Source organism: Aotus nancymaae, unplaced genomic scaffold (genome assembly GCF_030222135.1).
Source record: "Aotus nancymaae isolate 86718 unplaced genomic scaffold, 86718_ANA_hifiasm-v0.15.2.pri h1tg000067l, whole genome shotgun sequence".
NCBI classification, from domain to species: domain Eukaryota; kingdom Metazoa; phylum Chordata; class Mammalia; order Primates; family Aotidae; genus Aotus; species Aotus nancymaae.
In genome coordinates this window covers 14,924,622-15,068,161 of record NW_026988482.1, presented here as the reverse complement: position 1 = coordinate 15,068,161, position 143,540 = coordinate 14,924,622, and the positions used below count along the sequence as shown (strand labels likewise).

Here is a 143,540-nt window from a genome sequence, read left to right as displayed (position 1 = left end):
GGAAGGATAGGATCACTGAAAGTGGGCACTCACGGCCGCAGACTCAGCACTCCTCACCCAGCCTGCAGCCTCACAACTCACCGCCTAGCCCTCCCCACTATTCTTAGAGGCAGGGTCTTGCTGTCACCCAGACTGGGGCGCAGGGGAACCATCCCAGCTCACTGCAGCCTTGAATTCCTGGGCTCAAACGATCTTCCCGCCTCAGCCTCCCAGATAGCTGGGACTGGTGGCAGGCATGTGCCACAAAACAAAAAAAGCATTTTTTTTTTTTTGAGATGGAGTCTCACTCTGTCGCCCAGGCTGGAGCGCAGTGGTGCCGTCTCTGCTCACTGCAACTTCTACCTCCCAGGTTCAAGCGATTCTCCTGCCTAAGCCTCCCGAGTAGCTGGGACTACAGGGGCAAACCACCATGCCTAGCTAATTTTTCTTGGATTTTTAGTAGAGACAGGGTTTCACCATGTTAGCCAGGATGATCTTGATCTCCTGACCTCGTGATCCGCCCACCTCAGCCTCCCAAAGTGCTGGGATTACAGGCATGAACCACCACGCTTGGCTTATTTAGTATTAACTTCGCTCCAAGCACCACATCTCAGGGGACACAGCGGTGACCAATGTCCCTATACCTGGGGAGCTGCAGCCCAGCCGTGAATGGGTGCAGTGTGAGTGTGGACAGGTCAATGCATCATGCATGTGTATACATACGTATCTATGCCTGTGCAAGGAGTCTGCTAGAACCTGCATTCCTCTCAGGAAGCTAGAATGCTTCAAAACAAATCGGGTTTTTTCCATGTAGTTTCTTTGCGAATTAAGCAGCATAAACCTCTGATCTATTTAAAAGCAGGGAAAGGGAAATCTAGGGAGGCTACAACAACTTTCTCAAGGTGGCTGAGTTGAGTGGCTAGTCCCCTAGGGGAGAAGCTTTGTGCCTTGGATCCCAGCTCAGCCGGGGGAGCTGTGACCCTGGCACAGCCTGACCTTACCGTGTGCGCCTGGGCACAGCTCCTTCACCTGGGGGCTTGGGGCTTCTCCCTGCTGCTTCTCACCACTGAGTGTTTGTGAAAGGCAGGGCTGTGTTTGCACCTGTAACCAGGCAGGGGCTCTTTCCCAGAAGCTGGTCGAAGGCCATAGAGGCTGAGCAGAAACCCACGTGCTATTTGTTGGGAGGCAGGCTCTGTTCTCAGTGATTTATTTGTGAAATTCCTGGAGTGGGGAGGAAGACCTACCGCTTGGCAGAAATAAATGCCAGGTTCTGAGAAGCTTGGCAAACGGCGAAGGAGAGAGAAAGGAGTTTGGCGGGGGTGGTTTGCGGAGAAAGACAGAAAGAGAAAGAGATTCTCAGGCTGAGCCCTGAGACCTGGCTTTGAAGACAGAAAAGATTCTAACTTTTCCCTTGAAAAGACTGTAAATCAGTCTTGGTCTCTCCACACTCACCTGAATTCGTCTCTGCCTTTAACCTTTGAACACTTCTCCCCACCCTGGCTCACAGATGTCTTTCTCCTTCTTTTGTTCAGAGTTTGTAACAGTTTGGGAAGCTCTGGGATCCCTGTTCCACTTTCCCTTTCCCTGCCTTCCCACCCCCTTAATTATGCACATGAACACTCTTCAGGTCAAAGAAAAATGTGGGTAAGATGTGACCTCCCCAAGGACTGAAGGTAAACAGGCAAGCACCCCAGAGGGATGGGTCACTCTCCAGGACAGGCTGGGGATGGTGGGAGGGCCTCATCTCAGCAGAAGCCGGGGCCTGGCTTGCTCTGTTGGTGGCCTGGGGAGCTTGCCCTACTTCCCTGGAGCATGGATTAGATTTCATAACTGCCTCTCCCAGTTCATAGCAAGTACAGAGAGCCATAGCGAAGGGCAGAAGGTGCTTGGAAGTATGGAGAACATGTTATCTGTTGCTGTCAGGTTATCCGTTGCTGTCAGGTAACCTGAACGCTGAAGCCCACTTTACTCAGCTACTGTATGGGTCTGCCAGGGGCCTCCCTCTGGCACATCCCAAGCCTTCTCCCTCCCCGACCCCATGCAGCTTTCTGCTGTGGCTTCAGTCCTCAGTGGGTCAGCCAGTGCCACCTCCACGTGTCCCAACCATCCTGGCCCTTCCACTCCAGGGGTCATTTGCTTCCTCCCCACTCACCCAAATGTACTTGAGTATATGGTGGCCAGAGTGACTGAAGATGCATTATCTGAACAGAGAAGGAAGGTCACTCCTGTGAGCTTCCAGGGTGGGGGGAGATATGGAAATGGGGAATCACAAGTTTAATTTCAAAAGGCTGAGCTTGAGATATAATGGGACACTCCTGCATAGAAACTCCCCTCACTCGAGGAAATCTGGAGAAAATCCAGAAAGCAGGTGGCTGCTGCCGTGAGATCCAATAAGGCCTTCCTATCCCCAGAGCTGGAGAGCTGGGTTTTTTGTTGTTGTTGTTGATGTTTGTTTATTTGTTGACAGAACAAAAACAAACAAACAAAAACAACCTCACTCTATCACCCAGGTTGGAGTGCAGTGGCACAATCTTGGCTCACTGCAGCCTGAGTTCAAGCAATCTGCCCACCTCAGCCTCCCAAGTAGCTAGGACTACAGGTGCATGCCACCATATTCAGCTAATTTTTTTGTATTTCTTTAGAGATGGGGTTTCCCCTTGTTGCCCAGGTTGGTCTAGGACTCCTGGACTCAAGTGATCTGCCTGCCTCGACCTCTTAAAGTCCTGGGATTACAGGCATGAGCCATCACACCTGGCCTGGAGATCTTGTCTTTATGGTAGTAGCTGAACATCGGATGCCTGGACAGGCCTGACAGCATGGGATGGCACAGTCTCTAGGACCCCTGCCTGCCTTTTCTTTCTCCCTTTCCACTTAGAAACTGCACCCCAGAGTGGGGTTGGGAATAGGGCTTGGTACCCAATATAGTGCCTAGTATACAGTTGTGCTAAAGGTATTCATTGAATGAATGAATGATTAAAACATGAACCAGTCAGGGAGGAGACAAAGGAGGTAGGACGAAGGACTGGGCAGAGACTGGGGACAAGGGTGGACAAATGGTAGAGGCTTAAAGACGTTCTGTGTCTTGGGACAGAATATGTATACCTGTGACTCATGAATCATAACCGTCATGTTCTAACTGCAATGGCTGGCATAAATGGTTCCATAGTTCACCTTGTGGGCACAGCCTGATCCCCATTCAAGGGGCAGGTGTCCAAGGACAGCTGTTCAGAGGACTCTGGTCTCAAGCTGGAGGAACCATATGATCCCACGCTCCCATTTTTAAATGAGGGCAAGTGACATTGCCAAGGTCACGGTGGATTGGAGCAGGGCCCATCTCCAGGTCAGGTTCTTCTGGCTCCACCTGGTCCCCTCCAGGGGATTTAATGAGGCAGCTTTTCTTGGATAAAGATTGATTGGTGGCTGTGACTCATTAGCACATGAAACCAGTCAGACCTGGCATGGCTCTGCCCACCCTCTTTCAATCACACCCAGCCCTGGAGCCTTGTCTAACCTGTCCTCCAGTTCTCCGACTGCACTGCCTACAGGCCACCTGGAATCCTCAGTCTTTTAAAGAAGAAGCACTTTGCTTGAATCACCTCAGAAGGCCCCTATTTTATTTTAATGATTTATACCCAAATTCCGGAGACACCTGTGACGGCCCAGTGTCTCATTCGTCTCTCCACAGTCACAGCACACAGTAGGTGCTCAGTAAGAGTTTAGTGTTGGGAGGAGGTAGAAAAAAGATGGAGAACAGAACTCTAGGCTCCCTGGGTAGCCCTAAGCTTTATTGAGCTTTGTTTGAGTTTTCTCAGCAAAGCCCCAAACTACGTAGTGGGGCAAGGAGAACAACTGCCTTTATGTGCCTATTAGTCAAGCAAAAAGTGTTTGCAATTGGATCTTCATTTATATCAAATATATGGAAAGGACTAAAGTAGACACCCAAGCGAAACTAAAATCAAGTTGTTAGACAAACGTAGGGAATAGGAACTCCAGCTGGAACAAGCTTATGAGACACTTGTCTTTAAACATTAATTTTTAGAGATGCAAATGTGAACTTCCTTCAATAGTAATCTATGACTCAATTTACGCCCAGTCTAATTCAGGAGTTAAATCTCACATCTACAGTCAAGAGCAGCTTGTAACATCACTGGCATGTGGACATCCCATGCATTGTTTATTGATGGCTCTTTTGAAGTAGAGTCTACATAATTACATCTTCAGTTACTTAAATTTTTCAACTAAGGAAGGGGAAAAAGAAAAACACCAACCTTTCAACCGTACTTCAAAGATGGCGGCCAAGATGCTTTTATAAGGTCGTAACTAAAACCGAAGAGGATTTTAAAGATTCCCAGCCTACACTTTCAATGTCTCGTAGTGTTTCTTATAATTTGAAGTGATGTCAAATGTTGCTCAAACACAATTAAGTATGCTTTAGCTTCAATTTCTTTCTTTCTTTTTCTTTCTTTTTTTGTTGAGACGAAGTCTCACTCTTGTTGCCCAGGCTGGAGTGCAATGGCGAGATCTCAGTTCCTTACAACCTCCACCTCCTGGGTTCCAGTGATTCTCCTGCCTCAGCCTCCCAAATAGCTGGGATGACAGGTGCCCACTACTAGGCCTGGCTAGTTTTTGTATTTTTAGTAGAGACAGAGTTTCACCATGTTTGCCAGACAGGGTTTCGCTCCTGACCACAAGCAATTCACGTGTCTCAGCCTCCCAAAGTGCTGGGATTACAGGTGTGAGCCACTGCACCTGACCTAGCTTCAATTTTCATACACACACATGCACCCTGTATGATGGCTGATTACTGATATTTTTTGCCTCACTTTTGTTAGGAGTTTTCTTGTGGAATGACAACTACTGAGAAATTAAACAACAAGTAGGCATCTCATATCCAAATGTTGTGGATCACTGGAATTGCTCTTGAGATTAAAAAAAATTACAAAATAAAAATTATCAAATAAGACAAAATATAAAACACTTTTTTCTAGAGAGGAAAATTACTATTAACAGAAATAGTAAGAAACAGATCCTAAAAGCTTTCAATGTTTGGCTACAATTGTTCCATGGTATTTAAGAATATTTTGGGAAATAAAATAACATAATTTCATAAGTCATTGGGATAAGTGTGATGAATTGGACCAAGCTGAGACCTGGGTTTTAACTGTGTCACATATAGGGGGCAGTGGGAAAGAAGGTTAAAAGGAGGGTGGAGGCTTGGCGCAGTGGCTCACACCTGTAATCCCAGTACTTTGGGAGGCTGAGGCGGGTGGATCACGAGGTCAGGAGTTCAAGACCACCCTGACCAACATGGTGAAAACCCGTGTTTACTAAAAAATACAAAAATTAGCCAGGCGTGGTGGCGTACGCCTGTAATCCCAGCTACTGGAGAGGCTGAGTGGGGAAAATTGCTTGAACCCAGGAGGTGGAGGTTGCAGTGAGCCAAGATCACACCACTGCACTCCAGCCTGGGCAACAGAGCAAGACTCTGTTTTATGAGGTCTTTAGGGCCTCAGTGTCTGAACTTCAGCAGGTAGTGGGAGCCACAGAAGATTTTGAAGGGGAAACATCTCTGCTTTTGCAGAACACCCCAGTAACCTGGTGGAGAGAGACTGGAGGAGGTAGACAAAAGGCAAAAAGCTCAATTCAGATGATGTAGTAATAAATGATGTACAAAATACTGACGACACTTGAGCTGGGATAAAGAGGATGAGATAGATGGGAAGGTACTTATATGGAATTCTATAGGTTCTTGATGAATGATAATGGCAGATAGGTAGGAAGTAAAAGAAGAAATGAAAAATAGCTTTTACCTACTTGGGAGGATAATGATCCTTAAACCCTCCAGTGGGGAGCTGGCCAGTATGGTAGCCACTGACCACAGGTATCTGTTGAGCACCTGAAATGTGGCCAGGGCAGCTTTGTGAATTGAGATGTGCTGTAAATATACCATCCAAACCTATGTCAAAGACTTATTACCAAAAAAAAAAAAAAAACAAAAAAAAAGAATGTGAAATATCCTATTGATAATGTTGTATATGGGTTACATGTCAAAATCGTACTATCTTGATATATTGGGTGATATATAATATATAATTAAAATTAAATTACCTTATTTTCTTTTTTTAAAAAAGTTTGTCTACTAGACAATTTAAAATTGCCTACATAGCTCACATCTTATTTCTTTTTCTTTCTTTCTTTCTTTTTTTTTTTTTTTTGAGATGGAGTCTTGCTCTGTTGTCCAGGCTGGAGCACACAGGCGCAATCTTGGCTCACTGCAACCTCCGCCACCCAGGCACATCTTATTTCTTTTAGGCAGCGCTGCTCCAGCGGCTTCCCACTGCACTCAGACTCAAGTCCAAATTCCTTGTGATGGCCTTCAAGGTCCTCTGCGAACTGACCTTTGCCAGCCTTTCTGGGCATAACTTGGAACACATTCTCTTTGGCCGCCATGTTTCAGGCACATGGCCTTCCTGGCCCTCTAGGGAAGGAGCTCCTGCCTGCCTCAGGGACTGTGGCTGTGCTGTGCCCTCTGTCCGTAATATTCTCACCCTAGATTTTTACCTGGTTGGCTTTTTCCACCTTTCGCATATCATCCAACTCAGATGTTGTCTGCTCAAGAGGGCTATTTTGACCGACCGACTTCCTTCCTTCCTTCCTTCCTTCCTTCCTTCCTTCCTTCTCTCCTCCTTCTCCTTTCCCTTCTCCTTCCCTTTCCCTTTCCTCTTCCCCTTCCCCCTCCCCTCTCCTCCCCTCCCCTCCCGTTCCATTTTATCTCCCTCTATTACCCAGGCTGGAATGCAGTGGCACAAGCATAGCTCACTGCAGCCTCAAACTCCTGAGCCCAAGCCATCCTCCTGCCTCAGCCTCCCTAGTAGCTGAGACTACAGGCATGAACCACCATGAGCAGCATTGACTGTTGTTTCTAATACAGCTCTATCTTCTTGTCGCCACCCTCCACTGCCCCCAAAACTCTATTCCATTGCTCTATTTTATTTTCCTCAGAACTCTTCATCAGTATAGAAATTATCTTGTTAATTTTTTGATTTAATGGTTTATTGTTTATCTCCTCCTGATGACAATTTAAGCACCAAGAAAGCAAGGATCTGGTCTATCTTATTCTCTTTTGTATCACCAGCCTAGCACGGTGCCTGGCACCTAATAGGTATACAGCAAGTATTTAATGAATGAATGGATTGAGAAATACAGAAATATTGAGAAGTGAAAAGTGGAATGTCTAGATTGCTGATTGCTGTGTGACAAAGCACTGCAGAAGTCAGTGTCTTGAGAACCAAAACCAGCGAGCTCCATGCTCTGCCTGGACCCTGGAAACCTAAACCATGTCTTACTGTCTACAGTAACATGACTTTGTGCTGTTTCTCTGTCTTCATTAGTATGACTCTATTTTTCCAGGTGTCTCCTGCCCAGGTAAGTGGTTTGATTGTTAATTAAAGAAACTTTCCAACAACCATTCAATGGAAAACATCCACACACAGTTTATGCCCTAAGATTCTGTGAATTCTTCATCTCGAAATCCTTACTTTGCTGTTTCCACCAATTTTGGACTGTTGCATGGTGATTCTTGCCCAGTCTTGATCAAGTCTCCATAATGAAAGACTGCCTTAAACCAAGCTCCCAATTATCAGTGCATTCTGACCTTCCTTTCCACATTGGAAACACTGCCAAAGCGTTTCCATGTGACATTCTCCCTTACTGCAATAAACAATGAGCTCAGCTTTGTCTCACCAATAGGTTGTGTTGGTGATAGTTGGGAGCCAGCTTTTGATAGGCTTAAAACAACAACATTTTATTATCTCTTATCATGCCGAGGGTTCAGTGGGCTCAGCTGGGTGACTCTTCTGCTCTACATGGCATTGGCTATGCTGCAGTCATCCTGGGATTCCACCAGCTGCAACACCAAAGATGGCTTCCTCGTGCCTGGTGCCTTGGCAGTGACGGCTGGCAGGCTGGGCTCAGCTGTGATGCTGGGATAACCAGGCCTCTCTCTCCCCATATGGCTGTTCCACATGGTCTATCCGTAGCTGACTTCTTAGATGGTGGCTCAGGGCTCTCCAATGTGCAAAATCTCCCAGGCCTTCTTAAGGCTTATCCCTGGAACTGGCCCGGCATCATTTCTCACCTTCTATTCATTAAAACAGTCACAGGGCCAGACAAGAATCAAGGGGAGGAGAAAAACTCTGCCTCTCGACTGGGAGAGTGACAACAAATTTGTCTCCCATCCTATTCCACCAGAGAGCTGAATTCAGAAACTGAGATACTTGCTAGTCCTCAAGTTCAGGGAAGAGAGTGGAACTGGAGTTCGGGCAGGGCCGAGAAGGAGGAGAGCCTTTTCCTCAGTCCCCAAGTGGAAGGCCAGTGTTGTCTCAAAACCTGAGGCTTGAGCAAAGGAGCCAAACACTTAGTTATGAGCAGCCACAACCTGCCAGGCAGACCCTGGGATGATCTTAGTAGAGAGATGCAGGGAAAAGCAGTGAATTGTCTCCATGTGACAGTCCAGGCTTGAAAGACCCAACAAAGATACTCAGGACTTAGGAAGAGGGTAATTACATGCTGAGCTGAACTGTACTATCAGTATAACTGGCATTCAGAAGATGAACATGTGTTCTCCAAGCTGATGTCAAAGATTCATTTTTATTTATTTATTTATTTATTAATTTTTGAGATGAAGTTTTGCTCTTGTTGCCTGGGCTGGAGTGCAATGGTGTGATCTCAGCTCACTGCAACCTCTTCCTCCCGGTTTCAAGCGATTCTCCTGCCTCAGCCTCCTAAGTAGCTGGGATTACAGGTAGGCACCACCATACCCAGCTAATTTTATATTTTTACTAGAGATGGGGTTTCTCCATGTTGGTCAGGCTGGTCTTGAACTCCTGACCTCAGGTGATTCATCCACCTTGGCCTCCCAAAGTACTGGGATTATAGGCGTGAGCCACCTTGCCCAGCCAAAGACTCATTTTTTAAAATGTAAACATTTTGGATATAGAACTAGCATAATTACTTTGCAAAGCATTTGGAAAATGAAAGGGAAAAAGTCACCCGTCTTCTCTTTCCCTAACACAACCAGATATTCCCGCCCTGTCTCATCTGTGAGTGGGTACTGAGAGGACTTGGGAAAGCACTAAGGAGCCAGGGTTATAGAGTCATACTAATGAAGACAGAGAACAGCACAAAGTCATGTTACTATAGACAGTAAGATGGTTTAGGTTTCCAGGGTCGAGGCAGAGCATGGAGCTCACTGGGGCTGCTGATCTGTGCTTAGGGTAAGAGAGACAAAGTCCCAGTCCCTTGCAAAGGGATCCAGTTGGGGGGCATTTCTCAGGTGTCCTGTTGCTTCTCAGCCAGGATGCCTCAGACTAGGAGGTGGATGAGTGCAGTGTGAATAGTCTCTGTTACTTCCAGGGAGGCAGGTCTGGGTGGAGCCCTGGTGAGGCAGGCAGGTATACTGGAGCCTGAGGAGGTGCCAGGAGGTGGGAAAAGGAGGCAAAGAGGTGAGAAAGAAGAGAAGAAAAGGGAAGGGAAGGGAGAAAAGAGAAGAGAAGAGAAGAAAAGAAAAGATTGCATCGTGGTGAGAGTGGCGGCAGCGTGGTCAGTACAGTTGTCTATCTGCCTGCTTGGTTAACAGAACTTTATAGAGCCCCTATTGTGTGGCGGGCATTGTGGCAGGTCCTGAGGTTGCAGTGTAACCCTGAAGGACAGTTCATAGGTCCATGTGGTGAGAGGTCTGATGGGCTGATGTTGATGGCACCATACATAGTCAGGGCACAGCAGAAGGAAATTCAGGAAGAGGAGGTTCATGCAAGGCTTCAGAGGCAGCCGTCTAATTTGAGACCTGAAGGTTACGTATTAGCCAAATGGACTGGTGAGGATGGCCTGGGGACACAGGGAGATTTTCTACGTGGAAGTAACAGAAAATACAAAGCTGAGAGATGAAAGAAGGAAAGAAAGAAAGAGAAAGAAGAAAGAACAAAGAAAGAAAGAAGGAAGGAAGGAAGGAAGGAAGGAAGGAAGGAAGGAAGGGAAAAGAAAGAGGGAAGGAAGGAAAGAAAGAAAGAGAAGCAAGCAAGCAAGCAACAGAAAAAGTCCCGGATGAGAAGTCTGGAGTCCAGGGTTCTAGCTCTGGCATGCCCCCTGCTAGTTGTGGGATGACTACTTTCAGCACTTTTTTCCTCCTCTGTGGCTTAGATAATGTGTTCCCTGCTAGACTGTGATCTCCTTGAAGGCCTTTGGAATTTGTTTATTTCTGTATCCCCTGTGGTTCCCTGCCCACCACTGCGTACAAGGCAAGAGCTCAGAGAATGCCTATGGAATGAGCACATGAATACAAAGCCAACCAGGGCCATAACCATTTCTTCATGAGGCAAACAAAGAGATTAAAGGCCAGGCCCACTGGCTCATATCTGTAATCCCAGCACTTTGGCAGGCCGAGGCGGGCAGATCACCTGAGGTCGGGAGTTCGAGACCAGCCTGACCAACATGGAGAAACCCCCATCTCTACTAAAAATGCAAAATTAGCTGGGTCTGGTGGCAGGCACTTGTAATCCCAGCTACTCGGGAGGCTGAGGCAGGAGAACCACTTGAACCCGGGAGGCAGAGGTTGTGGTGAGCCGAGATCACGCCATTGCATACCAGCCTGGGCAACAAGAGTGAGACTTTGTCTCAAACAAACAAACAACAAAGAGATTAAGTTTGCTGTCTCTGAATTCACTTCCACTTCAAATATTTAAAGTGCTTTGCAGACTGTAGAGAAGTATTTAGTTGTTGTGTGGTCATAAAAACAGCAGCAAATGGCACTGCTCCAATCTGTGGCCCTGAGCGCCAGCCATTTCTGAAACTTACGACATTTTCCACCATCGTCGACTAGTTCTTCAAAATCAAGATGGGCATTTTGTTAGACCAGCTTTGTTTTACTGGCCTTCCTGGGTTCAGGAGTTACCTCCTCAGTAAGGCTTTCCTTCCCGTTCCATTCTAAATGAGACCCCACCCCTACTTCTGACCCTTTCCATCGCAACATCCTATTTCGGTTCTTCGCAGAATTTCCCATGAGTTTACATTCCCTCCTTTTATTTTTGTTTTGAGACCCGGTCTCACTCCATTGCCTAGGCTGGCATGCAGTGGTGCCATCTTAGCTCACTGCAGCCTCATTCCTGGGCTCAAGTGATCCTCCCGCTTCAGCCTTCTGAGTGGCTAGGACTACAGGTGTTTGCTACCGTGCCCAGCTAATTTTTTTTTCTTTTAGACAGAGTCTCGCTCTGTCACCAGGCTGGAGTGCAGTGGTGCAATCTCGGCTCACTGCAACCTCCACTTCCTGGGTTCCAGTGATTCCCTTGCCTCAGCCTCCTTAGTAGCTGGGACTATAGGCACACACCACTATGCCTAGCCTTTTTTTTTTTTTTTTTTTTTTTTTTGTATTTTAGTAAAGATGGGTTTCACCATGTTGGCCAGGATGGTCTCGATCTTCTGACCTCGTGATCCACATGATTCAGCCTCCCAAAGCACTGGGATTACAGGCATGAACCACTGCACCTGGCCCATTCTCTCCTTCATTTATTTGTTTTCTTCCTGATGGTGGAATACGAGCTTCTTGAGAGCCACAGCCGTGCCTGTCTTGTTTGTTGTAGAAACTCTGGCACCTGGAATGGTGCCTGGAAAAGAGCAAAGCTGCACTAATCCCTGGTGCATGAATGACGGGCCAGCCTCGCTGGGAACTGTTTTGTGGGCCGGTGACCCACACCCCTTCTCATCAGGCGCTGCATCCTGGCTGCAGGTGACCTGAAGGAGTTGTGGTCTCTTCTAAAGAAACCCCTCAGGTAATATTTATTTTGATCTATCGCAAAAGTGAAATGCAAAATACCAGCAGTCACAGGCAGAAAAAGCTAAAAACATTTTATCTGGAGTCAGCAACTGTTTTGTGGATGGAGAACGCTTGGCTTACAGAGATTGTATTGATCTTGTGACAAACAGCCACACTGTTTGTGGCTTTTCTGGTGTGCCTCACCCTTAGCCGGTGCTTTGGAATTCACTTGTTACACCCTTATATGCCTTTCCTTGCTGGTTTCTCTGGGTCATATTGTGACTCATTCACCTGTAACAGACAAGTCTTTTTCAAACCAGCCTCACAAATAGGATCTTCAAAATTGGATACTCTTCTTCCTCCTGAAAGTTTAGGACTTATTTTCCCATTCTCTGTACAGAATTTTTGACTTTGAAAAATTCCTGGCAAATCGCTTTTGCTGAGGATTATTAATCTTTATGTTTAAGAAGAATTTGATTGGCCGGGTGCGGTGGCTCACACCTGTAATCCTAGCACCATGGGAGGCTGAGGTGGATGGATCAGGAGTTCAAGACCAGCCTGGCCAACATGGTGAAAGCCTGTCTCTACTAAAAGTACAAAATTAGCCAGGTGTGGTGGCGCACGCCTGTAATCTCAGCTACTCAATAGGCTGAGGCAGGAGAATCGCTGGGACCTAGGAGGCTGAGGTTGCAGTGAGCCGAGATTGCACCACTGCACTCCAGCCTGGGCAACAAGAGTGAAATTCTGTCTGGGAAAAAAAAAAAAAAAGATTGCATTAATTCTGCACCATTGAAGAGATAGGAGAAAGGTACCTGCAGTCCCCACTCCTCAGCTCACTAGTTAGACGTGTTTTACGCCAGCAAAGCAAGGATGAGAACAGATTTCCAGCAAATTGGTTCTGGTCATATATGCAGCAAAAACGCACGAATCACAGAGATGGAAACTAGGTTTATTTTCCCTGGCAGGCGGCAGGGAAGGGATGCTCTTGCCACCCCAGAGACTAGCTTACGTGTCGTGCTCACAGCCAGAAGGTGCGGATTCCAGAGACTCCACCTCTGTCACTTCCTAGTTGTCACCTCGGCCAGTTCATCTACACTTTCCAAGCCTAAATATCCATATTTGATGTGAGGATAACACCACCAGCCCTACTTACCTGTCTGGATTGCTTTAGGGATCAAATGAAATGGTGTTTGTGGAAACATTTTGTGAACCTTCAAGTATCAACTGTTCTTACTACACTAGTAGTATACAGCTTCCTGAATGACTTCTGTATGCCAGCCACTGTGCCAGGTGCTGGGGATACAGAGAAATACATCATTTTTGCTTCTGAAACACACATAGCCTGAGTTGGGGAGACAGATAAACCAACACTACAGGCCAGTGTCAACAGTGCTGTGTTAAATGTCCCAGGGAGGCTGAGTGTGGTGGCACATGCCTGTTACCCCAGCACTTTGGGAGGCCGAGGAGGGAGGATTACCTGAGGCCAAGAGTTTGAGACCAGCCTGGCCAACATGTTGAAACCCCATTTCTACTTAAAAAGAAAAATAAAAAAATTAGTCAGGTATGGTGGTGCATGCCTGTAATCCCAGCTACGCAGGAGGATGAGGCAGGAGAGCCTGGGTGACAGAGTGAGACTCTGTCTTAAAAAACAGACAATGTCTCAGGGAGAGGGCAGGAGGGGTGGAGAAGGGCCAGAGCAGGGGACTGGGCAGGGTGGGCTTCACGGAACAGACCGAGCCAAGTCTTGAAGGACATGTGAGGTAGGAGGTCTCTGGGTAGAGATGCGGAGAAGGGAAACTTCCAGCACAGGCATGAAAACTGCAAAGGGACAGAAACCAGAGAGCATGGAGGACTCAGGCACTGAGGTAGCTTTGCGCATGGGTAGAAGGAGGGCAGGATGAGGCCTGCTTGCAGGGAATGAGGCAGGAGAATAGGCTGGGAGGAAAGCATGTCAATTTCCCAATTCACAAAGGCAGCAGGCAGCCCTGCGACATCTTCTAACAGAGACAGGGTTGTTTGGACTGGATCATTGCCAGTGGATTGCAGGAAGGCAAGGTTGGAGTTGGGGACATCAGTCTGGGGAAGATGAAAGCGAAAAGCTTGAAAATCCTGTACCAAGGCAGTGAAATGGGGTTGAGATCCATCAGACAGGTACAGGGATGAGATACAGGGTGAGTTTAAGCAAGATGCATTGAGCCTAGTGAAACACGGGTAGGGCATTCTGTAGGGATGAGGGCTGGGGTCACGGAATGAAGTTTGAGACATGCTGACTTCCATGCATGTGGAGATGTCCTGTGGGCAGCTGAGTCTGCGGCTTGGGAGCTCAGGAAAGAATTACGGGTGAAAATGTCACACTGGGTAGTCACCTTTGGGCATGTAGATCTCATCACTACTATGGGTGGCTGAGTGACAAGAGAACAAAGATACTGATACAAGGTAAAAGGAGACAATCCCATAGTGGGTACTGAGAAATTTCTAAAAAGGCTGGAAGAACTCAGAAGAAAAACATACTGCAGGGGGCTAGGAAGGAGGGGATTTCGAGGATGGAGTTTCAACATGGGCAACACTTTACAAATGCTGACAGAGGAGAGGACGGAAAAATGACCATCTAGTTTGTTCTTGAGTCATCCAGGCCAGAGTCTGTCGGCAGAGTGCGGGGCCCAGAGCAAGGCTGGCTGCAACGGTGGGGAGGAGAGAGGCGTGAGGCCGTGCAGGCCATGAGTGAACTCCAGGCATTCTCTGTGAGAAGGGAAGAGAGAAGTCGCAGGGTGGCTCTTAAGGACTGTAGAGAAATAAATATGCTGATACGCTGAGGGAGAAAAGTAAAAAAGGTACAGAGGTTGAAGATTTAGGAACAGCAGATGCTGTGTGGCCACATCCTTGATGAAGAGGATGAGGACAGACTCCAGAGCACAGACCCTGAGAAAGGGGGAAGGGATGGAGCCAGGAGGAGGCAGGCTTAAGGGGAGGTCAGGAGATGACAAGGACCAGGAATCGAAAGAGTGGGAGTGCTGGATGGCATCGACGGATTTTTATCTCAGGAAGGAGGAGCAATGGCTGGGCAAGGGTATAGGGAGGTAGGGAATGTCCAGTCGAGGCACACTCCCTAGGCCATGGTACCCATGCTCCCTAGCCATCCACACTCAGCGTCATCATCCGCCCGCCAGGTTCAAAAGAAAAGCAGACCAGAAAATGAGGCGTTCACAGAGAGGCTGCATGGAGAGGGGTGTTTATTTAACATGGAACAAGTATCCAGAGAGAGCAGGGACATGCTGAGAGGGTCCCCCTCAGAGAGCAAGTACTGAGCTGAGACCTGGATGCTGCCTGGAGGTTGTATGCCAAGTGTAGAAACTGGGCTTTTTAAAAATTAAGTTGAATTCAGCTGGGCACAGTGGCTTACACCTGTAATCCCAGCACTCTGGGAGGCTGAGGTGGGTGGATCATGAGTTCAGGAGATCGAGACCATCTGGCCAACATGGTGAAACCCAGTCTCTACTAAAAATACAAAAATTAGCTGGGTGTGGTGGCGCACGCCTGTGATCCCAGCTACTTGGGAAGCTTAGGCAAGAGAATCGCTTAAAGCAGGGGGGTGGAGGTTGCAGTGAGCTGAGATAGCACCACTGCACTCCAGCCTGGGCGACAGAGCAAGACTCAGACTAAAAAAAAAAAAAAAAAAATTAAGTTGAATTCAGCCCATCTTCTAGCTAGCAACTGATGGCTATCTTAAGACAATTGATTGCTTAAAACATTTGAAGTCATCCTTTTTGAACTGCTCCTGGTCTCAAAATGTCTCTTCTTTGGATGGAATCTCCCTGTTCTGAACTCAAAATGAAATCTGAAAGAGATCAAAAAACACACTTAAGGAACTCCACAGCTCTGGAGACAATTATGTGATTGCTCTTCCCTTTCAACCTGGGCCTTCCCCAGCTCCAAAACAAGGAAACAAAACCAAAATAACACACAAAGAAGTCTTTATTTTCATCATTTTTTTGAAGGTTGTTCTCACCTGAAAGGTATTAGTGGCCAATTCCAATTACTTAATAAAGTAATAATAATAGTGATTAATAATAATATGTAGAGTCTTAGGATAAATACCTATCTGATCCTTCAAGATTCTATTTGTATGAACATAATCATACGGTCCTAATTATGGAACAGAACACAGGAAAGAATAACTTGTGCTTTCCAGAGCATTTGTTCCTTACAAATCTGGGGTGTGAGAAGCCTCCTTCAAGTTTTCTATCCCATTCTGCACTCCGGATGTCTATTGGGTAGTCACTAAAATGAAGAAATGCACTTTTACACTTATCTGTGTTGGGGGAAGAATTCAGTGAAAAACTTACACCGGATGTTTCCTTGTATTATCCCAGGAAATGATGCTGGTGGCTGTTAATGCATCTTAAATGTCACTTATGGCAGTTGCTCTCAAACAGATATTTGACACACTGTAGTTTTTTTTTTTTTTTTTTTTTTTTTTTTTTTTTTTAAGAGAAAGGGTCTTGCTGTGCTGTCCAGGCTGGAGTGCAGTGGCTATTCACAGGCACAATCCCACTACTGATCAGCACGGGAGTTCTGACCTGTTCTGCTTCTAATCTGGGCCAGTTTGCCTCTCCTTAGGCAACTTGGTGGTCCCTTGCTCCCAGGAAGTCACTCTATTGACGTTGAACTTAGTGCAAATATGTGATAGGCATAGTATCCTACAGCCCAGAACTCCTGGTTCCCCCTTGGTCCTGCTCCCTCTTGGTCTCTTCAGTGGCTGGGACTACAAGTGTGTGCCACCTTACCTCACCTGGTGACACATTTTATTTGCTCTCTCCTGGTCCTGTTAAGCAATCATGTTCTTGTTTTAAATTTTGATGTTTTAGGGACTATTTATTTATTTAGAGTCTCGCTGTTGCCCAGGCTGGAGTGCAGTGGCGCAGTCTCGGCTCACTGCAACCTCCACCTTCTGGGTTCAAGCGATTCTCTTGCCTCAGCCTCCCAAGTATCTGGGATTACAAGTGCATGCCACCATGCCCGGCTATTTTTTGTATTTTTAGTAGAAACGGAGTTTTATAATATTGGTCAAGCTGATCTCCAACCCCTGACCTCAAGCGATCTGCCCGCCTTGGCTCCCCAAGGTGCTGGGATTACAGGTGTGAGCCACTGTGCCTGACCAGAGACAGATTTTATAACCATGAAGCTAGGAGGAAAGACAATGGTGTAGAAAACATCAATTTTGGGATAGGGTTTGTCAATTGCAACAGCTTTTCTCTAGGTTGGAGTTTTTTGTAAACTAGTTATAAATTTCACGTCTCACACTGATAACAAAACTAGTAAAGTTAGTTGAACATGAAAATGATCACATTTGTGAAAAACAAAATATGTAAGAAACAAATAGTGTTCCTTAAATAACCATGGCTATCATTAAGTTATATTTGGATTTCTAAGAAAAAAAATTGTATTGATCCCTGCTTGACTAAAGACAAATTAGAATTGGGAACATACCTGAACATAGAATGAATAGCTACAGTAAAGGCTTCTTATTAATTTAGATTGCAGTTATTTACTTGGGCCGCACTCTGGCTCCTCTGACTATTTTAAGGAAGATTTACAGTACAAATAATATTGCCAGAGCCACGTTTAACCTGCCTCATAAGAGAACATATTCTTTAAATGACTTTAATGCATTAGTTTTATGAAAGCTATGAATTCAGCCTCACTGCAAGCATTTGCAAAGTTACTACTTTTCCTAATAGAGATTTAAAACTCAGATTTTCCACTAATTCAGATTGACATTCTTCTTTAGCCAGACTAGCTCTGTTAGCTTACTTAATTCAGCTAATGTACTAGTGGAAAAACTCTAGCTAGTTGGGGAAATATATATATATATTTTTTCCCATTGAAATGAGGGTCTCACTATGTTGCCCAGACTGGTCCTGAACTACTCTTGGCTCCAAGCAATCCTCCTGCCTTTGCCTCTGAAAGTGCTGGGATTACAGTTGTGAGCCACTGCACCTGGCCCAGTTGGGGAAATATATTTCTTCAATGGAGAGAGTCCTGACAACCAACAGATCCCATTCATTTTTCAGAAAAGAAGTGAGCAAGTGAAAAGGATGGTGGGAAATTTTTTTAGGATGAAGAGAGAAAGCGGTATTTTTAACTCTTGCTGCTCTGATATCACAGCAAAGGATAAGGTCTTGGTGACAGATATGTGAGCAAATGCTGTCAGACGCAGTCTTTCTTTGACGTGCTTTGCAGTGGATACAATTCTCATTAACATGGCAGATCTCCAAGAATCTAATATGTGGGCTATTTTTTTTTAATTTTAATTTTATTTTTTGAGACAGAATCTCCGTCACCCAGGGTGGAGGGCAGTGGTGCAATTTCGGCTCACTGTAACCTCTGCCTCCTGGGTTCAAGCGATTCTCCTGCCTCAGCTGGGGATTACAGGAGCCCGCCACCACACCCAGCTAATTTTTGTATTCTTTTAGTAGAGATGGGGTTTCACCATGTTCGCCAGGCTGGTTTCGAACTCTTGACCTCAGGTGATCGACGTGGCTCGGCCCCCCAAAGTGCTAGGATTACAGGTGTGAGCCACCACGCCCAACCTATGTGGGCTATTTTATTGTGACTGTGAATTTTAATGCCCATCCTTCAGGTCTCAGTCTCCACATCTTTAACTGCAGATGAAAATATTTGGCTGTCATAATCACACCAGGGCTTTGGCTGAAAGTTCTGAAATATGCCTGATATGGGTTGTTAGAGCCACAGAGCATGTGCCAAACTGGAAAGGCACACAGAAGCACACTGAGGTAGGTGTAAGGCTCCCCTTCCCTCGCGGGGAGCTCGGACGCACCCCCCCCCTCGCGGGGAGCTCGGACGCACCCCCCTCCCTCGCGGGGAGCTCGGACGCACCCCCCTCCCTCGCGGGGAGCTCGGACGCACCCTCTTCCCTCTCGGGAGCTCGGACGCACCCCCCTCCCTCGCGGGGAGCTCGGACGCACCCTCTTCCCTCTCGGGAGCTCGGACGCTCCCCGCTCCCTCGCGGAGAGCTCGGACACACCTCCTTCCCTTGCCGGGAGCTCGGACAGCGCCCCCCCAACCCGGGAGCCTGGGAAAAAAGCCCTGCCAGGACCTACCTGATAGCATTTTGTCCCATCTAGGCCCCACTCCCCACCATTTTGTCCTATCTGGGCCCCACTCCCTACCTACCATTTTGTCCTATCTGGGCCCCACTCCCTGCCTACCATTTTGTCCTAGCTGGGCCCCACTCCCTGCCTACCATTTTGTCCTAGCTGGGCCCCACTCCCTGCCTACCATTTTGTCCTAGCTGGGCCCCACTCCCTGCCTACCATTTTGTCCTAGCTGGGCCCCACTCCCTGCCTACCATTTTGTCCTAGCTGGGCCCCACTCCCTGCCTACCATTTTGTCCTAGCTGGGCCCCACTCCCTGCCTACCATTTTGTCCTATCTGGGCCCTACTCCCTGCCATTTTGTTCCATTCGGGCCCCACTCCCCGCCATTTTGCCCTACTCACCTTGGGCACAGCCAATCAAACACCTCCATTCCCTCTAAAACCCCACGTCTGAGAGGAGTCTGCGGGCCTTCTCCGGCGCCTCCTGTCGGACCGTAGAACCTCGTCCGGGAGCCTGAATAAATCCCTTCACATTGAATCTTCTTGTGCTGGCCTCAGTTTCTTCACTTTAAACTCGGCGAGAACAGACCTTACAGTAGGGACTCACAGATCGTGGAGCTGAAAGGGACTTTCTGGTCTAACGTTCTCACTGTGCTGGTGAGGAGATCGAAGCCCAGAGATGCAAGGAGTTTTGCCCAGCATCTCATAGGTGGCAGTCCATTTGGATCAGGCCTCAGATTTCCTGACTCTGGGTCCAGTTCCTTGATCACATCTAGGTAATTTGCTCATTCAGAAGGTATTAGTATTGCAACATGATTAACCTTGACATTAACCATTTGAGAATAACCTTTCTTAGATGAAATTTCACTACTTATTGACCATACCATACCAGCAATTTCTATGAATAATCACAAGGATTAATTAAAATTTGGAGGACCAAAAAGTTACCTGTTGTGGCACATGATCTTCTTTTGTACCGTCACTGTCCATGACTCTTCTCTTATGGCACTTAACACAGAGCAATGCTCTTGTTTTTAAGCTGCCTTGCCTACCAGACAGCTTTATAGTTACAGAGACCATACCTTTCTTCTCCCTTTATTCCCAGAGTGCCTGGTTCAATAATTATCAAATGAACGCATGAAATTCAGAAACTAAGAGACTAAGGAAGAAGCAGTGGTCCTTTCACATAGGGCCTGGTGCAGTTACAAGCAGATCCTGTAATCACTGGGCAAAGGCCAAGATTGGCTTTCTTGTCAGGTGAACATCCCTCACTGCGGTGCTTTCAGAAGCCCAGCAGCTGACAGCACTACTCCAAATGCTTTAAGTGCATGTACTTGTTTCATCCTCACTACCCTGAGGAGCCCTAAGTTACAAATGAGACACAGTTCCAAAATTGAGGCCGGGAGAAGTTCAATCATTTCCCTTGGGCTCAAAACCTAAGCCAAGCCGCCAGGAGCCAGATCATGTGCTTCTAACCCCTGGGCTATATTGCATTTAAGCCAACGACTGCAGCAGAGCTTATCCTTTTTTTTTTTTTGACCTCTAAGCCAATTTGTACATTTGAAAACTTACATACCACACCATGGTGGACATACTGACATTTCCCCAAACTGGACGTATATGTGTTCATCTCTGCGTTTTCCTTCACCCTTCGACTCCTAACTCTTCCTGTTGAACTCATCTTTCACCTCTCGGCTTCAAGTGCCAACTCTGAAAAAACCTCCCTGGCCTGGTTTCCTCTCATCAGAATTAATCTCTCTGTTCTAGGTGCCCTTTGTTTAAACTTCAGTTTTGGCACTTGGCACATCAAGCCTGGGATGAGTCACTGGGGTGTTTGTGGATCTCCCCAGCTACACAGAGAGCTCGGTGGGGCAGAGGCTGGTGGGAATTCGCGTTACCTTCTTGGGCCTGCTGAGCACTCAGTAGGTGCTCAAAGTTTTCAAAAATGAGATTTTTTATTTTTTTATTTTTTTTAAAGGCGTCCAGGGTTGCTGTCTGGGGGCAAGGTCTTTTTTTGGGACGGTTCTGTGGGCTGAGATGGCCTCACTCCGCCCCTCTGCCCACGCCTGCCCCGGCGCGGCCTACTGCCTGGTAGGGCTCTGCGGGCCGCGAGGGCCTCTAGTGCCCCGGCCCTGGCCTCGGCCCAGTTTCCCCAGCTACTAAATGCGGCCCGGAGCTACCGGGGGAACTGGAAAAACACTGGCAGCCGGCCCCAGCCCCAGGCCCGGCGGGGCCGCGCGGCCGCCTTTTTGCGGCTTGGGCCTGCTGCTTGGGAGGCGCTGGGGCCCGGGGCGGGGGAAGCGGGGGCGGCGGCCTGCCTGTCAGCGGGAGCGGGCGCGGGCTCGTGTGTCAGCGGCTCCCGCCCCTCTCCCCGCCGCCGTCCGCCCGCCCGCCGGGCCTCCCGGCCTCCCGCCGCCGCCGCCGCCGCCCGCTCCCCCCGCGGCCTGGCAGGCTGCCGGCTGCACAGGCGGGGGTTCGCGCCGTTCTCACGACCTCTCAGGTTGCCTGAGCTCATCTGGGAGCTATTCATTTCCTGCCAGAAAGCAGCCGGGCCTGCTAAGCAAACCACCTTGGCCGCAGGGCCGCCGGGGCTGGCCCGGCGTGGCTGCCCTGGCCCGCTCCCGCCCGGGCCGCGGGCCCCGGCGGCCTCCCTGGAACCCCCGGGCCGCCCCGGCGGGCGCGCGGCGGGGGCAGCCTGTCCGCCCATCTGGTTGCACTTAGGAGTCGGGGAGGAAGCTAGGAGCGGGTTGTTACTGGCCAAGGGGTGTGGGAAAAGTTAATTGACTTTAATGACAGGTTTCCCGGGACGGTGGTGACGACGAGGGGGTCCAGCGAAACGCCTGGGTCTCCATTCCAGAAACGCGTGGGGTGGGATGGGGCGCGAGGAGGGGGCGAGCCTCCGGAGTCGCGCTTCTGCGCTGGGAGAGGGCTCTCGTGTTGACCGAGAAGCACCCCCACCCGCTTCCAGTTCGGCGCCTTTCCCGCTCCGGATGCTGCTGGAGACGGCGGGGGGCCAGGGCCCCGGAAGGTCTCCATTGAGAGGCTAATGCGCGCGGCAGCCGAGGCCCGCGGCCCGCATCCGGAAGCAGTTTGGAGCTGTGCCTTATCTCCCGGAGCGATCAGAACTGGCGGGGGCCAGGGAGAGGGGCTGCTGGTGCGCCCGAGGCCGTGTAATTAGGCCAGGCCTGAGGGACCCCCAGGGAGGCAACATCATTGAAGTCGTATTTTTGAAGTTTTGCCTCTCCTTCAGCTACTTACTCCAGAAACAGCCAAAGTGCAGGAGGGTACGGCGTCTTAGAAATAAGTCATTCATTTTCCAGACTTGGAAATGACCCCGAGAAGGGAAATGACTTACCCAAGGTGACACACCGAGTTTGGTGGCATAGCTGGGGCAAGAACTGGAAAGTGCTCCTTTCCCGTTTGGAGCCTAGTGGGGTCTCCACCCTCTCCCTTTTTTAAATACAATAATCAAATAGTCTAAACCCAGCTTTCAGGAGGGAAAAGTCATCTTTTCAAACCACCAATTTTAAAAAAGAAAAAAACAAATGTTTACTTCTCCTTTGATTTAGTCCCCCTCCCTAGGAAGACAGTATACTTTCCGTGATACTAAAAAAATGCACTTTAAATATTTTTCCCCTTCAACATAGGGATATTTAATTTTCAACTGGTGTTGAGATTCTTTTTCCTGTGAATTTTAAGGACATAAATGTAAAATGAATTCCTGGCATAAAAATAAGACATTGAGGTCTGATTGTTTCTACCAGGACACTTAAGGCTCCTAGTGAGGCCAGAGTACAGACTTACCAAAGGAAACATTGGCGCTTGAGGTGGGTGTCTTAATGGAGCAATTGTTACTTTCTTTGTGTTTAAACGGCAGGGAAAACGTGGAAAAATGATAAAGAAGGGCGTGTGTGTTTCTTTGGCGGAAGGTGTGTTGGACACCTTTCATGTACACACAAACTAAGGCAAGTAGGAGACAAATTCAAAAAGATCTCTTTTAAATCTCTCCCTCTGGGGTGGAAGCTGGGTCCGAAGGTGTCTCAGTGGAAAACAGCTGTCTTCCGGATCATTCCTATGATAGAGCCACTCTCCACACTGGCCTGTGGGAAAGGCCAAAGCCGGGCGGGGGAGAGGTAAAGCTTTTGAAACAAGACAGAAAATCGTTGGCTTTATCTTTGTTAGGAAAGCTTCAAAGATTGATCTCTCCCGCCTCATCCTTCTCCTCCCAGAAGCCAGTCTAAGAAAAGGGGGGTGAGAGGAGGCTGGCGGGAGGGGCCGGGGCGGGGAGGAGGACTGGCCGGCGGTGGGGGAGGAGGGCGCGCCCGCCAGACCCACAGCGCGGCTGATGTGTCTGGTCTCGCAGGGTTCGTGGTTTTCATTTCCCCAACACCTGGATGCAGTCAAACACCTGGCCAAATCTGACAAAATCTGACAAGCCTTTGTGATGGGATTTGGAAGAAATTCCCTGCAGATCCTGGCACAGTTTAAAGCTGTCCGCTTTGAGTTAGGACTTGTTAAGGAGGGTTATGTGAGCTGAAACCTGAGACAACCCTTTTGCTTCTATCTGGAGCCCACATCTTGCCTGGAAATGGGGCATGACCAAGCGAAGGGGTCGCTTGCTGTTTGTATTAAAAGGGGAAGATGGCCTGTGTGCCTGCCAGCACAGCCCCCACATGCTTTCTCTATTAGAGCCAAGCACAGAAACTTATCAAAAACACATGTCTGGTGTTAATCATCTGGGCTCAGCCTCCACTTGGGAGTCTAACTAACTGTCCCTTGGCAGAAGGAATCTGTTGACCTTTTCAGCTTGCTTGAAGAGGGTGCAGAGAGGCATTTCAAACTTTTGCTGCTAGGGAATGTCTTATTTGAACCAAAGGATTGGCTAATTAATGAAGACCCCAACACTTGAAGGAGGCACAGCATCTGAAAGTGTTTTTACTTTGGATGTTGGTGAGCTACCCTAGGAGAGTAAAGCTGCAGGAACCACCCTAAACATGCAATGGGCAATAGAACTGGATCCACTAACTTAGTGAATTCAGTCCTGTTCAGGCTTCCTCAGGAGCGGCTAATTGAACAAGGGCTGTAAACGTACCCAACTGCAACTTGCAAACATTTTTTAGAAATCCCTTAAGAGACTGACCACAAGTTTATCAGGGAAGTCTTACCAGATGGCGGCTTGTAAAGTAAATGGAATTTAGTCTTTTTAGTTGCTGGAGGATTGGTGAAAGTTTTGATGGATTTTAAAAAATGTTCTTTTAATAACAGAAGAGCCAGTTCCTGAATTACCAATTACATGTAATTCACATTCCACCAAGAGCCTTTTTACATATTCTAGAAGAATCAGTTCTAAGACATAAAAACCTTTACTTTTTTCTTTTATTATATTTTCTCAAATAAACTTCCCCAAAGGAAGATATTTTAAGAGCATTCAGACATCTTTGGCATCACATAAAAAAGAAATCTCGTGTAAAAAACGAAATGTCATCTGTACTTTTATAATACAAAGGCGCAATCCAATATGAACATATAAAATATATACAAATATAGTGCATGGTCAGTCACTTAATACGGCTCTCTCTACGAAAAGTAACTTTTTAGAAATTAAAAATACGCAAAGTAACCACTTAATCAAAAAAGTCCTCTTTGCTCCCAGTATTCAAATTCCTGTTTAGAGTCCGGAGGGAAGAGAGGTGAGTTGGGGAGTTTGGGAGGAGGAGTGGCCTGAGCCCCTCAGTTCCGCCACGGCCTCCACATGGAGTCCGCCGTAAGCGAGGGGCCGCTGGAAGGCGACACTGCGTTGGGGCCCACGGTGGTCCCGCTGTTGCTGGTGTAGACGGGGATGACAGGGCCGCTGTGGGCGAAGGCCCCGTTGGGAATGAGGAAGGCAAACTGGCCATCGGGAGCCGGTACCACCTGGAAGCCTCCGAACACCTTAGCCGCCTCTCCAGCCTGGCTGCCCAGCTTGCAGGGTGCGCCGCCGGGAGGGGGCGCCGCGCCCCCGGGGATGGGCACGAGTGGCGGTGGCGGCGCGAATGGCGCGTGCTGGGGACCGCCCGGTCCTGGTGGGGGCGGCGGCGGCGCCTGCAAGGCGGGGTGCGGCTGCCCAGGGTAGGTCATGGCATTGATCTGGGTCATGCAGTTGGCCAGGTGGCCAAGCAGCCGAGTGCGCACCTCGGTATTAACGCCCTCGCACGTGGACAGGAAGCGGGTCACCTCGTTCATGCACTCGCTGAAGCCGGCACGGTACTTCCCCAGCACGCTCGGGTCTGTGCTCAGCGCAGCTGCGGGCCAGAAGGACACAGACAGGTCACCGAACAGCCCTGGCCCCGTGGCCACTGCCTCCGCCCTGGGAGGTCCCTGTGGCGCGCCTCCCTGACCATGCGCCCGTGAAACTGCCTCCGGCAGGGAGGGTTGGATGAGAAACCAGCCACCTCTCCACACAAGCGTGGCAGCCAAAGCCGAGCCACTCCTTCCCGATTCCCTGTCGCTGCATTTAAACCTATCTCAGCCCCAGATGTCACCCCCACCCTCGCGCGGTATGTGACCTTGGACAATGCCTCCCAATCCATCATTCGGGCCTCATTTCCCCTTCTGCAACGGGAGGGAGTGCTAACCCAGTTGACCCCCAGGCTCCACGCAGTTCTAAACCGCCACAGTCCTAAGTCCTTTCGCCCCTACCCGCCGCCCGCCACCCTCGCGGCTGCAACCTCTTTCCCTCCCTTCTGGAACAGTAACAACTTGGAGTTGTGGCTATAAATAAGCCCAGACCGTGGGAACGCGAGAGTGAGCCAAGGCTGTAAAATGTAGCTGAATGCCTCTCACAACCACGGGCGGAAGTCTGGAAGAAATCACCGCGAGGCGAGCGGGACGCCCGCACAGGGGGGCGCGGCAAGCTGCCCTCACCCGTCATCTGCGCTCGCTGCAGGTTCCGGAGGTGCTTCACTGTCATTTCCAGAATGTCCGCCTTCTCCAGCTTGGAATGCCGAGAGCTCTGCATAGGAGGAGGCAAGGAAGGAAAGTCAGCCCCGTATCAGCTGCTTCAGAGTACCGGGGGTCCCTCCTCCCGGCCACGAAGCGCATGCACATCTAGGGACCGCAGCGAAAAAGGCCGGGCCCTCCCGCCTAGGAAAACGCAGTACCGGCGAGTGCTAGAACCCGCAGGCGGGGGAGGGGGGGTGTCACTCTCAGTAGCTGAGGAAGTGTTTGTTTTTTAATTAAAAGAAAGAGCAGCATTTCCCCACTTACATCTTTCTTAAGAGCATCCAAAATCAGTGTTTTCAGCTGGCTCAGACTTTCATTTATTCTTGCTCTTCGTCTCTTCTCCATGATAGGCTTTGATGACTGCAAATAAATAAAAAAAATTAGTTCTGAGTTCCCATGGGATCGGCCGTTTCGTCCCGGGCTTTTTAGACAGAAAGAAGCCCCTCAATCTCTACTTAATTTTGAGGGGCTGCAAAGAGATACAGGTACCGCCCTTACCTTTCTGTGCTCAGATGCTGTCTTTGGTTTATCCGGTGTCGTGTTGACACTGGCTGGGGTAGCAGCCACCGGGGACGAGGAATTTTTCTCCATTATATCAGCTGGCATTTTCCTTTTTTTTTTTTTTAATCCCTAGAGAATTTTATTTTTGGAGTTCTTCACGAAAAATAATTTTTTGTTTATGTCTCTGTTACTTGAGACTTTCACAAAACTACTGAGCAAGTGCTGAGGGTTTATTATAATATTTTGAGGCTACTTGGCGATCAGTAGCGCTGTTCCAGGACCAAGGAGAGAGGTAGACGGGGGATTCCGCTGTTATCAGCACCAGCTCCGGATCCTGTGTGATCCCCAGGCCCTGGCGGCCTCTATATATATCTGGGACTGCACGCGAACGGCTCGTGTGAAACTTCCCAAACTTTCTTTCCCACAGTAACTTTCAGCCAATGGGAGGAGGAGACACGCGGCACCGCTCGTGGACCGCGCCCCCCCATTGGCCGCCAGGCACAAGGTCTGGCGGCCAATGGCGCGCGCCTGAGCCCAGGGCACCGGAGGCTACAACGTCAATCAAAAGGATTTTAACCCTTTGCTACTCTCCCTCTGGGCTTTGGTTCAGGGGTGATTTTTTTTTTTTTTTTCTTTTTTCCGCTTTGGTTTTGGTCTTGTCTATTTCTTCTGGAGCCAGGGTCTTTGCTCTTTATGCCCTCTCTCATGTGTAAAAGAGCGGCTTTGACTGTAGTAAGTTCATTTGAAGCATATATATTTTTTAAAGTTATAAAAGGGCAGAAAAAAATTATAGCAGTGGCTGAAAGCCGGCGGGGGGGGGGCGGAGAAACGCGTGTAAGGGTGTGAGTTACCGACGCATCTAAATAAGTTCCCGCTCAGACTTTATACATTCAGGAAGGTGAGAGTAGATCATGCAGGAAAAGGGCTAAATTTCTTTTTTTCCTTTTTGCATGCAGAAAATGGAAAAAATGCCTTCTAACTTACAAATGCAGGTTTTTCGGATCCAGGTAGTCCTTGAATCCCTTCCCCACCCCACCCCCGCCCCATCTTTCAGAAATTCCTCTTCTGGAATTGGGGCCTTAGACCACGCGCTTCCCCAGGAAACAATCAGACTAATTTCCAACTGGGTAGAAGGAAGTGGTATTTAAAAATGAAAAAATGAACACGGGGGGCTCTAATGGCAATGCCTCAGGGACTTGCTCCCTCCTTCACCACCGTTTCCCTTTTCATCTGTAGGCTCTAGGTTCTGAGGCGCGTTGAGGTGGCGGGCAAGGAAGCAGCCTCTCTCTCCTCGCCCCGCGGGCGGTCTCGGCGCCCGGCGCGCGCGAGCCCTTTAAGAGCTACACCAGCCGAGCTGCAGTTTGACATCAGCCGGCCGGCGTGGGCGCGCCTGGAGCCGGAGCACGTGCCAGGATGTTTTATTGCCGCCGCGGCTGCGGCCGGGCCGGGAGGATGTGTGTGTGCGTGCGTGTGTGAGTGAGTGTGTGTGCGCGCGCCCCGGGGGCAGGGAGGCGGGGGGCGGCGGCGGGCGGCGGAGAGCGGGGGCCGGTTCCTGGTCCCCGGGAGAAGCCAAGAAGGTAAATAGCAGCTGCTGTGCTCGAGCCTGGGAAAACCCCGCCCCCTGCGCCTGGCCCGGGCTCATTGGCGCGCGCTGCGTGTGGTGTGTGTGTGTGTGTGTGTGTGTGTGTGTGTGTCCGGGGCCCCCTCCTCCGGCCCCGCCGGGCCAGGAATCCGAGGGGGCGGCAGGCTGGGAGCCGAGCCCCGGCGCTTACCCTCCCTCCTCACCCCCGCCTCCCCAGGCCAAGGTCAGCTCTTCTGGGCCGGGAGCGCACACCGCGGGTGGAGAGTGGGGAATTCTTCCAACCCCCCGTCACCACCCTCACTTTCGGGCTTGGGGTTTTCACTCGGCCGAAAGCCTCACTGGCAACAGCCTGGGGGCAAGGTGGGGGCCTCCGTGTTTGCTCCTGGCCCCCGCCCTCTCCCTCCCCCCGCGGGGCCCTCGGCGCCCGCCGCGGTCACGGGATGCCTGACCGCACTTAGGAAGCGGCCGGGTCAGCCTCCTGCCTCCGCTCGGCGACTGCGGTTAAAGCGGCTTCTCGCCGCCCGCCCCTTCCCCGGGTCCCGGGCTGCCGGCCGCTCCCCCTCCCTGAGCCCGGTAGGCCGCCGGCGGGCGGCCGGGAGGAGGCGGGCGGCGCGGGCGGCTGCGTGCTGCCTGCTGGCCGGGCCGCGCGCCGGGAGGAGCCGCCGCTGCCGCCGCCGGGTGCCACGTGGCGGGCGCCGGGCCGGGAGCGCCAGGGCTCTGGCGGCGGCCTCCCTGGGGGATTTGCCGAGCCGGGCGGGCGGCGCGCACTGCCTGGGCCGGCCGGCCGCCTCCTCCGCCTCCCGCCCGCCTGACCGGGTCGCCGGCCCCCGTGCCCTCACACGCCACCCCGCCCCCCCGCGCCCTTCCCGCTACCCGGGAGCTGGGCTCGCGGCTCTGGGCAGCCCGGGAGCCCAGCGTCTTGTTTGATGTGGCCCCCCGCCCTTTCAGCCCTTTCCGCGTCCCGGAGGTCTGGCGCACAGTTCTCATACACTTCATTCCTTCCTGCCTCCTAGCTCCCCACTGAGATAATGTTGTAAATGATTTCCCCAGATCTGGTCCCGGATGAGATTCAGTGGTTCCTGACTCTGGGTGACCTTGGGCAAGCCCCCCTCTTTCTTTCATTGTGGAACACACGCGCAGTGTCAGACACTGTGTTAAACCCTGGGATTTCCACGATGAGAGATACAGTGGCAGCCTGCAAGAAGTTTACAGTGAGCTTCGGGACGGACAGACGCTGATTTTCTGATTGATGACCGGACATTGCTTTATTTTTCCTTGCTTTTCTGAGTTAGGTGGTGGCCTGAGAGATGAGGAGGACAGAAACAAAATATGAAACCACACATGTATGGATAACAGTATTGCTGGCCTTTCTGGGCTTTCAGCAGTGAATAAGACCGTTACTGCCCTCTGGAAGCCAACAGCCTAGAGACACATATAAACCTGTAGAGATGACATCTACGGATGTCCTAGTAAATTCCTCTGGGGGGGATTCTAGGTTCAAGAGAGATATATGTCTGGATAGAGGTTAAACGCTATGGAGTTTCAGGAGAATTAAATAACTTTTAAGTTGGGGTACCTTGGAAAATTTCCTGGAGGGATTGGCCTGTGTGCCCTGAAAAATAGGTAGGATGGGGGCATTGGAAATCTGCTGAGTCATGGGGCTGGAGAGGATGCAGGTACCCATGCCATTAAAGGCCAGGACTCTGGAACTTGAGGTCTTTATTCAGGGAAGATGGTCTGGAGCCGAGGGAACGTGAGGGACTAGAAGAGGCAGCTTGAGTCCGTGTCACAAGCTCCTTAAACGTCTTGCTAAAGGACTTTGGACCTTATCTTTAGACAATGGAGAGCCATGAAATAATCTTGAGCAAAGCAGAGCCATCAGGATTTCCCATTAGAGAGATGGCGCTGGCAAAGTGAGAGAGTGGATTGCATGGTTTGGAGGCAGAAAGGGCAGTTAGGCGGTTCAGGCTAGTAAAGAAGGTTCCAATGAGGCAGGTGCAGAACGACACCCAGTGGCATCTACATCCAGCTCTTCTGGACGTTGACTGCACACTCTTGGGACCTGAGTTCAACTCAAACCTGCCTAGCCTTTAATGCAGTGTTCCCAACCTTCCACCAGGAACTCAGGAACTCCGATTTAGTTCCTGAGTTTAACTAAGGAATCGTGGCTCTGACCGTATTCATCTAAGCCTCATTTCCACCTTCCAGGATAGTTCTCAAGTCTGCAACCAAACATTTGCCTCTTTGCAGGCTTGGTTTACTCACTATTGCCCCTTGGGCTACTCTCTTGAGATTTTTAAAAAATGTTTTCTCACACTGCAGAGTGAGCTGTGCCCTATCATGTTCTGAAGAAATGATGAACAATGCCTTCTTTGTTGACCTGCAACCTGGGCCAATGGGGAAGGAATTTTCTTTCTTATTTTAAACAGATGGAAAAGTGGTGATGACAGAAAATTATCTGTTGTTTTTGGAAAACATGGGTTTTTCCTGTGTGGTTAAAATCCTCTTGGTGAAAGGTGATGAGCCTACGAAGTTACCCTCCTTTCTGCCATGGCCCCAATAAGCTTTCCAAGCTTCTTAAAATGCTTCTACTGAGCGTCTGACTTTTTAAAAACTGCACAAATACACTGACCCAGATTCTTCCAAGGAACTAAACTCTTCCCAGGGAAGCATGTTAACCCTTTTCAGGTTCCCTCCTGCCACATCTTTCAGAACCAGTGGACCCTCTGCTAAGCTCTGACATTGACTACTGTCTGCTGGTCGGCCGTCATTAACCAGTGGGGTATGCCACCCCCTGTCCATTCTACAGGATTTTTTCATCTGATTCTGTTCCCCACTCTGGATTTGGCACCCTGAAGGTGCATGGGGAATGGAATATGGTCATGTTAGGATTTCATGCAGTGCTCAAAGCAGCCTCATGGGTCAAATAGTTAATCAGCAACTCGTTTATGGCCACTTTGGGAGTGCTTAGAATGGGCAAGCAACTTTCACACACACACATTTTTAGATAAGGGGAAGCGGCCCAAGTAACAAAAAAATCAGCTATGAATTTGTGTCTGGACCAAAAATATATATATAAATAAATTTCAGAAGCTCTCTGGCTTTCCACTCTTAACTGTTGAAGAAGAGTTTCTTGCAGATGTGCTCAGAGATGATTTTTCAGTGTCCTTATCCTAGGCAGTGAAAATAGGACCAAGTTGGTCCTCTCCCCACCCCTTCTCAAATGGGACAGTCAGCTCCTAAACTCAGGAAGAAGCATCTGGACTTGGAAGAATGCTCCTAGATAGAAACAGCCTTTATTTTTCAGTCATCCTCTTCCCCCAACTCCAAGAGCAAAGAGAAAATGGAGCCCTGTTCATCGGTGAAGATCACTTCTTTGATCCCACTGTGATACCAGCAAAGCACAATGAATCGAAGCGAAGCGTTCTCACCGTGTCATGCCCAATAAATACAACCAGGGGCTCCCGTGTTTGTCTCCACCCACACTTCCTCCCCACCCCAGGAAGGGTGATTTCTCTGTCTTATTGCATCACCTGTTTGCTTTCAAACCATAAAACAAATAACTGCATCTCTAGTGAAACTCCCCTTTGTCCCCTAGGTATCAGAATGGTTTGTGGGTTTGGTTTAAAGCTACAGAAAGGAGAGAGCAAAAGAAGAGAAAAGGTATTTTGCCTGAGGACTTGAAGCTTTTTCACCCCCCTTTTCCTCCGCTTGACTGACTTTCTCACACTCAGATTCCCTCCAGCCTGCCAGAGACGTGGTAGCTGCCTTGCCAAGAGCTATCCTGGGAGGGCTATTGAAAGAGCTTTGAGTAAGTACACACAGGGCGGATTTTCTCCTCCCCTCGGTACCTGCTCCGCACCTGTACAGAGAGCAGTTCCACACATATCACCTGATCACAGCCCTTTCAGGGACCGTGAGAAAAATTAAGCCCAGGATAGAAGAGACATGTTTCTCATCTCTCCAGGGCTGCAGCCAGCTTCCTGCAGTCCGAGTGCCCAGAAACAGCACATTCCAGGCTGGTTGTGCACGCATGTTTGCTGGGGCACGTGCCAGGTGGGGGTGCTGGGAAGGGGGGGCAACTAGAGGTCACCTTTATAATGACCACCTTGTTGCCTCTGTTCTCTGGTGTGTGCCTGACTGGTAGCTTTAGATCCCTCTGCTAGAATCATTATCATAGTCTTTTTTTTCCCCTTTTTTTCTTGAGACGGAGTCTTGCTCTGTCACCAGGCTGGAGTGCTGTGGCACAATTTTGGCTCACTGCAACCTCTGACTCCCTGGTTCAAGCGATTCTCCTGCCTCAGCCTCCCGAATAGCTGGAATTACAGACACACGCCACCACGCCCAGCTCACTTTTGTATTTTTAGTAGAGATGGGGTTTCACCATGTTGGCCAGGATGGTCTTGATCCCCTGACCTCGTTATCCGCCCACCTCGGCCTCCCAAAGTGCTGGGATTATAGGAGTGAGCCACCTGGCCTGGCTATCATAGTCTTTCTAGATAGCAGTCTGTATATGCTGATCACAGAATTCATAACCAGGATTTTTTTTTTTTTTTTTTTACCTGTAAAGCCCCTGAAATGGAATTTCACCTTGTGTCTCTAAGTGCATATTTAGCAGGAGCTTAATAAATACCTTCCAAATGAATAAACAGATGCATTGTTTTTTTCCCTGAGAAGAGGGTCCACAGCTTTCAGCAGACTTGCAAAGCTCTTTGCAATCAAAAAAGGTTAAGGAAAGTAGATCAGGTAATCTCTGCTTACTAGTGGGTACTCTAAGCCCCAGGGAGGGAAGGGGCTTGCTCAGCTGTCCACAGCAACATAAGGCGGGGGGTGTGTGGGGGTGTAGGGTAGGCAGAAGCCAGCTGGGAGCTCTTTTCACCACACCACACTGCTGTGGTCCATGGGTAATTTTAGGTTGGGTTTGTGGAGTTGTGATCACCAAAGCCTGCGTTTAAAATAGACACAACAAAGATACTTTGAATTTCTACAACTTTTTACTCCCAAATTCTGAGGCACTTGAGCAGCTCTGCATCCAATTTTTGGATGTAGAAAGGAGTAGGTGAGAAAGCAAAGTGTCTGAGGAGAAAAGAGGGTTCGGGGATGCTTGGAGCAAGAGCCCTGGTTGCCATGCAGAGGCATTAGAAACAACTGCAACTGCATTCCATCTTTGATAAAAATAAGTTGCTACTTCTGAACAAAATGCCTGGTTGATTTCTGGCCAAGCTAGGACCTCTCACTGCAAACTGGGGGTGGGGTGGAAAACAGAGGCTTTCAACACTGGCTAAAAGCAGCCTGTAATGCTCCGCCACTCCCACCACTCGCTTGGAGCCCGTGACACCCGGGGAATGTGCACTTTTCTAATGGGCTCGGAAAGAGGACTGTTGCCAAGGAAGCATTTCCCAGTGGGGTGGGGGCGGGGCATCCTGGAATGGCTTCACTCCCACATTTGGCCCAACCACAGCAGCAGTGTAGGGAAGGCTTTAAAGGCGCTCCTAGCTAACCTCCTAATCTCTGAGCAGGGCTTCAGTGAGGCGAGCCTGCAAGCCCAGGGATGAAGGAGGGTATTCCTAAGGGATCACAGAGATGCTAACTTGTACCCCTGTGCATGAAAGGGTCTGAGCCATGCTGGGGCTGGGGCATGTGGAGGCAGGCCCAGGGATCTCAGGAAGCCTCTGGAATGTGGGGTGACGCCCATCCCCTTTAAACTTAGGGGATGCATTTGTTTGCCTTGCTGATAAACTGCTCAAATAGTAACGTCAAACCAAATTTCTCCAAACTTCGAAAACAGAAAAACTTAACTATTCGGTAAAACCATTTGTTAAAACTTAGAACCTGAAAGTGATTTCGAATGAATACATACAACATATATATATATTATATATATATAATATATATATATATATCTCGAGACTGAGTCTCGCACTGTCTTCCGGGCTGGAGTGCAATGGCACGATCTTGGCTCACTGCAACCTCCGCCTCCCCGGGTTCAAGCAATGATCCTGCTTCAGCCTCCTGAGTGGCTGGGATTACAGGCATGTGCCACAACACCCAGCTTATTTTGTATTTTTAGTAGAGATGGAGTTTCACCATGTTGGTCAGGCTGGTCTTTGTAAGGCTGGTTGTGTGGCCAAGAGCTCGGACACACCCCCCTCCCCTCACGGGGCGCTCGGACACACCCCCTCCCCTCGCGGGGAGCTCGGACACACCCCCTCCCCTTGCGGGGAGCTTGGACACACCCCCCTCCCTCGAGGGGAGCTCGGACAGCACCCCCTACCCTCTCCGGGAGCTTGGACACTCCTCCTTCCGTTGCCGACACCTCCCCCCCACCCCGCCCTCCAGGAGCCCGGGAAAAAAAAGCCCCGCCAGGACCTACCTGATAGCATTTTGTCCCATCCAGGCCCCACTCCCTGCCTATCATTTTGTCCTATCTGGGCCCCACTCCCTGCCTACCATTTTGTCCTATCTGGGCCCCACTCCCTGCCTACCATTTTGTCCTATCTGGACCCCACTCGCTGCCTACCATTTTGTCCTATCTGGGCCCCACTCCCTACCTACCATTTTGTCCTATCTGGGCCCCACTCCCTACCTACCATTTTGTCCTATCTGGGCCCCACTCCCCGCCATTTTGTTCCATCCAGGCCCCACTCCCCGCCATTTTGCCCTACTCACCTTGGGCACAGCCAATCAAACACCTCCACTCCCTATAAAACTCCACGTCTGAGAAGAGTCAGCGGGTCTTCTCCGGCCTCTCCTATCGGACCGCAGAACCTCACCCGGGAGCCTGAATAAATTCCCTTGCATTGGATTATTTTCATGCTGGCCTCAGTTTCTTCACTTTAAACTCGGCAAGAACAGACCTTACAGTCTTGAACTTCCAACCTCAAGTGATCCACCAGCCTCGGCCTCCTAAAGTGCTGGGATTACAGGCATGAGCCACCACGCCCAGCCACAACATATTTTTAATTACAATCATGATCGTTAGCATCCTTGCATTATCTCACAGATTATAGAAAGTTCTGGAAGAAATGGCAGGAGAGACCTAAGAGGTGACAAAGGAGTCAGCCCACTCCTTTAATGGATAGGGAAACTGAGCCCAGGAGGAAGCGATTTGCACAAGGTCAAGCAGCCTCCCAGATGGGAAACAGCAAAACCAGAATTAGACTCATGCTTCCTGCCTGCCAGTCTAGAAACTCTTTTTACTGTATCTCTCTATAAGAGAAAAACATTTTCAAATATCATCTACAGCGAGTAACTAACATTTTCACCAAGATGAATTTACAGCTAAGAAACTGAGCTATCTGTTGGTGAGTGATTTTGAGTCCCAGGTTTGCTGTGCTGTGATTATTTTTTCTCAGATTTGCTCATCACCCTATATTCTCTGAAAAAGAAGGGATCTTAGTTTCTCAGCTCCAGGAGATAGGAAGCCTTTTGCAGGGTCCATCCAGGATAGGTCCTCTCCTTATAATTGCCAGTGTGTTTTCCTGAACTGTACTGTGAAAGGAAGACTGGAAGAGGGAATAGTTCGAGCTCCTGAATCGATGCTCCAATGGTGCTGAGCTTTTATCTCAGGACCAGAGAAAACATGATGGTAGGAATACAGTGAAAGGGCTGGAGCACCAAGACGTGGCTTCACATTTAGGAGAGGGAGAGGTGAGAAAAATAATGCATCTTCCAAGTGGTTGAGAGGTGTTATTTGCAAATGAAATATGCAATTTTCCTTTTAGATGTCAGGCATAGAGAACAAGAGAAGATGGTTCAGACAGCTGCCACAGCTGCAGCTCAAGACTCTGATGGGGCCGGGCGTGGTGGCTCATGCCTGTAATCCCAGCACTTTGGGGAGCTGAGCCTGTGGTTTACGTAAGGCCAGGAGTTTGAGACCAGACTGGCCAACATGGTAAAATCTTTTCTCTACCAAAAACACAAAAAAATTAGCTGGGCATGGTGATGCACGCCTGTAGTTCCAGCTACTCAGAGGCTGAGGCACTTGAACCCGGGAGGCAGAGGTTGCAGTGAGCTGAGGTCACGCCACTGCACTGCAACCTGGACAACATAGTGAGACTCTGTCTCAAAAAACAAGACTCTGATGGGCTCTAGCATGACTGGGACCTTCTGTTCTCTTCCACAGAGTGGGAAGTACCTATCACTCACATGGTATTACTTGACAGTTGACAAAGCACTTTCGAGCCCACTATAGCATTTTGTCCTCGTACACAGCCATTTGTTCTAGACTGTAGGCTGGCAGGGCTTTGTTGGGCATCCCAGCGAGGGAGAGAGAGGATTTATGTGGTCAATGCAGGAGTCGTTTGGCTGGACTGCGGGCGGTTGGGGACTCTGGATATGGGATAGACAGCTGTTCTGGAAAATAGTACCTCTAGAGAGACAGGGTAGGGAAGGGAGCTTAGAGGGCAGGAGAGAACCAACTTTTCTTTCTTGGGGAGAGCCACGGACAAGAATCAGATTTCCAGAAACTGGAACAGAGAGGACAAAAGAGACGTCTGTCCATTTGGTGATCCAAAGAACAGACACGTTTGCGGGAAGAGGAAATGAGGGAAGGTCCTTTTTTTGTGTGTGGAGAAAAATCGTAAGGGAGAGACACGAGGGGGAGGAATCACACTTAGCAAGAAGATGACTGAGCAGATTCTGGAAATGACACAGAGAGGTAGAGGCTGAGGCTTCCCTGAACTGAGGATGGAGCTGCTTCGTTCAGCATTTAGGGCAGAAACCTTCCCAGAAAGCCAGGTTTGAGAATGAGGACCCTTATAGAATTCCGGAACCTGCATCACTTTATACTAGTTAGCTGTTTGCTCCATGCTGTTTGTATCGCCATAGGTGTAACATAAAATCCCGTAGGCTTGCGTGGTGTATATGTGCCACATTTTCTTTATCCAGTCTATCACTGATGGACATTTATTTGTGTTGGTTCCAAGTCTTTGCTATTGTGGATTGTGAATGATGTAAATACATAATGATATATATAATATATATTATAATTATACATAAATAATTATATATTATATATACAGAATATATAATATATATTAAAATATAGTATTATATATTATAATGTAATATATAATAATGTAATAATATAATACATTATATATTATAGATACACATATGTATATCTCCAAACAACCCCACAACCTTTTCCAGCCTATGGGAGAGAGAGATATATATATATGCATATATGTTATATATAATGTATTATATTATTACATTATTATATAGAATTATTATATAGAATTATATGTAATTATTATATATTGTATATATAATAATATATTATATATAATACATTATTATATTTTATACTATATATTATGTTATACATTATTATATATAATCATATATTACATTATTATATATACTTATATATAATTATATGTAATTATTACATATTGTATATATAATAATGTAATAATATAATACATTATATATTATATATATACACACATCCACATATACATATACATATATATATACACACATATACATATATATATATATGTGTATATATATATCCCATAGGCTGGCAAAGATTGTGGGGTTGTTTGGAAATGATGACTGGGACTGGGGACTTAGGGGAACCATATCCTGCTACTCAGTCTAAGGGTGATGATCCAGGACAGAAGGTCAGGGGCAGTGGCTCAAAACAAGGCAGGAGGCAGTATGCTGAATCTTCAGAGCACCCAAGAAAGGACCGAGCATGATTCTCCATAGTTCCTCAACCACTGTGGGCAACTGTCTATATAATGGAGCTCATTTCTGGATTCCCTCAGCCCGACTCAGTGTATTGACATTAAGTTTAGTAGGGAAAAGGAGTCCCTTTTTTGCGAACTTGGACCTCCACAGACCAGCCTTGGCTGAAATCTGAGAGGACTCAGGGAGAGCAAGTTCTCTTGCAGTATGCTGCTGTGTGCAAGGCTCACCTGATCCGATGGGAGGTCTGATAAAGTCCCAGCATGTTGCTGGATCCTGGAGGAGGTTGCCATGCTGTGCACGTATCGTACATGTATCCAACTGTGGCCTTTATCTCAACAGGCTCTCACTGTTATGGAGGCACCTGAGGACTCACGTTCAAGTATTTGATCTCCTCGTTGTGGGTGGCTCTTCAACTCCTCCCCTGCCCTCAAAGCCCTGGCACCTGGGACAGACCTAGACTTGGCATCTAGAACCACTGTCACCTGGTTGGAAGGGTAGAGTTCTAGCTCATTTTCTTTGTATTGAGTAAACCTGCATTGATAACACGCAGTATAGTCAGGCATTAAGACCATCCAATTTCTAATCATCTGTTTAACTTAATTCCACTCAGTAAATATTTTTTTGAGCACCTACTACATGCAAAGCAAAATTATATACCTATTTTGACAGTTACTTCCATTCCTGCTGGCTATTCAAATGCTATTAATCTGTGCAGAGTGTGACATCCCAGGCTTACATTGTAAAAATTTCCCAGCCAGGCGCGGTGGCTCATGCTTGTGATCCCAGCACTTGGGGAGGCCGAGGTGGGTGGATTGCTTGAGCCCAGGAGTTCAAGACCATTCCGGGCAACATGGTGAAACCCTATCTCTACAAAAAAAAATACAAAAATTAGCTGGGCATCATGGTATGTGCCTGTAGTCTCAGCTACTTGAGAGGCTGAGGTGGGAGAATCACTTGAACCTGGAAGGTGGAGGCTGCAGTGAACTGAGACTGTGCCACTGCATTCCAGCCTGGATGACAGAGCTAGATCCTGTCTCAAAAAAAGAAAAATCCCTTTGCCTCCCACGTCCTTCATCTCTACTGCCTTTCTGATAAAGAAGCTATGAAACACCTCACGGTGTTAGGTAGAATACTTTTCACGGTATAGTGACTCTCTAATGTTTGGAGAATAAATCCATAAATGAACTTAGACTTAAGAACAGTTTTATTGGCAATTCAAGGAGCCCTCAGAGGGTCAGCACATTTTTCTAAATTATCTTTGGCTGCTGAATCAAAGAGGGTGGGCTTACTTTGACCACTGCTGGTGACCACTTCTGGGTAGCTGGGATAACTCTGCAGACAACTTCACTCTGTGCAGTCTGGTGAATTTCGAGGAGTCCGTGGCTTTCCATGTTTTCCCAGGCCTATCTTTATTGATGGTTATTAAAGACACACCACCACACCACCACATGGCAATATGCAAGTACAAAGCAATTCCCAGGGTAAGGTACGTGGGAAGAGGCAAGATACTGAGCTCCCAAACAATTCTACCGTAATCGCAGTCTGCCATATCTACATATAGTTAATAAGTAAGATTTAAGTCAGCAGGTTCCACTGCTGGGAAGCAGATGGAAAGGTAAAAAAGGCCAGTAGGCAGATTACTGGTCCTTCTGGAAGACTGGAAAAGAGAGTGTGGAGGACGCCTGGGGCAGGTGAGTCCAGTGGGCAGTAGCCCGGGCGGTGCACAAGCCCAGCCAATGGTCCCGAGGTGGGGCCGCTGCTCACCTCTCCTCCCACCTCACACCTCTTTTTATACGAGCTCCCTATGAAAGATTCTGTATAACTGAGAAATAAATAGCAATTGTGCTCAGACACCCTGGGTTAAATGAGTGTAAACACAGCACACAGAAACACCTGTTTTGATAGAGCACCCCAACACACCTGTTGTTTTACAATGCTGAGTGATATCTTAAAGGGGGCTATAAAGTGGAGGCGAAATGCCCTCTTAGATTTAAATGGTGACTTCCTCTGTGAACTTCAAGTGTTTTACAGCTGAGATTTGACTGGCCTGCTGATTATTTCTGTTAGGAATGCTGAACATATATCCACGTAGATTTTCAGGAGAAACTGGATAGCAGGGTGGCAAAAAAGCCAACTCTGGAGCCAGACTGCCTGGGTTGACGTTCCACTTGCTTGCTTTCTAGCTGCGTGAATTACAATTTACCTACCTGTTCAATGGGAGATATTCCTAGTACCTATCATATAAGATTATTATTGGGACCAATATATGTAATGGGCTTAAACCAGTGCCTGGCATTTTGTAAATACAATATAAGTTCTTAGCTACATTTCCTATGACTATATAATAAACATCCCTGATATGTAAGATAGGTACCTCATTCATCTAATAAAATTCACAAAGTGCTAATGTTTTCCAAGAAATAGATGGCAGCCACTCTGGTAAATTGGTTCACGAGTATATCTAGGGCCGGGAGAGACTTTAAAAAATGGTTTGACCTTGGGAGGCTGAGGAGGGTGGATCACGAGGTTGGGAGATCAAGACTATCCTGGCTAACATGGTGAAACCCCATCTCTATTAAAAATACAAAAAATTAACCAGGTGTGGTGGTGCACTTCTGTAGTCCCAGTTACTCAGGAGGCTGACGCAGGAGAATCACTTGACCCTGGGAGGCAGAGGTCACAGTGAGCCGACACCATGCCACTACACTCCAGTCTGGTGAAAAAGCGAGACTCTGCCTCAAAAAAAAAAAAAAAAAAAAAAAAAAATCTGACTTCTCTTTTTTCAGGAAAAAGGGTCTCCACCACCTAAGCACTGATTTTGACTTTGTGTGCAGGCAGATGTAGAGCTTGGTGTGGTCCTGCCTTGAATAATTGAAAGGAGCCTCAAACCCACAGAAAGGAAAGATCTGAATGGATGCAAAGGTATCAGGCATCAATATAGGCCTGGCCTGCAGGTCTCCCCCACGGAGACAGGAGGGCATAGGAAGGGCTGTAGAGTGACGTGTAAATCAAAAGCATAAACGTGGGCAGACTCTCCCTGTGCCCCCGTCTGACTTGCAGGAGATGAGATTGGTGGGAAACATGAACACCCAAGGAAGACCCTTCCTGCCCCAGTTCTGTGGCGGCGACCATATCATTTAGGTTTCAAACTGGAACGCTTTTGAGAGTGAAAGGTAATGCTAGTAACACTGATGCCGGGACAACTAGTGTAAGCCGGGATGCGTGACCATCCCAGTCTGTACGCCTCCGACTGACTGTGCTGGATTCACGTGTCCATTCAGTTGTGGTAGCAGCAGAGATGCTTCCTGAGGGACAGGGAGAAGAAATATTATTGAAAAATCATCCATGTTTTAGCACCTCCATATCTGTGAGGGGTGATACCACTGATCCACTGTCCATAGAGGGAGGAATCCCATTTTTGAGCCTAGAGGACCTGTCTTAGTGTGTATAGGGGCAGGGAGAAGAAGAGGGAGGTCCCGTGGAGGCTGTGCTTATAGTGTATTTGACATGACTTGGTCTCTTCTCCCATAGAGCAGGTGTGCTCTGGGCTTGCCCACTTGTCAGTTTGCACCTGGGTGTGGCTACAGCGTAGAAATTCTACCATGAACTCTTGCTTCTACCAACCATGGTCAAGAATGTTCATTTTTCTAGGGTATGTGCTTATGGGAAAAGTAAGTGCTACAGTGTGAACTCCAGGCCTTAGTTCAATGCCTGAAGGAAGTCTCCCAAACAGAGGAGCACTTTCCCACTTGAAATATTTGCCCTTTTACCCTTGAATTTAACTAAGTTTTTAATGGTTTAGAAACATACATTTTTTTGGAATAGGTAAAAGTCAAGGTTTGTACTTTGTTAACTTCCTTCAAACAAACAAAGAAAAGAAAAGAAAAGAAAAATGACTCCCTTGCCTGAGTGCTCATATATGTGCCTATTTAATGATTAATAATACCTTGTAGGTTATTGTTTGATGTGGCCTCTATTGGTTTGAACAGGAGAATACTGATTCACTCTTAAGGCATTTATGAATCACAAGTATTTACCCTGAGACAATAAACAAAAGGGAGAGATAAAAATAATACCCACATATGCAGAGTTCTTTGAGTAAACTGGAGATAACGTGAGACCTCAGTCTTTGATACCCTGCATGGGACTCGCTGCTTTCTCTCACAGAGTAAAGATTGTGTAGAATGACCAAGATAGGGGCTTTTGAGTTTCGTCGATTTTTCCTTTCACACATTGATAGGTTTGAGGCAGTTTTTCACCCAGGTTTCCATATCCTGTACATTGGTTTTCCCTCTCGCTGGTCTCTAGGTGACTCCATGCCATTCGTTTGCAAAGAAGAGCCTTTCCAGGTCTGCATAGGGCACTCTTCCCTAGAGTTTCACTATTTTCCCCTTAGTGCAGAGGAGGCTCCAGCAGTAAGTCAGGTGAGAAGAGAAAGGCCGGCCTCCGTGGGGCTGGTGGGGCTGGAGAGCAGGAAGGATTCAAGGGATTAAGAGACCTGACAAGTCTTGGTGAGTGGATTGGACCACGATGGAGAAAGAGGGGTCCAAAGATGACACTGAGTGGGGTGTGGTTCCAGCACTTTGGGAGGCTAAGGTGGGAGGATAGTTTGAACCCAGGAGTTTGAGAGCAGTCTGGGCAACAAGGACACTCCATCTCTACCAAAAAAATCAGAAGAATTAGCAGGGTGTGGTGGAGCCCAGCCGTGATTCCAGCTACTCAGGAGTCTGAGCTGGGAGGATCACTTGAGCCCAGGAGGCCAAGGCTGCAGTGAGCTGTGATTGTGCCACTGCACTCCAGCCTGGCCTTGGTGACAGAGTGAGACCTTAAAAAAAAAAAAGGACATCAGGTTTGTTACTTGAGCAACTAACTGGCAGGCCCTACTTCCAAATTCCATGTTTAATAGTGATTATTTCCTAGACTGATTTTCCCTCCTCTCTGCCAAGAAGTATAAAGTTCAGTGAAAGAAGACTGACAAATTGGCCGGGCATGGTGGCTGACACCTGTAATCCCAGCACTTTGGGAGGCTGAGGCGGGTGGATCACCTGAGGTCAGAAGTTCGAGACCAGCCTGGCCAACATGATGAAACCCCGTGTCTACTAAAAATATAAAAATTAGTCAGGTGTGATGGCAGGCACCTGTAACCCCAGCTACTCAGGAGGTTGAGGCAGGCGAATTGTTTGAATCTGGGAGGCGGAAGTTAAAGTGAGCTGAGATCATGCCACTGTACTCCAGCCTGGGCAACAAGAGCAAAACTCTGTGTTTTTTTTTTTTTTTTTAAAAAGAGCACTGACAAATTTGCAGTTACCACTGATGATTCTTTTTCAAAATGTTTTATTTTGAGATAATTTTAGATTTACAGAGAAGTTGCAAAAATAGTACGGCAAACTCTCTTACCGCCTCTAACCCACTTCCCCTTTTGTTCGTCTTAAACAACCATGGAATAATCATCAAAATTAAGAAAATAATCTTGGTACTATACTGTAAATGGCAGACTTGGTTTGGATTTTACCATTTTTCCTACTCAAGTCCTTTTTTCTGTTGTAGGATCCCACAGTGCATTTAGAGGTCACGTGTCCTTAGTCTCCTGTACTTGGTGATGATTCAGGGGACGAGTCAGTTATTTTGTAGCCTGATCCTCCATTTGTGTTTGTCTCCTGTCTTCTCAGGATTATGTCAGGAGCTGCATTATTGGAAGGACATCATAGAGAGAATGTACCTTCCCCAGGCATCGTGTCAGGGGGTCCACGATGCCACTGTATATCACGGCTGATGTTAACCACGATTACTTGGTTGAAGTGGTTTCTGCAAGGATCATTCATGGTAAAGTTACAATTTTCCCTTTGTATTTCCTAAATATTTTTTGTAGGCAGGGGTGGCGGGAAGTACTTCAAGACTATGCAAATGATCGACTTCTGCTTATACTCTGGCCACTAAATTTAGAATCCATCAAAGGATCTTGCCCGTAGCAACTGTTATTGTGGTGATCTAATGGTGATTTTTTTCGAATTTCCCTCATTCCTTCCACATTTATTAATGGGAACTCTTCTGAAGGAAGTGTTTGCCTGGCATTACATTTTGACAAAGCAAAAAAAAAAAAAGAAAAATCTGTGTGCTTTTGGAGCCTACATTTTAGATGAGATAGATAAGCAAAATAAATAAATGGGTTGGATGCTATTTAATTTTTTTTTTTTTTTGAGACAGAGTCTCGTTCTTTTGGCAGGCTGGAGAGCAGTGGTTCGATCTCGGCTCACTGCAACCTCTGACTCTCTGATTTAAGTAATTCTCCGGCCTCAGCCTCCCAAGTAGGTGGGATTACAGGCATGTGCCACCAAGCCCAGCTAATTTTTGTATTTTTAGTAGAGACAGGATTTCGCCATGTTGGCCAGGATGGTCTCGACCTCCTGACCTTGTGATCTGCCCACCTCGGACTCCCAAAGTGCTGGGATTACAGGCATGAGCTGCCGCGACTGTGGATGCTATATATATATATATATTTTTTTTTTAAAGAAGGGGTTTCACCATGTTGGTCAGGCTGGTCTTGAACTCCCGACCTCAGGTGATCCGCCCACCTTGGCCTCCAAAGTGCTTGGATTATAGGCATGAGCCGCCATGCCTGGCCTGCGGATGCTATTTTAAATGGTGATTGGTACTATAGAGGGAGATTAAGTGGGGAAAGAGGAAGGGGAGTGCTGGGAGGGTGTGGGTTTAAATTGCATGCTCAGAAAAGGCCTTAGAGAGAGGCTTTGACTTTAAGCTTGCTGGGGGAAGCTTTCTAGAATGACGGAACAGCAGGTGCAGTGGTTCTAAGGCAAGACCACCTGCTCTAGGAACAGCCAGGAGGCCAGAGTGACTGGGGCAAAGTGAGCAAGGGGAAGAGGAGGGAGATGGAGCCAAGAGCCAGAGCAATGGGGCCTGATGGTGCAGGCTGAAAGGAAGGAGGGCATTCTAAGGATCTAGCTATTGCTTTTGGGGAGGCAGGAGCCATTGCAAAGTTTTGAGCGAAGCAGTTCCATGACATGCTTTACCTTTATAAAGGATCATTTTGGCTGCTCTGTATAGGCAAGGATAGAGGTAAACTGCAACCTTAATCCAGGTAAGAAGTGAAGGCGGCTTGGAACAGAATGGTAGCAAAGAGGTGGTTGGATTTTGGATGTATTGCGAGGGTAGAACTAACACAGCAATTCTGGGCAGCACTCATTGGCCACGTTGAGTGTAAACCCTGGCCAGGCGCGGTGGTAATCCCAGCACTTTGGGAAGCCAAGGTGAGTGGATCATGAGGTCAGGAGTTAAAGACCAGACTGGCTAACATGTTGAAACCCCATCTCCACTAAAAAATACAAAACTTAGCTGGGCATGGTGGCTCGTGCCTGTACTCCCAGCTACTTGGGAGGCTGAGGTAGGAGAATTGCTTGAACTGGGACCAGGGAGGCAGAGGTTGCAGTGAGCCGAGATCACTCCACTGCACTCCAACCTGGGCTACACAGCAAGACTCCATCTCAAAAAAAACAAAAAATAAAAATCAAAAAACCCTGTGACGCCCCCATAGGAGCCTTCTATAATCTATAATCTGGGTCCACTTCTGTTGTCTCTATGCTGCACTTCACACTTGTGTCTGTCCCAGGACCAACCTTCTACTAAATCCAAGCCACCACTGACATTTGCTGATGCAATCTCCCAGCCCTCAGCAGCCTCAGCCAATCAAGATCCTTCCCACCCTTCCAGGCAAACACCACCCCAACCCTCTCCTCCCCCCCAGCTCTGTGAACACCTGCTGTCTAGGTCATGGACAGCAACTGGACTCTGTTTCATGTGTGCAGCCCCCGGAGGCTGGTACAACCACTAACACCCCTGCAGCCTCAGACTCCCTTAAACGCAAGAACCGGCACTGAGTGCGTCATTGGCTCAGGAGTTGGCTCGTTGGTATATGGCATATGGGAAGCATGAGAACACGGTGTTATGTTTCCTCTTCCTCATGCCAGTACACGTTGTATTATACTCCATGTAGATTCATGTTTCCTGTTTTGTTTGTTTGTTTTTGTTTTTTTGAGACAGGATCTCACTCTGTTGCCCAGGCTGGAGTGCAGTGGTGCATCTTGGCTCACTGCAACCTCCACCTCCTAGACTTAAGTGATTCTCCTGCCTCAGCATCCTGAGTAGCTGGGACTACAGGTGCATGCCACCGCGCTGGCTAATTTTTGTATTTTTAGTACAGATGAGATTTCATCATGTTGGCCAAGCTGGTCTTGAACTCCTGACCTCAAGTGATCCACCCACCTCCACCTCCCAAAGTGCTGGGATTATAGGTGTGAGCTATGGAGCCCAGATTCCTTTTTGCTTATAAATGATGTCTCTGTCTCTCCCTCTGCCCTTCAAGTAAAAGTGAAATTCCAGACTTCTCTCTGTTGGGCTACTCTGTATCCCTAAAGGGGCCTGTGTCCCCCAGTCTGAGAAATGAGATGAGGGATGCCGGAAAGGCAGGCATCATCTGAGGGCTCATCTGCTGCTAATGGATTTGTATCCTTATCTACCGAATGATTGAAATTAAAAATAAGTACACATGTTTAACAATTTCAACCAGTACAAAAGGGTAAGTCCTGAAAAGTAACCCTTCCATCTGTGGCCCCTGTCCCTCAAACCCTGTTGTGGTCATTCTTGCCTGTCCCTTATATACCCATCCATGCTAATGGATTACTGGCTAGTAGTAGACTATAACTACCCATGGAAGGTAAGCTGCAGTGCCGTGAAGACCAGCTCCCAGCACTGCACCTCCCAGGGCTAAAGTAGCCCCCATGCAGAATGGCCAGCTACAGCGTGATCGACCTGCTATTTTATTATTGTCCTTGGCTCACACCACATAGGGGTGAATTTGCAGGAATTCCACACTTGAGTGCAATTGGGGCATTTAGTGCCACCCTCCTTGGCTCTAGATCTGTGCCCTCACCAGGAGGTTTGTTGTTATCAAGGCTTCCCAGGGTTAGCTGTGGTCTCATCTCTCCCTTAAAGTCAGCCAACCAGGAGGAGCACAGTGAAAAGCTCCGTCAGGAAGAAAGGCAGGTGGGAGAGGAGGGTGGAGGAGCCTGCCTCTGAGTGCTGTTACAGCAGTGCTGGAGACTACAGGGCGGCTTCGGGGTGGGGGGGCTTATTCCTCCCCACTCCGCCTTGTACCTGACAGGCCTAGAGGCTCACCTGAGAGGCAGGACTCTTCGTCTACCTTTCCCGTGGGAAATTACCACTGCCAACATAACCCCTGAACTCTGCTGGGCCACTGCCAGCAACTTTCAAGCCTTTCCCCTGCCGATTACAGTGACATGATGTCGTTTTTATTGAGGCAAGATTAGATCTTTTTTTAAGGTTTTCAAAAGTGTCGTTCACATGATCTCTAGTACTTTCCCTCTTGCTCGAAGACCACAGAGCTGCCAATTTCAATTTGCTCCAGCTTTTATCACTGGAAGAAGCTTAAAAGAAGAAAGAAAGGGGGAGAATACTGGATGAAAATATCCCTCTTGGCCCCAGCAGTAAGTGCAGGGGTGGTGGGGGACACCCGCGTCGCCTGCTTCCTTCGTATGACTGCTGTAGGAAGATGTCAGGAGCCTGAGCTCCTGCGGTCGCACCTGGCCTCCTGACAGTGCATGAAGATCACTAGACAGAAGGGCTTTCATGTCATAGCCACAGAGGGAATGCACAACGTTGAGTCATTCACAGTAGCCAGAGAGTGCTAGAGAAGATGCTGGTATACTGGGAGATGGGTAGAATCAACTCATGGAAAAGGTTTCCTTCCTTCTGATTCTGTTTTACTAATTCTCCTTCTTGGAGGCAAGATTGGCCTTTATGCATTTATTCACGGATTTATTCATTCAACATATCTATTGAGCACCTACTGTGTGCATGACCCTGCAGGATGAATAAGGCAAAATTCATACCATTCACCATTTTAAAAGATAAATCGGAGAATGCCTATTTGCATGCGTTATACTTTTTCGGGTGCCACTTTAGCCCTCAAAATGGGTAGCATGAAGGAAAATAATGAAAATCTTCAGAGCTAATCACGTTGCTTTGATATGAAATCAGAGCACAAGCGTCTGACGCATAAGGGACATGCCGAGGAAGTGTCTCCCACTCCACGGGAGTCCGATAGTAAAAACACTATTTACACATCACAAGCATTTAGCAGCCACTTCCAGACTCCAGATAATCTGATAGTCAAGCCGGTGAAGTAGAGGGGGCAAAATATGCCATCTCTCTGCACTGCACCTGGCACGTTGTAGGTGCCCGACGAGTGTTTGTTGAATGAATGCTGCTTCAACTTACAGCTGTGAGACAGGCTCAATCGTAAGAGATTGGTCCCAAGTTATCTACTAGTAAGTGGCAGAGCCCAGATTGGAATGCAGATGTCCTGAATCCACACATCGAGGCCGATCATTGTTCCTAGAGGCACTACTTCCTGGAGATTTCTCCAAATGACTGCCCTTCCATTGATTGGCAGGAGAGTGACTCCAGAGTCAACTTCCTTGAAGGTTACAGTAAGTCTTTGGAGAGTAATTTTAGTGGACAGCAGTCAGACTGACTTCCGATGTGGACAGAGTATTTCGCGAGGGCACCCCTGCCTCCTCGGAAGGTTCTCCCAGGGTTTAGTTGGTTGGACTAAGAAACCCAGGCTTCGGGGGTTGTTCTTTGCGTATGGACTTCTAAACTGTCCCAGATTGAGTTGGAAATGTCTTTGGGGGCTTGTTTCCTTTTTGAAATCTATGCACCACCCCGACCCCAAATCATTCTATCTTTGTCAATTATGTGGATCAAGAAAACATGGGTTCAGAGCAAGCTTGTGAAAAAGTAACTCCCTACTACTGTCCTGTGAGCCTTGATATTCTCCTCCAGAGAGGAAGGGAAGGGCCATTGTGGCAGTGGGGTAACTGCCAGGGAGTTTGGGGCTCATCAGGGTTACAGAGCAAGGGAGTGGCAGAATAGAACCAGATTCTGGAAGCCTAATTGCAGCTGCAGTATCCCTGGACTGGAAAAGATCCAGAAAGTCATCGAATCCCTTCCCCTGCCCCTGAGGATGAGAATCACAGCACATGCCCGTGGCCTAGGGCTGGATTTGAATTATGTTCCTTGCCAGGAAATGCAATGTGGGGACACAGAAGAGGCTGCAGGAACAGAGAGTCAGTCTGGTTGAAAAGGAAGACCAGAGAGCGTGAAACTCCATCTTCTTGTTCACTTTACCCCAAGAACATAAGTGAATACAGAAGGCTTTGAACTAGAAATCAGGGAAGGACCCAGGTTCCAATCCTGCCTGCCATAGACTTATGGTGTATGTTCCTGGAGAAGGTTTTCACTGCTGCCTCTCTGGGCCTCAGTTTGTCCATTGGTACTCTAGAGGCTTTCAAACCATGCCTCAAGGCCTTTCCTCCCCAGGGACTGTGGGATTAGGGCCTGGGGTGGTGCTAATCATCCCAAGCCCTAATCCCACACTACCCGTGGAGTCTTGCAAGCCCTCTCTTCCTTCTACCTCAACAATTTAGCTTTTACCTGTTCATATATTGCATGTGCTTAATTATTTTTATTAGTAGCAGTATGATTATGATTAGTATTATTAGTTGTACTACTATTAATGAAAATAGTTGATGAATGAATGGTTTGTTCCCCTCTTTGGAAAGAATCACTGATGTATCAGTAGGTTGATGATGCAAAAGGGCCTTCCCAGTGCTGACAGGAGCTAGGTGGAGGCCGTGAGCTCTGTGTTTTTCTTTTATGAGCTGGTCTGATTATAGCTGTTGGGGGTTGCAGTGTGTCCCCTAAAAATATATTCAGTCTTTACCTCCAGATCCTCAGAATGTGACCTTATTTGGAAATAGGGCCATTGCTGATGTACTTAATTAAGATGAGGTCATAATGGAAGAGGGTGGACCGTTAATCCAGTATGAGTGGTGTCATAAAAACAGACAAGACACAGAGACAGAGACACAGGAGGGGAGAACGCCGTGTGATGATGGACTCAGAAGCTGGAGTGACGTAGCTTCTGGCTGAGGAATGCCACGAATTGCTGGCAACCACGAGACGCTAGGAGGAGGCAAGGAAGGAGTTTCTCTTACAGGGTTCGGAGGAAGCGTGCCTCTGCTGACTCCTTGATTTCAGACTGTTGGCCTCCAGAACCGTGACACCACACATTTTTGGTCTTTTAAGCCACCCAATTTATGGTACTTTGTTATGGCAGCCTCCTGGGAAACTAACAGATCACTCCACCTCCAATATTATGCTTAAAAACAAAAACTAAAGGCTGTGCACAGTGCCTCATGCCTGTAATCCCAGCACTTTGGGAGGCTGAGGTGGGCGGATTGCTCAAACTCAGGAGTTGGAGACCAGCCTGAGCCACATGGCAAAACCCCATCTCTATGAAAAATACAAAAAATTAGTCAGGTGTAGTGGTGTGCACTTGTAGTCCCAGCTATCTGGGGGGCCGAAGCAGCTGGATCACTTGAACCTGGGAGGTGGAGGCTGCAGTGAGCTGAGATGGTACCACTGCACTCCAGCCTGGGTGACAAAGTGAGACCCTATCTCTAAATACATACATACTCACATAAAATAAAAAACAAAACCTACAACCTCCGTTTCCTTTAATGTCTATGAAATGTTCAAAGGAAAATAGGTTTGCCTCGAACTTACATTTTTGAAATGTTAATTACAGCCTCTCATTAAAATATTTCATGTTCTTAAAGCTGTAAAATCTTTGCATATGGGGTCCTATGTGTAGTATATATTGGGTAGCAAAAGAAACACATTAAGAAATAACCTCCCTCCTCAACAAACAGAAAAACACTCCACCTATTCCCCTCTCTCCTAGTTGTTTGAAAAGTAAATTTGCTATGAATTGACTGCTTCATTTATCTGAGTTTGATCACTTGTTCAGTCTGAGGGTATTTCACTTTCCTCTCTAGGAGCAGGGCATGATGGTCTGGATTAAGTGGGATGCAGAATCATTTTTCAGCTCTGCAGGAATGATGCCACTTGCCTCTGAATATTTTTCTTGTGTTTTTTTCCATCTCCCCATCTTCCTGGAGGCAGGTTTCCAGTTCTGGCTTCTCCTCCAGTGCCCTTGATCAAACCCACAGTCTGGCAGACAGGAAGCACAGCCCCTCCTCCATCCCCATGGAGATCCAGGAATTTGTAGGAGTCACCACATTTCTCGTTATTCAATAACTGGTGAGGCATCGAATGTCAGGGCTAAGAAAACAGACCTGCCTACCTGTTGGACCGAATGACCTCATAGCCTGAGCTGTTCTCGTGGTGTTGGCTTGCACTGTCTGTCAGTGACTCTTTCATCACAAGCCCAGCTGACATCATACTGTTCTAAACACCTAACCTGATCATTGCCACTACGCTTACAACAAAGCCAATGACAACAGTTAAGGCTCTGATTAAGCCTGGGGCAGTCTTGAGTGAGGAACTAAGGGGTCTTTTATTTTTTTCATTCTTAAGAACGGAAGATGTGAATGGAGAAGGAATGAAGGGGCTTATTGTGTTTTAATTTCAAGGTGGAGAAGAGTAAACCATCTGCCCACATCTGAACTGGCTGACCAGGGCTTTCCTGCAGGGAAGGGAAGATTCCAGCACCATTCCATTTGTGGATGTCTCTGGTTGGAAAATGATCTTTTCTGAGCTTTAGTGAATAATGGGAGGGCCTCCATTAGAGTGTATTTGTGGGCCACTTTTCACCAATAGATTCTGTGATTTCAGCTACTTGGGAGACTGAGGCAGGAGAATCACTTGAACCTGGGAGGTGGAGGTTGTAGTGAGCTGACATCATGCCAGTGCACTCCAACCCGGGCAACAGAGTGAGACTCTGTCTCAAAAAAGAAAAGAAAAAGAAAAAGGATTCCCACAAAATTACAGAATAAATGGGAAATAATCTTTAATCTTTTTTTTTTTTTTTTTTTGAGATGGAGTTCTGCTCTTGTTGCCCAGGCTGGAATGCAGTGGCATAATCTCAGCTCACTGCAACCTCCGCCTCCCAGGTCCAAGCGATTATTGTGCCTCAGTCTCCCGAGTAGCTGGGATTACAGGCACCCGCCACCATGCCCGGTTAATTTTTGTATTTTTAGTAGAGATGGGGTTTCACCATGTTGGCCAGGCTAGTCTCGAACTCCTGATCTCAGACGATCTCCAATCTCAGCCTCCCAAAGTGCTGGGATTACAGGTGTAAGCCACCGCACCTGGCCTGGAAAATAATCTTGAAAGCAAGTCACAGCTTCCTCAAATTAGAGTTGGAAGGATTAGGGAGAAACTAAAAGGGCAGTTAAGTATTCTATATGATAGAAATTCATTCATTTGCTCACTCTTTCATTCACCTATTCATTCATGAAATCAACACTTTCTGAATGCCATGCACTGTGTGATGCACTAGGGAAATACAGATGATGTCACAGGTCAGTGACACTCATGTGACTTGTACCCAAGAATAAGCCTGTCCAGAGAGCCGAGAAAGCCATGTTGGAAGAAGAAATTTCAAGCAGTGACTGGGGAAACAGGGAGGAGAGCTTTGGCCTAAGAAGATAATTCTGATTTTCAAAGCATAGGCCCTTGGCTCTTGACATCAGAATGATCAGGGGGAGTATCTCAGTCAACTTTGGCTGCCTTAACAAAATACCTTCACAACAGGAATTTATCGTCTCCCAGTTCTGGAGGCTGAGCGCCCAAGAGCGAGTTGCTAGCAGGGTCTGTGTCTATTTGGTGAGGGCGCTTCCTGACTTGCAGACGGCTGTTTTCTGGCTGTGTCTTGTCATGGCCTTTCCTAGGTACTTGAGAGCAGAGAGGGCTCTCTGGCATGCCTTCCTATAAGGGCACTAATTCTATCCATCAAGGAGTCCCCTCCCTCACAACCTCATCTAAACTTAATGACCTCCCAAAGGCCCCTCTCCAAATGCCATCACATTAGGGGTGAGGGCTTCAACATATGCATTTCGGGGTGAAACAATTCAGTCCGTAGCAGGGAGCTGATTAAAATGCAGATTCCGAGCTTCTACCCTAAACCTACTGAATCCATGTTTCTGGAACAGGTCCCAGAAATCTCCCTGTTGATTCTTAGGTATGCAGAAGTTGGAGAATGTCCTCTTTAGGATGACCTAGGCTGCTACATCAAAAAGGAGGTTTCCAGGGAGAGATGGAGCCAGTGAAGGCACACATGAACGAGGAATGTTGGCCTTGGGGTGGTACCCACAGTTCCATATATTTGTGAATTTATTTATGTCTGAGGCTTTGGCTGATGTCGAGCTGAGCAAGGGATGGGCTATGATGTAGTTTTGCAAAATGCCAGGAGAGAGCCCTATGTCCCATAAACTGAATTTGTCTCAAAATTTAAGGACTCTCTCTTTTTTGCTTTCCTCTTTTCTTTTCTTGCTCGCTGATTTTACCTGCCTTTTTTCCTAAGGAAATCAGCTTGTATAAGGAGATTTAAAGACAGGCATCCAACTCTGAGGGATTGTTGGGGTGAATTATTTCTATTACCTGTTGTTGCTCATTCTCCTGGTTGGGGAGATTAACATTCTCCTTTGAGGTTTCTTTTCCTTTTAGGAACTGCTGTGGCTCTTGCGAAAGTCTCCAGGTAATCTTCAGTGGGGGAGAGAAAACCTCCACCAGTCTCCAACTATCCCTGGCTCTCAAAAGCAAGAGGGCCAGGCACAGTGGCTCACACTCAGCGCTTTGAGAGGCGAAGGCAGGAGGACTGCATGAAGCTAGGAGTTTGAGATCAATCTGGGCAACAAAACGAGATCTCTGTTTCTCCAAAAAATAAAAAATGAAAATAAAATTAGGTAGGCATGGTGGTGCACACCTATAGTCCCAGCTATTCCAGAGGTTGAGATGAGAATATCGCTTAAGTCCAGGAGGTCGACGCTGCAGTGAGCCATAATCCCACCACGGCACTCCAGCCTGGGCTGTTTTACTCAGTGAGTAATTACAGTTGGAGGAAATCAACACTGAAAATTGGGGTGACTTTGCCATCCTCTTACTGCTTCAACACAAAATTTTTGAGTGCCTTCCATGGCGTGGTGTGAGTTGCTGGGGTTAGTTAGGTGAATAAGACAGACACTGGCCCTGTCTTCATGACATCGGTGATCTATAAGTGAAAAGAAACATGTAAACTATGGATGGCAATGAAGTGTGGTGAGAATTATGCTAATTCTCCCATGGTTCCTTCACGCCCACAGAGACTGAACTTAGCTCAGGGCTAGATGGCTCATTGATAATCAGATATCCTTGTCCTGCATTCATTTTTTGTTGTTGTTGTTGTTTGCAAACATTTGCTGAACCCCTATGAAATTTCATGTTGGATGAATATGTTGTGAGGTCTGCTTAGAACCTTAGGGGCAGAGTTTTCAAAATGAACAACATGCAAAACCTTGTCCCAAAGAGCTCAGAGTCAAGTGAGGAAGTCAGGCAAATAACAAATTGCATCAAGGTTGTGATACTGACAAATAATTCAGTCGTGGTGTGTACCAGGCCATAAAGGAATATGGGAGTGGAGAAAGGGGTACAGGAGGGATTATTTCTGCTGGAGAAAGGAGCAAGGGCAAGGTGGTCCAGCAGGGATCTCTGAAGAGAGAGAGTGCAGGCTGGACTTGAAGCATGTTAGGAGTGTTTTAATTCTTTCAGTACTTCCCAGTCAGTAGGTTAAATGGTAACTAATTCAATCATTCATTGAATCATTTGGTAGCTATATATTGAGTACCTATGATTTCCTTATTGAGCCAGCTAAGGAAATCCTTAGTGAGCCAGCTGGATGAATCATTAGATCAACCACTCATCCCAACCACTAGTTAGTTGGCTCCCTGATAGGCGACAAGCTATATAATCAAGCATTTGGAGAGTGCATAGAAGTGAAAAGGTCTGTCTTTTGCCCCCAGAGAGGCTATCCATGAACTGCAATGGCCAAAAATGTTCAGTAACTCCTACAGCTTCTTATTGAGAAAAAGGTAGGCTTGCCCTCTAGCAACATCAAGTGCCCTTCTGGGTGAAAGCGGGATATCCCCTCACCTGGGTGAGGTGGTGAGTACATCTCTCAATTTTATAACAGAATGACAGCTCCATTGTCTTCCAGGCTGGTATCTAAAGCATGAAGATGTATATATATAAAATTATAGTTTATTTTATTTTCAATTCTAAAACAACGTATGCTTACTGAAAAAAATAGAAAAATACAGCTAAGGTTAAAGAAGATAACTACTCTCATTATTTGCCCCTTTTCTTTATGATTTTACATGATTAGAATCATTGTATGTACAATGTATAGATTGTATATAATTTATTATTACGTGCTTTTGTCATATGACATAAATTTCTCATGTTTCGCATCAAATGACTGCATAATATTTCATCATTTGTGTACCATGATTTTCCTAATATATTTAAGAATCTAAGCTTTTAACATTTGATTTTTCTTGGGATAAATTTATATCTGATTGGGTCAGCAAAAAGCAAGAGGTTTGAACTGCATTAGTTCAGATCCCTTACACTGAATAACAAATACAAAACTCTTAGTTTTTATTACAAGCTATTACAAAAGCTGGCCATCTTGGCATCTTCTAAGGCATCACTGAGGACCCCACTCACTATGTTACTCAACGTCCCTTATATCAGGCTGTAGTATTTCTCTTTCACTTTAGCCATATTTCCACTTTTTGTCAGTGACATTTGGCTATCAAGAAGCTCATAGTTCACACTGGTGCTTGTCAGATTGTCTAAAGCCATCTCTCCTTCCCCTTAGGGGTGATTGAGAACAGGCTCACGATCATTGGCCAAATGCACTTCAGAGCATGCGCTGGATGGGTGGTGTGTCAGTTCATTCTCACACTGCTATGAAGAAATACCTGAGACTGGTCATTTATAAAGAAAAGAGGGGCTGGGCGCAGTGGCTTACACCTGTAATCCCAGCACTTTGGGAGGCCAAGTTGGGCAGATCACCTGAGGTCAGGAGTTTGAGACCAGCCTGGCCAACATGCAGAAGCCCCGTCTCTACTAAAAATACAAAAATTAGCCAGGCATGGTGGCAGGTGTCTGTAATCCCAGTTACTTGGGAGGTTGAGGCAAGAGAATAGCTTGACTCTGGGAGGCTGAGGTTGTAGTGAGCTGAGATCGTGCCACTGCACTCCAGCCTGGGCGACAGAGTGAGACTCCATCTCAAAAAAATTAAAATAAAAAAAAAGAAAAGAGGTTTAATTGACTCACAGTTCTGCATGTCTGAGAGAACTCAGGAAACTTATAATCATGGCAGAGGGCACCACTTCACAGGGCAGCAGGAGAGAGAATGAGTGCCAGAGTAAGGGGGAAGCCCCTTAAAAAAACATCAGATCTCATGAGATCTCACTCACTGTCATGAGAACAGCATTGTCATGAGAACAGCATGGTGGAAACTGTACCCATGATTCAATTACCTCCCACCAGGTCTCTCCCATGACATGTAGGGATTATGGAAACTATAATTCAAGACAAGATTTGGGTGGGGACACAGCCAAACCATAGCAGATGGAAAGTAAGCTTCCAAAATGGCAGTGCTCTCTTCTAACCACTGTGTTGGGGGAAGGGGTGGGACCTCATACTTCTTCCCTGAGCTAGACCTGGGATCTGCATGTTCTGCTAAGCAGACTGTGAGTCCATTTTTTCAAGCTACTACAAGGGAAAGATTATGGGCCTGCTTCTAGAAAACCAGTGGAGTAGAAGCAGGAGGAGTGACCATCCTGCTTGGTGGTGATGGGCGGCAGAGAGGGTTGATTCACTGAGCAGGTGGCTTATCACAGAAGTCTAAGAGAGGCTGGAAAGCAGGCACCTGCTCTGCTCTGATGAGATCAGAGGAGCAAAAGGCAGTGACTGTCTCCTGATGCCCCTTACTCCGTGACCACCCATGGGTCACCCATCCTGTTAGTTATTCCTCCTTCCCAAGGGGAGAGAGACGGGAAAGGTTCACTCCAACCCTCCTACTTCATAGGCTGGGAAGAGGAAGACTCTCCCTCTATAGAGATGTGAAGAAGAGAAAATGAAGATTATCCTCCAAGGATACTTAACCGAAGTAGCCACTCAACCTATTCCTTAAAAAGGGACATAATTGTCCTTTTTTACCCCCTGCAATGGACTGAATTGCGCCCCTCCCTAAGTTCATATGTTGAAACCCTAACCCCAAATGTGATGGTATTTAGAGAGGAGGTCTTTGGTAGATAATCAGGTTTAGATGAATTCATAAAGGTGGTGCCTTCATGATGGGATTACCGCCTTTATAAGAAGAAAGAAGAGAAATTGGACAGCTTGCCCACACCTGCTCTCTCTCTCTCTCTCTCTCTCTGCCATGTGAGGACATAACAAGAAGTCAAGTCGGCATCTACAAGCCAGGAAGAAAGCCCTTACCAGAAATCACCATCCTGGCACCCTGACCTTGGACTTCCAGCCTCCAGAACTGTGAGAAAATAAATTTCTGTCATTTAAACCACCTAGTGTATGGTATTTTGTAATGGCAGCCCTTAGCAAACTAATACACCTTAGCAAAAAAGGTGACATTCCTGATTTTTCATTTTATTTTTATCTTGATGTTTGCTATTATAAATGTACTTATTTTTAAATTGTAAGCAACCTGAATTTTTATATTATCTATAGGTAAATAATCATAAACTTGGAGTTCTAAGGCTAACATGCATAAGACACGGTGAGCAAACCAAGATGTTCTCTGGGCATGACTTGAAAAACCAGGATCAGTGAGAATTGGAGTGATCAGGTATGGTTTTCTATGGGTGGCAGGGCTGGAGTTGGGTTTGAGTGGGTGTAAGGTATGGAGAAGGGGAAGGTAAAGTGAGTCATGAGATCAAAGGCAAAGCTGGAGTTGGGAATAACCCATGGCTAGATATGAACTACTCTCCTTTGGCCCTTTACAGTTTGTAAAGTCCTTTAAGACCCATTACACCACAAAATTCTCTTGCCGACTCTACAAAGTGAATGTAATTTTTACTCATAAGGAGCTAGACTCAGAGAGATCCGATGGTGAGTCTGAGACTCACACCTGAGTTTTTTGGCTGTAAATTTTATCATCCCTCCCGCTCCCTATTGTATACTGAGTTGGGTAAGGAAATCCATTTGACCAAAGGGGAAGGAAGAAGTTCTCTGGAAAGCAGTGGGAAACTATGGGGTTGAACTGAGGCCAAATCAGACCAACAAGATCCCTGAGATCTGGGTGGTGCAGATTTTATGCAGAAAGAAACAGGGAACCATTGAGGGCTTTTGAGCAAAGGTGTGACGTAATACATGTAGTGAGATCCACCAGGCTGAGCGCTAGTGTGCACAGAAGACTGGGGGGTCCAAAGAGGGAAGATAGTAGCAGAGATGCCAGTGGGGGAGTTTCTGGAAGGAGCCTGCATATCCAGATTGTATCATTAATATCCAGGAAATGTTGGCTTCTTTTTCATCAATGTGCCATTGGAATTAGAACTGGAATTGAACATAACTGAAATATTCTATTCCTTTCGTTCACCATCTTTAGTAATGGGCCAGTATTGCAGAGATTCGGTCCATGTTTTTATCAGCATTTTTGCTATACCTGCATCTCAGGAGGTTTCTCTGGCCCGCCTATAAACAAAATTATAATTAGCACAATGAACTAACATGTCTCAGAGCTGGAGCTAACATCTACTTGAGTTTTCTTATATTTACTAAATATGTACTGAGTGCTCACTACATGCCCAGCACTGTGCAAAGTTCCTCCACCGGGAAGACAGAAGAGAATCGTTGCAGAGCAGCTAGTTAAGCTGCTCATGAGGAGTGGGCAGGAGAGGGGCTGGGACTGAGGCCTGTGGGGACGGGAAACTGGTAGGAGGTTAGACAGGGAAACAGAGAATGCACAAGCAGGAAGCCAAGACTAGCTCCTTTTGGATGCCCGCAGGATTAGGCATGGATCCACCAGCAGCAGCGAGTGTCCCCTCTGAGGCTGGCTTTGTCTTGTATCAAAGGGTGTCCTGGAGGCAGGAGTTCGTGGCAGAATCTGCTCTCAGAGCTCCTCTCTGCTCTGCTGTGGCTGGCCCTCTCCAACTGGCTGCTCCGGAGTCGTCAAGAGGCTGCCTCCTCCCCTGCCCCAACACTCACATGTGCTCCCCTGGGGCCGCGGTGGAGGGCCCCACCCTCCATAGGGGAAGTCTGTGCCCTGAGGTGCAACAGGACACCTGGGTCCCAGTGACAGTGACTCACTGTGTGCCCTTGGGCAGTTTATTTCTTCTCTCTGGTTCCTTCCTCTTTCGGAATTGGAGCAGCTCCTTGTAGCTTTAAAGGTTTGATGGTGGTTATTGCAGAACTGCAATGTGTGTGTGTGTGTGTGTGTGTGAGTGTGTGTGTGTGTGTGTTAGACTTGCTGTTTAATAGGGTGCTAAGACAGCAGGTGGGCCGTCCTTCCCACCCTCCACCCCCACACGTGTGGCTCTCATTACTGTCAGAAGGCGTTAAGTCGGCCCCAAAGAGATGAGAACAGACCCCTTAATTAGGCACCGTTCCCAGATCGCAAGAGGGACTGGCCTGGGCCTGGCTGCCCTGGCGTTGCGGGGTGCCCAGGCTGCAGGGCTGGAGGCGGCTGTGGGGGGCGGTTGCGGCCACGGCATCTGAAGGACTCAGCAGGTTTACACTTCGCTGACCCGATGGATGAATGGGGCCCTGTCCACTCACATGGGAGCCTGGAATCTTCAATTATGGCAATTACATCAACAGGTCGGAAGGGCAGCACTTTCCACTGAAGAGGTTCAGTGCTTAAAAGAAAAATCCTAAAGCCACTATTTTTTCTTTCTTCTAAAGGGATTGGGTTGATAGCAGAAGGCCCCATCGCCAGTCTAATTGAGCCGTGGTTAGGAAACAAAAGATGCGGCACGTATGTGCTTAAGATCTGGCCGGCACGTGCTCACCCGCCTCTGGACTTTTGGCCCAACTTTGTATTATAGTCCCTGGTGCAGGTGTGTCACCTCGTCACCTTGCTGAGGACAGGATGTGGCACCTTCATCTCAGAATCCCCCTGACACGCAGAGCAGTAGATGGCAGTCTAGACAGCCCCGAACCCAAATCAAAGGGTGCTTTGGATCTTGGAGGAGTCGCTTCGTCTCTCAGACCCTCAGTTTTCACATCTGTGAAGCGGATATAACGCTATCTATCCATCCTCCTTCCTAAGGTTTCAGAGACACCAGTTCCTATTACATCCTCAAACGAACTGGGTCTTTTCTTCCTCTCAGCCACCCTATTGGGTAGGTGCGACTGGAAATACGGCCCCTGCACCAGCAGCATAACGTCACTTGGGGATATGTTTGAAATGCAGAATCTCAGGCCCCATGCCAGAGCTGCTGAAGCAGAGTCTGCATTTTCCCAAGCTCCTCTGGAAATTCGTATGCACATCGAGAAGCACTTTTCTAGACTAGAAACTTGCACACATTTAACCTAAGTGGAGTGAACGAGTGTCAGACTGTGATGTTGATCTCATCTGTTAAATGGGGGTAGTAGTAGTTGTTCTTTGCTGTTGGAGGGATTCATTGAGGATCAAGCAGTTTATAATTATAAAGGTATTTTATTCAGACATTAATTTATTCAATAAACTTTGTGGAACAGCTACTACAAGACAGGTTTAGGGTTTGCAAGAGTATATTCTCTGCTTAGAAATAATTTGAAGTCTTCTAAAAATCTAATGTTTGAAAGAACTAAGTATAGTAAAACATGCCAAGTGCTGTCCAATAGCCACACTGAAAAGAGGGGTTGGTGAGAGAAAGAACAAGTAATTGCGGCTGTGAAGTTCACAGCTGTGTAGGTTAAGGGAGGCTTCACTGACGTGGTGCCATTGAGCTTATGTAGGAATGAATGAGGTAGAGAAGGTCCTTCTAGACAGAGAACAACATAAACAAAGGCTCTGAGGTGTGGGGTGGAGCGATTGGGGTGGCTGCTAGCCCAGGGTCTAACAAGAACAGACAGTGACAGTGTATTCCCAGGTGGCCCCATAATGTAACTAGTCAGTACAGACCAAGAGGCCTTGCTGCCCGTTTTGTTTATTTGGGGCTCATTGTCTGGGTTATTTTAGGTTCTAGTCCTGTGGTTGGAGACCCTTTGACTTTTGGAGTCCAAAAGTCATTGCTGTGCTTACACTGCCAACCACCTAAGAGTTTTGTTTGTTCGTTTTTATTCCTCATTTGCTCTGGGCAGTGAGGTTGATTGCCAGCACCAACATCCTACTTCCCGAGGTTTTATCATCGCATCGAGTAGTGGGGTTTAGTTAAGGAGGGGAAGTTGATTTCCAGATAGGTCATCTGTTTTTATCAGCCAGTTGGAAAGGCGACTTGGCCCCTATAGTGACTGAGAATTGAAATGTCCACATGTTTAAGAGATGGCCAGAGCCCTTATCCAGCACCGTCTGAGATCTGTCACTCCCTCAGCCGCCTAAGCATGTCCACAGCAGTGGCAGACACAGGCTCAGGGCATGTAGCGCTCAGCCAGTGGGCAGACAACAGCATTGGAGATGCCACCGAGGGCCCAGAGAACAGACACTGTCACACATCTGGAAGAGGCCACTCTCCTCCTGAGCCAGCCAGGAGAGTGGGGGCTGTGCGTCTTGACAGCCATCACGATGTGGCGTCTCTGCCTGGTCACAGTGGGTGAAACCAAAAGTGAGAGTGCGTGGCACCCACAGGAGTACACGCAGAAGCAAAACCACTTTCCGAAATGGCTGTCTGAGCAGGCGTAGGGCGCAAACGCAGCCCTGCACGTTAGGGAACCTTCGGTTTGCCGTGAGGGCTACGCTCTCCCTTGCTTCTCCAGGCTGCTAAGGCATCGTGCTGCCTTATTGCAATGCTGTGACGGTGAGGGAAAGAGACCCTGTGCCCGGGGGTGTGGGAGGACAGCAGTAGGGTGGATGCTTAGTTCTGAGCTCCCAAACTACAGCCAAGGACTTTGTCTTGCTTGTATTGGACAGCGCCCTTGGGCGCTGAGTTAATATTTTACACAGCTTGCAAATAAGGGTTATCTGTTTGTCTCTGGCAAGGACACCGGGGCAAATGGCTTTCCGCACCGCTGCCCTTGGTGAGTGCTCATTCTCTTTGGGCAAAGGAAAGGAAAGAGATGGAGCCTTATCACTGCTCCTTTTTAGTTCATTGATGTAGGTGGCCAACTTTCTGAAAAATGACCCCAGGGGACTGTGGCCCTGGGTGGACCATTGCTCTGAACCTAGGAAGCAGCTTGATGCTGTAGAAATAACCTGAGATTTGCAGCCAGCTAGGACTGCATTCACACTTCTCCACTTCCTCGTTGTGGTACCGAGGGAGGTGCCCTCGCCTATTGCAGCTTCAGTTTCCCCATGAGTACAGCAGGCATGAACTGCTGTCCTTGCTGGGCGGTGAGGTATGAAGGAGACAGCGTGGTGGCGGCTCTGTGCTTGCCGGTTAGCTCTGAGTCTGGATGTGACACAACCCTCAGTGGTCTAGAGATTGAGAATCGAGAAGCATTTGGTTCATGAAAACCATCTCAACGTCAGAGCTGGCGGCAAGCAGAGGAACCCGGCGTCAACCCCTTCCTCGACCAGAAGAGGAACCTACGCCCTGCCCTGCATGGCTCCTGTGGCCACCACACCTCTCCTCAAACCCACACAAACACCACAGAATGGGGACTCTAGCACCTCAGGTTTTCCGGACCTGTCCTCAGCATCCTCCTTCCCACCACCTGACCCGGCATTTACTCTCCCGGCTCCACTCGCCTTTCCTTTGGGGCTCGCCCCTTGCTAGTTCCCGGCTCTGGCCTCAGGTCCACTCAGCAGTGACTGATCACAGGCCCGATGCCCTGCTGCTGGCTACCTCCGATGCACACACCTCCCTTTGCAGCGGGGCCAGGAGCTCAGGGCTTCAGAAGAACGCTTTCCTCTCTCCCCTCGCCTCCTGGGTGATGTGTTGGTTTCTCTCTCTCCTCCCTCTGTCTCCTTTTTATTGTTTTTATAGTTACGGGTTGCAGTCTTTAAAGATTGTTGGTGAGCATGCCGTATGCCTGCTTCATCAAGCAGTAGGTATCTGCAGGAAGAAAAAGGATATCCTTGATGGAAAATGTGAAAAAAGGGCTCTCAGCCCCTCCTGCAGCGGGTACAGGGAAGACTCCGGGCCACCCTATGCCTGCTCAGACAGCCGTTCCAGGAAGTGGTTTTGCTTCTGCATGTAGTCCTGTGGGTGCCACCCAGTCTCACTTTTGGTTTCACCCGCTGAGACCAGGCAGAGACTCCATATCATAACGGCTTGACATCAATGACTGAGTCCAGCTCTTCTAGACACTATGGAGTGTCTTGAAGAATTCAGCTCCCTGTTCCCCCAGCCTTCGTTTCCTTTTATTGTAAAAGGGGGGCAATGATGATTCCAATCTAGGCAACTTCATCAAGTTGCTATTGGGACCACAGCAGACCCTGGATATGAAAATAGAATGTGGTAAGCTGCAAGGCCCTGTGCACTCCACAGGAGTTGCCCATGTCCGTTTTCAGCTCCCTTCTGGGTTGAGGTCCATCTATTTTCAACTGGATCAGTCTGAGTTGTGTGAAGCAGCTTCCTGACAAGGCCCCTCAGTTTCCAGGACTGGAAAAGAACAGTGACTAGTTGGCTCTGATTCCCTCTTCCCAGGCCCTTCTCCCTGGACTGTGCCTTGTGGGTGGTGGGGAGGCTCAAGGGATCCTCTAGGGTCACTTTGCTGGGAGTGTGGCTCTCCTGATGGCAAACACACCAGAACCGAGAGCCCCAACTCCCAGGAATCCTCAGTTACAGGTGGCAGGGTGGTGACCAGGGAGGGGTGTGGGGCTTGCACGGGTGACATTGCATTCCTGGACAGGCAGGGAGAAAAGCGACAAAGGACAGCCATTCCTATTGTTCAGGTGTAACCTGGCCACCAGTGGCATCTATATAAGGCGTTTATATTCACCTTGAAGGCACCGGGTGAGTTGTCCAGATTTTCCCGAGGGAACACAGCTCCAGTTTGGAAGTATTTACTAGTCAATTTATTTGTTCACACATTTGTTTGGATATTTCTTCAGTCACAGCGTATTTATCAAGTGCTTACTATGTATCGGAGCCATGCTAAGGGTCCTGCATACATTATGTCTTGCATTAGAATAGGTTAGGTAACGCTGTGGTAACAAACAATCGCAGAATCTCAGTGGCTGGAGGCAATAGACATCTGATGTTACATCCTCCGGACAGCTCTTCAGGAGAGGGATGGGCTGACGGTTGGCAATCTAAATGGCGCTGTGCCATCCGACGATGCCACCTTCTCAACACGGGAGCTATTCTCTTTCCTGGCTGTTGCTGCAGCCAGGGAAGACGCTACGGGAACTGTGCACCAGCTCTGAAACGCTCTGCCTGGCGGTGACACTCGAGACTTCTGCTCACATTCATTGGCCAGAGGATGTCACATGGGCACACGTAACTTCAAGCAGGGCAGAGAAGTATAATTCTCTCCTGGGCCTTAAGGACAGGAAAAATGGAAATGATGTGAACCCCGCTAGTCTCTAGCACATTGTAATCCCTACAACAGACTTGTCATGTGGTTATTATCCTGATTTGACCCACGGAGAAACTGCGGTTAAGCAACTCCTTCACAGTCATTCAGCTGGGAAGCGGCAGAGGTGGGATTTAACCTTGGGAGTCTGACTGCAAAGCTTTTGCTATTTGCTTGGTATTATCCTTGCCATGTTCACAAAACGGCTATATCACAAGGCAGAAAAATTGCAGCCTATCAGTCAAAGAAGGATAGATAACGTGTTGTGTAGGTTTTTTTTTGTCTGTTTGTTTTTGAGACAGAGTCTCTCTCTGTTGCCCAGACTGGAGTGTAGTGTTGCGATCTCGGCTCACTGCAACCTCCGCATCCCGGGTTCAAGGGCTTCTCCTGCCTCAGCCTCCCGAGTAGCTGGGACTACAGGTGCACACCACCACCCCAGCTAATTTTTGTATTTTTAGTAGAGCCAGGGTTTCACCATGTTGGCCAGGATGGTCTGTGTCTCTTGACCTTGTGATCCCCCCGCCTCAGCCTCCCAAAGTGCTGGGATTACAGGCGTGTGCCACCGCGCCCAGCCTGTTGTGTAGTTTTAGAAGAGGAGAGATCACCTCCAGTTAGAGAAATCCAGGAAGGCTTCATTGAGGAGGCGGCTCTTGCCTCTGGATCTTGAAGAATAGGACACATTTGGATATTCAGAGATGCCGATTCTTTCGATCTGTCAGTTATTCCTTCTGTGTGCGAGGTGGGTGGCTTCTCACATCTGGAAAACCATTTGTAAAGTCCATTTAGTTCACGCTTTTAGTTTAGTTCACACTCTTCCCTCACAAGAGAGGTCCTAGTGTGATGGCGGTAGGGAGGGGGAATAGTTATGAACTGGGTTTCACCAAGGAGCGTTCCTGGAAGAGGCCCTGGGGAGAAATCTGATGCAGTGAGTCGAATAAGAACGGGGTTTTATTGCAGATTTATTGCAGCCTTCCTTCCTTTCTCCCTCCCTTCCTCCCTCTTCCTTCTCCTTTCCCTTTCACTCCTACCTCCCTCTCCCTGTCATTTCCTTAGTGCCTGCTGTCCGCCTGGGACAATGCTGAGTGCTGGGGCGGGGAGGGAGGGAGACCCAGATTTTGGATCCCTGGGACTCTCACAGTTTAATGATGGGAGGGATAAAGTTGCAGGGCCCCAAAGCCCCAGTGTTTGCCTAGAAACTCAAGAAGAAACCTCCAGTGACAGGCAGAATGACCCCATTGAGGGGTGTGGGTAACTGGAGTGAAAAAAAAATAAGCCAGCCACACAGAGTACAGAGTCCCCCCTGCCCTGCGGTCATTGAGCACGGCTCCCGAGCTTGGGCCGGGCAGCTGGCCCCTCTGGACTCACTTGGGCCGCCTGCACCTGGCCTTGCTTACAGCTGTGCTCCAGTGAGCTGGCCCACACCAGCCAGCAACCAGTTCTTACCAATGCAGCTAGAGCACTGATGGCAGTGGCTGCCTCCCTGATTCGCCTCCACCTCTTCTCCCAACACGGGGAGATCTTGCAGTCTGGGGATAGAATCTGTACATCAGGGATGGTTTTGACAAACTAGGGACGAGACAAGCTGGAAGACATCCTTACAGCCATGCTGAGGCTTGGCTACCCACGTGTCCCTTCCAGGAATCACAGGCTGCCGGCAAAGGGCTAAAGTTTTCGGCTCTGGGGAAGCTGTTGTCAAGTGCCTTTTTGGGGTCTGGGATCAGTGCGCTCTCATTTAACCGTGTCTGCGTGTCTTCTACCTTTAGGTCTCTTTTCCTACTCATAGGACCAGAGCGTTTCGGTGCTAGAAGTGACCTCACAGGGTATTTAGGCCAGTGGTTGCTAAACCTGATTGTCCTCCAGGAAGCCTTTAAAAATACACATTCCTAGGCTCTGAGCCTAGAAGTTCTGACTCCGTACATCCGGCCCTTGTCCCTGTCCAGTTATTGATTCTGCAGGTCCCACGCTCAGAGGGGGCAGTCCCCCGGTGCCAAGGAAGCTGGGGAGTGCGTCAGTGGCTTTTGCTTGGCGACCACCTTTCCTCGTGCAAATTTATTGTTCTCATTAAGGAGATTGGGCCCCAAACCTGTGGAGAGGAACAACACTTGTTCATTGTGCTCTGTGGGTATTTGTCAGCTCCCCTAATGCAGGTCTGGGTTTCTGTGCTGGCTCTGTTCCATTTCATCAAGGAGAAGGAGCCCTTCCCTGGGTGGGTGAGCATTGTCTTTAAGCTACGGTTGCCTTCCCAAGGCTTCCCTGGAGCTAGGGCAGCTGGTCAGCCAGAAAGGTGCTCACCAGGGCTCAGGTCTCCCCTGACTGCCTGAAGGTTCAGGAGGGGCTGCAGAGGAACACTGCTGACCACACACACACACACACACACACACACACACTCTAGGCCTGGCTGAAGAGCACACTGTCTCCTGGAGAAACTGAAAACCTGGGCATTTCTCTGGGAAAGCACTTTTCATTTCCAAATTCCAAGAAGTGCTTCCAAAAAGATAATAGTTTCGCTGTGTGTCCAAGACTTTGCTCATGCAGGACCTCACGTGCTCCTTGCAACTCCCTGGGAGGTGGAGAGGACAGGGCTTACCCTTCTTGAGCTCTAACTGAGCAAACTGAGCTTGGAAAGGGCACATGATTCTGAGTGTTTAGCACTAAAGGGCTATGCTATGTGAAATGTACCCTCGAATTGTTCAGAAATAATTGTGTATGTGTGTGGAGAGAGAGTGCATGCATGCACACACAACGATAAAGCAAATGGGGTGAAATGTGAGCAACAGTGAATCATCTGGGTAAAAAAAATACAGGTGTTCTTTGTACTATTTTTATTTTTGTAAGTTTTTGAAATTTAACATATATTTCCAAATAAAGCAATGCTAAGGACACGGAACAGCTTCCTTGTCTGTGGAAGCCCCGCTTGTCACTTCTTACCATCTCTAGATTGATATATTTCTTTCTTTCTTTATTCTTTTGAGATGGAGTTTCACTCTTGTTGTCCAGGCTGGAGTGCAATGGTGCGATCTTGGATCACGGCAACCTCCGCCTCCCAGGTTCAAGTGATTCTCCTGCCTGAGCTTCCTGAGTAGCTGGGATTACATGCCCACCACCACGCCGGGCTTATTTTTGTATTTTTAGTGGGGACTGGGTTTCACCATGTTGGCCGGGCTGGTCTCAAACTCCTGACCTCAGGTGATCTGCTCGCCTCGGCCTCCCAAAGTGCTGGGATTACAGGCATGAGCCACTGCGCTCGGCCGATTGATACATTTCTTAGTCTCAGCTTAAATGCCAGTTCCCGTGCTCCACCTTCCCTGACCCTTACACTAGATCGTGTGCCCCAACTGCAAGCACTTCTCCTTTCACTCATCCCTGCGGGCGAGACTGAATTATTTAAAATTGAATGTCAATTTCTCCCACTGGACTGTAGGCTCTATGACGGCAGGATCTCTACCGTCTTGCTCCTGGCTGTATCCCAAGGGCATAGCACAGTGACTGGAATATAGTAGGTGCTCAGTGAATGTCTTCTGAAGGAGTTAATGAATGAAGTGAATGCATGCCAGTGCGCGGGCCACAGATCCTCACAGGGGGACACACATGGGCAGATGTGCTCGTGCTCTATTTTCTTAGCGGGATTGCCCTGCCACAGGCAGGCTGGAGATGCCAGAATTTGGAGGGCAGCTGGCAGGGTGGCATCATGCCTCTGGAAATGACATTCTGGGAACAAATGACATCCTTTGGGAAGCTAGGATGATACTCCTTCCCAGCCAGTGCCCCCCTCCGCTCCCCACCTCAGGCCCAGAGGCTCTTCCGGGGGAGGAATGACGCTCTTGCAGCAGGTGGCAAAGGGATCTCAGAGACAGTGGGCTGTCAGTGGGGGCAGGGATGCTGAGTGGAAACTGCTGCCTTTCCGGAAACAAAAGGGCCCTTTAGAGTCACTTGATATCATGTCTTCCTGCCCGGGCCTCTGCCAAGCTGCCTTCTTCCTACTGTGGAACAGCAGGAACAACAGCAAACTGACCTGTGCCTGCTCCTTCTGGGGCACTGCCATGGGGAGCCAGGGAAGTGCTGAGCAGGAACAGAGGTGCCTGGGTAGCTGCACGTGCCAAGGTGTGCCCATTAACTGAAGTCCTGACTTTAATTTTTAAATTAAGTGATACATTCACATATCCACAATTCAAAAAGTGTAAGTGTACGTGCTATGAAAAGTCTTCCTCCCAACCCACCCTCCATCCACTCAGTTTCCCTGCCGATGTTCTAGTTTCTTAAGAATCCTACAGATAGTCTGTGCATGTACCACCAAATATGTATACTTCCTGCAGCGGTGCAATTCCGTATACCCTGTTTGCATCTTGCCTTTTTCACTTAATGATATGTCTTAGTGCTCTTCCTGTGGGTCCATAAAAGAATGTCCTTGGTTTTTTGGTGTTTGGTGTTTGGCTACGTCGCAATCCATGGTGTCACTGTTTTATATGTCTGAGGAGCATTTTGTGGGAACCTTTTGTTCCTGTAGGAAGTGAAGGGTATTGAGGAGTGATAGAGATGCCAGGAACCCGATGCCTGCACTGTCCACACAGTTACTCCTGTCTCCATGTGGCTACTGAGCACTTAAGATGTGGCTGACCAGGCCAGGCGCAGTGGCTCACACCTGTAATCCCAGTACTTTGGGAGGCCAAGGCGGGTGGATCACCTGAGGTCAGGAGTTCAAGACCAGCCTGAACAACATGGTGAAAACCTGTCTCTACTAAAAATACAAAAATGAGCCCAGCATGGTGGTGCATGCCTGTAATCCCAGACACTTGGGAGGCTAAGGCACAAGAATCACTTGAACCCAGGAGGCAGAGGTTGCAGTGAGCCGAGATAGCGCCATTGCACTCCAGCCTGAGTGACAGAGCAAATCTCTGTCTCAAAAAAAAAAAAAAAAAAGTGGCTAACCAAATGGAGTTGTGCTCTCAAGTCAAAATAGTTACTGGATTTTGAAGATTTAGTTGAAAAATATAAAATATCTTATTAATTAATATTTGTTATATTTATTACAAGTTGGAATGATAATATTTGGAATATATTGATTACATAAAATATACCATTGAAATGAATTTCACATTTCTATTTCTTTTTTCTTTTTTTGAGATGGAATTTCGCTCTTATTGCCCAGGTTGGAGTGCAATGGCATGATCTTGGATCACTGCAACCTCCGCCTCCCTGGTTCAAGCGATTCTCCTACCTCAGCCTCCTGAGTAGCTGAGTAGGTGGTACAGGCATGTACCACCACACCCAGCTAATTTTTTTTTTTGTGCTTTTAGTAGAGATGGGGTTTCTCCATGTTGGTCAGGCTGATCTCAAACTCCCTACTTCAGGTGATTTGCCTGCCTTGGCCTCCCAAAGTGCTGGGATTACAGGCATAAGCCACCGCGCCTGGCCTCTATTTCATTTTTTTAAAATGTGGCCAGTAGGAAATTTGAAATGCTCATGTGACTTGCATTTGTGGCCAGTATGTTTCTATTGGACCATGCCTCCTGAGAAACTTGGAGCCCAGGGATGGAGCTGGCGGTGGGAGGGGTTAAACAGAGCGGAAAAGGAGGAGACAGAAAACCGGGCAGGAGGCAGCAGAGGGGGCCTGGCCATGCTCAGCAGGCTGGCTGTCCTGTCGGGAGGACTAGGTCCCCACCTGCCTCACACTGCCACGCTGAGGGATCCCAGGACCAGCCTCCTTCCTTCGCAGCCTCATTTCCTCTTGTGCGTAAGGCAATCAATAGGATTCCAGGCTGTGGCCTTCAGAGGGCAGGGATTCCTCTCTGTCTGCTCTGTCCACGGCTCTGTACCTCCAGTACAGCGCATGGAATCGGTGCTTGTCGGGTGAATGAAGGAAAGTAGAAAATGAAATGGAACATTTGGGGTTTTCTTTCTGGGAAAGTGTTAGACTCCATCTAAGTACCAGGACTCAGAGTCTCCTGAAGATCGTAGGATGCCTCTTGCTATGAAGCCAAGGTTGAGAATGGAGGAATGGCTGGCCCAAGGTCACTTTGGTACATTAATTATCATGATTTAGGATATAAATATGTGTTGTCTGAAATGTGGTGTGGATGGCCGAACGAGGGCCACCTACAGTTTTTTTTCACTCTCATGATCAAAGACCCACCGAGAAAGAAATGCTGTTACAGAGTAGCATCCTCTCTTGGAAATGCCCACTCCAAGCACAGCGTGGCCACATCAGCCCTCCTCCCCTTCCACCCCTGCTAAGGGCACATCATGACATTTCTGTGCAGCCTGTCCTGCTCCCATGGGGCAGAAAGCCCGAGGAAGGGTGGCCCCAAAAGCTACCCATCAAACCAAGAGCTCAGGGTTTTCCAAGGCCCTTGCTCCACCCGAGAGCCCCAGGCAGAGGCCTGGTCATCTCCCTCGGCCTCCAGGGTCCAGGGCCCCTCTTCCACCCCGGGCCGAGGAGGAGCCGGCAGGCTGGACTCGGTGCTGAGCCGTCTCTAAATCACTCATGCTGAGGTGGGAGCGGCTGTGGCGGTGCAGGGGATTTTCATCGATTATACTGAAAGGGTAACAATGGTGAGGGAAAGGCGTCCGGTTCCCACAGTGTCCAGTCACTCCTGTGGGGGCCTGTGGGAGCCGGGCCTGGCTGCCTCTTTTTCTCTGGGCAGCAGCACACATAGTTTTTAATAATTAAGTAACTTTAATTGTCCTGGGAAAGCCGAGCTCGCCTTGAGGCACACTGCACAAACTCATAATTAATGTTACCAAGAGAGATTAGCAAAGGAGAACTGAGAAATGATTCACTTTTTAAAAAGTACCTCACTGCTAAGCCTTATTATCCAAAGTTTGGAACCTCATTTATTTTCTTTGAGGAAGAAAAAGAGAGAAAAAAAAAAAAAAAGACCCAAGACCCAGAAACAAATGCATGTGAAATTCAAACTCCATGGCTCTTAATGTAGTTTAAAAACATCAGACAGGAAAATGTAGCCATTTATCAATTCCATGCTAGTGACTGAGGGAAGATTTCAGCTGGAAGAATATAATTAATAAATAATAATAATAAGGCATTAATAAAAACTCAAGCTTTTTACTGCTATCCTTGTTGCTTAGAAGTTATTTCATTTTAGGATTCTTTAGAGTAACTTTTCCTCTTTGGTTCTTATGAAGGACATACCAAACTCTGTAATTTTCAATGTTTTATTTTATTTTGAGACAGAGTTTTGCTCTTGTTGCCCAGGCTGGAGTGCAATGGCCCGATCTCGGCTCACCAAAACCTACACCTCCCGAGTTCAAGCAATTCTCCTGCCTCAACCCCCTGAGCAGCTGGGATTACAGGCGTGCGCCACAACGCCAGGCTAATTTTGTATTTTTAGTAGAGACCGGGTTTCACCATGTTGGTCAGGCTGGTCTTGAACTCCTGACCTCAGGTGATCCACCCTCCTGTGCCTCCCAAAGTGCTGGGATTACAGGGGTGAGCCACCCGTGCCCAGCCTTCAATGATTATTTATATGCAGTGACACTAGTAAAGGGTCTTGCATGTGAGTGTTCAGTAAACATTTGATTAATTAATAAGCTCATCAATAAGAGAGGAAAGGACCTCAAAAAGGAAAGAGTGTCCCCAGCATAACTATGCGTGGTCAATATGAAGGCAAGCCCAGTCTGTCCTAGGAGAGGTTTGTGATGGTGGCAAAGGGAGGGTGGACAGAAAAATGGAGAGTAAGGGCCGGGTGCGGTGATTGTAATTTCAGCACTTTGGGAGGCTGAGGTCGGCAGATCTCCAGAGGTCAGGAGTTCAAGACCAGCCTGGCCAACCTGGTGAACAAAACCCCGTCTCTACTAAAAATACAAAAATTAGTTGGGTGTGGTGGTGCGTGCCGGTAATCCCAGCTACTCAGGAGGCTGAGGAAGGAGAATCGCTTGAATCTGGGAGGCAGAGGTTGCAGTGAGCAGTGATCACGCCACCGCACTGCAGCCTGGGTGACAGAAGGAGACTCTGTCTCAAAAAAAAAAAAAAAAAGAGAGAGAGAGAAAGAAAAATGAGGAATGAAAATACGGTGGTAGGTGGTGGTGATGTGGCTGGGAGAGGGAGGTGGGAGGGAGAAGTCTTGAAACTTAGGAGTGGGTGTCAAAATAAGAGTTAGCCTAAAACCAAGCAAAGAACTCAGGCGGAGGGTGATCCTCATGTATCATTAATAGTCCATAAATAGTATTACCTGATTTATTACCCTAAACTGGTGTGTGTTTCCTTAGGATGCCCTAGTGTCCCCACGGCACTACCCTGTTCTTTTTCCCATTCAGACAGACAGCAAATATTTATACCCTAAATTGTGAGAGTCCCAATCTTTCTAAGCACCATGGTACAATTTCCTCCACTTAGTCAACTCACATTGACAGGACGCTACTACTAGCAGTTCCAGATGCCATTTGACATAGATGTGGATGGAAACAGCCGGAATGCAGGCAGGAGACTTTGGCTCTAAACCAAGGTCCATCGCTCCCTTCTTCTTTCCGAGCCTCAGTTTCCTGGTCCATAAGATGGAAATGTATACATAGATGTGAACTCCTTGGGAGGTAGACAGTGATATTAGGAGTTCCTGAAGCAACTTTCTAGGTGACCCGAGGGATGGTGGATGGATATGGATCCAGTCCTACCCAGGGTCGCTGTTTTCTCTACAGGCCAACCGGACACGTCTCAGGGGCCCCTCCTCCCTGGGCCTGGAGTCGGAGCTGGGAGCAGTTTGTCCCCTGCAGCTGTCTGGAGGGCGGGCGAGCAATCCAGTCCTCTCCTGAGGTCTTTGCTGTTCCCTGGGTGTCAGTTAATACCCATGGAGAGGCTGGTGGGTAGATAATGAGGTGGTGGCTGATTGAGCTCAAGGTGTGATTCCTCTCAGGGGTTCTTTAATGTGTGAACAGACAACTCAGAAAGAATGAAAGCTTTAAGACACAGACGCATCAAGCGTTTTCTTCCTGGGGCTGTCCCTTTGTGCCCTCAGGCAAGCTGCCCGGCTGAGCCTCCGTTGTCTGACACTAGGGGAAGTGGGAGGAGTGGGCACCAGGGGGCTTCTCCCACAGCTTTGCTTACACAGAGGCGCCTGAGCACTTGGACACTCAGGCATGGAGACGTACCTGGGTGGAGGAGGGCGCAGGAAAACGGGGCTGGGCAGCCTCAGTGGCCACGAGTTAGAGGCACCCATGAAAGCTCGACCAAGGGCACTGGCTGCAGAATGCACACTCTGATAATAACTAGCACGACTAGTGCCAGCCCTTGCATCCCTTCAGAATACTAGGTGTTATGAGTATATGTGTGTGTGTGTGAGAGACCCTCCTTCAAATGGTAACGCACTGTACGTACTGTTTCCATTAATTGTTTTCTTGCTCTTAAAAACCATATTCAGCATTTTGGGAGGCCAAGGCACACCAGGAGTTCAAGACCAGGCCCTGAGTCACGGTGGATCCAGGAGGATCTTGAGGGCAAGAGTTCGAGGCCAGCCTGGCAACATGGCAAAACCCCGTCTCTACCAAAAATACAAAAATTAGCCAGGTGTACTGGTGTGCACCTGTAGTCCCAGCTACTCAGGAGGCTGAGGCAGAGAATCGCTTGAACCCGGGAGGTGGAGGTTGCAGTGAGCCCTGATCACACCATTGCACTCCAGCTTGGGTGACAAGAGTGAAACTCAGTCTCAAAAACAAAAACAAAAAACCATATCCGGGAGATAACTATGTATCAGAATGTAAAGCGGTAACAATCTTTTAGATGGATGGTTAGCATTCCATTTTATTTGACCACAATTTTCTTTTTTTTTTTTTTTTTTCAGATGGAGTTTTTGCTCTTGTTGTCCAGGCTGGAGTGCAGTGGTGCGATCTCAGCTTACCGCAACCTCTGCCTCCTGGGTTCAAGCGATTCTTCTGCCTCAGCCTCCCAAGTAGCTGGGGTTACAGGCATGCACCACCATGCCAGGCTAATTTTGTATTTTTTGGAGAGACAGGGTTTCTCCATGTTGGTCAGGCTGGTCTTGAACTCCCAGCCTCAGGTGATCTGCCTGCCTCAGCCTCCCAAAGTGCTGGGATTATAGACGTGAGCCACCGCACCCAGACTTGACCGCAATTTTCTAAAGTACTTGCCTGCTGCTGGACATTGGGTGGTTTTCATTACGTTGCCATTCACGTGTTTCCTCAACAGTCAAGCCTTTAACATTACCCAATGTAATTTGGTGCAGTGAAAATTGCTGGGGACACAAAACTGGGGTGAAATTCTATCCTAAGTCTGTTGGAATTAGGTTTGACTCGGCAAGTGTCACTGCCTTTGTGGAAGGCCTCACTTTTAGCACCTGTCATATAGGGACATAAGACTCTAGTACCTGGTGTCCCTCCCAGGATGTCTGTCTCTAACCCCTTGAGTCTCCCCCAAACCCGGAAGCAGCAGAGCACCCCCCCAACTGGGACTGTGGGTGAGGTCCGTGGAGCCTGGTGGCCGGGTGAGCCTCTCCGTCGAAGATCTCGGTGATGCAATGTTGCACTCAGGCAGGCTTGGCCTTGCCCTCCCCTGGGTCCAGCGTGACTCAGGGCCTGTAGCGTGGCTTCCCCACCAGCAAATGAGCTGCAAGACACCTTTCTTGGCAATGGGCTTAACGAGGGCTCCTGGAATGTCTGATTACTCATCTGTTTTGCAACAGCAGCAAACTCCCAGTGAGAAGCAGCAGCTAGCGTGGCTTCCTTCCTGAATTAATGACTTAAGCATTGTGAATGACTAATCAGTTCAGCCCCGAGCAGAACTGTGTGGTTAAGTTAGGGTTGGGGGTGGCAGTGAGGCAGATGGTGCTGGTGTGGGGTGCGCTTTCACCTCTGCTGCCCTCTGCTTGAACGCTTCTGGGCCTTGATGCTCTCCTTTTGGGAGTCAGAATTGGGACTGGACATCCCACCCAGACACTGATCTCCCCCTTCTCCGAGGTCCTGTCTCCCCGCCGCTCCTCACTGCCAGCTGATTGCAAGCTTCCCTTCAAGCCTTAGCTTGGGTCATGCAGAAGGAAATCTAAATGCTTATAGAGAAATCCCAGTGTGAAACCCAGGGTAAGAGGGCCAGTGCATTTTGTATAATGTACTCTGCTGTGTACCTAAGAGGGATTTTTGAAATAAGTCTTTTACTGGGAGAAGGCATAAATGTGGTGGGAAGCTTTATTTTTTTTGCCACACGTTTGGGATAAGAACTAAAGATCAAGAGCTTCAAGGAATGTCGCAGCCCTTCCCTGGCTGGTTTCTTGGCCCCTTTTATCTCAGACAGCTTGTTGCAGACTCTGGGATTAATGGGGAGCAGGAGGGAATGTGTCTCCTTGAAGGCGAGGTCTTTGGTTTCACTTCCCAAACATCTGCCTCGTTCTTCGGGAGGTCCTCTCTGACCAGCTCACTGCAACCTCCACCTCCTGGAGGTTAATTTGTGTGGGGATTCCTAGAGAAAGGCCAACTAGAGTGAATTATTAATGACTCTGTCTTAAGAGATGATTTCCACAAAGGCCAACTCTATCCCCATCTCTTAGGTTGGGACGCTGATAAACTGGTAAGCAACAAGGTCCCCCTTATGAGATGAACTTTGCTACCATTCCTTCAAAGAATGTTTTCCTGCCTCCTTCCATTTCTTTTCTCAAGGTTCCCCTTTCAAGTCTGCCCTAGCCCGGCCCTCTGCTTTCCAGCAATTAGGCGACAGTTCTTTGTGGTGGCTTGAGGGCATGTCCAGATGGTCACTGTGCAGTGCAAGTCTCACCTGGGTCTCATGCCTCTGGCCTCTCCTGGTCCCTGTCCCAGAGGCCCTGACACAGGCTCCTTTGTTCTGGGCACTGGGTCCTGCCAGGTGTTCCCTCTCCTTGGCCCAGGCTCAGATGGCGAGGTCCCCAGCTCCTCAGAGAAGAGGGTCCTTTCCTGCCGGCTCCTTCCCCATGGCGTCATTTGGAAACTGTTCTCTTGGTGGACATGCAGGATGTACTGCCTCAGCCTGTGCCATTTTGGGCTTGGCCCACAGGAAGTTCTCTGAGCATCCAGGGTGTCCTGGACCACCTGCCTCCACCACCACGTGCTGGGCCTTGCCTCCGGAGTTGGTACTGAGATGCTTTCATGGCTCAACCATGGTCAGTCCATTCACACTCACTGTGGGCTCTAAATTTCCGGAGGTCTATCATATCTCCTTTCCAGGGCTTTGTGGTCTTACATGGCCTCTCGAGGTTGAAGGAAATCGCCACTTAATACAGGACACTGGCCAACATAAGCATTCCGCTGTTGGATGGATGGATGGGTGCATGCTGATTATCTTGGGCATGCCCACATGGTCTTAAAAACTTTAAAATTGTCTTTTACTCCATCTGCCTGGACCAGCCCCTCAATCCTCCATTGCTTTCTTGGGCACCGGCTTGCCTTCTTTGGAACAATTGTAGCAAAGTTCATCTCATCAGAAGGTCCTTATTGCTTACAGGTTCATCAGCTTCCCATTGTAGCAAAGTTCATCTCATCAGAAGGTCCTTATTGCTTACAGGTTCATCAGCTTCCCAACCTAAGAGATGAGAATAGAGTTGGCCTTTGTGGAAATCATCGCTTAAGACAGAAACTTCAGTGATTCAGAACAAGTTGTCCTAGTTGGCCTTTCTCCAGGATTCCTTTCATCAATTTACTTTGAATGCTCAGAGCAGATCAGAGAGGACTTCCCCAAGAGTGAGGCAGGACTTACCAAATATGAGGTGAAATGTATTTTTTCTCTTCCACATTCAGAGTCTCTTAGTATCTGGATAAACCTAAGTCCCAGCATAAGATGCTCCAAAGAGAGAAACCCTGTGTTTCTCTCCTCTGCTCGGTGCCTCCAGGCTCTGGGCTCTCCCCATTTACTATCCTCCAATCCGTGGCCTAGAAAAGCACAGACTCTGCTCTCAGTGCAGAAATCATGCCTTGTTAAGTAGAGCACCGACATGTCTATTTCTGGAGACTAGAGACAAAAGCTAACGCACTGTCCACTTTAAGATCAACAATGTATTTGACTAAAGAGGATTTTTCTCTTTTCTGTTCTTTACCCTATCACCTTCCTTTGGGTGCTTTTCACACTAAGTCCCTGAAATCACAGGGCCTGGGCAGTATTTTTCTCTTGAGAAATCCTTTTCAGTCAACTATGTCAAGAATGTTTTCCCACTTCGGGCTGGATGGGAGGGGGGCAGAAAAAAGAGGATTAATCCCCCAACATGGGTATTTCTCTGAAAACAGACATGCAAATGTTGGGCTTGTCAGACTCTAAAATGTTTTCTTTATTCTTGAGAGTTATGGCATCCTGCCTGCTGAGCCTGGGAGGCCTGACAAGCTGAGCACAGGCTCCCCGGTAGCAAAGCAGCAGAGTGTGGGAAAGGGAGGCAGAGGCACGCGCTGGGTAATCGGGCAGTGAGGGAAAACTGCCTTCCACATCAAGCCACCCCTCCCTGGCACTGTTAGGTTGTAGCTTGCCTTCCAGGAACTGGAGATGGGGAACAGGGAACTGTCAGATGCCAGTTTACAGATGTCCTCATGATCACTCTGTAGGTTGGGGACCAGCTGGTGTCACTTGGATCCTCCGGCCAGCTGGCGGAAGCTTGTTGTTGCCAACCTGAGTATAACAATAGAGCCTTCGAGAGACCGTTTTGCCTGGGATAGCCACCTGAGACTTCTGGCGAGGACTCTCTAGGATTCTCCTCCATCAAGAGACTGGGATGGGTGAGGGGGTTGGATTTAGCAAGTGCTTCCCAAGGGCTGCTAAATTCTTGCTAAGTTCCTCCCTAGGTCTTGCTGTGGGGGCCTCCTGAGTAAGACCTGCTATCCCTAGGTGATGAGTTCACAGCTTTGTGGGGGAGAGAGACAAGAAAACATGCATGCTAACAGCCTGGGCTAAATGCAAAACGAGAAGTGCAAACATTCTCCCCACCCTCCTCCACCTCCAAATATGGTTAAAACATTTATGCCAGGTGAGAACATGGTATAAATATGTTACTGCATCTGCAGTGCTAGAGAAGGGCCGTTTAATTGTTTTGTTTTGTTTTTTAAGTTTTTGTTTTTTTAACCTTAACACACAAGGATGGAAACAGAACAGGAGGTGACCTGCTCTGCATGACTGAGGGTGCTTGGGTTGGGCACAGGGTTTCACTGTGGCTGCAGGAAGAACTAGGGAAGGGTTCATATCTGCCCTATCCCTGGATTATTGTTGTGAGGATCAAGTCAAATAAGGGTTATGCTTAATTTTGTATGTGATAAATCAATCGATAACTAAGATGTAGTATTATTTTCTTGAGAACTGTAGGCTTGAGAGCTCTAAAGATGTTTTCAGTGTGTTGAGTATCTGTGTTCCAGGGGCTCTCTGAGGACTTTCCACATGCTAGGCCCAACCAAAATGCAAGCTTGATGGGGAGAGGGAGTTAGCCTTGTGCCAGTCACATAGACTTCAACAAGTTTTTTTTTTCATGGTAGAAAAAGTGATTTCTAATCCTGATTGCCCCCTAGGGCATTAGCCTTGCTATACAGATGGGAGAAAGGAGGCTCAGAAAGGTTGAGTGACCTGCCGTAGGTCTCACCACTAGCTAATTGGTGAGTTGGGATAGGAGCTCAGCCTCTCCTGTGAAGTTTAGGCTCTTCCCATGATGTCAAGCTGAGCTGGAGCTTTACTGGGCTTAGTTGTCCTTGACAGAGCAGGCTGCTGTGCCAGGAGCATGTGGGATCCTAGGGACAGCTTCAGAGACAAGCAGATTCTCCCTTCCTGACTCCAAGGAGTGTAAAAAGTCAGCCCCGATTAACCGTGTAAAGGATGAGCTCTTCTTTCCAAATAAAGGCAGAACAGTATCCATGGTCGGCAGAATAACGGTAATGCAAAGACATCCACAGCCCAACCCCTACAACCAATGAGTATGTTAGAAGTTATGTTATTGGCAAAAGGGAATGAAGGCTGCAGGCAGAATTAAGTTGGCCAATCAGCTGACCTCAAGATGGGGAAACTATCCTGCATTATTAAGGTGGCCCAGTGTAATCACAAAGGTCCTTATAATAAAAGGCGGAGGCAGAAGAGGCAGAGTGATGTAATATGAGAAAGACTCAAGTGGCCATTGCTGGCTTCGGAGATAGAGAAAGGGGCCACAAACCAAGAAATGCAGGCAGCTTCTAGAAGCTGGAAAAGGCAAGGCAACAGATTCTTTCCTGGCTCCTCTAGGAGGGAAATAGAGCCTGGTCAATACTGTGATCTTAGCCCAGCGAGACCTGTATTGGACTTCTGACCCCAGTACTGTAGAATAATATATTATTGTTTTAAGCCACTGATTTTCTAGTAATTTCTTAGAGCAGTAATCAGAAACTAATACAGATTTTGGCAAGCAGCAGGCCTCAAGCAGGTTTAGCCTGTGCCCTGGACTCCAGGGAGACACATGGTAGAAGCAGACCCAGCACTACAGGTTTCTGGAAAGCTCCTCTTCAGGCTGCCTCCTACTCCAGCCAGAATATAAAACCCAGGTGCTCACAGACTTTGAGCAGCTTCACGGAGGCGAAGGACCTTAACCTGGGCCCACACCGCATCCCTCTCACTTCCTGGTCCTGGGCCTTTCTGCCCCTGTGATACTGACACTTATCACTGTGCATCCTAGAACTGCACAGGGTTATCACCCACGGAGCTACCCTTGACCAACAGAGGACAGGAAACTATGGCTGCTTGCTTCCCTCTTTCAACTGTCGGGTGGGCCATTCTGAGATGCGTTCCACACGTTCTTTCGAAGTTTCCAAGGAACTGAGCGCTGGTTTCTCCTGTGGAAGCTGCATCAGGAATGCATCATTTTTATTGGCTCTCCCCCTTCCCGGTTTCACTCTTAAACTGTAACTTACTCCTGCTCCTCGGGGTCACCACCTAAATAAACACCACCTGCATATGAACCTTTGCCTCCAGCCCTACCTTTGGAGGAGACTGTGCTTGAATCCCACAGCTGCTCATCTAGTATTTGCCCGAAACTGTATCCCGTGTCCATTCTCATATTGCTGTGGGGAGCTCACAAGGGGTTCTGGTGACAGTGAGCCCTGGGGCTTGCGAAGAGCTGCACAACCCTGAGTGAGCTTCCTTCCTGAGGTCTTGGCTGCGGGCTCAAAGGAGACTTGCTGGTCTGGTTCAAGGTGGTTGGATAAAGTCCGAAGGGGTAGTTTTGAGGGCTCTTGGGAACATCAAGAGTCCTAGTTGCTTGCCACCCAACTCCCCTGACTCTGACGAGCTTCTCTCAGAGCAGTGTGTCTATCATTCAGAACAGATGCTTTCTGATGAACTTAATTGCATCATTAGCAGGCAGGCTACAAAATGGGTGATTTGAGAGCTGCTGGGAAGCAGGGAGCCTCCTGGCCCCACGGCTGGGCAGCTGTTCCCAGGATCGGCTGAACATGCCTTTGCAGTGGGCTCTTACCCTGCCCCCTCCCCTGGACTGGCCTCTCGCATCCTGAGGCTTTCTCACCAGCCATGCCCAGAACAGATGGAAACAGATCTCTTGGGCATCTCCAGCTGATGTGGATTTCACAGCGGGCGGAAGAGAGTGAGGAGAGCAGACAGGCCAGCCCTTCCCACGGCCACTTGGGAGGCCACACCGGTTGTCCAGCTGTCCATCCTCACTCCCAGTGAAAGGGGTAGGACTGGGGGATCCATTGCAGGTGGCAGGGAAAAGGACTAGAAATACAAAGTGTTCCGGTTCCTTATAGTTTTAAACATGAACTCCAAGGAGCTTTGGGTGGGGGGAGGGCAGGACGAGGTTGGAGGGACCCTTAGTATTAGTGCTTCGGCCAGAGCAGAGCTTCTTTGCAGCTTCACTGTACAGCAGCGCTGCTGTGTAAAAGGCTGGGCTCACCGCTATCCCCAGACGCCTCCCGTCTTTCCCCTGACTTCCTGCCCACCAGCCTCTGCTCTTTGCTCTCATCCCAGTCTCCTTTCTGCACAAGCTCATCCGCCCAGTCCCTCCAGGCCTGGCTCAGATGCCCCACTTTCTCCAGGAAGCTGTCCCCTCCTGCTTCCTCCCCTACTAATTTTAGCAGTGACCCATCCCTTTTCTCTGAAGTTTCCAAGGACTCCATCTGCATTGCTCAAATGGAACACATCACTTTTATGTCTGGAGTTATAATTACTTCTGTACTTGGTCATTTCTCTCACTGTGTTGGTTCCTCTTTAGAGCAGGGACTGACTCTGTCTTGGTCCCACAGTTCCCAGGGACATACTTAGTAAAACGTCTTTTTGGTTTTTTAAAAAAATCTTTAATGAGTGCATGTCAAAAAGCTGATGTCAAAAGCTACCGCTTTCAAAGATCCTATTTTAGTCAGCTCAGGCTGCTGTAACAAAATATCCTAGCTTCAACAACAAACACTGATTTCTGACAGTTCTGGAGGCAGGAAAGATCCAGGTCAAGGTGCCGATTTGGTGTTCGAGGAGGGGTTTCTTCCTGGTTTGCAGAAAGCACTGCATCCTCACGTGGCACTGTGAGCCCCCACCTTCGCACTGTAGCCTCACGTGGCAGAGAGGTGGGGGCTCTGGTCTCTTCCTCTTTTTATGAGAGCACTCTTCTATCATGGGACATGAACTCATTTAAACCTAATTACCTCCCAAAGCCACCCCTCCCACAAATGCCATCACACTGGAGATTAGGCTTCAACATATGAGCAGGACATAAACATTCAGCCCATGGGAGACCCCATCTTATGATCATAACAACCTCTGAATTAAACGTTGGGAATTCAGTTCAAAACAACACTCTTTTGAGCATCTGCTGTGTGACTGGCATTCAGCTGGGAGTTGCAGGGAGGGAGGTATTCAATGACAGGTAAAGCCAGTCTCTGTCCCCTGTGAGCTCACAGTCTAGCAGAGCTGCCTCGCACAAGCCTTGTCTTCAGTGCTAGGGTGGGGGCTACTCAGGGACATGGGTGCCAGGGCGCAGTGGGGGGGAAAGAGGCATCCCTGGGGGGGTTTGAGTGGCTAACTCAGGGTAGGCTCTGCCACCAACTCTGGGCAGGCAGTAATAGACTTTGAAAGTACAGTCCTGGGTGGTCTCCAAGTGAGACTTAAGAGGCCTCTTCCTCCTTTTAGTTGGTTTGTCTATTGTTTTATTTAGATTTTCCAAGGCTTTATAACGTCCCCAAATACATTAAGTTCTACACATTTTTTAGATGATGGGGATGGGTTTAGAGCTATGCTGTCTGATACAGTGGCAACCAGACACATGCAGCTATTTAAATTTGTTTAAATTAATTAGAATGTAATAAAATGTGTTCTCACTCATAAGTGGGTGTTGAGCAATGAGAACACATGTACACAGGGAGGGGAGCATCACACACCGGGGCCTGTCAGGGGTAGGGGGCTAGGGGAGGGATAGCAGAGGATGAGGGGATTGAGGAGGGATAGCATTAGGAGAAATACCTAATGTAGATGATGGATTGATGGATGCAGCAAACCACCACGGCACAGGTCTACCTATGTAACAAACCTGCACGTTCTGTACATGTACTCTAGAACTTAAAGTATATATAAAAAGAACATAATAAAATGAATTCAGTTCTTTAGTTGCCGTAGCCATAGCCATATCCCCAGTGCCCTGTAGCCACTGAGCTACTCTAAGGCTGGTAATACTTCCCCTTTTGTCCCTCGAGCCACTGTGAGAACAGATGAAACGGTTTTAAGCCAGCCAGAAGAAACTGACCAAGAGACCAATGTAATCGTGATCTTTCTGTACCTAGGGAAAGCCTGTCCTTACCTGTGATGGCTCACACTAACTGGTGCCTCTTCCTCACGTAGAGGTTGTAAAGGAAGCCCAGGTTTTTGGGAGCCAGCTTCCTGAGCCCAGCCCGATGCTATAAAACACAGCACCTATCCAGTGAGTGAGAGAGAACATCAAGCTAAGCTTCGCCCTAGTTATAAACATATTATTGTGATAGTAAATTTATATTGTACTCTTCCTCTAGATAAGTGTATTTCCTCTTTCCCATTTACTAGTGTTTTTATCCTTTTGATATTCCAAGAGTGATAGGGGCCTCTTTGCCGTGACAGCCAATGCAGCATACAGGGTGTTTTGCATATGGGCCACGTGCATGTAACACCCCTGCCCTACCATGTGGAGAATGCCACTCATCTCAGGGTATCGGAGTGCCACACCGACAGGTGTTCCGGGGACATCACTATATACACCAGCCCCTATGCTGAGGGCCAGGTGGCGGACCCAGGAGGAAGATCTCAGTGTGTGACATCGTCCATTCCTTCCCTCAAAACTTTCTTGGTCTGTACACCATGTCACTGCTAGTAGTGGGCATAGAGAGACGATAGAACTGTGTTCTTGCCCTCCAGGAGTAAAACTTGTTACCTAGGACTTAGGAAAGGGACTGGTTTGCTGAACTAAAACTCTCAGTTTTATGTGAAAGTGATTCACTGAGGTACCCGGTGAGAACAAGCTTCCTTCTCCCTGCTGTATCATTAAAGTCAGATGTTGGCTTAATAAACATTCACCAAGCACCTCTTGTGTGGGGCCCAGGCTTGCTGCTGGCCCTGAGAGGGATGCTGGGATAATCATTGAGGGCTGTGGATCAGGGAGCTCCCAGTCCATGGTGGACATGGGGCTTGCATTCATTTAGAAAGCAGACTGTGCTCAACCCTCTAAGTGAGGCCCCACAGACAACCATCAGGGTCAGAGCTGGCAAAGCATCTTTAGAGGGTTCCTCTTTCTGGTGGATTAGTCCGGACTTCTCCGAGTGGCCTTGGTTGCTGGTATTTCATAGGCTTGGGTGGGGAGGCCACTTCTGCTTACCTGGTATACTCTGTGTTCCTCCGTTTCCTGGGTAGGGTCAGAAGGAAAAAAAACATTTCTCATGGTCTCACTGAATGCCAGCCCTGGAAAAGGCTCCAGAGTGGGTTTAGTCTGATTTCCCTCATTTAGGGAAACTGAGGCCCTCAGAAGGAAGGCGGCCCCCTTTAAAGCCCCATGCAGCCAAGCATTGACTCAGTCTGTCATGTAGACCCCAGGCTTTGCATTCGTGTTCTTAAGGTATCTGAAGAAGAACACAGAGAGGGAGGGGGTGCCCTGCTGCCTATACCCCATTCACAGAGATAATCTGTCAAGGGAAGGAAGAAAAAAACTCAACGGCAAACAAGCCATCTATTCTTGTCTGCGCCATTTTCCCATGTCAGGAGCAGACTGTGCTGAAAAATTTAGGTTTCTCCTTTCATGTTTCCTTTCAGTGCACTCTGGACAAAATGCCTTTCTTCTCCCCCTTTTCTTTGGCAGGATCCTGACCAAGGCTGCAGAAAAAGAATCTTTTAAGAACATATATATCTATCTATCGATATACATTCAGCCCCTGACAGTGACACGGAACTGTAGTGCCTCTTAATTACCCAGGAAGTGACAGGGTCAAGAGGTGTCTGAAAGCTGCCTTGTGGTTTTGGGCATTGATTTCTCACCATTGTCGCGGCTTCACAAGCTGGAGTGGGAGCCACGGCCGCCTTGTTTTTGTCTACTGTTTGGATTTCTTCTTTTCTTCCTCCCTCGCACTCTCTCTCTCTCTTTTTTTTTAATTTGAAAAGAAACTTCTGGCATTTTGGGTATTGACTGGAAATTCATAAAAGCAGGACACATTTTGGATTGGCTCACCGGTCTTAATTGCTGTTTGGGCACTGGGGGAAGAGGCCCAGTTCTTGCAGAGACGCCCTCCCTCGTGCCCCCATTCTCTGACTATTTTTCTGCTTTCTTCCTGTAATCTGTGAATTTGTGAGGGGAAAGTAACAATCAAAAAACATTTTTAGTGCCCTGAATAGTCCTAGCTGCATTTATGATGCATAGATAAGTTGTGCCCTTTGTTATTTAGAGTTTTGAGACAGATAATGGTTTTTTGTTTGTTTGTTAGTTTTGAGGGAGTTTTACTCTTGTTGCCCAGACTGGAGTGCAATGGTATGATCGCAGCTCACAGCAACCTTCACCTCCCAGGTTCAAGCAATTCTCCTGTCTCAGCTGGGATTACAGGCGTGCACCACGCCCGGCTAAATTTTGTATTTTGGATAGAGACAGGGTTTCACCATGTTGGCCAGGCCGATCTTGAACTCCTGACCTCAAGTGATCCTCCCGCCTCGGCCTCCTAAAGTGCTGGGATTGCAGCCATGAGCCACTGTACCCGGCTCGATAATGGTATTTTTTAAAAGAGGAAGCTAAGGTTTTGAACCATGGTCATCAAGAAATTATAATACAAAAACAGAACTGTAGGTATTTCTGGAAACCTTGGATCAAAGAAATTTTAGAAATTTCTGGAAAGTGTTGTTGAGTTGTATTTTGGGATAGAGAAGTCAGAGCCAGGTTGTCAGAAAAATTAGTCATGCACAGAGGTTGTGTGGGCATTTCATTCTTCCATAAACACTATGGAAAGTAGTTACATCACCAGAGCAGAGAAAGGGTTAATTCTTGGTCTGTTCATAGAGGAGTTCTTCATGCTGTTGCCATGTCCAAGTGGACGTTAGAAATGCTGCTAAGAAGGGAATTCAGAGCCGACAGCACAAGTCTTCAATTCTTCTTTTCCCAAATCAGAGCAGAGCTAACTGTGGAAATACAATTCTAGAATGTTCCAGAGGCACTTGGAAGGAGTCAGGGGCATAGCAGTTTTCTCTTCATTGTACAAATGAGACCTTGGAAAGTGAAGGTCTTATATGTAATGATGTAAAACAAATAATGAATCTATAATGCAGAAATCTTAACTCTCTCCAGAGAAGTCTTGGATTTTCTTCCCAAACCTCCCTGCTTTTCATCAAAATTTGAAACGTACCTATAATGGATAAGCCAGATCTTTGACTTTAAGTTTTAAGATGTCAAGGACAGAGCAAGGAGTTGAGAGTCAAAACCCAGAGTTTTAATCTCCCTCTACCTCTGATCTTGGGCAAGCCATGTTCCCTCTCCAGACCTTGCTTTCCTCTTCTGAAACATGAGCAGTTGAACTGGTTAACCTTCCACTCAGCTGGGAATCAAAAAGCAGAAACAAGAAATAAATATATTGACATCCACTTTTGAATGCTAGTAAAAACTCATCAGGCTTCAGCTTGGGAACAAATTAAAATGTATTTAGCTCTTTGTTATCCATAAACATTGACTGCACACGACTTGGGATCCAGCCTGAATTACATATTCCCAAATACCTGTACCCTGCATCAGACATAGATTGGGGATGGATGGAAAAGAAACAAAAACTGTTGAATAAACATTGAACAAGCAAATACATTAACACGATGTTGAAACTCAGAGTGTGAGAATATCTTATATAATAGCTCTAGAAAATGTTGCCTGCCTATTATCTATCTATTCACTCAACAATTCATATACATTACATGCATGCATGGCTGATTATATCCATTAATTCATCCCTTGACCCATTCATCCATCCCTCCATCCCTCCATTCCTCCAACCATTCACCCATCCCTCCCTCCACCCATTTGCCCATTAACTTAACAACTTTCCAGCCTGTTTATGTACAAAAGAGGGAGACAGGGATGGTGCCACAACAAAGAGGCTTAGAAAAGTGGCACAGGGCTCAGAGGATGGAAGAGTGCACTTCTCATGGGAGACGTGTGAAGACTTCATGGAGGAGCTGGCCTTTGAGCTGAGTTCTGAAGGGTAGGTACTGTGTGAACGTTAAGGGGATGTGGGGGAGACAGCAGGAGCAATGCACAGAGATAAGAAAGTACTATTATCAGTTCCCCAGTACTGTTGCCTGGGGAACACTGAAGAGTCAAAAAAGAAGGTCAGGTCGGGTGTGGTGGCTCATGCCTGCAATTCCAGCACTTTGGGAGGCTGAGGCAGGAGTCTGAGCCAGAGTTTGAGACCAGCCTGGGCAACATAATACAACCCCATCTCTCAAAAAATAAAAAAATAAAAAAATTAGCGGGGTGTGTTGGCATGCTCCTATAGTCCTAGTTACTCATAAGCTCTGAAGTGGGAGGATCATGTGAGCCTAGGAGGTCAAGGCTACAGTGAGCTATGATGGTACCACTGCACTCCAGCCTGGGCAGCAGAGTGAGACCTGCCGCAAATAACAAAGAAGACTGAAGCACATTAACTCTGAGGAGCAAGGCAATTAAGGAGAGTAGCCCAAAATATTTTGGAGGGCCTTGGAAGCAGCCATTTTTCCAGCAGAGTGTGTGAAGGAGAATGAAGTTACAGGGGTGGGAGGGGTGGGGAGCGGCTAAAGAATGACTGGCACATGTTACGGGAAAGTGTGTGTGAATAAAATACGGAAAAGCAAAAGGAAACTCTGTGTATTATGTGAAGTTTTACAAGTGCCTTACATTTGGTCTCCAAGAGTTCCACAAGTAATTCTTTATAAAACTTTGAAAAGTCAAGGAGACTTTATGTTCATAAGAGACTAATTAAAGGGTGGGAGGTAGAAGGGTGTGAAAGGAATTTTACTGTTTTTGTGTGAGACAACAGCCTTTCGACCTTCCTGCACCTGGCCCTCTGTGCTATTTTTCTAGAATTGCAGAGATGGAAACGTGAGTAGGTGGAGTCCGCTGCAGTGGCCTGGGCCAGATGGCTTTTCACCCGGGAAAGCACTGAGCAGAGACCCGGGCTGGGATCCTGGCTTTGCTCCTTGTTCCGTCCAGGACTTGGGAGAGCTGCACTCCCTCCTTAGAATGGCTTGAAAATGCTGATAGTAACGATTAATTACAATAAAATCTAAAAAGAGAAACTAGCCATAAACCCAAAATCCCTCAGACTGGCCGATGCTTTCACAGGTTCTCATTTTATCCCTAAAACAGACTCCTGAGAATTATTTCCCTTATTTCATAAATTAAAAAAAAAAAAAGTGAGTCTCAGAGAGTGAGTAAGTGAAACTCAACACACTGGGTAAACTTTGACAAGTTTTTTTTCCCCCTCTATTATTTATTTATTTTTTATTGTACTTTAGGTTCTGGGCTTGCGTGACTAAGGGAACTCTTGGATTCCTGACTGCCCTGGGCTACTAAGTCATTAGCATACAGCTCTCTAAGGGTATTTAAGTAGAAGAGGGATAGAAGGTTGCGGATGAGGGGAGAAGGAGTGGAGGAAAACAGGAGAAAGTGGAGATAACTAGGAACAGATTAACTTTGCAAGTTTCTCAAATATGGCTTCCTCAACAATGGAGGAGGGGACGGAGGGATGACGAGCACGCTGTGGGCTGGCCCAGGCCAGACTGACCTCAGTGCCCTTTGCCTGCTCAGCCCGTACTCTGTCCTGTGGCTGGAAACCTAGTAACTATAGTGGTCAACAAAGCAAATAATGCTCTGTTGATTTTGCTAAAAGAAAGTAAGAAGAACACAGCTTACTCCCTGAGCCCACGTGCTGAGGTGGTCATTTTGAAGCCCCCAAGCTGGTCTGCGATCCTCTGCTTCTAAGCTATCTTGATTATCCAGATAAAGGGAAATCCAGGCTTTTTAGGTGTGATGCCTTTTTCTTTTGCACATATAATTTATATACAGTGAAATGCTCCGATTGTAAGGACTCCATTTTGATCAATGCATATTAGGGTCCAAAACATTTCTCTCACCCCAGAAAGTCCTTCCCAGTTGATGCCCACCATCACCCAGCAACTGTGATCTGGTTTCCATCATCACTGGTTAGTTTCAACTAGTCCAGATGTCACATAAAGGCAAACAGGACGCTCTTCTCAAGTTTGCCTTACTTCATACAGCTTGGTCTTTTTGAGATTCCTCTGAGTTGTTCTGTCACTAAGTAGTATCCCACCGTGCAAATTTATCTGTTGTCTTGTGATGGTCATCTAGGTTGTTCCCAGTTTGGAGCTATGAGTAAAGCTGCTACAAACATTCTTGCAGGAGACGTTTTGTGGACATGGGCTTTCATTTCTCCTAGTAAATGCCTATGAATCAGTAGGTCACTAGGCTGTGGAGTAGATACGATGCTGTGCCGGACAGGTGAGCAAGAGCCATGTCATGTGGGCAGCTTGAAATCAGCCCTGGTAGGAGATTTAATACCATAGAAATCAGAAAATGCTACAAGTCAGGCTTTGTAGCATTTGTTTTTCTTCTGGAGAGCCCATTAGTTTTTAATTTAATTTAATTTAATTTTTTAGTTGGGGTATCCCTCTGTCACCTGGGCTGGAGTATAGTGGCACAATCACAGCTCACTGCAGCCTCAACTTTTCTGTGAAGAGGTCATTGTCAAAAATTTACCAGTATCCCACTGGGTTGGTATACATTCAGCTTTTAAAGAAACTCTCCGTTTTCTAAAGTGGCTGTACCATTTAGCATTCCTGTTAGTGAGGTACAAGAGTTCCTGGTGCTCCACATTCTCTCCGACACCTGGCATTGTCAGTTTTTAATTCTAGCCATTCCAGCAGGTGTGTAGGGGTATCTCATAGTTTTAATTTCATTCCCTGGTGACTGATGCTGTTGAGTGCTTTCACATGTGCTTACTGTGGTTATTTGTAAAGCTTCTTTTGTAAAGTGTCTGTCCAGTCTTTGGCCCTTAAAAAAACTAGATTGTCTTCTTATTATTGACAAAAGTTCTTTTTATGTTCTGTATATATGGCCTTTTTCAGATACATGTTTTGTGAATATTTTTTCTTGGTTTGTGGTTTATGTTTTTTTTTTGATGGTGTAGTTTTTGCAAGCAGACATTTTACATTTCGAGGACATAAAATTCTCAATTTTTAATTTATTTTTATTCACATTTTCTGTGTCCCCACGAAGGTATATTGTGTTTCCTCTGTGTGCAGTGGCCTTCCCCATTACCTTCATCCAGAGAACTATTCATTCTCCAAGGGTGCCATGGTTTGAATGTGTTCTCCAGAAAGCATGTATTGGAAACTAAATCCCAAAGCCAACAGTCTTGGGAAATGGGGCCTAATGAGAGGTAATTAGGCCACGAAGGTGAAGTGAATGGATTAATGCTATTATCACTGGGGTAGGTTTGTTATAAATGATGAAGTTCATGCCCCTTTTATTCTCCCTCTTTCTCTCTCTCTCTCTTCCTCTCTTTGCCTTTTTGCCATGGGATGATGCAGCAAGAGGGCCCTCGGCAGATGCCAGCTTCTGGATCTTGGACTTCCTAGCCTCTAGAACTGTGAGCCAGTAAATTCCCACTTATTATAAATTATCCAAAGCAGGTCAGGTGGGGTGGCTCACCTGTAACCCCAGCACTTTGGGAGGCCGAGGCAGGTGCATCTCCAGAGGTGAGGAGTTCCAGACCAGGCTGGCCAACATGGTAAAACCCTATCTCTACTAAAAATACAAATATTAGCCAGATGTGGTGGCATGTGCCTGTAATCTCAGCTACTTGGAAGGCTGAGGCAGGAGAATCGCTTGAACCCGGGAGACAGACGTTGCAGTGAGCTGAGATTGCACCATTGCACTCCAGCCTGGTCAACAGAGTGAGACTCTGTCTCAAAAAAAAAAAAAAAAAAAAAAAAAAAAAATTATCCAAAGCAAGGCATGGTGTTGCATGTCTGTGGTTCCAGGCTCAGGAGTTGGAGGCTGTAGTGAGCTATAATTGTGCCTGTGAATAGCCACTGCACTCCAGCCTGGGCAGCATAGTGAGAATCTGTCATTAAAAATAAGTACATTTTTTTTCTGAAAGATTTTATGTATAAATACATAAATAAAATAGATAGATAGATGCCCAGTCTGTGGTAATCTGTTGTAAGAGCACAAAATGAGCTAAGATAAAGACCCAACATAAATGTCACCTGTTTAGAGAACCTTCCTCTAGGTGCATTCTCACCTCTATACTGCCACTTTGTTTCTATGTCTCTTGGTGGGCTATGATTTATCTCTTTATGACTTTCCAATCTGCGTGATTGGGAGCCCCACGTGGGGAGTGTGGGTCTTCTGGATTGTTTTCTCCTTTTTACCTCCTCTGGGTCCTTCTCTTCTCCTAGTCCCCTCTCTCATCTCCATCAGCAGCCATGTTAGGTGTCTGGAAATAGTAGGTTCACAGTGAATGCTAATTAAGTTAACTTGAATGTGGCCAGCTGGTCATGAATCTCCAGGGCTGATATCTTTGTCTTTTGATTATGTTGTAATGATTGGAGAACAGATTGATTATGCAGTCAAAGGGTGGAGGCAGTTTACTTCACAAACCAAAGGTGAGTTTGAAAAGTTCTACCAGATTCTACCAAAGTCAGAGCCGTTGAGGATCCAAGTGAGATTCTCAGACCTGGAGAAGGTAAAGGTCAGGCAGGTCTGCCTGTGTGGTGTGCTCTGAGGAGGTGAGAGGAGAGGGTGTGTATGCGGAATGTAATCTGAATTGCATCTAAACTTTGAGACCTAGTTGACAAAGTACTGGTTGGTGGTTAGGCAAACATGGGGTCAAGTACATTTATAGCTACGTGACCTTAGGCAAGTGATTTCACCTCTTTAAATCTCAGTACCTTTAGCTATAAGCCAGGGCAATAATACCACCCACCTCATTAGGGTGTTGTGAGAATGAAAGGCAACGTACATAAGGCAGTTCTGGAAACATCACAGTGTTTCCAGAGCCCTTCCTGTGCCCAGGGGTCTGGGCAGCTTCACTGTGGGATGCTTTGCAGGTTCCTTGGTTTACAGGATTTGAAGTGAGTGAAGGCTCCCCGTTTCAGTGTTGTTTCTGGCCTCTGCAGTCAGATGCAGTAACGGAACTGGAGGTCCTGAGGAGTCACACCCAGGCCCAGGGGAAGCAGAATACAGGAATGGTGCCATCTCATAGGAACAGCTCTCCACCCCAAAACTGGAAGGCCGATTTTTTTTAAGCAGTTTTCAAATTGTTTTTGTTTCTGTCAGATGGTTGCCAGAATGGGCTGTGATCAAGGTTTCCATTGCCCATCCAGTAAACAGTTGTGGGGAGGAGAGTCCTGCCAGAGATTGGCAAGCCCCCCTCATCACAGACTCAGAGGTGAATGGTGATTTCTAAGCACAGGTAATGCTCACTCACACCAGGCTCTGGGCTGGAGTAGAGGCATGAGCGCTGCCTTGACTCCCAACAAGCTTGCCATGTCCAGTGGTGGGAGGGGAGATGATGGAGAATGCCCCCTCTTCCCCATTTCTTTCGTGGTTCCTATCTGAATCTAGAAGTTCAGCACCACCCCAGCAAGTCACTTCTCCAAATCCAGTTTTCCTCATTGTAAACTGGGGGTACCAACAACCCCCCTCACGTCAGGGTTCTTTCAAGAATGTACAGAGTGGCTGGGCGTGGTGACTCACAACGGTAATCCCAGCATTTTGAGAGGCTAAGGTGGGCGGATCAGCTGAGGTCAGGAGTTGGAGACCAGCTTGGCAAACACGGAGAAAACCGGTCTCTATTAAGAATACAAAAATTAGCTGGTCACGTGAGGTGGTGCGAGCCTGTAATCCCAGCTACTTGGGAGGCTGAGGCACGAGACCGCTTGAACCTGGGAGCTTGAGGTTGCAGTGATCGCGCCACTGCACCCTACCCTGGGCGACAGAGAGATTCTGTCTTAAAAAAAAAAAAAAAAAAGTACAGAGTGGGAGTCAGGAGCTTTGTAAAGCTGTTGCGTGGGCGCATTGTGTAAGCCTGCCAGGAAGGACTCCCTTTAGCATGTGTGTGTGCGTCTGTTCATTCGTTCATTCATTCATTCATGCATTTAGGCATGCATTCGACGTTATTCAGCACCTGGGTGAGACACACACTGAGATTCAATAAACTGCTGCTCAAAGTTGCGTCTAGACGTCCAAGGGTTAAGCCGCCGGCGCGGGCCCCTCTGCGTCCTCCTCCGCCCCCGCCGGGCGTGGGGAAGGCGGGAAGGCGGGAAGGCGGCGCGGCGGGTGCCAAAGTCGGAACCTGCTCGTCGGCAGCTCCTGGCGCTGCCTTGACTCGCAGCCAGGCCTGGCGCGGCCGCCGGCTGTGGAATGTGTGAGCGCCATGTGTCACCGCCCCAGACTGTGGGAAAACGCTGCTCCGCTCACCTCCCAGCAGCTGCCCCGCGCCCGCCCGGGCGGGAGCCGGGAAACAGGAGCCGCCTGCCGCGGAGGCCGCCCGGGGGCACTTCCGAGCGCGCGCCGCCTGCCTGGCCGCCCCCGCGCCCGCCGCGTCTCCCCGCCCACACCCCGCTGCCACCCGGCCCTGGGCGCCACCCGTGGAGCAGGCGGCAGGAGGAACAGCCCGGCACGGCCCTTTTCCTGCCCTTCACACCGCTTCTGCTTCTTAGGGGACGGTCGTCCACAGACCCAGGCCCCGTTGCGCGCGGCTGCCTTCGGAGCGCCGCCCTCCTCCCGAGCGGGGCCAGGGCGAGTGGCTGCAAGAGGCTGCGGTTTGGCCCCGGGAGAGGGGGCTTCCCCACTGGGGTTGTCTGACGCGAACGCCTTCCTGGCCCCAGCCGGGCGCCCCGAGGTCAGGCCCGGTGGTGAGAGAGCTCTGAACAGGAGGTCCTACGCTGCCTGCGCCCCCAAATCAGAAACAGTCTCCCCCGGGGCGAGGCAAGGGAGAGAAACGCCACCCCACGCGCTGCCGCCTCCACTACAGCCTAGAGCCTGGCTTGAGTGAGAATCACATGTGCTCAGACATCACCCAGGCAAGGTCTCTGAAGCCCAGCAGTGCGGGGAGACCTTCAAGGTCACCCTGCTGGGTGGCAGCAGAGCTCCTGTTGGAATCCACGCTCAGTGCAACTTCTGCCGAGCCCCAGCCCCAAAGACATGGCGCCCTTTCTCTGCAGCATGGTACCCCTCCTTGTGCTCCTGCCTCAGAGAAGTTGGGAATGGGCAGGTGGGGGTGGGGGCAAATCATGGGTCTTGGGACCCCAGCAACTTTGCCTAAACTCAGCATCATGCTGCTAGAGGTCCCACTCTGTCACCTCAGCCAGATTTTCTGGGGATGCACCGCCCGAGAGGTCTGGTTCGTGAAACCCTCATTGGATCCAGCCGTCTACCAGCACCCCTCATTTTTGCACCTTGTTCCGGCTTGTAAGCTCCTCTGTGGAAGCCTTCCCAGATTTGCCCAATCAGAGTGCTCCCCCTTTCTCCTGCGCCATTTGACTCTGGCTCCTGTTTATGGCATTTGTGGCTCCCTATAACTCATGGCCTACCTGTCCTCTCCTCCTTCCTGAGTTTCCTGAGGATAGAGACTGTGTTGTCCTCCTTTTTGTAGTCCACACAAATAATAGTTTGAGGGCTCTGCTTATGGCGCCTACTCTGTTGGCTGAATGTACCAGCAAATGAATGTTAGGCAGTTTACCACTGGCTAGGAATCTTACCAGATGTGTGACCTTGGGGACTTACTTAATCTAAGCTTCGGTTTTCTCATCTGTAAAACGGAGATCACCTGATATTGCGTCTAAAGTGACTTGTATAGTGGCTGACACAAAGCAGATGCTGTGTGTGCGTGCATGTGTGTGTGCGCGTGTGTGTATGAATGATTGCTAAAATACCATAGACTGGTGGCTTAAACAACAGTCATTTGTTTTCTCCTGGCTCTGGAGGCTGGGAAATCCAAGATCAAGATGCTGGCAGCATAGATTGCTAGTGAGAGTGCTCTTCCTGGAGCTGGGTATGGCTGAATGGGAAATACGTGTGAGAAGCTTGGGATATGGCCAGATTATGGAGGACTCTGAATGCTGGGTGTGTTTGAAGGGTTTTGAATGCTGAGTTTTTGCCGGATGTGCCTGGAAGTAGTTGCTGAAGGTGGTTTAAAAAATTTTTAATGTATTTTAATTTTTAAGTTTTGTGGGTACATAGTAGGTGGTATATATTTATGGGGTACATGAAATATTTTGATACAGGCATGCAATGCATAATAGTCACATTGGGTAAATAGAGTGTCTATCACATCAAACATTTAGCATTTGTGTTACAAATAATCCAGTTATGCTCTTTTAGTTATTTTTAAACGTATGATCAAATTATTTTTTACAAGGCCGGGCACAGTGGCTCATGCCTGTAATCCAGCGCTTTGGGAGGCTGAGGTGGGCGGATCACCTGAGGTCAGGAGATCGAGACCAGCCTGACCAACATGGAGAAACCCTGTCTCTACTAAAAACACAAAGTTAGGCAGGCGTGGTGGTGCATGCCTGTAGTCCCAGCTACTTGGGAGGCGGAGGCAGGAGAATCACTTGCACCCGGGAGGCGGAGGTTTCAGTGAGCCAAGATTGCGCCATTACACTCCAGCTTGGGCAACAAGAGCGAAACTCTGTCTCAAAAAATATATGTATATTATTTTTTTATGATAGTCACCCTGTTATGCTAGCAAATACTACGTATTATTCATTCTATTTTTTGTACCCATGATCCATCCCCACTCTCCTATCAACCCCGTCATTACCCTTCCCAGCCTCTAACAGCCATCCTTCTATTCTCTATCTCCATGAGTTCACTTATTTTAAATTTTAGCTCCCACAGATAAGTGAGAACATGTGAAGTTTGTCTTTCTGTGCCTGGCTTATTTCACTTAACATAATGTCCTCCAGTTCCATTCATGTTTTTGCAAATGACAAGATCTCATTCTTTTTCATGGATGAATAGTATTCTGTTGCATATATGTACCATGTCTTCTTTATCTATTTAACCACTGATGGACACTTAGGTTGCCTCCATAGCTTGGCTATTGTTACTAATGCTGCAATAAACATGGGAGTGCAGGTGTCTCTTCGATACACTCATTTCCTTTCTTTTGGGTATATACCTCAGAGTGGGATTGCTGAATTGTATAATAGCTCTATTTTTAGTTGTTTGAGGAACTCCAAACTGTTCTCCATAGTGGTTGTACTCGTTTACATTTCCACCAACAGTGTACTAAAGTTCCCTTTTCTCCACGTCATTGTCAGCATTTGTTATTGCCTGACTTTTGGATAAAAGCCCAACTGGGGCAGCTGCAATTATACATTTATCTCATTGCAGTCTTGATTTGCATTTTTCTGATGATCAGTGATGTTGAACATCTTTTTGTATATCTGTTTGCCGTTTATATGTCTTCTTTTGAGAAATGTATATTCATATCTTTTGCCCATTTTAAGATTATTAGACTTTTTTTTTCTTATAAAGTGGTTTGAACTCCTTATTTATTCTGGTTATTAATTCCTTGTCAGATGGTTAGTTTGCAAATATTTTCTCCCATTCTGTGGGTTGTCTCTTCACTTTGTTAATTGTTTCCTTTGCTGTGCAGAAGGTTTTAATTTGATGTGATTCCGTTTGTCCATTTTGCTATGGTTGCTTTGCTTTTGAGGTATTACTCAAAAAATCTTTGCCCAGTCCAATGTCCTGGAGAGCTTTCCCAATGTTTTCTTTTGGTAGTTTCATAGTTTGAGGTCTCAGAGTTAAGTCTTTAATCCATTTTGATTTGATTTTTGTATATGCAACAGACAGGGGTCTAGTTTCATTCTTTTGCATATGGATATCCAGTTTCCCCAGCAACATTTATTGAAGAGAATGTCCCTAATGTATGTTCTTAGCACCTTTGTCAAAAATGAGTTCACTGTATATGTATGAATTTGTTTCTGGGTTTTCTGTTCTGTTCCATTGGTCTATGTGTGTCTGTTTTTACGCCATACCATGCTGTTTTGGTTAATACAGCTCTGTAGTATAATTTAAAATCAGGTAACGTTATTCCTCCAGTTTAGTTCTTTTTGCTTATGATAGCTTTAGCTATTTTGGGTCTTCTGTGGTTCCATATAAATTTTAGAATTGTTCTATTTCTGTGAAGAATGTCATTGGTATGTTGATAGGGATTCCCTTAAGTCTATAGATTGCTTTGGATAGTATGGACATTTTAACAATATAGATCATTCCAATCAATGAACATAGAATATCTTTCCATTTTTTGTGTGTCTTCTTCAATTTCTTGCATCAATGTTTTACAGTTTTCATTATAGAGATCTTTCACTACTTTAGTTTATTCTTAGGTATTTTATTTGTAGCTATGTAGATGGGATTACTTTCTTGATTTCTTTTTCAGATTGTTCCCTGTTGGCATATAGAAATGCTACTGATTTTTGTATGTTGATTTTGTATTCTGCAACTTTACTGAATTTGTTGATCAGTTCTAATAGTTTTTTGGTGGAGTCTTCAGTTTTTCCAAATATAAGATCATATCATCTGCCAACAAGGATGGTTTGACATATCCCTTCCAATTTGGAAACTCTGTATCTCTTCCTCTTGTCTGATTGATATAGCTAACACTTCCAGTACTATGTTGAATACAGTAGTGAGAGTGGACATCTTTGTCATGTTCCTGATATTAGAGGGAAGGCTCTCAGTTTCTCCCCATTCAGTGCGATACTAGCTATGTATCTGTTGTGTATGGTTTTTATTATGCTCCTTCTACACCCGGTTTTTTGAGGGTTTTTATCATGAAAGGATGTTGAATTTTATCAGATGATTTTTCAGCACCAATCGAAATGATTGTATGGCTTTTGTCCATTCTGGTGATATGATGTATCATATTAATAGATTTGTGTACGTTGAACCATCCTTGCATCCCAGGGATAAATCCCACTTAGTCCTCAGGAATGATCTTTTAAATTTGTTGTTGAATTTGGTTTTCTAGTATTTTGTTGAGGATTTTTACATCAATATTCATCAGAAATATTGGTCTGAAGTTTTCTTTTTTTAATGTGTTTTTGTCTGGCTTTTGGTATCAGGGTTATACTGGCCTCATAGAATAAGTTTGGAAGTATTCCCTTCTCCTCCATTTTTTGGAATAGTTTGAGTAGGAATGGCATTAGTTCTTCTTTAAATGTTTGGTAGAATTCAGCTGTGAAGCCATCAGATCCTAGACTTTTTCTTTGCTGGGAGACTTTTTGTACAGGTTTGATCTCATTGCTTATTGTTGGTCTGTTCGGGTTTTGGGTTTCTTCATGATTCAATCTTGGTAGGTTGTATGTGTCTAGCAATTTATCCATTTCTTCGAGATTTTTCAATTCATTGGCTTATAGTTGCTCACAGTAGCCACTAATGATCCTTTGAATTTCTGAGGTATCAGTTGTAAGTAAATCCTTTTCTATGATATGGTAACAGTAAGGCTTTGAAAATGCTTCTTATGGGTGCAAGATACAGGAAATGCAACTCTAGTTTTCAGATAAGGGTACTGAGGTTGGGAAAATCAAGTGACCAGCCCAAAGTCACACAGCAGGTTAGTGGGGGCCAGGATCAGATATAGCACGTTCTGTCTCCACAGTGGACCCTCCTACCCCACCTTCCATTGCCGACCTTGACCCTTGAGTACTAGGTGGGGAAAGGAGCTCAAGGAAGGTCCAGTGGATTGCTGGGCCTAAGAGCAGAAGCAAAAGCCACCTGGAGCCTACAGCAACATCCGGAAGAGAACCCTGACCTGGCTGGGACAGGATCAGCCCACGTGAAACTGTTAGAGAGCAGTGGGTAGTGGATCTGAATGGAGTTCTGAGGAATGGGGGATTTAGAATAAATAGGCAGGAAGAAATAAGAGTATATTATATCTGTTTGGGTATTTTGGTTACCATTATCATGGCTGTTTAAGATGACTCCCTGTGCCATACATTTAAGCTAATGTTTTAAATGGTAATGCATCAAATTTGACCAAAGTCTGAAGTACTGCAAACAATATGGCAGCACAGACAGAATGGCTAAAAGATATTGTCTAGGAGCAGTGGATTTGCTGATAAGACAAACTTCATGCGGCTGACTTATTGGTTAACTAACCATTGTCTAGATGAAGAAACTGAGGCGTGGAAAGAATAAAAACTGCCTGAAGCCACACAGATGGTAGGTGGTAGAGCTGGTTGACTGTGGCTCCATCTGGCTTCAATATCTGTACTCTTGCCACCCCTGACGCTGACGCTGGGTTTGTGTGGCACTTGGATATCGGGTATCCATGTGGCAACTATATTTTCCAAGCCCCAAATAGGGACACGTGGTCTGACAAGTGTGAAGGTACTTATGGGGCAAGAGACTAAAAGGTTTTAAATTAGGCCCGTCCCAGCAAATCCAGGACATCTGGTCATCATAGATATCCAGGGGCTGCCCGCAACCCTGGCACGAGGAAGGCTTTTGCCATTTAATACTCTTTCCCATCTTGAATGCCCGAGGTCTATTTTTTGGTTTAAGCACATGCCACAGACAAGTGGGAGACATTTAAAAAGATCAAACAGCTGGAGGGAGATTGCAAGGGACATTCTTTTTAGGGAAGCCGTAGCAGGGGAGAGGGCAGGAGAGGGCAAGGAAGTGGCAGAGGGTCAGAAGAATAACTCACGGGTTCTAAATCCCAGGACGTGTAGGGCATTATGAGCTGAGGTCAGGTTAGGGCTGGGGACTTTTCATCAGTATCAGGCCTATAGCTACCCACTTCGTCTCTCCCTTCCTCTTTCCTCATCTCTCCTTGTTCTTTTCTCATTGTGAACTCTAACTGCTCCCTCCTGACTCTGACTTAGAGTAGAAGGGGCTGCAGCTGGCCTGAGGCACCGCAAGGAGTGGGCGGCTGGTTTCTGTGGAGTGGAGAGAGCTTACTGAGGAGCTACGTGACTGCGCTGAACCTGTGTCTGTAAAGTGGGCCCAGCAATAACAGCTTACTGTAGAATTATAGAAGGCAGGATGTAAAACTGTCCTATAGACGATAAAGAATTGGACACATGTGGTGCTCAGTTTTGTATTCAGTGGGAGTTGGGGTCAATGTTATGTTGATATTGTTAGAATAAATGGCAGTCTTAGGAGCATTGATCAGGAGAGGCCTAACAGCAGTGATTTGAGGTTGTGTGTTTGCCTCATTTGAAATGGCACAGTTGCCTGCTACTTCACAATTGTAGGGAGAATAAAGGAGAAGTGAGGTGCCATGTGGGTACGTGTGCATGTTTCTGTGTGTGTGTGTGTGTGTGTGTGTTTAGAGAGAGAGGGTGTTTCTGTGTGTGTGTGTGTTTAGAGAGAAAGGGTGTTTCTGTGTGTGTGTGTGTGTGTGTGTGTTTAGAGAGAGAGAGAAAGGGAGGTACAATCTGGCATTTGTTAGAAATCGCACAATCATAGAATATTAGGAACAAGCCTTAAAGAATCTATCCTCGCAGGCCGGGCGTGGTGGCTCATGCTTGTAATCTCAGCACTTTGGGAGGCCAAGGTGGGCAGATCACCTGAGGTCAGGAGTTTGAGACCAGCCTCACCAACATGGAGAAACCCCGTCTCTGCTAAAAATACAAAATCAGCCGGGCATGGTGGTACATCCCTGTAATCCCAGCTACTTGCAAGGCTGAGGCAGGAGAATCACTTGAACCCAGGAGGCAGAGGTTGCAGTGAGCCAAGATCGCACCATTGCACTCAAGCCTGGGCAACAAGAGCGAAATTCCATCTCAAAAAAAGAAAAAAAAAAATCTATCCTCTTCACTCCATAGACAGGGACACTAAAGCTCAGACAGAAAAAGGTGAATTTTCCAAGGTCAGTCACTAGTCACTCAGGGGCCACACTGGGCATGGTCTCTAGGTCTTCTGGTTCAAGTCCAAGGCTTCCACTGTGAGGCCATGCTCAGCCCCTGTCATACAAACCGTGATATTCAAGGAACAGTGGAGGGTCATTGGGACAGATGTGATCTTTAGTGTCAGAGACTTCCAGACTATTTGGGAAGGCCACACCTATAACCATGACCTCATCAAAGATGAGCCTGTAACAGTACTGACTGGGATGTGAGATCCAGGGATATAGCTCAGGGACCTGTGAGAATTTAGGTGCAGTAACAGCCATCTAGGCCTGGATGGTCGGGGAAGACTTGAGGAAATGGCTGGAGGAGTGGACATGGACAGTTAGAATAACAAAAAGCCAGCAGTTAAGTAACATTTCCTTCAAATGATGTTTTTTTTGCTCCAATTCTTGCTGAGAGGTGGTGGTTTGGGATTTTACCAGCATCTCTATTTGGAATTTAAATGTACCAGTACTTTGCTTTCCCTGAAAAGCCTAAGTTATAAATTGATAGCTTCTAAAACCTTTTCGAAGGGTTAAATGTCTGTTGAAAAAGAGAAACTCAGTTAATATCTACTTCTTAATCAGCCCAAGGTGCTGGAAAAAAAAAGGCCATTCACCTAACGGTTAGCAAAGCCAATATGTCATTCTGGCATGTTCACCTACTGTGCTTTTTAAGGCATTATTCTTCCACACCGTTTCAAAACCATTATTCTTCCACACTGTAGTTTCTGTTGGAAAGAACCAATTACGTCTTGACCTACCATATGCAATGGGATATCCTTGACATTACTTATCCGGTTTTCCTTCTCATTTGGAAACTTGGCGGGAAGCCTCTGGAATGGTGGTGGGAATCTTCATTTATTCATCTCTACACCCTTGATAGCACCTCCCATGAGTCCTTGCCCAGAGCTGGCCCTGAGGAATCTTTTGTTGGATTTGAAATGATGATCATATCAGGTTAATTTCCAACATTAGCCATAAAAATTGGCTAGAGTTCAAAGCTGTGGCATGTCCAAGTTGCTGCCAAACCTCTTCCTCATTCCCTCCCACCTGCCAGCCTCGAGTTGTGAGCAACTGAATTTATCAGCTGTGAAACTGGTTGCACTAATACCTCAGAAGAATCTTCAATATAAGCCGTATTGCATAATGGGGCTTACTGAGGAAGGTGACTGGGTCTCACTCATCTTGGAACCTTTATGCTTAGCCCAGTGCCTGCCTGGCATGTAGAAAGTACTCAATAAATGTTTATTGGATTAGACAGAAGTTTTCTAATTTCTTAGAAATTAGAAAAACATTTTCATTAGGTTACTTCTCCCTCCAAACTCAGACTACATATCATTATAGAAAAGAGAAAGGTGGGCGGGGGGTGGGTGGCAGGAAGAATTTCCTGCTCTGGAAAGTATACTATTAGCTCCTTTTTTCAAGTGGGCATTTCTGATCTGATACCTGTATTTCACACAAGAAATGACAACTTCCCTGATACTTCAAAGTCCTTTCTCTTATCTAGACTGATTTTTTTTAATTTAATTTTTTAAAGCGCAGACCTATCTTTGATCTATGCAGGGCAATGTATGTGGGTTGACAAGATGGTTTCCCTGTTTCTTCATTTAGGCACTTTCATCAGTATGTTCCTGCCTTGGCTTAGTCCTTAGATGATTTTTTTTTGTCCCTGAGTTTATCATAGACATTTACATTAGAGAACGTTTCTGCATCTTTCTGGGATTTTCATCTTTAGTTTATTAGAATAAGTCCCCTCTCCTTCTTTGGATGATAATTTTATTGAAGAACATCATCTGGGCCTGCATATTCATTCATGTGAATATTGACTAATACAGATGAACTTTACCGGAATGTAAATCCGGTGGCTGGAAGGCAAGATCAAAACCATTCCCCAAACAGAAATGTTAATCTTTCTATGGCCAGAGGAAATGCAGCAGCTTAAGGTGCAAGCAATTTCATGCATTTTTACGTTACGTAGAATCTTTTGTCTGTTTCCTATGGTTGAGATTATTTATAAGTAAGAGGTAAAGGCCAAAGGTCCCCAGCATTGCATGACCTGTTTAAATGTCAATCCTACCAAAGATGTTTAGAGAAATCACTGTTCTGACCGCAGTGTCAGCTAACACCACAGGGAGTGTTTCATCCACCTTAAATATGTCACCAGAGGTTGAGTGAAACTACATGCTTGCTTCCATTTATATGTATGGTCATTTGCCACTTAAGGGTGAAGGTACATTTTGGGAAATGCGTCGTTAGGTGATTTCATCATTGTGTGAACATCACAGGGTACACTTACACACACCTAGGTGGTACGACCTACTACACATCTACGTTATATTATATGCCCTGTGGCTCCCAGGCCACGAACTAGTACAGCATGTCATCTACTGAGTGCTGTAGACACCTACAACTCAATGGTAATTATTTGTGTATCTTGACATATCTAAAGATAGAAAAGGCACACTAAAAATATGATATTATAATCTTATGGGACTGCCATCATATATGAAGCTCATCGTTGACTGAACTGTTGTTATGCACCACATGATACTGTTTGTGTGTATGAGTACACATACATGCATACGTGTATGTAAAACCCGAGGTTTCAGTGAAGTGTGTATGTGAGGTGTGTGTGTGTGCATGATGTGTAGAGGGGAGATGGGTCTTGTAGATTCCTGCAAACCAGCAAAGGAGAAGCTTAAGTTCAATGAACACTTAAAATATGATAGACATTTACTTACAAAACAAACTCTAGATTTCCTCTGTATATCAAGGAATCAGTAGATCCTTCTATAAAGAAAACCTAAACCGTTTTTGATTTATAAGAGTGTTTGGACTTTCCCTGGGTACTTATGTCATTGGATCATATTTAGATGGAGGGCCTTGGAAAGTTTGGCATCTCTCATAGATGCCAACATGAGCGACTAATAGTACATAAAATAGCCTAGAGCCACTGGGGATTCAGACGGCTCCGGCCTGATCTCTTATCCTGACTTTCATACTTCCACCACCTTCCGCTCAGACCAGTCTCTTAGGCGAGGTCTAACACAAGCCAGTTCCAAAGAATGGGTATTATCCCTGGGTTAAATAAATATTTTATGTGATTTCTTTCAGTTGGCCAATCAATTATTAGATCAGATTGACCTAGGACCTTCTGGTTATTATGGTACTATTCTGTCTCTGTCCCTTAGGAAGGGATCAGCAAAAACACACACACACACACATGCACACACACACACACACACGCACACACTCTCTTTCTTATAGCATTTTGAAACTTTGGTGAGACACCTTAACTTATTTAAGCAAAATACACAGTAAAGTGAAAGCTCACATCTGTTTTGAGATTGACTCTGGTAGCACTAGTGCTATTGGATTTTGTATAAAGGAATTTCAGTTATGGTAACTACATTTATAAAAGCACGATTGGGGTGGATGAAACTGGAGTAGTTCACTAGGTTAGATCAATATTCAACCCTGGCTACACATTCACCTGGGGAGTTTTTGAAAAGTACTGAGGCCTGGGCCACACTTCAAGGCAATTAAAGCAGAATCTCTGGCTGTGAGGCCTGAGCATTTGGATTTTAATGTTGAGAACCACAGAGTTAGATGAATGGAACCAGGGAGTCAGGAAAAGGGTGATTAAAACTATGCTATGTCAGTTATGGACCAAAGAGCCTAAGCATTTTTTTTTTTTTTTTTTTGAGTCGGGAATTTTGGTCTTGTTGCCCAGGCTGGCTTGCAATGGTGTGATCTTGGCTCACTGCAACCTCTGCTTCTGGGTTCAAGCGATTCTCCTACCTCAGCCTCCTGAGTACCTGAGATTACAGGCACCTGCCACCATATCTGGCTAATTTTTGTATTTTCAGTTGAAAGGCGGTTTCACCATGTTGGCCAGGCTGGTCTCAAACTCCTGACCTCAGGTGATCCACCCGCCTCGACCTCCCAAAGTGCTGGGATTACAGGTTTGACCCACCACACCCGGCCTGAGCCTAAGCTTTTCAATTAGAATGTCTCTGGATGTCAGAGCTGGATAGGACCTTAAATATGTGTCTCATTTTAGAGGGGGGGAAACTGAGGCTCAAAGGCTTAGTAATGCTATACAGTATTACCCTGGCCAGAAAGTGCCTGTCACTGTATGCCTCTCCGCTAAAAAGCAACCCTGAGAATTCAAAGAAATTCTCCTGTCTGTGTGTCTAACCATCTATTTATTTAGAAATATTTAAACACTGGAAATGGTTTATGGTGGTGGAATCAGCACAGCTTTGTAGCTCTCAGACATAAAGGCTGCATCCTTTATTAGCTAGTGCTTATTCTTTCTGAGCCCGTCTTCTCATCTGGCAAATAGGAATTAAGAATAACTACTCCCCAAATGTTATCACTAATGAGATGAGTAAGTAAAGCTCAGAAAACTAAATGGAATGATAATTATTAACTGCGTTTAAAAAAATCTTGGGATTTACGTAGAAATAGCTGCAGAGGGAATAAAAAGAGCTTCTTGGAGCTTCTTTGCACGAAATACCATAACCCTGCAAAGGTTGTTTTTGGTTTCCATTGATTGAAAACACAAATAAACCCCAACTGAAGCACATCTTATGAAGGAATGAATGGATTTCCAATCTGTGTTTTCTTGTTTACTGTGGAAAATATGCGATCCAAGGAAAACACAGGTGGTTAAACCGTTCAGTGCCTCTATTTTTATCATAAGCAGAGGGCTCTAAGCATTCAAACCCAAATATTTTACTTAATAGAAAATGAAGACTCACTTCTCAAGGTTAACTGGCTCCAGGTTTCCTGTGGCCAAATTTAGATTTTCTCTTTCAGCCATCACTTGAAATTCCAAAACAGTATAATAAAAAAGCTCACAATTAGCATTGTTACAGAAGCATTTTCTTTTCACTTAGGAACTTTTTCTTTTTGGCATCCCTTTTGTTCTGCAAAAATAAAATCTTAGTACGGAGACGAAAGCCACCTCCCCGGGGTGGATGCTTGGGAGACGAAGATGGGAGCCCACTTCGAAGGGCCCCGAGAAGGCGGTGATCCTCTCCCCCGGCCCCCGGCCCCCTTCCCACTCCCTCCCCTCCTCTCCTCGCTGCTCGCCCCGCCACCCGGGCCTGTGCGGACGTGTCTCGGGCGTGACCTTTGAGCAGCTGCGCCACCGGCTCAGCCTCGCGGCGGGGGAAACCCGAGCTCCCAACAAAATACCTCCGTCTTTGGCCAGGCCTTTGGTATTTCAAGGCGCTGCCGGTGGGGAGAGATGCCGCGTGCCTGAGAGGCTCTGGGAGCTCGCCGCAGCTTTCGCTTCCCGGGTTTTACGTTTCCGAGGGGGCTGAGCGTCTACCGGGGAACCCCAGCTGATGCTGACGCTGGGGCTGGGGCCGGGGCAGGGACCTAACGAATGCACCCCCGGGGAGGCTGCAGGGAGCGTGGCTCATCCTCCTCCCCGGGTGGGTCCTTCAGCGCTTTTTCCTTCATGCTTCTCTTTTTTTCTTTTCTCCAGATGTTATGTGGTCAACAGGGACTGAGACTCTAAGCCCTTAAATCTCTAAGGGCTTAATCGTCCTGATACTCGTCCCTTCTCCAAACCCATTACAGTTTTCAGCTGATTTCAGTTGCCTCTACCTGCCTGAAGGACTGGAGTGCAAAGCTGAACTTGACTCAGATAAATGAAATAATCCTTCCCTGGGGAAAAAAGTTTAGCTATCACTAATAGTAGTGAACTTTTGAGTGCTGCTTCTGTGCTAAGCACGGTTCTGATCACTTAAATGTAATAACTCAATCATTACAACAATTCTATGACATGGGAATTCTTATTTCTGCTTCACAGGCACCAAAGAAGGCCCAGAGAGGCTTAACAACTTCCTCAGAATCACACAGCTTGCAAACGGTCGGGCTGGGTTTACGTGTAGGCGGTCTGGCTCCAGAGCCGGTACTCCCAACCATTGCAAGCAACAAACCTCAACAAAGTGGAGAAGGAAATGCTGGGAAACTTGGAAGTCAGACATGGCAAGTGAAGACCTTTTTAAGTGCTCCGTTTTGGTCAGAAAGTGCTGGGACCCTGGGGTGGCACACCCAACACTCACCAGGAACGAAGTACCTGCTGCCCATCTGTTGATGAACGAGGTTGGCTAGACTGTCAAGGAGTGAGAATTTGTCCCTATCTGGTTTGCTCCCTCCCTGGCATGGACGTATGGGCACAGAATGAGTCCTTAGAGGATGCTTTTGGGGAGAGAGCAGTGAAGACCAAGGTTCTGAGATGGCTTGAGAGCTCACTTCTCTGGCACGCGGAAGAGTAAGATGCGTGCCCTCCCCCAAACATGCGCCACACCGAGTTCACTTCCCACTCGTCTGAATGTCTCTCCCAGCTAATTCTTACTCTTGGATTCCACTACCTTTGCACTAACAGCTCCTACCGGTGCCACTTTATATCAGCAGAAGTACCCGGCACAGTTGCCTGAGTCAGGCAGGAAGATCTTTGTGCCCCTCCCGCTGCCCACCCAGTACCTGTCCATACAGCACACAGCAGGAGTACTGAAAGTGCACCCACAAGGTGTCCTGAGGCTATGCCTGCATCACCCTGACTGTCCCCAGGCCAACCTTCAGAGTGCAGTATTCCTTCAAGTGGGTAAACCGGTATGGTGAGACCCTTTGCGGGTTCCTGTATGGCTCTGCCAGTTACTTGCTGTGTGACCTTGGGCAAGTTACTTAACTTTTCTGTGCTTCGGTCTTATCATCAGCAAAATGGTGATAATACTAATACTTACTTCAGAAGATGTTATACGAATTTAAATGAGGCTGGGTGCGGTGGCTCACACCTGTAATCTCAGCACTTTGGGAGCCAGAGCTGGCGGGTCACGAAGTCAGGAGTTGAAAACCAGCCTTATCAACATGATGAAACTCTGTCTCTACTAAAAATACAAAAATTAGCCAGGTGTGGTGGTGCGCGTCTGTAATCCCAGCTACTTAGGAGGCTGAGGCAGGAGAATCGCTTGAACCTGGAAGGCGGAGGTTGCAATGAGCCAAGATCATGCCATTGCATTCCAGCCTGGGTGACAGAGTGAGACTCTGTCTCAAAAAAAAAAAAAAAAAAAATTAATGAGTAAGTCTAAAACGCCTGGCTCAGGGTACTTGCTCAATAAATATTAGTTTCTGCTTTTACTACTGTCACAACTATTATTAGGTTGGTGCAAAAGTAATCATGGCTTTTACCATTGAAAGTAATGCCAAAACCACGATTACTTTTGTGCTAACCTGATATTATTATGCAACTCCAGGCAAGCAACTTGACCTCTCTGAATCTCATTGTCCTTACGATAAGATTCGTGTAATACTGTCTGTTTTATAGGATTGTTGTGAGAATTAAACAGTGTTAATTACTATTGTAAAGTTTACAATAAATAACTATTCTTTATGTGTTGCTTTAGCCTAGTTTATCTCCTGGGAGATGACTTTATTTCTAAATGTATAGGGGTTTCTTAGAAGAGCTTCAGAATGCTAATTATCACCAGTGAGGGCACTCGATCACTTTGCTTAACTTCAGCCAGCATCTCTTTTCCCAGCTGTAAAATGGTATGATAATAAGCACCCCTAGGAATCTCAAAGATGTTATGAGGGAAAAATATACAATAATATACAAAGCACTTTGAGCTCCTCTGAAGAGAGACGCATATAAATGGAAGGTGGTATTATAAGGTGGGGTAATCACTGGTTACCTCCCCCCCTTTTTTATTTAATTAGGAGAAAACTAGTAATTAGGAAGCATGGCCTTGTTAAAGCTGTGGCCTGGGAAATAGTTCTCTTGGCACCTAATCAGAACTGTGACACGGCGCAAGTTTCTGCAAAATGTGGGCAGCAGGGGACCTTCCCCCAGGCTCGGATTGTGAGGAATTCACTGTCTGGGGGCCAGATCCTGAGGTGGCTGGGCTGGCTGGGGAGCCTCCTAAGGAGATCTTCACTCAGATCTGCAAAGAGACTCTGCCCTGCCTCAGTAGCCCTAATCTCTGGGGGCCTCAAGGTCATTCTCATCTGTAGGTTACAGCTTGCTACAGGCTCAGAACCAAGCTTTTCCACCATGCAGCCTTCTTGGCTCCACTGGGGCGACTTCAGGGCTCTGAAAAGCACCCCAGATCCAGTCTGGTGTCTGATTCAGTAGTGGAGACAAATAAATCCCCTGCCTGTTCCCCTTAAAATGGGCCACTGGGGAGTAGGTTCTGGAGCCCTAGCTCGCTCCTCACTGTGCCTTTGTTAGACCCACTGTCTCTCTCCCTGCGAGTCCCAGTTTGCCCATTCTCCTGGATCCTGCTTAAAGGCTGCCTCTGCCGGGAAGCCTTCCCAGGTCTTTCCGATGACCATAACTCTCTTCTTCCTCTAGACTCTGTGTTTGGTACAGTGTGGGTTTTGTGTTTGTCCTATGTCCTCTCTCACGTTTGACTCTGAGCCACTGGAAGAAAGGGGAGGAAAGTAAGTTAGAGAAAAGAAGTATTCCCATCCCCAGGCACCTGGCCTGGTGTTGCAGACAGACTGACCAGCACAATTGTATTGATTTCCCCTCAATGCGTTGAAAAAGCAGGAGGCTTCTGGAAAATCTTGAGATAAGCAGTTCCTTTTTAAATGATGAATCTTTTAAAATACACAGAAAGGAGCCGGGCACAGTGGTTCACACCTGTAATCCCAGCACTTTGGGAGGCTGAGGTGGGTGGATCACCTGAGGTCGGGAGTTTGAGACCAGCCTGACCAACATGGAGAAATCCCGTCTCTACTAAAAATAAATAATAATAATAATAATAAAAAGCTGGGCATGGTGGTGCATGCCTGTAATTCCAGCTACTCGGGAGGCTGAGGCTGGAGAATCGCTTGAACCCGGGAGGCGGAGGTTGCTGCGGTGAGCCGAGATCATGCCGTCACACTCCTACCTGGTTAGAAAAGAGCGAAACTCCGTTAAAAAAAAAAAAATACACAGAAATGGTATAACAATCATGTGTCCACCACTTAGACTACCAATTGTTACTATTTTGTCATATTCACTTTAAATGTCTTCTTCTTATGTATTTAAAAGAAGTGAAACTTGTAGATACAGCTAGGGCTGCCCATGTCCACTCACTGCAGTCCCTTCCTTCTCCCTTCTAGGGTCCTCCACTTTCCTCATCATTTGATAAAGGACCCTGCATCCATAGATAGACAGAGGGGATTGGTAAAGTGCTGAATTGTGTGTGAAATTCTATGTGTGCGTCTTTCTCACACATGCCACATCCATTGTGGGGCTGCTCTTGACTCAACCTTCCAGCAGTCTTCACTGCAACCACTCCGGCCCAGGTCACTATTTTCTGACATTTCACTCTTTGGCTCCTTAGAGCAGCCTCAGACAGACATTCTAAAGTCTTATATCATATTGCCCCTTTGCTCAAGGTCCACTCATGTCTTTGGATTTAATTCAGAGTAAGATTCCTCTGTGATATGTGTCTCCCAACTTCTGCCCCTCTGACCTCACTCCCATTGAGGCAGCCTTCCTTCCACTTTCCAACGTCCAGCCATACTGCTCTTTTTGCTTGTCCTCATTCACACTGGGCGTGGCCTCAGGCTGTTCCCATCCTGTTGCTGTGCTCTTTCCCCAGATAACCACATAGCGAAACCTCTTATATTCCTTGGTTCTTTGCCCACATTTACTTCTCAAAGAAGACTACGTGACACACACCCTGTTTAAAAAAGGTAACATCATTCCCACCAATTTCTCTTTTACCCTGCCCTAATTTCCCTTCTTCCATAGCACCCTTTACTGAGACAGGGTCACGCTCTGTCGCCCAGGCTGGAGTACAGTGGAGTGATCATGGCTCACTGCAGCCTCAACCTCCTGGGCTCAAGTGATCCTCCCACCTCAGCCTCCTGGGTAGCTGGGACTATGGTACATACATTCTACCATGCCTGGCTAATTCTTTGTAATTTTTTCTTTGTAGAGCTGGGGTTTTGCCATGTTGTCTAGGCTGGTCTTGAACTCCTGGGCTTAAGGGGTTCCAAAGTGCCGAGATTACAGGTGTGAGCCACCATGCCTGGTGAATTATATATTTTACCTATTTATTACATTCATTATTTATTGCCTATTTTTCTCTGTTACAATATAAGCTCCAAGAGAGTAGGAAACTTTCTTTATATTGTCCACTGATGTTTCTGAGTCTCTGCAATAGTGCCTGGCACATAGGTGCTCCATAAATATTTGCTGAATGATTAAATAAATAAATGGATGAATGGATATGAGCATTTCTCAATGGAGAGGGTCCAGAACTTTCATTAGATTTTCCAAGTTGTCTGGGACACACAAAAGGGTAGGAACCATTGACATAGTAACCCATCAAAAAGTTTGCTGGAAATTCTTTGCTTGCCGGGAAGTCTGCCTAATGAAGCAGGAGATCCTGAGGAATTTTTCTCCTTTTTCAATTTGCGTCTCTCCGGAGAGTGAATTCTGACAGCTGCCGGGATGTCCTCTTCCAGCACTGGTGGTGTTTCCCTGGATCCAGCCCTGGCCTGACTGAGGTAGGGAACCAGGGAGGCATTGATGGAGTCCATGGGCAGGAGCCCCGGCAGTGGGCCGACTCCAAAGAAGCTGTGATTTTCCTTGCTCCTTTTGTGGAGTCTGTCTGGGAGCAGAGGCTGAATGTGGCCACAGCCTCCTGAGCTTTCAGGAGGAGCTAGGCAAGATGCCCAGACCAACAGGAGCTGCTTCCAAGGCTCCAAGCAGAGGCAAGGAGTAAGATCGGGACTTCTCGTAGGAGCCCTAACCTGGGTGACCAGACAATGGCCTGTGATGCAGACAGAGATAATAGTTAAATGAGGGGAACCTGGAAAGCAAAAAGACACCAAAGGCCATCTGGAGGTGATAGTGGGACTGAATTGGAGGTGAGTCAACCAGCTCACAGGGCAGTTAAAAAGACAAGCGGGTAATTGTGGGCGCAGTTGGCGGGTCATACACAGAAAATGAGGAACAAGTGGTTAATTGGGCCCACAAGCCCAGAATCCCGCCTATAATTAGCAAATTGCAGGGCTTTGATATTTGCTTTGGTAACAACTTGTGTAGTAAATTGCAGGGAGGAAAACTGGAAAACTGTACCCCCAGCCTGGGAGGTGACTTTGTGTCACCATTCTCTCACAAACACTTGTAGGCAGCACACAATGAATATACTCCCAGCATTGGGGGTGGGGCTTGCACCTTTCTGCAGGCTGACAGCATCCTGTGATGCTTTCTGTTTTCATTTACCCCTTGCTTAAGTTTTTGCCAATCAGGGCTGAAGCTGAGGGCTGGTTTCCTGGTGCATGCTCCCACTGTTCACACACTGGTTTTCATGTTCCCTTAAGCTGCAGCCCTCGGGGAGGAGAGACCTTCTGGCCAGAGATGTGACCACGAGTGGCCATGGGTAATTCCCATGCAAGTTCTATAGTGGGGGCGGTGGGGGAGAGACACAAATGAGTTCTGTTTCAGCATTGTTGAAATTTTGTCTGTGAGGATGGTCAGTCCTTGTTCCTGATCAGAGACTGGACTTTGTAGGTTTCATTCCTGTGGTTACGTCTGCAGGCTTCTCAGCCATTCTAACCAAAGTGCAGACCAGAAATAGGAAAATTGCACTGGGATTGTCATGGTAAAACCCTATAAATGTCCATACATGCAGAGAGACTGATGAGCACAGGCAATGAAAAGAGCACTAAATGAAAGTGACGGGAGACCTGGGTTTAAATTTGCACTCCCTAGTGATGGGTCTTGTCAAGTCACTTAAATACCTGTACATCATCTCTGTCATTTATAGGTCTGTTTCTCTTGACTGATTTTTGTCTTGATTATGGGTCACCATGTTTCTGCTTCTTTATATGTCTAGTAATTTCCTATTAGATTGTAGACATTGTGATATTCTATCATTAAGTATTTGGACTTTCTTGTCTTCTTTTTTTTTTTTTTTAAAGGCTTGGTTTTGGCTTTATCTGGGCTTTATTTTGGCAGACAGTTAAGCTACACATGGATCAGTTTGACATCTTTGAATCCTGGCTTAACACTTTGCTATGGAGAGTCTAGAATAACCTTCACTCCAGGAATAATTCAGCCATTTTACTCCAGTGTAGTTTCTCTGGGCTCTTCACTGAATGTACCAAGGGATCACCAAGGACTCTCCACTTTGGTTGGTTGGTGCACAATCATTTCCTTACCTTGTGAGGGCTTTGGATTGTTCAGCTTACAACTCTCCTGTCATTTCTCTTGCCTGCTCTTGTAGAGTTTCACTTTAGAAACATATAGTTGAATACTCAGCAAAGACTCAAAGACAATATCTCAGCAGATTTATGGTGTTATTTTTCTGTGTATCTCTCTCGTTTCAAAAATTGTGATCTTTAACTCCTAGCTGCCTCAGCTCCTTAGACTCTAATCTCTGTCTCCTCAACTTAGTGAAGCTACTGGACTGTGCTCTTGGGCTGGAAATTGCCTCCAAGCATAAAGGTAGGGTTATTTCAGGTCTCACCTCATTGATATTTTCTCCCACAGATTGCAGTTTTGCACTACCTAGTTCCCAATGTCTGAAAACCGTAGTAATTCTATCAACACTGGAAGTTGAAGTCTTCTCGAGTTAATAAAACTTGTTTTCCCAAATGTAGAAGTAGAATATAATAGCATTTTCCTCAAGTTAGTCATGATAACTCAACTATGTAATGGGTCTGAAAACACCTATAATGATGCATGAAAGAAGCAATGGAGCATAAAATTAGAATAGTTAATGAATTATAGTATCATTTTTCTTTTCCTTTGATATCAATAGTATAAATGGATTTATCATTTTCACAAAATTGTAGAATTTTAGAGCTGCAAGGGACTTGTCTCAGGGAGTTAAAATTGGGTTGCTTCAAATGCTTCATTTTACAGATGGGTAGACTGAGGCTTAGTGAAGGAAAGTAATTTTCCCAAGCCCTCTTAGCCTATTAGTAGAAGAATGAGACTAGCACTCAGGTGTCTTGGCTCCCAGCCTGTGGTGCATCCATTCATTCAGCTCACATTTATTGAGTATCTACTAAGTTCAGAACGTCAAACTAATTGCTATATTGCCTCTCCATAATATCTTGGTTTGCAGAAATGTTAAAAAATCAATTTTGGAACATTATAGTAAGTTCAATAAATCAGCATATAATTTTGGACTTCTCTGGAGTAAGTGAGACTGACATTAATTGGAGCAGCCTCCATTGTCCAATGCAAAAATGCAAAGTGCTTCCAGCATTCAGATCTCATGGGATATTCTATTATAGTGCTTCAGACATATGAACATGTCAGGTAATTACTGTGGTTTTATGGCCCTGTCAGTTATAGTTATAGGGAAGCTAAGGATTTATTCTGCATGCAACCATTCCAGCGACTCAATGCAAAAACGGATGATAAAACTTTAAGTGTGCAGCATATTGCAAGATGTGAACAGAACACCATATAAGACGTCAGGAGGCCTGGGATCTAGACTTGGTTTGTTACTTCCATTCTCTGTGTCTAGGTTTTTCTATCTGTGAGATGAGCCTATGATCTACAGTGTCCATTCCAGCTCAGAGAATCTTTACATCCGAAGCTCTACAGCCAACCTAGCCCTAGTGACATGCATGAAAAAGCTTGGAAATGGTCCTGGGTAGGAGCTGAGTGTGCAGGATGTAGAAAGGCATTCTAAACCAAAGGAAGAACACAAGTAAAGGTGATGGAACAGGGATATGGCTAAAATGAAATTTGTGGTCTGATTCACATACCATTAATAGTGTAGTACAGCTGGAATAAAGAGAAGAATTTGAGGACCCAGGAGTAAGTATCCCTGCACCCTTAGAGACTCTGCAACCAGTCTGAGAAACTTTGCATTAAAAGTTAAAAACTGGCCGGGTGCGGTGGCTCACACCTGTAATCCCAGCACTTTGGGAGGCTGAGGAGAGGGGATCACCTGATATCAGGAGTTGAAGACCAGCCTGGCCAACATAGTGAAACCCTGTCTCTACTCAAAACATGAAAACTAGCTGGGTGTGGTGGTGTGGGCCTGTAGTCCCAGCTACTTGGGAGGCTGAGGCAGAAGAATTGCTTGAGCCCAGGAGGCAGACGTTGCAGTGAGCCGAGATCGTGCCACTGCACTCCAGCCTGGGCCACAGAGAGAGACTCTGTCTCAAAAAAAAAAAAAAAAAGTTAAAAACTGTCACCTGAATAGTTAATAACGTCACAGATTGTGAGTGCAAGTATAAATAACACAGAGATTAAGATAATGTAAGATAATGAGGCAGGATCAGAAAGCGAGTGTCATATTTATCTATTTTTTCTTTTATCACTGAAACAAAAACATAACATTTCCAAATTGTTATGTAGAACTCATCTCCTCTTCTAGAACAATGCTCAGAGCTTTGCAGGCTCTGGTTTGCAAACCAACCAAACAAACAAAAAACGTTGTGAAAGAGGATAGTGGTAGATGAGGCGATGAGATGGGAAATGTTGATCAGGAGGAGAACATGGAAAGCTTTGAACACCAGGCTTAAGGGTTAGTCATTCATTCTGCACGTTGTAGGGAGTGAGTGATGCTTTATGAGCAAAAGGCTTATTATGCTCAGGTCTGTGTTTCCGTTTTTTTTTTGTTGTTGTTGTTGTTACAGTGGGAGGAAAGGACTGGAGGGGTAGAACAGAGGACTTGTCTGGAGGCTGGCTCAATAGCCCGGGTGACAAGGAATGAAGGATGAAAGTCTGAGCACCCTGACACGAGGTGAGTGACGGAGGAAGGCCGAGGATGAAAAATGAATGAGACCTGTTCGTTGACTGACATGGAGGTCAGGATGAAGCCCACATTACTAGGTTTCCAGGCCATGCGACAGGTTGAATGGTGATTGCAGAATAACCCCAGAGACAGAGCAGCAATTTAAAACAGGATTTCAGACAGGTCGAGAGAGAGAGAGAGAGAGAGAGAGAGGTGGACTTTTATTTGATTCATTCTGTTTTTTTCCATGTTTGAAAAAAAAGGACAAATGCATCTATTCCTTGTAGTTACTGATGAATTAGTATATATGAAAGCACCTAGGACATGCCAGTCACATAGTACCTTCCCAATAAATGCTAATTCAGTCCATCCATCTATTTATTATTTATATCAGTTTGCAAGTTTGGAGAGAAATAATTAGTTTAATTAGGACAATATCAAACATTACAAACTCATTCCAAGTAAAGAAATCTTTAGCCAAGGGGCTCTGTGTAGGCTCAGATCACTTCCAGCCACTTGATTGGGCCAGAGTTCAAGGCCAGAAACTTGTTTTCACAAACATCAGGACCTTTTCTCTCTCTTCCTTTCATTACCAACCCCCGCCCCTGCTGCCATCCTTTTCTAGGTCTCTTATGTAGTAACTGCCGAAAAAAAAAGTGCACAAACATTATGTGAAAAGCATATACATATATATATGTGTGTGTGTGTGTATATATATATATATATGTATATATAAATATGAAGTCCCACTCTGTTGCCAGACTGGAGTGTAGTGGCGTGATCTCAACTTACTGAAACCTCTGTCTCCCAGGTTCAAGTGATTCTCCTGCCTCAGTCTCCCGAGTAGCTGGGACTACAGGCGCAAGTCACCATGCCCAGCTAAGTTTTATATTTTTATTAGAGACAGGGTTTCACCATGTTGGCCAGGATGGTCTCAATCTCTTGACCTTGTCATCCACCTGCCTCTGCCTCCCAAAGTGCTGGGATTACAGGTGTGAGCCACCTTGCCTGGCCGTGAAAAGCATAATTAATTGAACTGATGAGTTTATTCAGTTGGCTCTTCTGAGGACATACCTGTGCCAGGCTGTGGTACATAGATGTGGGAGAGGCTGTGGCATTCTCCTCTTCTCCATGATCGGACAGTACCGTCAGCACTGAGGCTCACAGAGTTGCCTTGCCTTGGGAGATGCAGGCTCCAGTGAGAGTGCTCCATGGAGCCTGGCCTCAGTTGCAAGCCTTCAGGGTGATGAGCAACGCCAGGCACTCTTCCTCAGGCTTCTGATCCCCATGTGGTTTGCATATTGCTCAAATCAGCCAAACTCTTCCACATTGGCCTCCTCCCTTTTTCTCAGTTCCAAGAGACCAGTGTCCCTGAGCAAGGGAAGCATTTCACTCAGCTGCTTTCATCATGACAGCCAGTGCTGAGTGCAGAGCTGCCAGGAAGCCAGGCCATGCAGGCAGCCAGCAGCATAGGCTGGAGAGCAGGGAGGGACTGCAGCAGGTGCATGGGTGTCCCTATGAGCTCAATGGGACAAGATATCTTCTGTAGAATCCAGTGTGGACTTGATTTGGCTTTCCAACAATTTTAGCGCAACCAGATCCCTCCCTTTAGAATTCCTTCCCTTGCAAAAAGCCACTATAACTATAATCTCAGATTCAGAGAAGCCTACAAGCTCTGGCTTCCCTTCTTTGCTCCCTTCTTCCTTCCTTCCTTCCCCGCTTCCTTTCCCTTCCTTCCTTCGCTCCCTCCCTCCCTCCTTCCCTCTTTCTTTCCTATCCTTCTTTCTTTCTCTCTCTCCTTCCTTCCTTCCTTCCTTCCTTTCTCTCTCTTTCTTTCTTTCTTTCTTTCTTTCTTTCTTTCTTTCTTTCTTTCTTTCTTTCCTTTCTTCTTTCTTTCCCTTCTCCCAAGACAGAGTCTCGCTCTTGTTGCCCAGGCTGGAGTGCAGTGGCACAATCTCAACTCACTGCAACTTCTACCTCCCCGTGCCTCAGTCTCCCGAGTAGCTGGGATTACAGGTGTCTGCCACCACACCTGGCTATTTTTTTGTATTTTTATTAGAGATGCAGTTTCACCATGTTGGCCAGGTTGGTCTCCAACTCCTGACCTCAGGTGATCCACTTGCCTCGGCCTTTCAAAGTGCTGGGATTACAGGCGTGAGCCACCGTGCCCGGCCCCTTTTTGTCTCTAACCCAAACTGGCTGTTGTACTTCTACACACTCCTGCCATTGAAAGGTTGGGTCTAAGTCCCTTCCCTTTGAATCTGGTTGGGCTTGTGACTGCTTTGACAAACAGTACAGCAGAAGTGACTCTATGTGGTTTCAAAGCTAGGTCATAAAAAACCATGTGGCTTCCAGCTTGTTCACTGTATACTTGCTCCTGGAACACTGAGCTGCTATGTAAGAAGTCCAACTGCCCTGAGGCCACCAGGCTAGAGAGATCATGTATGTACAAGTTCTCTGATCAACAGTCCCCATCAGGCCCAGCCTTCTAACTGTGTCCATCAATGTGCCTGACATGTGAGATGAGCCTTCAGACCAGCCCATCTGCCAGTTGAATATTTGTGAGTAAGCTTGGTTGATGGTCTGTGGAATAGAATCTCTTAGCCAAGCCCTGCCTGAGTTCCTGACCCACAAATTCAGGAGATATAACACAATGGGCATGGTTTTAATCCACTGAGTTTTGGGGTGGTTTATTATGCAGCAATAGATAACTAGAACACTGGACATAAATAGAAGAAGCTTTGCAGTCACTTTTGATAAGTTTAGGCTGATTTCATGTGATTTATCCCATCCATCTGCTCCTGCTCGTGATAATTCCATCTTGTTCAAAACTTGGATCAAGTTACCTCTTAACTGAGCCAAAATTTTACCTGGGTTTACTGACAGCTCCCTGAGCCTTGGCAAAACTTTCAAGTTTCCCAACTATGGTTTGGTTGTCAGTAAAATTTCACATCCAGACACACACTCACACTTACCCCAACACAACAGCTGCATGCTACCTTAGTCCAAATGATTTGTAAGAACTGCCAAAAGTTGGAACTGTGCTTGTGTTTTTTATAGATCTGCATAAACAATGTACAGATAGCACTTTCCCAGCAACGCCACATACCAGGAAGGGTGGCTTCCCATTTCTTGGCTTGCACTTCAGGCCCACATGAGTCTAAGATTTCTACTTGGTTGTTTCTCTCCCCTGTTACTGTCACTTCTGCTTCTTATTTCACAGAAAGAGGTGGAACGAAGACATTTCAAAATGAATGCAAGGTCAATAAGAATTGAGTGACATCAAGCCATTGGTCCTTTTTTTTTTTGCCTTGACTTGAAGTTCCCGGTTTCCTGAGTAGGATGGAGATGGGAGTCAGGGGGAGCAGTGTCCCTGGGATCCAGCAACGTGCTTATGTGTGCAATTCTCTCAGTATGCCACAAGGACAGGTGTGGTCGTACAGAGGGATGTGTGGTCAAGCCTGAGCACCATCACATACTTGCTATGTGACCTCAGACCAGATATTTAATCTGAGTCTTAGTTTTCTCATTAGTTAAATGAGTATAATATTAATCCATTAACAGGAAATAGGAGATGTCTTAGTTTGAGTTTTGTCAGAAGCAGCCCCTGAGACAAGGATGTGAGTGCGGTTTACTGGGGAGGAGGTAAACCAGGAAGAGCCAGAGAGAGTGATAAGGGGAGGGGAGGCAAGGGGTAAAGGGGCCATTGTCACCCAGTCACCACGAGCAACTGCAGCTTAATCCCTAGGGGGAAACTATTGGAAAGGTGTAAAATACACACCTCACAAACTATCCTCCCAGAGGGTGAGGGGCTGGGGTGCATACACACCAGCTCCTCTCGTCCCTGAAGGCTGCTCCCCAGACGGTGTGGATTTCCCAGTGAGTGCTAATTTTGTAGCTTGTCTGCAAAGCTCCAGCACCGGAAAAAGCCCTCAGGGCCAGAAAAGCCAATCTTCCTGTTGGAAGTTCTCTGGAGCATACTGAGAGGCTAAGGCTGGAGGGTCAGCCGTGCTCATCACATCTGTTCTAGAAGACTAAGGTCGGTGTAAAAGGCTGGGCTACAGCGGGCTTCTCTTCCCTGCGTTGACCCCTTCTGCCAACAGTGCCCTGCCTTTGCCTGTCCTTCCTGAATCCCAAGGTCATTTGACACTTGATTGTCCTGTTTTACACACCTGGAGACCTGAAGAGCTCTTTCCTCGGATAAATGTAAATGGGTCCGGGGTCAGCTCCACCCACTTTTTACACCTTGTTGCATCCTGCATCTCCCACAGCACCCAGCTTAGCAAAAGACATATGGTAGATAGAAACTCCGTGGTCAATACTAGCAAGACCACATGGGTCGGAGAAGCCTGGTTTGTAGCGGAAGTGGTTTTGTACAGATGTGGCAGAGTGACATGCGCACAAGAGAATTGCTAGATATAATGTGCCATACTGATGTAAGGGATGTTACTGATGAACTGTTCCTTGCTTGTTTTGGGCATCCCAGATCATGAGGATAGAGTCAGCAAGAGCGCTTGAGGATACAATGACTCTTAAAGTGAAGAAGGAAGAAGACGTTCAGTCCAGAACAGTTTTTCTTTTCCTTTCCCCAATTATTGGGAAACAAATGAATCCCCTGTGAGCCTCTGTTTGGTTTGTGTGGTACATGATATTTAGATACTGGCATTGGCCTTGCCATGTGTAGGTCATGGGTCAATGAACAATAGCTAACATCATTTACTGCAGGCGCTCTCTAGTGACTTCTATGTATTAATTCTCATCATAATGCCATAAAGTAGATTCTATCATCATTTCCATTCTACAAATGAGGAAACTGAGGTACAGAGAGACATTAGGCAAGTTGCCCAACGCTACACAGCTGTTAAGTGACAGAGCCAGAAATTAACCAGATTGTCTGCTCCATTGGACATAATGAATGCAAATAACATTCACTTTTTTCCAGTTTAACTATAGAATATAGTGTCTGTGTCCCAAATCATATTTTCATTTCCAGCACCATTGTTCAATAAAGCAAATTTTTGATATACGGCCATTTGGACACTGTGCTGATAAGTCTAATATTTCTGTCTACAGTCTCCTACATTGCTAAGATGTCCATTGCGATCAGAAGCTCACTGCAAGTGCTTAGCTGAGTAGAGAATGATTTCTCAGTGTTGTGTTTGCTCTGAAGAGTATGAATTCTTGGGCAGGCAGAAGATGGAGGTGAGTGAGTCAGAGGTCAGATGGGAAGTCGCAAGGCCTGGGGTCTTGCGCAGCTGGGAACTCACTGATAGGCTGAGACAGTCTGAGCACATAGTAAGGTGACCAATGGCCTCAGTTGCCTGGGGTGGTGCGGTTTCCTGGGAGGCAGGACTTTTGTGCTAAAGCCGGGACAATCCTGGGGAAATTGGTACTTTGGTCACTCTAACTCATATGCCAAAGTATTAAATAAGAAGGTTGTTTTTAACTAGAAAACAAGTAGGAAGAGCTCTATGGATTTTTAAGGTGCTGAGAGAACAGCTTCTCGACATATTTCAAAAGCCAAGTTTCTGAAACATAATCAAGTTGTGATGGAAGGAAATTTGAAGCGGAAGACTGCAGTCCTGTCTATGGACTTTATGCCCGTGTGGCTTAGGAAATAAGTCTAACCTCTCTGAACCTCAGTTTGTTCACCTAAAAGATGTAGATGATAGCACCTTTGTCTCACTCACAGGGGTTGTGGTGGCCATCCAAACATAAGGAAAGTTCATTCATCAGCAGATGCTCACACATTCCTACAGGATGACTGAAACCCACAGCGAACAATCCTCATGGAATACAGCTCAGGTCATCCTGAGGAATAAGTGGGAGGTCAGCCTCATGGGAAACTTGATACCTCCACACGCAGCTGTCATGCCATGTGGAAACAGTCATGCACAGGGTCCTGTCAACTGGTAGGCTGACCCCAGGTCCACTGACCCCTGACAGTGATCAACCGCTTCTGAAGGCTCCATGATTGAGATTTGTCCCCAGGAACTCAGAGGAAACTGTATATTGATGAAAGTAAACTATCAAAGTCATTTAGAGAACTCATATTCCTAGAATCTGTGATGGCCTGTGTGTCCCCTCCCTCTGCCTCCCTTTTCTGTTGCTACTGTGACCTGGACTCTGATGTCCCCTGAGGTCCACCGGCTTCCCTTGGGGAACAGTCTCCCTGTTGTTACTTTAGTGTCATGTACCAGCTCTGCTTTCTCGTGCTAACTTCTGCTGTGGTCTGGACTCAAGTCTACAGGGCTGCCTAGGTGGGTGGACCCAGCCTCTTCCATCTGCCTTTGCCAGAATCAGAGCTGTGGATGGTGGCACCTTGGAAGCTAGGATTATATATGACTTGGGCTCCAGTAAATACTGTGTACACTAATCTTCTCTTTGGAGGGTTCAGGGATTGGCTGCTAAAGGGCATACAGAGAGAAGGTTTATATGACTTTTTTTTTTTTTGAGTTGGAGTTTCACTCTTGTTGCCCAGGCTGGAGTACAGTGGCACGATCTCAGCTCACTGCAACCTCCACCTCCCAGGTTCAAGTGGTTCTCCTGTCCCAGCCTGTAGCTAGCATTATAGGTACGTGCCACCACGCCCAGCTAATTTTTTGTATTTTTAGTAGAGACAGGTTTTCACCATGTTGGCCAGGATGATCTTGATCTCTTGACCTCATGATCCACCCACCTTAACCTCCCAAAGTGCTGGGATTACAGGCATGAGCCACCATGCCCAGCCAATGGTTTTTGTGACTTCTGCAGCTTGACATGGGGATTCTAAATTCGTGGCTCTCACTTGAGTGTACCAAACAGTCCCCTAGAAAGCTTGTTAAAATGCAGTGTCCTGGGTCCTACCTCCCAGGGTTTCTGATTCAGTACAGCACAATAATCTGGATTTTTAAAGAAACCACTGAGTTGCTTCTGATACATGTTTCTGAGAGTCATATTTCATGGAACTTTTAGAGAATGAGAATGTGATATTTAAAAAGTAATTCAGTGGCGGGGCGTGGTGGCTCATGCCTGTAATCCCTGCACTTTGGGAGGCTGAGCCAGGCTGATCACTTGAGGTCAGGAGTTCGAGACCAGTCTGACCAACGTGGCAAAACCCTGTCTCTATTAAAAGTACAAAAATTAGCTGGGCATCATGGCACATGCCTGTAATCCCAGCTACTTGGGAAGCTGAGGCAGGAGAATCACCTGAACCCAGGAGGCAGAGGTTGCAGTGAGCAGAGATGACACCACTGCACTCAAGCCTGGGCAACAGAGTGAAACTCTGTCTCCAAAAAAAAAAAAGGTAATTTAGTCTTTGGTGCTTTGCTTCAAGGTATTATTGGTGGCTGAGATGGTCACTGTTTAGAACTGAAACAAGTTCTGAGGTGTTTTATTTTGATTGTTTGGATGTTGGTGAAACGGAAAACCAACTCAAGATCTTGGACACTTTTGCAAATATTATTTCTTCTGTCTTTCTGACATTCAGGAAAGTGGGAGGCAGAGATTCTTATAGTATGCTCATTTTATAGCTGGGGTACTTGGCCAAACTCCTTGGCTTAAAGGAAGCCAGCACCTGCATGTTATTTTACCATTTCAAAGCGCTTGTCCATGCATTCTATTACGTGGCCCTCACAGGAAACGGCTGCAGCTGGTATCAAGGCTTCTGTTTCACAGGCGAGGAAGCCTTGGCTCTGAGTAATTCTGGGACCTGCTGGAGGTTAGAGCGAGTGAGTGCTGACGCTGAACTGAACTGGCTGCAGTGGCCCCCGACATCACAGCTTTCAATACTTCCAACTGCCTCTCTCTTTTTTTTGTTTTTGAGATGGAGTTTCACTCTTGTTGCCCAGGCTGGAGTGCAGTGGCACGACCTTGGCTCACTGCAACCTCTACCTCCTGGGTTTAAACGATTCTCCTGCCTCGCTCTCCCAAAGTGCTGGGATTACAGGCATGAGCCACTGCACTCAGCCCCAACTGCCTCTCTAGAGAAGACAGCAGCTCAACTGAAAGTGGAACTAAGAGGCCCCGATTGCTGGGAAACAAATGGTGTTTCCAGGCCCATGGACACCTCTGTTCCCACGACTGAAGATCCAGCTACCACATCAGCTCCGTCTCCTCATCCAGAAAGGGAGGAAAAAACAATGGGTCCTTTGGACTTCCCAGCTCCCAATGGGTCCTTTAGGACTTCCTGGATAAAACAAGGACAATCAGCAACTTAATTTAAATGGAGGAAAAAAAGAAAGAAAACAGGAGATGCAAGTGACAAGTAGACTTGGATGTCTACAGACACGCCCTCTTGGCTGTTTCTCCACATCCCGGCAGACTTTTCTGTTTCTGACGCCTTTGTCTCACACCTTCTGGGTGTGAGGTGGTGAGGTGGTCAGCTCAGACAGTGGCTGGAATGTATGGGGCCAATGGAGCCCCTCTTCCCACCCTCGTGGTAGGAAGGGGAAGCATGATGAATTTCCTTCTGCGTAAACATCTTCACAGGAAGCATTTATCAAATGTCAACAGGGCCAGCAGAGGAGTGTGGGATCAGCCAGGCAGGGATCGGCTTCCCCCGTCCTCTCCCAGGCCCAGGCTGTGGGTTTTCTCCTGCACATTCACACCTTCTTCTGTCTTGGGTCCCATCTTCTCTCAAGCAACTGAGCAGAGGGAGAGGAGGACATATCCTAAAACAAACCAAATTGTTTTTTGTTCTTGAATTATTGATTTATTTTATTTTTAAAAGTTATAGTATCGTGTATAACAATAAAAACTGAAAACAACCTAAACATCTAACAATGAGGAAAGTTAAGTAAATTATAGTATATGGTAGACTCTTATGTAGCCATGAAAATATCTGTATTCAGGCCGGGCACGGTGGTTCATGCCTGTAATCCCAGCACTTTGGGAGGCTGAGGTGGGCGGATCACCTGAGTCCAGGAGTTTGAGACTGGCCTGGCCAACATGGTGAAATGCCATCTCTACAAAAGTATACAAATTAGCCAGGCATGGTGGTGGGTGCCTGTAATCCCAGCTATTTGGGAGGCTGAGACAAGAAAATTGCTTGAACCTGGGAGGCAGAGGTTGCAGTGAGCCAAGATTGTGCCACTGCACTCCAGCCTGGGTGATAGAGCGAGACTCTGTCTCAAAAAAAAAAAAAAAATTATTAGTAGGGATTCTCTTTGTGTGTAGGATAAATTATTGATGTATTTATTTATTTATTTTTGAGATGGAGTCTCGCTCTGTCGTCAGGCTAGAGTGCAGTGGTGTGATCTCGGCTCACGGTAACCTCCTCCTCTTAGGTTCAAGTGATTCTCCTGCCTCAGACTCCTGAGTAGCTGGGACTATAGGCGCGCGCCACCATACTCAGCTAATTTTTGTATTTTTCGTAGAGATGGGGTTTCACCGTGTTGGCCAGGATGGTCTCGTTCTCTTGACGTGATGATCCACCCTCCTTGGCCTCCCAAAGTGCTGGGATTACAGGTGTGTGCCACCGCGCCCGGCCTTCTCTTTTTAGAATTTCTATATTGCCTATATTTGTACAGTAGAAATTGTATTTTTCATAAATTCATTCTGGGAGGAAGGGAGGAATCTTTTATTTTTGTTTGAAGATCCACATCTCTGAAGAATTAATGAAAACAACTTGTTCAGATAGTTCCTGCTCTGGGTGAAGAAAAAGCCACTGGTGGCCCAGCCAGAAAGGAGAAGTCGTTGGCAGGTCCCAGAGAGTTTCCAATGATGTGTAGGGGTCATTCTGGATCCCACCGAGATTTGAGTTGTCATATTAACTGCCCACGTGGGTTCAGTCCTGCTGTCCTGGGAGCAGGCCCCAGGCCTCAGCTTCAAGGCCAATAACAGGTCGCCTTGCAGGCCTCCATTTCCATAGCCAAGTTCCCTGGGGTAACTGCCACTGCACCCCACCCTTTTTAACAAATAGGGTTTCTATCAAGCCGGGCACCTGTAACATAGTTGACTGCCCAGATCCTTGCAGGAAAAAGCTGATAAGGAAATGTTTGGAAGCGTCACAAGCCGGCCAAGCTGCTCTTCCTCCTGCACTGGGCACTGCTGTCTGGATGACGTGGCCATCCACCCTACTTTCAGGGGGATGCATACCCCGTACTTCACTCTCCAGCCTGGGGAAGCCTGGACCAGCAGGACCACTGATTCCAGGGTCTCTTGTGGACTTTCAGACTCCAGCTCCTACAATGCAGAGGAAAGACGCCATCCCTCACCACGCCTGCTGTTCTCTCACTCCTCCACGACCAGTCATCTTCTCATTTACGAGAGGCAATATGAAGTTGTCCTTAAGCCAGAAGGATTCAAACTTCCGCTCTGCCAGCCATCAGCTGTATTCCCCTAGGCAAGTCACTTCACCTTCTGCGCCCAGTTTCCTTATCTATCATTCAAACAAATAAATCTGGCCAGGCACGGTGGCTCATGCCTGTACTCCCAGCACTTTGGGAGACTGAGGCTGGCAGATCACCTGAGGTCGGGAGTTCAAGACCAGCCTGATCAACATGGAGAAACCCTGTCTCTACTAAAAATACAAGATTAGCTGGGTGTGGTGGCACAGGCCTGTAATCCCAGCTACTCGGGAGGCTGAGGCAGGAGAAATGCTTGAACCCAGGAGGTGGAGATTGCAGTGAGCCAAGATCGTAAAATGGCACTCCAGTGAAACTCTGTCTCAAAAAATAAAAATAAATAAAAACAATTTAAAAATCTACTGAGAGTCTGTCTCTGTCCCATGCACTATACTAAGTGCTGGATAAAGATGTTACCACCTTGTAGGTTTGTTGTGAGGTTTCAATAAGGCATTTCAGTGTAATACTTATCAAATGGTCACAGAATAAGTACTTAATCACTGTTAGTGAAGACATTTACTCTGTTATTATTTCTATGCTTGTCTTTGGAGGACAGTGGACTTTGGAAGGATGCAGGAAGCTGTCAAGCCTCTGGCCCTTCTATGCCATCATGCGGAAACACTCTTGTTCTTTTCACTGGCTGTCCCAGACTTCTCTGTGGATCCAAAGCCCAGTCACTCAATAGCTCTGTATTTCAATCTTTGCACCAAAAGGCATCGAGTATCCTTTGTGCTGGCACATAGGATAAGTGGAAGATGGAAAGAGGAATAAGAAAGGCAGCACCCAGCCCGGCGCAGTGGCCCATGGTGGGCGGATCACCTGAGGTCAGCAGTTTGAGACCAGCCTGGCCAATATGGTGAAACCCCATCTCTATTAAAAATACAAAAATTAGCCAGGCATGGTGGTGGGTGCCTGTGCCTGTAATCCCAGCTACTCCGGAGGCTGAGGCAGGAGAATTGCTTGAACCCTGGAGGTGGAGGGTGTAGTGAGCCAAGAACGTGCCATTGCACTCCAGCCTGGGTGACAAGAGTGAAACTCTGTCTCAAAAAATAAACAAATAAAAAAATGAAAGAAGAAGAAAAAAGAAAGTCAGCAGCCTGTGGCAGCTCATGGAGACGGAATCAGAAACAACTGCAGCCAGATGGAACATAGAGCAGAGCAGAAAGTCGCATTCTTCACAGGCAGGAGAGGCCATTTCCAGCTGTGGGCTTGAAGCATGGCTTTGGAAAGGCTTCCTGGAGGAGGTGGTGTTTGGATTGTGCTTTGAAGAAAGGGAAGGACTTGGGTGGGTCCCGTGGAGGTGGGACGAAGGGACCCGCCTCAGCTGAAAGCTTATTGCCAAGGCAAAGGATACCACTTGAGCCCAAGAACAGAAGACTCTTGGACTACAGGCTATCAGCTAATTGTGCAGACATTTTCAAGCTTCCATTGCACTGTCAATAATTGTCATGGGCCATTTTTTGCATACATGACGTTGTTTGAATTTCATAAAAATTGAATGAGTCAGACAGAGCACGAATTATGATGCCCACTTTCCAGATAAGCAAGTTGTGACTCAGGGAGGTGAAGGGGTTTGACTTTGTCCACGAAGGTGGCAGCGGGAAGGTGGGGCACTGCACTCAGATCTCTGGGCTCCAAGGCCAAAACACATCATGTGACATAAGATTGATCCTCTCTGTCTCCTCCACCCACTGGCTATTATAGGTGGTCTTTGGAACCAAAGGAACTTTGAGCTGGTTCCTTGGCCTCAGTTGATGTTCCAACAATTGCCAGGACTCTGTAATAGCAGCTTTAGAGATTCCCCCTGCTTCCATCTGATGGCTTCTAAGCCATCCTTTCGAATCACATCTACACAGAGTAATTGTTTTTTTTTGAGACAGAGTCTCCCTCTATCGCCTGGGCTGGAGTGCAGTGGTGCCATCTTGGCTCACTGCAACCTCTGCCTCCTTGGTTCAAGAGATTCTCCTGCCTCAGCCTCCCAAATAATTGGGATTACAGGCACCCACTGCCATGCCTGGCTATTTTGTATTTTTAATAGAGACGGGGTTTCACCATGTTGGCCAGGCTGGTCTTGAACTCCCGACCTCAAGATATCCACCCGCCTTGGCCTCTCAAAATGCGGTGATTACAGGGATGGGCCACTGTGCCTGGCCCAGAGTAACCTTTCTAAAGCCTAGATCTGATCACCCATGCTCTTGCTTAAAAACCTTTAGTAGCTGCCCTGCCTTTTATGGGTACCGTTCCTTACCCAAGCTTCTTCCTGTTCTAGGCCCTCCAGGATCCCTCCTTCCCTCCTGGCCCTCTTCCTCGCCTGCCTTCCTTGTGCTTCCTGTATGTGAGACATGGAGTATCTTGTTACCAAAGTATTACAAGATGTCTCCTCATAGCTTTGTGCATACATGGATTCTAGAGCAAGACTACCTGGGTTTAAAATTCATACCCACCACTTACATAGCTGTGAGACTGAGAATAAGCTCCTTGACATCACTGTGTCTCAGCTTTCTTATCTGTAAAACGGGGATAATACTAGGACCCAATTTGTGGTGTTGTTGAACAGACTCATTGACTTCAGATAACAGATCTAAGCCTGGCACATAGTGGGTGTTTAATAAATATTGTTGTGGCTGTTCTCTCTGCAAGACCAACTTCCCCTGATCTGGTGAACTTAGGCAGGCTTTCTCTGGCTCCCTTCTCTGGCTGCAGCCTCTGGGAAGCCTACCCTAACTGCCTGAGGCAAGTACCTCCCTCTCTCTCTCCTGCCTTCACAGAGGCCTGCACACTTCTTAGGCAGAGAACCTGTCATTTTTAAAAAATTGTACTTTAAGTTCTGGGGTACATGTGCAGAATATGCAGGTTTGTTACATATGTATACACGTGCCATGGTGATTTGCTGCATCCATCCCCTGTCATCTACATTAAGTATTTCTCCTAATGCTATCCCTCCCCTAGCCCCCACCCTTCCCCCAAGCCCTGGTGTATGATGTTCCCCTCCCTGTGTCCATGTGTTCTCATTGTTCAATTCCCATTTATGAGTGAGAATATGTGGTGTTTGGTTTTCTGTTCTTGCGTTAGTTTGCTGAGAATAATGGTTTCCAGCTTCATCCATGTCCCTGCAAAGGACATGAATTCATCATTTTTTATGACTGCATAGTATTCCATGTGCCACATTTTCTTTATCCAGTCTATCATTGATGGGCATTTGGGTTGGTTCCAAGTCTTTGCTATTATGAACAGTGCTACAATAAACATACGTGTGCACATGTCTTATAAAAGAATGATTTATAATTCTTTGGGTATATACCCAGTAATGGGATTGCTGGGTCAAATGGAATTTCTGGTTCTAGATCCTTGAGGAATCGCCACACTGTCTTCCACAATGATTGAACCAATTTACACTCCCACCAACAGTGTAAAAGTGGAGAATTTGTCATTTTTGAGAGCTGGGCCCTGTCTGAGTCCTTGTGATGCTTGTCATGCCTAGCCCCGCCCTGACACATAGTAGGTCCTACTGTGAAGCTGTGGAGGGAGTGAACGGCCTGCAGGGCTGCACGGAGGACCTCTCTGTGGCACGGTCACCAACATGTGTTGGGTGACTGACCACAGAGACTCCTTTACTCCTTCGTTTCCCAGAAATAAAATGGGTGACTGGCCTCCTAGTCTGCTGGGGTGTCCCAGACAAGGCCAGACCCTGGAATGTGGGGCACAGGTTAGCAATGAGTCTTATTGCAGAATATTAGCCTGTTGGCCAGAGCAGGTTCATGCTAGGACTCCTCACTTCAGGCTCCTTCCCAGACCCAGGACCTCCAGTTGTATATGTCATGTTGTGTTCTTTTTCTTAAAGACAGCCCTCGCCCTCCCAACTGTGCAAGCTTCAGGCCCCCCTCAATCCCGATATGCCCCTGGAGCGAATGCCCCCATCTCCTGTCCTTGTAAGTTTCCTCATGCTCTTGATTTCCCAGCCTTTTGCTCTCCATCTGCCCTTCGTTTCTGACTCTGAGTCGGGGAGGAGGACCAGGAGAGGAGTCCCCATCACACTCTGTCCTCTCCTGGCTTCTCCACACTCCTGGGACGCCTGCAGAGCAGCTGTGAGGAGTTGCCTGATGTTGCCAAATCTCATGCAGGGCACCGCCCGTCACCCACATCCTTGTTCTTTCCACAGGGTCTCTCGGGTTCTGAAAACCTCCCTCTTGGTTCTGGCTCTGAACAATGCCCCATCCCTCCCCATATACTCTACCCACTGCGCCGTTTGGTCCAGCCTCCTTGAATGGACCAATTGACACTCCCACCAACAGTGTGAAAACGAACTTGTCATTTTTGAGAGCTGGCCCGTCTGAGTCCTTGTGACTCCTGGACTTTGGGCTTTCAAGTCTCCTCCTTCCAGGATGTGGCCTCTGGTTCCATAAACTCTGACTATGGGCAACAGATCCTGCCAAACTGCCAGGCAGGCCTGTGGCTTGGAGTAGGCACGTGGCTCAAAAGGCCAGGCCTGTCCCTTGATCAGTTCACTTGTGTGGGAGGAGGGCAGTGGGGTGGGGTAGGGCGGTGTTAGACACATTCAAACCATTTCCTTAGGGAGGAAACATAATTTTCATAAATATGCTATTTGAAGGCTACCTATATACACCCTTCAGGGTGCATTTCTCAACCCTGGCTGCTCTTGGGAATCACTTGGGGAGGTTTACAATATACTAATGCTTTGGTCCTATCCCAGAAATGCTGTTTTAATTGGTGTGGGGTGCAGCCCAGGTGGCAGGCATTTTTAAAGCTCCCCAGGTGAGTCTAATGCGCAGCCAAGGTTGGGAACTACTGCGTCAGGGAGCACATCTGGTAAACTGAAGGCGGATCAAGGTCTCGGAGCAATGTGGTTTCAGTGTGGGTGCATGGCAGTGCTTGATTCCTTTGCCTCCCTGACTGGATTTGAAGAGACAGAGCTCTGCTGACTCCTGCACCTGTCCACGGGATGGGACGCGGGCCCAAAGCACCTCACCATGGATCACCACCCTGGATCAGCTCTCCCCCCGCCTGCCACCCAACACCCCTGGAGGAGAGTTTTAGGGTAGAAACAGCTCCCGTCATTCTGGCACCGTCTCTGCCCAAGTCAGAGGTCTTGCTCTTGCCAGGCACGTGAGAACAGGGTTCGGGTTCATGTTCCAGTCAAGCCCCTGGCACTGCTCCCACACCTGCCCCTCCTCCTGCCTGTTCAGCTCCGTGAATTGCACCCCCTTGGCTGTTCAGCTTCCAAAAGTCACTCCCCCTGGACTCTGCCCTCCTTCCCTCCAAATCCAGTCGGTCACCATGTTCTGTGCACGCGTCCACTGAACAGGCTGTAAACCCGCCTTCCTCCCCAGTCCCACTGCCCAGGCCTCATCGGGCCGCTTTTCTTCCTCCCTAGTGCGATGGCAGCGCCTGCATTCGCTTTTGAGCTGCTCTGCACTGCGATTTTCTCCCTCTATGCTAGATCAGTGTTCCTGCCCTACTGAAGTTCCTCCTCACGCTCTCTCGCTCTGTCTTTCTCTCTTCTCTACGTGTATGTTTCTCCAAGTGATTCAAATCTGAAACTTCCTGGGATTTCCCTCTGCCTAGCACAGTGGTTCTTAAAGTGTCTTGGGAGGACCAGAAACATAATGATCACTTGGGAACTTGTTAGAAATGCAAATTCCCAGGTCCCACGCAGGACCACTGAATCTGGGGCTCTGAAGGTGGGCCCAGCAGCCTGCATTCAAGCCCTCTAGGTGAGTCTGATGTGTGCGGGAGCTTGGAAGCCACTGGGCTGGACGGTTCACGTCATCCTCCCGTGTGAATTGAAAGCTTCCCACATGCACGCTGGTCCCAATTTGCCTGTTTCGTCCAATTCCCAACTGTCCCATCTCCCATATCCCTTCCTATGGGACCCTGCTCACACGGTTCTCTCTCCTGGAAAGCTGTTAGCCACTTCCAAGTATTGAAACCTTCAAGATCCAGCTCAAGCATCATTTATTTTGATGGATCCCAAGATTCCTCCTACAAGAACCATTTTCCTTCCTGCAACCTCCACAGAATTATTTTCTGCCTCTCTTTTTCTCTCATCAACTCTGTCTGTCTCTCTCTAAAGGGGTTTAGCCTTTAATAAGCAGGGCTCCTTTCAACCTTGACTACACATGAGACTTACTCAAGGAACTTAAAGGAATACTTATATGCAGGCTACGCTCTGAAGCAATCAGACCAGAATTTCAGGAAGCCTGTCATTGTATATTTCAAAAGTTCCCTTAGATAAATTTAATGTGCCTCTGAGATTAAGACCCTCTCTTGTAAAGTGACCAGATGGAAAATCATGATGGGAAGAGATATGAATTTAAAGTTAGGAGACACAGGTTCTGCTTGGGGCTCTGTCCCACATTTAATTTGGGGCAAATCACTTCATCTCTCTTGGCCTCCCTTTCCCAAACTGCAAAATGGGGCATTGTTTTAGATCAGTGGCTCTCAAAGCCAGCCAATGCTTGGATGCCAACCCTAGGGATTCCCATGTAATCTGTCTGGGCAGCAGCCTGAATTCTAATGTGCAACCGGGGGTGAGAACCATGCTCTCAATCTTATCCAAGGGCCGTGCAATTGTGTGCAATGGTTTACTTTCGGGAGCAAGGATGTCTGTCTCTTCAAATACTTGGACTTCTTGGCCTCAGCATCTATTAATCCTTCCACCTCCTCAGTTAAAACCTCAGATCTGGTGTCAGTGATGCTGAGGCATGTGAAGTGTCCTTATCTGATAACATAAGAGCCAGGGTTATTGCGAGCCTACCACAGGCAGCCTGTTTGGGTGTGTTTGGCCAGGGTGGCAGGAAGTGGATTAAGGAAGGACCAGATGAAAATGCTTCCCAGAGGCCTGGCAGGGGATCACTGGAAGGGCTCCTTCTGAGCTCCAAACACCACCATGGGTGGGGGATGGGTTTTCCTTCGAGGCTGGGTCAGGCAGGGTCATATGTAAAGGGCAGATGTGAAAAGAGACCTTGTAAAGTGGCAGAAGACAGGACGCACCCAGGGAAGTTGAATTCTGAAACTAGATAAGTCAGTCTGCAGCCCGGGGTAGGCTGGATGACCCAGCAGTGGCCAGGGGCCAGGAGCAGGGGCAGAGGAAACAGCTGCTTATTTAAGGGGTGGGGGTGGGGAAGGGAAGTAGAATGCTTACAGAAGCATTCTCTCTGATGAAGGTGTTACTGATCCCTGGAGACACCCAGCAGCCATCTACAGCAGGCTTCTCTGTTTATCTGCATGCCACACCATCCCGTTTCCCTAGAAAGGAGACCCCTGAGCAGAGACCATCCACCTCGGATCCAGGAGAGTGGAATAAACACCCCCCCAAACCATCATCCTCCCTCAATCCCTTAACCCCCAACGCCCCCACCCCACAGCGCACGCTTAACTCTTTTCTTCCTCTGTGCTTTGTCCTTCTGCCGCTTACCCCATAAGGATTTCTTCCCCTACAGATGAGCTGGTTTCTAAGTCCAACTGCCTCGGGAGGAGGGAGGGGGCTGTGTTTTGCAGTGAGAGGTGATGTTGGCTTAGAGAGATCAGAGTTGTTTTGCAGATGGGAAAACAGTCCTGGGGGTGCGGTGTCTGGCCTGGGCCAGCCCAGGGCGCCAGGACAGAGGTCAAGCCGTCTGTCTGCAGCTTGGAGCACTAGACCATGCTTCCTGATGACTTTACAGTCTAAGCCATTGAGAAAGAAAAAGCCATGGAAAAGGAGCTTTGTTTTGATTTCTTGACACTGGCAAGGACAGGTTCTCCCTGCTGGGAAGATGAGAATGTCACAGGGCTGTGGCTGTGACGTGTTTTCACCCCATACTCCCACCCTGGGTGATGTCTGGTGAAGCCTGAGAGAAGGTAAATCTCTAAGGTTAAGACTCCTGGGGTTGCTCCAGGCAAATAAAGTTTTTGAGCTTGAATGTTGGTCAAATAAAGCTTTGTGGTCCCAAGGAGGTAGAGAAGATTCAAAAGCCACCCACCTGGAAGGCTCATCACAGCTTTGGAGGCATCAGATCCCCTTTGCAAGGCCAGTTTTTTGGTTGCCTTCAAGGTAGATGAATCAGAACAGTCTGAATCCCATGTGCCCTGGCACAGGCTGGGCAGGGGCAAAGGGTCATGTGAGGAAGAACAGGCATGAACTAGGTGGAACCTGGCGCTGCCCTTGAGGTTGGCCCCAGCACACTGTACAAATGGGAAAAGGCAGAGGAGTGTTTTCAGACCCCCAAATTATAAAGTACTCAGAGAATCACAACGTTGGAAGGGACCTTAGACTAATTTAGTGTCTACTCCACTCAGATGACCCAGCCTGCTGGCTTTACAGATGAGGAAACCAAGGTTCTGGGATGCGTGGTGATGGGTTCGCGGTCCTCCGGGGAGTGGAGACAGGTCTAGGATGAGCTCTCCAATGCTCAGCCCCAGGCACTTTCCTTGGGTCCCCGGCTGCTTCCAGTCTTGCAACAGAACTCTGTGCCCTTTGGCTTGCTCTTAACATCCCTGACCTCTGGAGGGCCATCCCCAGTGCTGTGATTTTTGGCAAATCTGTTAACCATGCTGTCACTCAATCCAAGCCAGCTGGGAAGCCCGGCAGGACTCACGGCTCCTGGGAAGCCATCTGAGGCACCCTCTGATCCTTCTCTGCCAAAAGTCCCACAGCTTGGAAAGAACTGGCTGGCGAGAGCTTGAGATGGCTTGATGACACCCTGATAAAGGCTGTGCACACCCCACTCCCTCCACCCAAGAAAACCCCCAAACTAGGAAGAATGTAAAGAAGAAACATCCTAAATTATGAGCCTTCACAAGGAGATTTTCATTGGTTCCTTCCCGAACCAATTCATAGGATTGGTTTTCAGGAAAAAAAAAAAAAAAAGGTAGGAAAAGGATTTTTATGAGGCCAGATATGGTGATTGCCCCAGGAGAGAATGAGCCAAGAAACTTACAAATGACATTGAGTAAGACTGCCCACAGAAACTCATGGAAGAACCCATAGTTTAACATGTTACTACTTTTTTTTTTTTTTTTTTTTTGAGACGGAGTCTTGCTCTGTCGCTAGGCTAGAGTGCAGTGGCTCGATCTTGGCTCACTGTAACCTCCGCCTCCCAGGTTCAAGCGATTCTCCTGCCTCAGCCTCACGAGTAGCTGGGATTACATGTGCCCAGCTAACTTCCATGTTTGTAGTAGAGACGAGGTATCACCATCTTGGCCAGGCTGGTCTCGAACTCCTGACCTAGTGATCCACCTGCTTCAGCCTCCCGAAGTGCTGGGATTACAGGCGTGAGCCACTGCACCAGCCTACATGTTGTTATCTTTTTTTTTTTAACCCCAGAGAATTTTAAAGTGGCAGATCCGTAAGGACTATTCTTTCCCCTAATAGAAGAGGGAAAACGTAGATTCTGAGTAGGGAGGCTATTGTCTCTGGTCAAGCAGCAGGGAGGTGTGCATGGGCTTAAGAGAAACTCTGTCCAGGCTTGGTGGCTCATACCTGTAATCCCAGCACTTTGGGAGGCTGAGGCAGGCGGATCACCTGAGGTCAGGAGTTCGAGACCAGCCTGGCCAACATGGAGAAATCCCATCTCTACTAAAAATACAAAATTAGCCGGACATGGTGGCGGGTGCCTGTAATCCTGGCTACTTGAGAGGCTGAGGCAGGAGAATCATTTGAACCAGGGAGGCTGAGTTTGCAGTGAGCTGAGATGCGCCACTGCACTCCAGCTTGGGTGACAGAGTGAGACTCTGTCTCAAAAACAAACAAACGAAAAAGCACTCCAGGTTCATCTCTCCTGTCTGGGGCTCAGCTGTGCCACATGGGCTGTTTGCACAGGTGGAGATCAAGGCCGCAGGTCTGTGTTGCCCAAGCAGCCTCTGATGGCAGCCTGCCAGATGAAAGCATTGGCCAGACCCTTGGCCTGATACTAGGCTAGTAATGAACTTCTGTGGTTGATGGAGCATATTACCTTTTGAGCTCCAGTGACTTCAGAAGTCACCAATCCTGAGATGTAATACAATCCCAAGTCTCTCCAAGAGTCACCTGAAATGAAGTGCACAAGGAGGAGAGAGCTCTGCCACCTGAGGCTCACTTTAACATCCTGGAGACACCTCTTTTCAATGATGGAGCTCAGGCAACTGGTGGGCAGACTCAGGCAGCGCACCTGGGACTTACCAGGTGCACTGGGATGAGACTCATGCCCAAAAGAGGCTTGGAAGCAGACTGAACAGAAAAGGTTCAGAAGGAGTGTGGCGAATACGTAGAGGTGATGGGTCATTCTGGCAGGTTGTCAGCATGAGACAGGTCCCAGCTGTGGAGCGGGAGGGCTGCCGGTGCAAGAAGGTATAGGCAGCTACGACTTCCTCTACCCCACCCAGCAAGTGACCAGTGTTGTCAGGGTCACAGAGCTCAGAGGTTAAGAATGCAGGCTTTGCAGTCAGACAGGAGGTCCTGACTCAACCTCTTCCTGGCTGTGTGAACATGGACAAGGTTACTTAACTCCTTTGAGCCTTAGTTTCCTCATTAACTGGGTGGAGACTAAAGTACCTAAATCACAGGTCATGGTAAGAATTCAATACAACAACATATATCAAATATTAACCATAGTGCCTGGCATTCAACAAAAAGTTGTTATCATTATTACTTTTTTTCTTTCAGGGATTATTTTCAGACCTCATGAAGCTGCTGGCTTATAGAACAGGAGTCTTTCTGTTGGCAGCCAGGAGAGGTATATACAAGAGGGGCAGGACAGATTCTGCAGCTCCATTTTGTGGACCATCACCTGTCTTTGTCCCTTTTTACTTCAGTAGGGTATGTGGGAGCAATAAGGCAAGTGTGGCCCTTGGTTACACGAAGTCTTACAAATGCTTCCAAAGCACAGAGGCTTCCTCCTTCTCAGGATGGGGCTGGAGATGAGGTCCCCCATTCCCTGCTCTTGCTCAGGGCATTCTTACCAAGCTTCCCTCTCACACTGGTTCCTTATAGCTGGCCTTACACTGTGAAAAGTGGCCCAGACAGCTAAAGTCAGATCTGGCCAGGCAAATCCTTGAGGTCCCGGAATGCTCTGCCCAGAGCCAGGTGTCCTCATGCTGAGGCCTTGGGCTTACAGACCTGAGTACTTCCTATGGAAGATATGTGGTCCCAGAGGTAACTCCTCGTAGGAACCTATGGATTCTCCCTCAGGCTTTGAGCTGTGTTGCACCCTTAGCTGCTGATGTACATGAGGATTAAAAAAATGCTACACTTAGAGTTAGCCTTAGGGAGGGGCTGGACATCTACATCACCTCTGAAGGTGGCTCAAGAATCAGAGCAAGGATTTGAACAGTATTTCCACAGGTCAAGGGGCAACTCTCTTTCTCCCAATCCCCCAACAGATCTTGGTTTCACCTCAAAATAAATGTTGAACCAATATTTCAAGAAGAACTGAAGGGAAGGGAGCAAATTATGGATCTTCCTGGGGCAATTGTAGGTCTTGGTCTGAACCTGATTCAATATAAGTCCTTAAAACAAACTGTGGCAGAGACTGCTAGCAGCCAAGGCCATCTTGTTCTTGCCTTCCTCGTCACCCGTACAGACTATATTTCCCATACTCCTTTGCAGCTAGGCATGGTCACGTGACTGAGTTGTGGCCAATGGAACATGAGTAGGACTTATGGGCACCACCTCCAGGCCTGGCTCATCAAACCATTTCAGGTTCATGCCCATGTGTTCTTTACTATTAGGCAAATAAAGATAATGCACAGGGTACCCTTGAAAGCCATGTGTTATAATGACAGTGTTCATCCAGCTTTGATCCCTGTGGAACTGAGTGGAGGAGAGCCCCCTAGACTGGCTCATTCACTGGCTCAAAAATGATAAAAGACTAAGAAGTAAATATCCATTGTATACTTGGATTGTTATGAATGTTGGGGTCTGTTTGCTACAGCAGTGCACTTATACTAACTCATAGAGGATCACACCTTTGAGCTAGACAGACAGTCCCTAGTTCTTGTCCTGTATAAGTCTATAAAGTCTATTCTCTCTCTATATATATATAGAATATGTATATGTGTATATATATATGTGTTTGTGTATATATATATGTATTTTTGAGACAGAGTCTCACTCTGTTGCCCAGGTTGGAGTGTAGTGACGTGATCTCAGCTCACTGCAACCTCCGCCTTCCAGGTTCCAGTGATTCTCCTGCTTCAACCTCCTGAGTAGTTGGGATTACAGGCACCTGCCATCATGCTTGACTAATTTTTGTATTTAGTAGAGACAGGGTTTCACCTGTTGGCCAGGCTAGTCTTAAACTCCTGACCTCAAGTGATCTGCTCACCTCAGCCTCCCAAAGTGCTGTGATTACAGGCATGAGCCACCATGCCTGGCTCTATTCTAAGTATTCACAGTAATTATGTTCTATTATATAAAGTGGTTATGAGCATTGATTTAGCAAAACTGAGCCATTGCTTCTCGGGGAAATATAGGCTTCGGTTTCTGTGAACCACTAGACACAATATTTTTGTTAATGACCAATATACAAACTTATTTTGTGGGTGTTTCTGCTTTAAGACACCATATTTAAATATATTGTTGGTTTGTTACCAATGAACTCATAGCCAACAGCATTATGACTCTGCCTGAATGAAACTTATCTAACACACATATGATTTGCTCCCTAAGGCACATCGCAGCCTTTTTGCATTTAAAACACCTGATAACATATCAGTAGTCTGCTTGGGGACCATTTTAAACAGTTAAATCACGAAGAAAAGCATAAAAATGCAAAAAATGTGGCATTAAATAGACTGCAAAAAAGGACACTTGTTTACAGTATGATAGCCAAAACAAGAAGGCAGGGCATCGCCTTGCTCGACCTCAGCTGGGAATGCATGCATCCTGGGCTGCAAATATTTCGCCTGTCTGTGCCTGTGCAGGAATTACCTTGAAAGAGCCATTGAGGGAGGAGATGAAATTCAACTCTGGAGGTGGGGCTTCGACCTGAGTACTTCCTATGGGAGATACGTGGTCCCAGAGGTAACCCCTCCTAAGGGCCTGTGGGGTGATTGAGAGGAAGAGAGTTGCCCCTTGACCCATGGAAATACCGTTCAAATCCTTGTTCTGGTTCTTGAGCCACCTTCAGAGGTGATGAAGATGTCTACCCACTCCCTAAGGCTACCTCAAAGTGTAACATTTTTTAAATCCTCATGTACTGGACCAAATTGAGGAGTAGCTAAAACAGGTCAGGAGCAGAAGCACCTCCCCATAAGACACACCGGCCAGTGTGCCCTATCAGTTTCTCTTGCCATGGCGACACCCAAAAGCTACTGCCCCTTAGCATGGCACCCTGAGAGTTGCCACTCTCATTCTAGAATTTTCTTCAGAAACCACCCCTTAATGTGCATATAGTTAAAAGTGGGTATAAATTTGAGTGCAGAACTGCTTCTGAGCTGATACTCTGGGCACACAGTGTATAGAGAATTCCTGTTCTGCAAAAAGCAGTACCTCTGCTGCCGCTGTACACTGCGGCTTCAATCAAAGTTGCTGTTTAACGCTCCTGGCTCACCCTTGAATTATTTCCTGGATGAAACCAAGAACTCTCCTGGGCTAAGCCTCAAGTCTGGGGCTTGCCTATCCTGCATCACCATTGGTATGGACTTCGGGGTTACAAATAGCTGCATTTGCAAATATGGAATCCAGGAATGGTGAAGATAGACTGTCACTGGGTACCACCTGAATTCTCTGACCTGATATTTTCATGTGCAAATCCTGACTGGTAAGGAGGATTGGGAGCAGGTGGATTGCCGGAAGTCTTAGGCTAGTACTAGGAATATGGGGTGTGGTGTAGAGACCTGTGTGTGGCTCCCAGTGGGTCAGTACCTGCTGCCTCTGCTAGTACTGCTCATGCAAGAACACCTTTGGCTGAAGGTGGCACGACGGTCTGGCCATCAGGCTGCAATTAATTTAAAAGTGATGGAGACTGGCGGGATCCAGAATAACCAAGCTCTTGGCAGCTGCTTTTTAAGACAAGACCAAATCATGAGATGATTTTTAGTCACATGAATGCACCATGCGACTCTCTTACTTCAAGGCTTTGTGCCTATTGTTCTCTCTGTGTGGAACTCCACACCCTTTCTCTTCTTTTTCTTCTTCCTGTCATATTGCCTGCCTTCCACCCATCAAATCTTGGTCCGTTCTTCCACATCTAGATTCCGAGTTGGCCAGGGTTTCACCTGTTAGCCAGGCTAGTCTCAAACTCCTGACCTCAAGTGATCTGCTCATCTCAGCCTCCCAAAGTGCTAGGATTATGGGCATGAGCCACCATGCCTGGCTCTGTTCTAAGTATTCACGGTAATTATGTTGTGATCGCTCGGATGAAGTGGTCCAGCTCTACGTCTTTCAGTATCCAATATTTCCTCCAGTTCATGGTATTAGGTAATTTTCTCTCTCCCTGACTGAACTTTCAGTAAACTCCATAAGGGCAGGAACCGAATCTATTATTGCATCCCAAAGAAAACTGCCTTAAATAAGGATGATGTATGTTGACTCTCAAATAAATATTTTAGAGAGTCAGTCTCAACATTGTTTTAATTCAGTAGCTTGGGGATGTAACCAAGGACCCGGTTTCCTTTGCTTTCTCTGCTCTGCCTTCTGGTGTCAGCTTTGCCCTAAGACAGGCTCCTACTTTGGTTACACGATGTCTACTAAGAGTCTCCAGGATACTTGCTTGGCTGCTCCATGTGCTGAGAAAGAAAGAGAGCAGATTGTTCCTCCTCTGAAGTCCTGGGTTTTTGTCTGATTGCATGATCTGAAGTCATACGCCTACCTTTGAACTGTAGAAAGAGGCAATGGATTACCCATTAATCTAAATGATTAATTTAAATCCTGGAGATAGGATGGGATCAATTGTAGAAGACTGGCATAGCTGCTCTGAAGGAGTGGAGAGAGGGAACGGGTGGCAGGAGGAAGGACTGGGGGCAGGAAGGCCCCTGAGAGAGCATGTCCCAGAAAGGGATCCTAGGCAGGTTACTAGAGAAGGGTCTCAGATTCACATGGACCAGGAGTGAAACCATTTACTTCTCACTGAAGTGGAAGAATTTAAAGCAAGGCAGGCACTACTTTTAGGACGAGGGTAGAAACAGAGCTAGAACACATCTATCAAGGGGAAGACAGCAACATGAGATGAGGTGGGAGAGTTGGAGAGCAACCAAATGATGCAGAATTTTGGAGGCCATTTCAAAATTTGGGGGATTAAACATGAGAACCGAAGAAGCAACTTCAACTTCTGCACTGAGTGATAGGAATGTTGCTCATCTGTCAAAATCCTTTCTTGTTAACACCACCACCAAATGATAATAATAACAATAAATAAAATAGGGCAGCTGCTCAGATGTGTCTACAGACTGATTGCCAGGCCTTTGCTTCTTCAAGGGAAGTGATTGCTTAAGATCAGCTCCTCAAACTGGGATGCATGATCTCCTTTGCGAGTGGTGGCCCAGGGAAGCACGTTAAACCGCAGGATGAGCTTGGTATATCTTCATGGGATGTGTTTACTTAGTGGTAGGTTATTTAAAATATTTGGACAGTAAAACAGAGATACATTATAAAGCTGTACTATATAAATTCTGCATGCTTTTTTTTTTTTTTTTTTTTTTTTTTGAGATGTAGTCTTATTCTGTTGCCCAGGCTGGAGTGCAGTGGCATGATCTTGGCTCACTGCAACCTCCGCCTCCCAGGTTCACGCGATTCTCACCTCTCAGCCTCCCAAGTAGCTGGGATTACAGGTGTGCACCGCCACGCCGGGCTAATTTTTTATATTTTTAGTAGAGAGGGGTTTTCACCATGTTGGCCAGGCTGGTCTCAAATTCCCAACCTCAGGTGATCTGCCCGCCTCAGCCTCCCAAAGTGCCAGGATTACAGGCATGAGCCATTGCGCCCGGCCTCTGCATGCATTTTTAAGCTCAATGTTAGGTTTTAGGTAATGTTTGAGTTTGGAGGTAGGTGAGAGGAAGGCTAGGGTGGGTGCATAGAATATTCAAGACCCTTTCTGGCACATATCTGGGGGTCTGAGTTCATTTTCCTCTGCCACTTGGGGTACATTAGGGGGAAACAAAAACCACCGGCTTCCGTGGGCAGAGCCACTGACGACTGAGCTTCAGGGCTGGGCGCTAACACACTCTTAATACCACAGCTCCAGGTTAGGAGGCAGGTCCCTCCTCCCTTCACCACATAATAATAAGAGCCTCAGGGACTTTGGGCAGGTAATAATGGCCCTTGGATCTATCCAAGACAGAAGCCTCTGCATTCGGTGAAACCTGTGCTCCAGCTAGTTCTCTTACAGTGAGCTAGGTGCTAGAGCCTGCCCAGTCCCAAACACATGCCATCTGAACCTCTCTGGCTATGACCCAAGTGAAGGGTGGGGATGGTGCCTGGGGACCACCCACGCATCCTGCCCGTCACTAGCTTCTGTGCAGTAAAGGTTATGTTTGTTTGAGGCGATTGCCTTTTTCCTTTCTTTCTCTCCCTTTTCTTTTTTATAAATCTCTGTTCTTGGCATCCTCTCCCCCCTTACTGGTACACTTTCTGCTCTCCGCATTTCTTCTAGACAATGGGTGCTAAGCTTTTAATCGCTGTGCTTTTTCTCCAAGTGCCCACTCAAATCAGGAGGGACGTGTCTACTTGGTTATTCAATGAGTTTTTGTCCCTGAGGGCTATAAGGAGGTGAAAGGATTTGGAATTCTTGTTCTTTCTTTATGAAGAACTTTCTCTGTCCTTCCATGGGTCGTTCTTTTTTTTTTTTTGATGGAGTCTCGATCTTGGTAGCTTGGGGATGTAAGGCTGAGTGCAGTGGCGCGATCTCAGCTCACTGCAACTTCTGTTTCCTGGTTTCAAGCAATTCTCCTGCCTCAACCTCCCGAGTAGCTGAAACTACAGGCACACACCACCACGCCCAGATAATTTTTTGTATTTTTAGTAGAGACAGGGTTTCACCATGTTGGCCAGGATGGTCTCGATCTCTTGCCCTCGTGATCCATCTGCCTCAGCCTCACAAAGTGCTGGGATTAGAGATGTGAGCTACCGTGCCCAGCCCCATGGGTTGTTCTTAAATGATCAAGCCCTGGGGGCGATTAACCTCTTGATATCTGTGAGTGTTTGAAACATCCTGGCTGTGCCTCAGCACCGGCCTTTCCTGGTTTGTGTTTTGAAATTCGGCGGAGTGGCCTCTCTCCCACAAAGTGGGACCTATTCTGTATGGACCTGAGAGAGGAAGGAAATGTCAGACAGCTGGAGTTATGAGAATTACACAGAGGAAACAGTCAAAACGTCATTGTATAACGAATTCAAGTGTAATAGAAATTTAATAACTTACAGTGAGCCATTTTGCATTTATGTACCATCTTTCATCTGACCATGGAAAACATGAATCTTTTCAGGTCCCTGGTCTGGTTTGTGCTAGGAGTCCTGCCTATGTTTTGTTTTGTTTTGTTTTTTCCCTCCTCCCTAAGGCAAAGAAAGAGTAACTGACTTATTCAAGTTTGTACAATGGCTCCTCAGTTTTGAGAGAAGTTGCTGTTGGTGTTATTTTCAGGCCCTCGGGACAGGAGAAAGGGTTGGAAAACAAAGATCACTTTTCCCTGGCCAAATAGAGTCACCCAGCGAAGTACCTTCCCGATGGGCCAGCTCTTTCAGGTGAGCACATCGATTCAGTTCAACAATATGAGAACAAAACAAAAAAAGACCAATGTGACCTGTGCTTTCCACGTGTTTCTAGTGAGAGGCAAGGGTGTGGCACGGCCTTTGCCCATGGGATCTCTGACTGCTGGCTCAGGAATTTTTCTGGTTTATTTTATGAAAGCTGCTGAACGCTTGCAGGGCGTATTTCAGGGGTCGAAGGCAGGTCTTTGAAGGTAATGGTGTCAGAGTTTGGGGATAACATGAAAACGCCAGCTACATTTAGGAAGAGGGTGTGGGGTGTATTCCATTTGGTGATCCTTGTTCTTCCGGATCCAACTCAACTTTGTCCATGGAATAAATTAAA

General features: G+C 47.2%; 1 protein-coding gene and 1 long non-coding RNA gene across 3 annotated transcripts; one reads left to right on the top strand and one right to left on the bottom strand.

Moving 5' to 3' along the window:
- Positions 1-24,259: 24,259 nt before the first annotated feature.
- On the bottom strand, positions 24,260-26,774 carry HES1 (hes family bHLH transcription factor 1). Its single transcript, XM_012448945.2, has 4 exons — positions 26,381-26,774; positions 26,147-26,242; positions 25,805-25,892; positions 24,260-25,182 (listed from the first exon to the last, which is right to left on the bottom strand). The coding sequence occupies exons 1-4, from the start codon at positions 26,486-26,488 to the stop codon at positions 24,632-24,634; spliced, it is 843 nt and encodes a 280-aa protein (XP_012304368.1). The 5' UTR covers positions 26,489-26,774; the 3' UTR covers positions 24,260-24,631.
- A 26,987-nt stretch (positions 26,775-53,761) lies between these two features.
- On the top strand, positions 53,762-107,058 carry LOC105714828 (uncharacterized). 2 transcript variants are annotated; one of them, XR_001106903.2, is made up of 3 exons: positions 53,762-54,707; positions 57,303-57,420; positions 106,321-107,058. It is a non-coding gene; the product is annotated as an uncharacterized LOC105714828 (long non-coding RNA). The 2 variants fall into 2 exon arrangements; XR_002478671.2 differs by lacking the exon at positions 53,762-54,707 and adding an exon at positions 56,610-57,107.
- The last annotated feature ends 36,482 nt before the right edge of the window (positions 107,059-143,540 follow it).

Excerpts from the sequence above, each read along its gene's own strand:
- HES1 (XM_012448945.2), bottom strand. The coding sequence starts at position 26,488 with ATGCCAGCTGATATAATGGAGAAAAATTCCTCGTCCCCGGTGGCTGCT. Across the intron at positions 25,893-26,146 it reads TGGATGCTCTTAAGAAAGAT|AGCTCTCGGCATTCCAAGCT; the intron begins GTAAGTGGGGAA and ends CCTCCTATGCAG. Across the intron at positions 25,183-25,804 it reads GCAGCGAGCGCAGATGACGG|CTGCGCTGAGCACAGACCCG; the intron begins GTGAGGGCAGCT and ends TCTGGCCCGCAG.